The sequence below is a fragment of the Peromyscus leucopus genome, chromosome 20 (assembly GCF_004664715.2).
Source record: "Peromyscus leucopus breed LL Stock chromosome 20, UCI_PerLeu_2.1, whole genome shotgun sequence".
In the NCBI taxonomy this organism is placed as follows: domain Eukaryota; kingdom Metazoa; phylum Chordata; class Mammalia; order Rodentia; family Cricetidae; genus Peromyscus; species Peromyscus leucopus.
Genome location: NC_051080.1, coordinates 14918995 through 15038772, shown reverse-complemented (window position 1 = coordinate 15038772; position 119778 = coordinate 14918995). Strand labels below are relative to the sequence as shown.

General features: G+C 48.7%; 11 protein-coding genes across 28 annotated transcripts; 4 read left to right on the top strand and 7 right to left on the bottom strand.

The window, feature by feature from the left end:
* The first annotated feature begins 503 nt into the window (after positions 1-503).
* Positions 504-2589, top strand: Adm2 (adrenomedullin 2). The gene is made up of 3 exons (XM_028869319.2): positions 504-876; positions 1011-1134; positions 1864-2589. The coding sequence occupies exons 2-3, from the start codon at positions 1022-1024 to the stop codon at positions 2186-2188; spliced, it is 438 nt and encodes a 145-aa protein (XP_028725152.1). The 5' UTR covers positions 504-876; positions 1011-1021; the 3' UTR covers positions 2189-2589.
* Positions 2590-10123: 7534 nt separating this feature from the next.
* On the top strand, positions 10124-12699 carry Miox (myo-inositol oxygenase). The gene is made up of 10 exons (XM_028869320.2): positions 10124-10230; positions 10642-10722; positions 10943-11023; positions 11155-11317; positions 11509-11576; positions 11698-11807; positions 11912-11979; positions 12078-12127; positions 12214-12326; positions 12421-12699. Exons 1-10 carry the CDS (start codon positions 10216-10218, stop codon positions 12527-12529), a joined length of 858 nt encoding a protein of 285 aa, XP_028725153.1. The 5' UTR covers positions 10124-10215; the 3' UTR covers positions 12530-12699.
* Positions 12700-24753: 12054 nt separating this feature from the next.
* Lmf2 (lipase maturation factor 2) lies at positions 24754-29373 on the bottom strand. The gene is made up of 14 exons (XM_028869188.2): positions 29079-29373; positions 28314-28567; positions 28179-28207; positions 27837-28051; positions 27583-27761; positions 27210-27351; positions 26940-27074; positions 26652-26757; positions 26472-26568; positions 26217-26399; positions 25971-26139; positions 25780-25891; positions 25609-25705; positions 24754-25514 (listed from the first exon to the last, which is right to left on the bottom strand). Exons 1-14 carry the CDS (start codon positions 29170-29172, stop codon positions 25212-25214), a joined length of 2115 nt encoding a protein of 704 aa, XP_028725021.1. The 5' UTR covers positions 29173-29373; the 3' UTR covers positions 24754-25211.
* Positions 29374-29459: 86 nt separating this feature from the next.
* On the top strand, positions 29460-49245 carry Ncaph2 (non-SMC condensin II complex subunit H2). Of its 6 annotated transcripts, none has more exons than XM_028869194.2 (21): positions 29472-29610; positions 35244-35345; positions 38458-38513; positions 38634-38718; positions 38795-38863; positions 38954-39033; positions 39120-39265; positions 39624-39707; positions 40313-40410; positions 45723-45794; positions 46021-46087; positions 46218-46325; positions 46410-46463; positions 46623-46693; positions 46770-46863; positions 46969-47037; positions 47144-47199; positions 47279-47380; positions 47480-47629; positions 47701-47869; positions 48760-49245. In XM_028869194.2, exons 1-20 carry the CDS (start codon positions 29596-29598, stop codon positions 47839-47841), a joined length of 1719 nt encoding a protein of 572 aa, XP_028725027.1. In that variant the 5' UTR covers positions 29472-29595; the 3' UTR covers positions 47842-47869; positions 48760-49245. The 6 variants fall into 6 exon arrangements, with proteins under 6 accessions (XP_028725024.1, XP_028725022.1, XP_028725027.1 ...); XM_028869192.2 differs by having other exon boundaries at positions 46966-47037; XM_028869190.2 differs by having other exon boundaries at positions 29472-29703; positions 46966-47037.
* Positions 48028-50118, bottom strand: LOC114693030 (protein SCO2 homolog, mitochondrial). 3 transcript variants are annotated; one of them, XM_028869199.2, is made up of 3 exons: positions 49915-50118; positions 49639-49817; positions 48028-48862 (listed from the first exon to the last, which is right to left on the bottom strand). In XM_028869199.2, exon 3 carries the CDS (start codon positions 48847-48849, stop codon positions 48073-48075), a length of 777 nt encoding a protein of 258 aa, XP_028725032.1. In that variant the 5' UTR covers positions 48850-48862; positions 49639-49817; positions 49915-50118; the 3' UTR covers positions 48028-48072. The 3 variants fall into 3 exon arrangements, with proteins under 3 accessions (XP_028725032.1, XP_028725033.1, XP_037053336.1); XM_028869200.2 differs by lacking the exon at positions 49639-49817 and having other exon boundaries at positions 49843-49927; XM_037197441.1 differs by lacking the exons at positions 49639-49817; positions 49915-50118 and adding an exon at positions 49818-49877.
* LOC114693029 (thymidine phosphorylase) lies at positions 48028-53641 on the bottom strand. 3 transcript variants are annotated; one of them, XM_028869197.2, is made up of 11 exons: positions 53275-53638; positions 52875-53076; positions 52544-52746; positions 52012-52110; positions 51508-51637; positions 51266-51384; positions 50508-50670; positions 50171-50401; positions 49915-50055; positions 49639-49817; positions 48028-48862 (listed from the first exon to the last, which is right to left on the bottom strand). In XM_028869197.2, exons 2-10 carry the CDS (start codon positions 53065-53067, stop codon positions 49660-49662), a joined length of 1437 nt encoding a protein of 478 aa, XP_028725030.1. In that variant the 5' UTR covers positions 53068-53076; positions 53275-53638; the 3' UTR covers positions 48028-48862; positions 49639-49659. The 3 variants fall into 3 exon arrangements, 2 of the variants coding, with proteins under 2 accessions (XP_028725030.1, XP_037053335.1); XM_037197440.1 differs by having other exon boundaries at positions 48775-48862; positions 53298-53636; XR_005089619.1 differs by having other exon boundaries at positions 48032-48862; positions 49915-50401; positions 53298-53641.
* A 100-nt stretch (positions 53642-53741) lies between these two features.
* On the bottom strand, positions 53742-56010 carry Odf3b (outer dense fiber of sperm tails 3B). Of its 2 annotated transcripts, XM_028869201.2 has the most exons (7): positions 55900-56010; positions 55397-55540; positions 54973-55176; positions 54618-54722; positions 54381-54502; positions 54012-54152; positions 53742-53876 (listed from the first exon to the last, which is right to left on the bottom strand). In XM_028869201.2, exons 2-7 carry the CDS (start codon positions 55503-55505, stop codon positions 53796-53798), a joined length of 762 nt encoding a protein of 253 aa, XP_028725034.1. In that variant the 5' UTR covers positions 55506-55540; positions 55900-56010; the 3' UTR covers positions 53742-53795. The 2 variants fall into 2 exon arrangements, with proteins under 2 accessions (XP_028725034.1, XP_037053337.1); XM_037197442.1 differs by lacking the exon at positions 55900-56010 and having other exon boundaries at positions 55397-55890.
* Positions 56011-59314: 3304 nt separating this feature from the next.
* Klhdc7b (kelch domain containing 7B) lies at positions 59315-62991 on the top strand. Its single transcript, XM_028869311.2, has one exon. It carries the CDS (start codon positions 59315-59317, stop codon positions 62987-62989), a length of 3675 nt encoding a protein of 1224 aa, XP_028725144.1. The 3' UTR covers positions 62990-62991.
* Positions 62992-64688: 1697 nt separating this feature from the next.
* Positions 64689-90423, bottom strand: Syce3 (synaptonemal complex central element protein 3). Its single transcript, XM_028869321.2, has 3 exons — positions 90345-90423; positions 72531-72639; positions 64689-64962 (listed from the first exon to the last, which is right to left on the bottom strand). The coding sequence occupies exons 2-3, from the start codon at positions 72637-72639 to the stop codon at positions 64805-64807; spliced, it is 267 nt and encodes an 88-aa protein (XP_028725154.1). The 5' UTR covers positions 90345-90423; the 3' UTR covers positions 64689-64804.
* A 5983-nt stretch (positions 90424-96406) lies between these two features.
* Cpt1b (carnitine palmitoyltransferase 1B) lies at positions 96407-105561 on the bottom strand. The gene is made up of 19 exons (XM_028869202.2): positions 105457-105561; positions 104830-104989; positions 104377-104516; positions 103892-104069; positions 103568-103669; positions 103249-103386; positions 103085-103162; positions 102115-102222; positions 101955-102039; positions 101051-101246; positions 100581-100766; positions 99781-99886; positions 99586-99702; positions 99066-99230; positions 98851-98985; positions 98613-98765; positions 97773-97886; positions 97110-97202; positions 96407-96951 (listed from the first exon to the last, which is right to left on the bottom strand). The coding sequence occupies exons 2-19, from the start codon at positions 104968-104970 to the stop codon at positions 96868-96870; spliced, it is 2319 nt and encodes a 772-aa protein (XP_028725035.1). The 5' UTR covers positions 104971-104989; positions 105457-105561; the 3' UTR covers positions 96407-96867.
* Positions 105562-106009: 448 nt separating this feature from the next.
* Positions 106010-109445, bottom strand: Chkb (choline kinase beta). 8 transcript variants are annotated; one of them, XM_028869209.2, is made up of 11 exons: positions 108903-108994; positions 108559-108667; positions 108205-108318; positions 107908-108055; positions 107619-107714; positions 107435-107493; positions 107271-107352; positions 107037-107145; positions 106806-106933; positions 106479-106560; positions 106010-106310 (listed from the first exon to the last, which is right to left on the bottom strand). In XM_028869209.2, exons 2-11 carry the CDS (start codon positions 108638-108640, stop codon positions 106236-106238), a joined length of 975 nt encoding a protein of 324 aa, XP_028725042.1. In that variant the 5' UTR covers positions 108641-108667; positions 108903-108994; the 3' UTR covers positions 106010-106235. The 8 variants fall into 8 exon arrangements, with proteins under 8 accessions (XP_028725042.1, XP_028725044.1, XP_028725043.1 ...); XM_028869211.2 differs by having other exon boundaries at positions 108855-108941; XM_028869206.2 differs by having other exon boundaries at positions 106012-106310; positions 106806-106906; positions 107908-108041; positions 108903-109445.
* Between the last annotated feature and the right edge of the window lie 10333 nt (positions 109446-119778).

The window sequence follows — 119778 nt, the reverse complement described above, 5'->3', positions numbered from 1 at the left end:
CAACCACAATAGGAAAAAAGGCTGATTGAAAAAAGAGCAACTCATGCCAGGCGGTATGCTGGGCAGTGGAGGCTCATCATGCATGCCCAACCATAAGAAAGAGCGCCTTTATGCTTACACATACTTACACATATTACTCGTTTGTGCATGTGTGTGTAACACATACAGAGAACATTGTGTGCAGATTAGAGGAACGAGTCTCTCACCCAGAATCCTGCTGTGGTGGGGGAGGGGCTCACTTTGTACTTATATTACAGTATTTGATAATGAGAAGACACCTGTCTTGGGAAACAAGTTGGCAGTCTTCGGGAATCTGCCATTATCTCCTGGGGATGGATGTTGGGTAACCAAGTCATGCTCCTGCCTTTCCTGAAGAGGTGACAGGTCGATGCCCTTGGGGTCAGAACGCACCTCTGCTTCAGCACTCACCTTTCAGCCCGGTGGGTCACTGGGCCCCACTCATCTCTGAGACTTTGTCGCACACTGAAGTTAGGAGTTAAGTAACCGGAGTCAGGATAGGAGGTCCTCGACAGCTCTTGAGCATTTCCCAGCGGGGGTGGACCCCTCGAAGTGAGCCCCCTGTGGCTCTACTGGTTCCTGCTGGGCAGGAGTAGCTGCCAGGAGAGCTTGGCGAGTGCAGCCCACCTCGGTGGAGGACGCCCCGCCCCATCAGCGGCGGGCCCCGCCTTCAGCTTCAAAGCCTACTTAGCGCTGGAAGAGCCTCCCAAACTGGTCTTCCGCTGGACCCCAGAAGGCGAACTAGCCCAGGAGACCACGACCTGACCTGAGTTCCACTCAGTGCTCCCGGATCTCCCAACAGACCCCTGCCCCGCCTGCTGTCTCTAAAATCCGAGACCTGTGCCACAACCGACTCAGGTACTAGTCTTCCCACGCCCCGAGCCCCCCCGGGGCTGAGAACTCCCCAACTGGTGGGTGAAGAGGGTTGGTTCCGGGCTAAAGTTGCCCTCCTCCACCCCATTTGCCGGCTTCACCGCATTCTTCCTCCACAGCTCAGCCCGCCATGGCCCAGTTCCTGATGGTCACGGTAACCCTCGGTTGCATCAGCCTCCTCTACCTGCTCCCGGGCACGCAGTCTGGCGGCCCGAGCAGGGGATTGAAGCTTTCCAGACCCAGGTGAGTGAGTACCAGGTGTGGGCCAGCCTCCTCGTGGGGACATAAGTTTTCTAGAGTTCATCTCCCAGATCAAGGGCCACCTTCCCGGCTTCAGTGTTGCCCGAGAAAGGCAAGAAAGGGGACTTTTTCTTCCTTTGCTTCTCTCTACTTGGGGTAGTTTTAGTCCCACCCTACACACACACACACACACACACACACACACACACACGAGAGAGAGAGAGAGAGAGAGAGAGAGAGAGAGAGAGAGAGAGAGAGAGAGAGAGAGAAAGAGAGAGAGAGAGAGAGAGAGAGAGAGAGAGAGAGAGAGAGGTGGGGGTGGGTGGGATAGCCTCTTAGACTAAAGGGCTGTTGCAGTAAAGGAGGACCAGAGGCATTCTCGGGGAAGAACCCAGGGAGGTCTTTCTGAATTCTAAGAGCAGTGGCCCTCAGAGCCTACTGCTTTGGAGACCTTTGCCCTGAGCGACTGCTAATGGTACATGTGACTTGGGCTATTGAGATGGCCAAGCTGCCAGTAAGCTCAGAAGGGTAATGGGCTTCCTCTCCAAAGTCTTCAGGTCGGAGACGGGGTTCAGGCTTTGGGCTTCCCCTGGTCCTAGGCCAGGCTTTTAGGGAAGCTGTGGGCTTCCCCTGCCAGGGCCTTCAGACTGTGTAGAGAAGTAGGGTGGGATTAGGGGCCTTTGGGAGGCTCTGCCCGGCCACTGGGCTCACAGCTTCCTCCCGCTTCCACAGAGAATCCCCAGCAAAGATTCCTTCCAGTGGCCTGCAGCCTGGACACTCTTCACTCCGGAAGCCTCATCATGCCCCCCAGCCACAGGGAAGGGGCAACCCGACCCTTGCTATGCTTCATCTGCTTCAGGGTGCTGGCTCACGACACCCAGGTCCCCTGCGACACTTGGAACCTCGAAGACCCCACGTCCAGCTTCTGCGGGTGGGCTGTGTCCTGGGCACATGCCAAGTGCAGAATCTCAGCCACCGCTTGTGGCAGCTGGTCCGGCCAGCTGGCCGGCGAGACTCAGCTCCTGTGGATCCCAGCAGCCCCCACAGTTATGGCTGAGGTGGGTCCTGAATGGTCCACCTGGAGTGCTGTACTCTAATCCCAGAGCTGCAGCCCGAGCTCCACAGCCTGGCCCGGGTCTCTGGAGCTCCTGCTGGCAGCGATTCCTCATGGCTTTGGATACTGTAAACCTAAACCTATGAGGATACGTGGATCTAGACGCTGCACCATCGGGGGCCTGTGCCTCCCAGAACTGTGCACACTCGGGAAACAGATGCTTGGCCGGAGTGGTGACAGTATCTCAAGCCACAGGAAACTTGAAAGGAGGAGTGTGTCTAAAGAGATAGAGCAAAAGCTAGAGTCTTAAACATAGCCCCTCCCACAACCAAGCAGGAGAAAGGCTAGAGCGGCCCCTTTGACCCCCCACCCCCTTGGGAATTAAAGCCTAGCTGTGAGCTAAAGCTGTGGCCACTCTCTTCTGTGACTGACCTGGAATGGTGACTTTTCCTTGTTCGTATCCTGAGGCAGGAGGGGCAGAAGGAGGAGCTAGGACCAGCGTCAGGAAAGCAGAGACCTTCCAAGGGGCTGTTGCCAACCTGGAGCCCAGGCCACGGTGGTGATTGGAGACTCCTGGGACATTCTGGGATAAAATACAGCAGAGACAACCCTTCTTATCCTCGGGCCAGGGCAGGGGGATAAGACAAAAGCATCCCATCTCAAAAGGGCTTGGTATGATCTACCCCTGAGCAAGAGGTGGTGGCACACACCTGCAGTCTCAGCACTGAGAAGACTGAGGCAGGAGGATGACAAATTCATGACCAGCTTAGGCTATATAGCAAGTCCCTGTTTCAAAAACCCAATCATCAATAACAAAACTACCCCAAATTAGAAAAACAAAACAAACAAGACCCAAACCTATCTCAGGAAAGCTGGAGGCATTTAAACAAAGTTGTCTCCACATCCTACCCACCCCTGATCCCGTGGGGACACCCAGCAGGATCAGGAGTAGGGACAGTGGAGTCTGACAGGCTTATTCCTTTGTTCCCAGCCAAGAGTCCAAGAAGGGGAGATGGACCGCAAATGGCAATCAAGAGGAGAACCAAACCGACCCAGAATCACAAGTTCAAGACTAGCCTTGGCTACAAAGACTCTGTTAAAAAAAAAAAAAGTGGGGGCGGGCATCAATCATAACCTGGAACTAGGTACTTGGTACAGGGTTTTTGCTCACGTTATTTCGCCCAAACCTTGCAATTGTCCGGTCAGGACACAGGGTTCCAAAAGAGTTGTTCCTTGGCAACTACTCACAGCACTTGCCTGTGCTTCCCAGCACCCCCCTCGATGCCTCACTGGTAGGAGCACTTCATGACTCCAGAACTATAGGTAGCCACGCAGAGCTCAGCAACATGCTCCAGTGACTACAGTTTTCCCGCTCAGAGCCAGGCCTACCTTTTAAGTGACCAGAGATGATCCCCCAGTTAGGAGCATCCTAAAAATACCCCTCTGGACCTGCCCACCCCCCATCCCTGTCCTCACTCAGGGTTTGTATAATTCAGGTAACTCATCTTCCTTCCAAGATAAGCCCCGTGGGCACAGGTTAGCTCGGTCCCTGCTCTGCTAGAATAGAGACCTCCGTGCATAGAGAGGCCGAAACTGTCATAGGAGGTGGTGTGCTGAGGAGCCTCGCAAGACAGGCAAGGCAGGCTGCCTGGAAGAAACCAGCAAAGTCCAGGATAGGTCTGGGTACAGTAGGGGCTGTAGGATTTAGAAGCGTCAAGTCTCTGTGCTCACGGAAGGTATGGGCTGCTATGGTTAACCAACAGCAATGGGCAGGCATGTGAATGGGGACTAGAGAGGCCCCTGACACCAACCCCTGAATGGTGTGTCCTGTGGCCACTGAAAGGTAATGTGAGCAAAAACCCTAGAACTCTCACCCTCACGGCACCTAGGTGTCAGCTGCCCTGTTCCCTGCTCCAGGCTTGTCATGGCCCAGGCAAATTGTTTTTGTCTGCTGGATCCTCTTTATAAGAGTATCCAAGACCGGTGGTGACGCACGCCTTTGATCCCAGCACTCGGGAGGCAGAGGCAGGCGGATCTCTGTGAGTTCAAGACCAGCCTGGTCTACAAAGCTAGGTGGGCGGTGAAGACAAACCATGGGGTCTGGAGTAAAGGTGAGGAGTCAAAACAAGCTGAGGCCCGACCGAAACTGGGTCTTCTAGACCCAAATTTGCCAAGACCCTCCTTGGTACCCTGGGTCCTAGGCAAGGTCCAATCTTGAACTTCTCCTGAGTCTTCAGCATAAGACGCCTCCTCTTCCGGGAGCACCTCCTGTCACCCCCATACCTCTCTTCACTGGTACTTTGCATCTTTCCAGCATGGACACCCAGACCTCTTGCAGGTTGACCTCTAGAATCCCAGGCGTGGCCAAGGCTCCTGAGCCTCAGAACTTTGCCGTGAAGGGGGAGGACCACTGGCATCTTGTGCAGCGTCAGGAGGTTGCCAGTCATGACCCTTGTATCTGGTGTGGTGCCAACCTCACACTGTGCTTGGCTACACTTGATTACCTCCTGGTGCCCCCATGCAGAGGTTCAGTGGCAGGACAGCCCTCCCCCAACGCACCCCCAAGGCCACTTTCTGGCTGTTTTCACACTTAAAAGTCTTACTCTCCTCAAGAACCAATCCAGGCACCAGGACCTGCCCTTGATCTCTTTGAAGGTCACGGCTCTAGCTTTCTCCAAGGAACCCTTGCCTGGCCAATGTTCACTGAGCATGGAGCACACAGGACACGCCGGAGAGTTCAGCCTCCCAGGGCCTACTTTCACTGGAGAGAGAGAGAAACACACAAAAGGCAGTTAAGAAAAGGTTCCTTGCAGTTTACCTTGTAAGTAGTGCCGGGGTTGCTGGTGGCCCAGCACAGCTGCATAGGGCACCCATTGAATGTAGAATCAACTCAATTGGCTTCTAACCTAAGACTCTCACCTTCACGGCACCTAGATGTCAGCTGCCCTGTTCCCTGCTCCAGGCTTGTCATGGCCCAGGCAAATTGTTTTTGTCTGCTGGATCCTCTTTATAAGAATATCCAAGACCGGTAGTGACGCACGCCTTTGATCCCAGCACTCAGGAGGCAGAGGCAGGCGGATCTCTGTGAGTTCGAGACCAGCCTGGTCTACAGAGCGAATTCCAGGACAGGCTCCAAAGCTACACAGAGAAACCCTGTCTTGAAAAAACAAACAGATAAACAAACAAACAAACAAACAAAAAGAGTGTCCAAGTGTTTTAAATCCTGGTCCGTGTGAGCCCCTTGCCCAGAAGTCCACCACCCTTCTTTGCCAGACCTCAGACAGCCCACCACTGCAAAACAAAATCCCCAAATCAGCCCGTGGAGAGGCCTCTCTTCCACCCTGATAGCTAGCCACCTACCTGCCTCCAGCAAGAATCCAGTGACGCGGTCTCCGCAAAAGCCCTCCTATTCCTGATGTCTCAGCGACTTCCGACTTGGACCACTGATGGTAAATTTCCGCTGGTCTCCATTACATTTGATCTCACTCCCCTTTTGTGGCAGCCTTAAATAAAGTCTTATCATTTTAACAGGTCTGATCTCTTCCTCCCTTGCCCCCCATTTTTTGCAGTAGTGGGATTGAACCTTGGTTCTAGGCTTTGATACATGCTCAGCAAGCACCTAATCACTTAGCTGCATCCCCAGCCTACACTGATTTCTTCTCACTTATAATTCATAGATGCTCTTCAACAGGTTTTTCTTCCAGGGATAAGATATGGGGAATCGCCGGGCAGTGGTGGTGCACACCTTTATTCCCAGCACTCGGGAGGCAGAGGCAGGCAGATCTCTGTGAGTTCGAGGCCAGCCTGCTCTACAGAGTTCCAGGACAGGCTCCAAAGCTACACAGAGAAACCCTGTCTTGAAAAGAAAAAGAAAAAATAAAGATGTGGGGAATCACATGCTTTAGAGTAAGGCTCAGAACTGCAGGCCTTATCAGAAGGAGCTGCCTGCAGGCATGGAGGTGTTTAAAGCTGGGGTGGTGGTGGTGAGGGGGGACCCTGCGGGTGTCAATGTAGGCAGTGGTCTGCAAAGAGATAAAAATGACAATACAGTTCAGATTGACTTTGTCAACCTGGATCAGACTTTGGGCAGTTCACTGTCAGCAGATTTAAAACACAGGACAATTGGGGAAAAGGTTTCCAGGCAACAATCATCCATCCAATCAGTCCAATTCCAGGTGCACAATAAAGCTGAAGGTGTGACTACATAGAAAGTCTTTTACAAAGTACATGTGACCATGAGGGTGGGCTCCATGGCTAAAAGACCTAGAATCTAGGGTAGTTTCTGACCCACAGCATAGAGGTCAGCAGGATATAAAGTACATGTGACATCTCCCCTAAGGATGGGTAACGGTCTAGGGAGGGAAGAGTCTGGAATAACCATCCTGGGAAATTAGGGTGAGGTATTCTGCCACAGATAACAAAAAGGTCACCAGGTTATTAACAAAATCCACTCTCAGCTTTCTGGATGGAATGAAGGTATTTGATTTTTATCTCCTCCATTGAGATAAATGATTAACATTCCTGGTTCTCTTAGTGCTTCTCTGTGAGTACAAGGACCACTGTGCGCCCAACATCTGCTCCCTCCTAATTTTTTTTTAAAGAAAAAAATAGTGGCTGTAAAAGAGGACAAGGTTGAATACATTGCCTCTACAGTTACCCTAATTAATACAGGTAAGCATAAGAGAATTATAAGAATAGCTAACAGTGGATGAGGGAACATGAAAGCCATCCTCAATTCAACCATCTATGATTAATTTCTGCTACTATTTTTGCTGTGAGCAAAATGGGTGTAATATGGCCTAGTCCACATAAATTTTTTTTTTTGAGACAGGGTTTCTTTGTGTAGCTTTGCACCTTTCCTGGATCTCGCTTTGGAGACCAGGCTGGTCTCGAACTCACAGAGATCCGCCTGCCTCTGCCTCCCGAGTGCTGGGATTAAAGGCGTGCACCACCACTGCCCGGCGGCTCCTTGATTTTTTTTTTTTAAGCAAGGAAATTGAGCTGAAGAAGTACACTAGGCCTTTTCCCCACTTTCCCCACTTTTGTGTCTATCTCCATTTCCTTGTCTGTCTCCAAACCACCATGTCCCATCCGTTCCAACTGTTAACTAGACTCCATTCTCAAGGACCTCATTCCAAATGTTTCCCTCCACCACATCCTTTCCATGATCACAATCCTTTAGCAGCATTTCTTCTTCCTCTCATTAGATCCCTTTCCCTTCTCACTGCATCTCAATCTTTCATGTGCTAATTTTTATATGAGGTCAGTTAATGTTGAGCTTTAATCCTTAATTCCTTAGGGATGCTCATTTTGGGTAAAGAAGTACAAACAGGGGTTCCAAAGCTACCCATCATGACTAGAAGACTCTGATGCTTCCTTAAGTCCATCCAATAACCTGTCATTCAAATTTAAATAAATAGCAGAGTCAGTTAAAACATTCAATGGCTGAGAAGCATCTAATAAAAGCTGATTGATTACGGCAAGTTTAGAGGGTTGAGCTGTATAACCCAGAGTGAATACAATCTTGTGTGTGTGTGTGTGTGTGTGTGTGTGTGTGTGTGTGTGTGTGTGTGTAGCATGTGAATATTGTATATAAAGCATAAGCTCCTTGACCTTTTGAAGAGCCATTAAAAGCAATCTCTATAGGATTTTTAGATGTAATTTTAGGCAATAATCAGGGAGTATCTTCAAAAATTCTTTGTTTTAAGATTTATTCATTTTTTTTATACACATTGGGTTTTGCCTGCTGTGTGAGGGTGTCAGATCCTCTGGAACTGGAGTTACAGACAGTTGTGAACAGCCATGTGGGTGCTGGGAATTGAACCTGGATCCTTTGAATGAACAGGCAGTGCTCTTAACCACTGAGCCATCCATTCCAGCTGCTCAAAATTCTTTAAAAGGGAATATTTCAGATAATTATCTATAGATCCCAAGTAATATGTCAATTTGAACTGCCAACTATTAACAGTGCGGAACAAATAGTTTACCAGAAAAATAATTATTAGCCGGGCGGTGGTGGCGCACGCCTTTAATCCCAGCACTCGGGAGGCAGAGGCAGGCGGATCTTTGTGAGTTCGAGGCCAGCCTGGGCTACCAAGTGAGTTCCAGGAAAGGCGCAAAGCTACACAGAGAAACCCTGTCTCGAAAACAAAACAAAACAAAACAAAAAAATAATTATTATAGGCTCCTTATCAGTAAGAGGTTATTTCTATGAGCTGCTGGTTTAGCAACCACATTATTTAATAAGCTAATAACCTGCTCTGTTTCAGGTGTTACATTTTTATGGAATGTAAGGGCGAGTTTCCAGACAGCAACTTAAAGAGCAGAGCCAGATCCTCAGCAGTGAGAAACAGATAAGAGGATACCCAATGATATAGTTCAAAATTATGAATTTTGCTCTTTCAGTTTATTTACTATGAAAATTAAGCATTAATTAGACAATGTAATGAGTGACTAATACCCCTGGAAATTTAAGCAGCATTGGCTTCGTGCTCTATGTCCTAGTTGTGGTTGTTTTTGTTCTAGAAGTTAGGCTTGTTTTGATTTTTTTCTCCCATGAAGGGGTCATTGATACTGAGTTATTCCTGCTATTAGGGAAAAATAAGAAAAAAAATTCTATGAAGGGACATTTAACTTGAGTTATTCCCACTGTGAGGGAAAACCAAAGGGGGCGGGGAATTAAACAATTCTCTCTCTTTTTAAAATAATTCACAGAGACTTTGTTATCCTCCTTTACACGGGCTCTCTTTACTTTAGTTCCTATGCCTATAAAGTTGCAGAGTTGTAGCTCTGAATGTTTGGTTCCTTTGGACCTTTCTTTTTTTTTTCGAGACAGGGTTTCTCTGTGTAACGCTGGAGCCTTTCCTGGAACTCACTCTGTAGCCCAGGCTGGCCTCGAACTCACAGAGATCCGCCTGGCTCTGCCTCCTGAGTGCTGGGATTAAAGGCGTGCGCCACCGCTGCCTGGCAACAAATACTTTAATAATTATACAAAACACTTTGTCTTGGAAGACTGAGAAGAGCCCTTATTTTGTTCCACCCTCTCATTTTAAGGTTGAGACCCCTTTTCAGTGAGAGGACTGTGCTTCCCTGACCCTCAATTTCTACAGAAAGAAAAGTTTTCTTACCTTCTCCAATGTTTTTGGTGCCAGTTGGGGGGGTGGTGGCCTGCAGGTGTCAATGTGGGCAGTGGTTGGAGAAGAGATAGGAATGAAAAGCAGGTTCGGATTGACTTGGTCAGGAGGTTCATTGTCAGCAGATTTAAAACACAGGACAATTGGGGAAAAGGTTTCCAGGCAACAATTATCCATCCAATCAGTCCAATTCCAGGTGCACAATAAAGCTGAAGGTGTGACTACATAGAAAGTCTTTTTACAAAGTACATGTGACCATGAGGGTGGGCTCCATGGCTATAAGACCTAGAATCTAGGGTAGTTTCTGACCCACATCATAGAGGTCAGCAGGATATAAAGAACATGTGACATCTCCCCTAAGGATGGGTAACGGTCTAGGATAATCATTCTGGAATTTGGGTGAGGTCTGCCTCTACAGCAAAAGGTGGGTGAGGTGTGTCTCCACAGATAACAAAAGGGTCACCAGGTCATTAACAAAATCCACTCTCAGCTTTCCGGATGGAACACAGGTATTTGATTTTTATCTCCTCCGTTGAGGAGACACCCCTGCATGATTAACATTCCTGGTTCTTAGTACAAGGACCTCTGTGCCCACAACAAGGGGGAATCAGAGGTCCGGCTACAGAGTCTATCCGAGGAATTAGTCACTCTAGGACAGAGGAGGCGGGAACGAAGGTAAAGGGGGCTGGGCTGGGGGGTGGGGTTCTGCTTCTGTGCTGATATATTAACTTGCTGAGGCCAGGGGGAGGGTGGATGGTCACTCATTACCAAATGTCAAGTCCAAGGAGATAGGTATTATCCGGTCAGTTACATAACCTGTGAGCCTATAAAAGGCACCCTGGCCTCGGACCTCACCTACCTGCGAGCTTTGCCGTCTGATCCCTGCTCCCTCTCAGGATGAAGGTGGATGTGGTAAGTACCTGACGATCATACAGGAGCGGCTTCACCAAGCCCTCAGTGGAAGAGGTCTTCTTCAGTTGGTTCATGCAGGCCCTGCTCGTCAAGGTCACAGAGCTAACTTCTTCCTCTTATATCCAGCTGGGGTAGGGGTGGGAAGCACACCCCCCACCTCCGGCCTCCCCGTGGAGTCAGGTCTCCTACAATTACCTTCCGTCTGCAAGGGTATCAAGCAGGTGGGAGCTGCTGGCTCTTAACTAGTATCTTCTCACATTGGAAGTAGGTAGGCATGAGCTGACACTGGCCGGCTGGTGCCGGGCTGCCATGCACATGGGATGATGTGTGTTAGTACCTACCCCCTTGGGGATGCAATGTTCTTTATGAGCCCGGCTAGTGGTGAAATGGGTCAAACTCCTCTCCAACCAGGGCCCAGACCCTTCCCTGGTCTATCGACCTGATGTGGACCCAGAGTTGGCCCAAAGCAAGGGCAGCTTCCGAAACTACACCGTGAGTGAACCCACGTTAACAACCCTCACTTTCTCTGCCCGGTCTCTGGTCCAGCCCTGTGGGGAGCAGCCCTTCCTCTTCCCACAGCTCTAAGGGGGCTTTTGGGGAAGCTCCATTCCGCCTTATACCTGTGGGGCCTCTCCTGCGGGAGGGGAGGCCACGCCTCCCAGTGTGCTGGGCCAATTTGGCACACAGCCTGCGCTGGTTGTCTGGCTTGCAGGCTGGCCCGTTGCTGGATCGCGTTTTTACCACCTACAAGCTCATGCACACACACCAGACGGTGGACTTCGTCAGCAGAAAGGTAAAGGTTCCCTGCTCCTAGCGCAGACTCCGAGGGTGGGAGCCTCCTTGCCTGGGGCCCAATGTACCCACGGAGGGACCCTGCTCTGTAGCCCCCTCTTGGAACACGGCGCATTTCTCCCTTCTCACCAGCATATCCAGTATGGAGGCTTCTCGTACAAGAAAATGACAGTCATGGAGGCCGTGAACATGCTAGATGAGCTCGTGGATGAATCGGACCCGGATGTTGATTTCCCCAACTCCTTTCATGCATTCCAGACAGCGGAGGGCATCCGGAAAGCCCACCCAGACAAAGGTGTGCCCTACAGCTGAGGTGGGAGAGGGGCCGACATTGCCCTAGCAGGCGACCCGACCCGACCCTACTCGAGAGGCTTGGTCCTCTCCCGCAGGCTCCACCTTGAGGGAAACAGACACCCCGGGCTCCTTGTTTTCAGCCCCAAGCCTGCTCTGCCTACCTTTCTCCCTGCATTTGTTGCCTTTCCACAGACTGGTTCCACTTGGTCGGACTTCTGCACGATCTGGGGAAGGTCCTGGCTCTGTGGGGGGAACCTCAGGTAGGTGAAGGCCAGGTGCGGGGGATGGGGTGGGGCAGCTTCATTCAGCTTGGGGCACTACGAGAGGGAGCCGACCGGCTGACCCCTCCTCACCCACCCACGGCTGCCTGTCCTCTCCTAGTGGGCCGTTGTTGGAGACACTTTTCCCGTGGGCTGCCGGCCCCAGGCCTCTGTGGTATTCTGTGACTCGACTTTCCAGGACAATCCTGACCTTCAGGACCCTCGATACAGGTTAGTTCAAAATAGCACCCCACCTGACCTCAATACACGACCACAGGTGGTCCTTCCCCTGGACCCGCTCAGTCCTGCTCATACTCATCTCTTGGTCATCGCAGCACAGAACTTGGCATGTACCAGCCCCACTGTGGACTTGAGAATGTCCTTATGTCCTGGGGCCATGACGGTGAGCACAGCCAGAGAGACGGGCAAGGAGACAGTGTGGGGATGGTGGTTAGGGCTGCCCCTCTGGGCACCTGGCTGTGACGCCCCCTTCTCCTGCAGAGTACCTTTACCAGATGATGAAGTTCAACAAATTCTCCCTACCCTCCGAGGTAGGTGTGGGGAGGGCCCGATCGGGAGCCTAGCCCCGGTCTGGCCAGTCTGGCAGATCTGAGCATGCTGGGTGTGGCATCCACAGGCCTTCTACATGATCCGATTCCACTCCTTCTATCCGTGGCACACGGGTGGTGACTACCGACAGCTGTGCAGCCAGCAGGACTTGGATATGCTGCCCTGGGTGCAAGAGTTCAAGTACATAGCCCCTCAAGGGGTGTGGGCAGTGAAGGGGGATTGGGGCTCCAGAAGGATCTTTCCTGGTGCTCATTGTTCCTCCCCACGTCGGCAGCAAATTTGACCTCTACACCAAGAGCCCTGAGCTACCAGACGTGGACAGCCTGCGGCCCTACTATCAAGGGCTGATTGACAAGTACTGCCCTGGCATCCTGAGCTGGTGAATGGTTCCCAAAGTCTTCCCACCGCTGAAACAGCACCTAGGCTGGACACCGCCAGGCACCGTAACAGCCCGCTCCAGCCTTGCTCAGGACCCCGTACACCTGTCTACAGTCCCTACCCATTGTGGGTGAGGTCACTTGTGCCAGGTATCAATAAAGACTGAAAGAGTTTACGAAGCTGACTTATCACTAGGGCCCAGGTAGGGGTAGCAGGAGCGGTCCCAGCATAGGAATACCACTCACCTCTCGGCTCCAAGTCAGTCATCTGCCTTATCCCCCATTCTCAAAATAATTACAAAGTCTTCTAGACTCAGCTTCCTTCAACAGAGAAGGGGGAGGGGAAAGCTGGGCAGTGGTGGTGGCGCACACCTTTAATCCCAGCACTCAGGAGGCAGAGGCAGGCAGATGCCTGTGAGTTTGAGGCCAGCCTGGTCTACAGAGCGAGTTCCAGGACAGAAAGGGCAACAGAAAGACCCTGTCTTGAAACAAAACAAAACAAATAAATAAATAAATGAAAGACAAGCATCTAAATAAAACAACATAAATTGAAAGGTTAATTGCCCAGGCTACACCTATAGGTGCCCATGCAGGATTCCCCCAGTGCCTTTGGTGTGCCTAAGATGCAGCTCCATCTGGGCTTGCCAGCGACCATCATGTCTTTTCTCGGTCATAGATTCATCCCTTACTGTGATATACAACCAGAAGATGTCTCTTTCAGTTCAAAGGCTTCCTTTATTCCTCTAGAAGTCGTCTCTGGAGAAAATGAGTCTTTGGACTTAGGGAACTCCCTTCTGCAAGGCTTCTTTGGTTGGCTTCCCCAAAGCAGCTGACATTTCCCTGCATTTCTTGTTTACTGGTGAGTGAATCTGGGGGATTAACCAGATTCATGGGGATCAGATTAGTCTCAGGAGTACAGAAATGAAGAACAGGAGGACCATAGCACTCCCCTCTGATGGTGGAAGCCTTCCTTATCTCTCTGTTGGAACACTTCAGCGTAGAAACTCCCTCCCAGGTGTCCTGGTAGAGCTGTGTGCAAAGGCAGGAGAGTAAACACTTTCCTTTAGTTAATATGCCAATGAGCTGGTTCCTCAGCATCCTCCCAAGATGGCCTATTTGTGTTTAAGAGTATACAGTTACCTGCGGTGGTGTCAGGGTGTGCCTTTAATCCCAACACTCAGGAGGCAGAGGCAGGCGGATCTCTAAGTTTGAGGCCAGCCTGGTCTACAGAGCAAGTTCCAGGACAGTCAGGACTACACAGAGAAACCCTGTCTTGAAAAAAAAAGATCAATGTAAGCTTTCAGTATTTTGGGTATGCTTCAGCTCCTTGATGGTCCTATCTTTGGAGGCAGAGAGAAGCTTCCAGGATGGCTCCTGGTTCCTTTATAGGTCAAGAGTCTCTGGCAAATATGTTGCCATTTAGTGTGACAAGACACCCAAGCTAGGCCTAGCCCACAGGATTATAGCTCCAACACTCAAGGAGCTGAGAAAGAAAGAACTTGAGTTCCAGGTTGGCTTGAGCTATAAAGCTAGACTTTCTTTCTTTCTTTTTTTTTAATGCTGAATGCCGTTTATTGAAGGAGGGAAGAGATCTTAAATACAGGCTTACAGCACAATGGGAGAACCCCGGAGGGCAGAAGCTCCCTACCAATGTTTTACAATCTTGCATCTAAAAGCTAGACTTTCTTAAACAAACAAAAATCAATCAGAATGCAAAATCAGTGGTGGTCGGGATGCGGCACAGTGGGAAAATGCCTGTCTCCTAAGTATGAGGTCCTGGGTTCGGTTCCCAACACTTCCCAACACCAAGAGAGAGACCAGTGGCCAGCTGGACAGCCTGCCTCCTCTCTTTCTTTCTCTCTTTCTTTCTTTCTTTCTTTCTTTCTTTCTTTCTTTCTTTCTTTCTTTCTTTCTTTCTTTCTTTCTTTCTTTCTTCCTTCCTTCCTTCCTTCCTTCCTTCTCTTCTTCCTCTCCCCCTCCCTCCCTCCGTCCCTTCTTCCCTCCCTCCCTTTCCTTTCCTTTCCTTCTTTTTTCTTATATTGCTGGGAACTGAACCCAGAGCCTCATGGACTCTACCACGGAGCTATACCCCTCAGTTTTTGTACACTAATAACAAACTATCTGAAAAAGGGAAAACAACTAGGCAAGGCAATGCATGCCGGTAATCTCAGCACTCAGGAAACAGGCGAGATATCCACTCCACCTCCCCACCCCGCCCCAGACAGGGTTTCTCTGTGAAACATTCCTGGATGTCCTGGAATCTGCTTTGTAGACCAGGCTGGCCTTGAACTCACAGAGATCTGCCTGCCTCTGCCACCCTAGTGCTGGGATCAAAGGTGCGCACCACCACTGCCCGGCCAGAGGCAAGAATTTGAAGCCAACCTGAGCTACAATGTGAGGCTCTGTCTTGAAACAAACAAAAACCAAGCACACAACAACAAAAAATTCCATTTTCAATAGCCACAAAAATAGTGGAGAATAAATTTAACCAAGGAGATAAGGGTTTTTAGACTGAAAAAATAAAACAACAATGAAATGAACTTCAGAATGCACAAAAAAATGGAAAGATATCCCATGTTTACAGATGAAATAATTAATATTGTTATAATATCCAAAGTAAACCAGACACAGCCTATCTGTAATCCCAGCATTTGGGAGGTGGATACAGGAGGATCAGAAATTAACAATCTTAGCAGGTCATGGTAGCACACATCTTTAATTCCAGCACTCGGGAGGCAGAGGCAGACATATCTCTGTGAGTTCAAGGCCAGCCTGGTCTACAGAGGGTGTCCCAGGACAGCCAAGGCTACACAGAGAAACCCTGTCTTGAAAAACAAAACAAACAAACAAAAACCAAGCACACTCAGGAAAAGTTACATATCCAATTTGAGAGCAACCTGGGTCACTTGACATCCTGTCTCAAAAAACAAATCAAAAGGTGCATCTGCACACTTGAGTGTGCATGCGTGTTTTGAAATGACTCAGTGGATAAGGTGCTGCCAAGCCTGACGTCCTGAATTTGAGCCCCAGAACCACATGGCGAAAGCAGAAAACCAACTCCCAGGAATTGTCCTCTGACAGCTTCATGCATGTTACAGCATAGACATGTTTTACTCTCCTGGGAATGTGGGCAAGCACTCACACTCACATTAGAATATATATTAAAATATATGTAAATGCGATTACAACAGACTAAGGCCTTCCCACACAAAGGAAACAATCAAATCAACTTAGGGAAGATGTAACCTACAGAATGTGAGAAAAACACATTTCTGAAAAGGATTAACATCCAAAACTTATAAAGAACTTACTAAATAGTAGGACAATAAATAACTTAATAAATCATAGGCAAAGATAGGGCTAGAGAGATAGCTCAGTGGTTGAGAGCATTTGCTCTTACAGAGGACCTGAATTTAGTTTCTAGAATCCACATGTCAGCTCATAACCACCTGTAACTCCAGTTCTAGGGGATCTGATGCCCTCTTCTGACTTCTGGAGGCTCCTGCAGGCTTGTGGTACACATTTTAAAAAATCGTTTTTTTATTCTTCTCTCCTACCTATATTCCAACCACAGTTTCCCCCACTCTACTCCTCTCAGTTCCCCCCTCCCTTCGCCCTCCCCCAGATCCACTCCTCCTCCATTTCCCTGTAGAAAAGAGCAGGCCTTCCGGGGATGTTAACTGAACACAGCATAGCTAAAGTTAAAGTTAGACCAGTTAAAGTTAAAGTTAAAGTTAGACCAGGCACAAACCCTCATATCAAGGGACAAGGCAATCCAACCCACTATGAGGAGAAGGGTTCCAAGAACAGGCAAAAGGTCCAGAAACACCCCAGCACTCGGGAGGCAGGGGCAAGCGGATCTCTGCTAGTTAGAGGCCAGCCTGGGCTACAGAGTGAGTTCCAGGACAGGCGTAAAGCTACACAGAGAAACCCTGTCTCGAAAATACAAAAAACAAACAAACAAACAAACAGATCAAGAAACACTCCCCACCCCGCTGTTAGGAGTCCCACAAAAAGACAAAGCCACGCAACCGTAGCAAAACTGCAGAGGCGCTAACTCAGAGCCATTGGGCTCTATTAATGTCGCTTCAGTCTCTGTGAGCCCCTATGAGACGTGCTTAGTTGATTCTGTAGGCCATGTTCATGGTGTCCTCGACCCCTCTGGCTCCTACAATCCTTCCTCCCGCTTTCTGGGGGGTTCCCTGAGCTCCACCTAATGTCTGGCTGTGGGTCTCTGCGTCTGCTCCTATCAGTTGCCGGATAAAGCCTCTCTGATGATGATCCGGCTAGGCACTGATCTATGAGTATAGCAGAGTATCATTAGGAATAATTTCATTAACTTTTTTTTTCAGTCATGTTTGGGTCTACCTTAGGTCTCTGGGCTGTCCAGCCTCTAGGTCTTGGTCCTCTAGGCAGTGTGAGCTCCCTCTCATGGCGTGGGCCTCAGGTGGGACCAGTCAGTCACTGGTTGGCCACTCCCACAAGTTCTGCGCTGCCTTTACCTCAGCACATCTTTTTTTTTTTTTTTTTTTTTTTTTTTTTTTTTTTTTTTTTTTTTTTTTGGTTTTTCGAGACAGGGTTTCTCTGTGTAGCTTTGCGCCTTTCCTGGAACTCACTTGGTAGCCCAGGCTGGCCTCGAACTCACAGAGATCCACCTGGCTCTGCCTCCCGAGTGCTGGGATTAAAGGTGTGCGCCACCACCGCCCGGCAACCTCAGCACATCTTACAGGCAGGACAAATTGTAGGTGGAAGGTTTTGTGCCTGGGCTGATGTCCTGGCACCAACACTGGAAGCCTTGCCTGGTTACAGAAGATGGCCAGTTCAGGCTCTGAATGACCCATTACTAGGAATCTTCTCTAGGGTCACCCTCATAGATCCCAGGGAGTTTCCACTTCAGTTCTAGGGGATCTGATGCCTTCTTCTGACTTCTGAGGACTCCTGCAGGCATATGGTACAGAGGCAAAAAATTTAAAAACAAACAAATAACAACAACAACAACAACCAAGAAAAAAAAAAGGAAAGAAACCTGCAGATGTAGTTCAGTGGTAGGGTATTTGCCTAGCATGCATTATGGCCTGGGTTCTACAGATGTACAGATCTGGAGCTGGCAGCACATACTTATAGTCCTAGTTACACAGGAGGCTGACTGAGCAAGATAATCACTTGAGCCATGAATTTGGGACTAGCCTGGGTGGAAGAGTAAAACCTTCATCACATTTCCCTCAAAAGACATAAAAATGGCCAACAGGTGTATGGGAAAAATGCTCAGTATCACTAACAATCGGAAAAATGTGAACAAACTCTACAACAAGGCATTGAAGAGAATAGATTCATGGTTTGAGCACTTGCCTCACGCGCAAGAGGCCCTGGGTTACCCTCCTGCACCACCAACATAACAAAACAAAATGCACTGGGAGTTCACCACACACTTGTTAGGATGACTATTGTAGAAAGAGATGTTACGGGGGCTGGAGAGATGGTTCAGAGGTTAAGAGCACTGACTGCTCTTCCAGAGGACTGGATTCAGTTCCCAGCACCCCATGGCAGTTCACAGCTGTCTACAATTCCAGTCCTAGGGGATCTGAAACACCCTCTTCTGGCCTCCTAAGGCAGCAGGTACGTCACGTGTGGTGCACAGACATACATGCAGGGAAATCATGCCCACACATACACTGAAAGTATTAATTTAAAGAACGATGTTACAAAACCCCACAGCCAGTGAAAATGCAGAGTTGTGGAGCACAGTCCCAACTGATACATCTACAACAGAGCTCCGGTACCCAAGGCTCAGGGAGCACGGAAGAAGAGGAGGCAGAGTGAGTGTAAGGGACAGGGACTTCAGGAGATTGTCTCCTAAAAATGTCAGACGATACACCCATAAAGTCCCAACACGGCTGCCTGAACACGACGTGAACAAGGATGGCACCAACAGACATGCTAATGTAGACAGGAGAAGCTCAGGAGGCCTCAACCTAGACAACTAAGGGATGCTGAGTGGGAGACAGCGTCTTCCCCAGGGAAGAGCAGACCAATTGGTTATTTAATACCAAATAACCAGTCCTGAAAATATAAAAATATATCAAGTAACAAACAGACCGAGTACACTGTATCTATGTACTTAGGAACACACACACACACACACACAAAGAGTAATTAAAAACAGGTCATGAAGTGGAAAGAGTAAGGGAGTACATGGGAGGGTCTGGAGGGAGGAAAGGGAGGGGATTCATGTAATTATATTATAATCTCAAAAATTATTTTTAAAAAAGATGAGGATTATGTGCCAATGAGGATATGGAGGAAAGGAACTATTTTCACACTATTACTGGAAATGTAAATTAGTAGAGCCATTATGGAAAGAGTTGATTTTATATAACCATAAAAATCATGTATAGAGTGAAAGCAGAAGTCTATTACTGTACGTGTAGATTCTGGGGATCAAACTCAGACAGCAAGCAACTTTACCTGCTATGTCCACACACACACACAAACACACACACACACACACACACACACACACACACACACACACACACACGGTGTGTTCCTCAAAAAAAAAAAAGGTTCCTCAAAAAATTGAAATTATAACTGCTGCTGGGCGTTGGTGGCGCACGCCTTTAATCCCAGCACTCGGGAGGTAAAGGCAGGCAGATCTTTGTGAGTTCAAGGCCAGCCTGGGCTACAGAGTGAGTTCCAGGACAGGCTCCAAAGCTACACAAAGAAACCCTGTCTTGAAAAACAAAAACAAAAACAGAAAGAAAGAAAGAAAGAAAGAAAGAAAGAAAGAAAGAAAGAAAGAAAGAAAGAAAGAAAGAAAGAGAGAAAGAGAGAAAGAAAGAAAGTATAATTGCTAACCAGGCATGGTGCTTCATGCCTGTAATCACAGCAATCAGGAGGCTGAGGCTAGAGAAAAACAAATCGCTAAGGGAACTCTTCCCTTCTTTTGGTTTTTTGAGATAGTATCTGACACCATGCCTAAGCTGACCTCAAATCTGAAACAAACCTGTTTCAGTTTGCCAAGGGTGCTGCGGAGCCCCATTCCAGATAGATTTTTGTCTGTTTTGTTTTTGCTTTTAAGACAAAAAGTTTTGTGTAGTTCAGGCTAGCCTTGAACTCTCTATGTTGACTTGTGATTCTCCTGTCTCAATCTTAGTCTTCAGAGTTCTGGGATTATATGTGCTTGCCACCATACCTGGCTCTTAAAAGTATTGTGGTGTATATGTATGTATATGTGTGTGTGTGTGTCTGTCTGTCTGTCTGTCTGTCTGTGTGGTGTGTGTCTGCACGTTTCTGTGTACATGAGCACTCCTGTGTGTGGGTACATTTGCACACACGTGCACATGCATACGGATGCCCAAGGCTGACACTGGGTGTCTTCCTTGCATATTGAGGTGAAGCCTCTTGCTGAACCAGAGCTTGCCATTTCAGTTAGTCTGGCTAGCCACCTTACTCTGAGAGCCCTTGTCTCTGAGTTAGATAGAGTAAAAGTGGGCCATCATGCTCACGCAGCTTTTCCATGAGTTCTGAGAATCTAAACTCTGGTCTTCAAGCTTGTGCAGGAAGGGCTTTTCTTGCTCAACTATCTGCCCAGCCCAGAACAGATAAAAAAAATTTTGTTTGTTTTTTAAGACAGGATTTCTCTGTGTAGCCCTGGCTATGCTGGAAATCACTCTGTGGACCAGGCTGGCCTCGAACTCAGATAACACTACCTGGCTTTTCATTTCTTTCTTTTTCTTTTTTTTTCATATTTTTTTAAATAGGAGTGGTGATCTGGTAAAAGTGCCAGCAAGCCAGAAGACCTGAGTTTGATTTTTGGAACCAACATGGTGGAAACCAACTCCTATTAGTTGTCTCTGACTTCCACAGGCACCATGGTGCATGTACCACATACTATAAACAAATGTTATAAAAATTTTCTTTAACACACATACAAAAACTACATAAAAATGTTAATTAACCCATATGTTGAACACACTCTAAAATATCATATATCATAAATATATACAACATTTGCCAATTTAAGAGACGAGGGAAGCAGTGTTAATCCTAGACCTCGGGATGTAGAGGCCGGAGGAGCAAGTGGTTGATCAAGACCAACTTCAGCTACAAGGTGAATTCAAGGCCAGCCTGGGCTTGTCTCAAATAGAAACAAAGAAAGAAAGAAAAAGAAGAAGCAATAAAGCCGGGCAGTGGTGGCACACGCCTTTCATCCCAGCACTCGGGAGGCAGAGCCAGGCAGATCTCTGTGAGTTCGAGGCCAGCCTGGGTTACAGAGCAAGATCCAGGACAGGCACCAAAACTACACAGAGAAACACTGTCTTGAACCCCCCCCACCCCCCAAAAAAAGAAGCAATGATCTTGAGGATATGGTTCAGTGGCATAGAGCTGACTGGTATGTTCCCAGTTTTGGGTTTTATTCCCAGCACCAGAAAACAACCAACCAACAGCAATACCCCCCCCCCCCAAAATTCATTCTCTCAAATTCAGAAGGCCTAAGTGAAAAATAAATGTTTGGGAAGAACTGGTGGGTTTTGGTGTTTTCCCCCATTTCTCCCAGCTCCCTGGTGACAGTGTCTTAGTATTGACTTCAGGTCTTCTGGGTGTGGACAAGGGCTATCTGCTGCTGTGATACTTGGGATGGCATTTAGGGACCACCTGAGACAATCCAGGATGGTCTCATCTCAAGATCTGTCACTAATCCCTGCTGCAAATATGCTTTTTCTAAACAGCACAACTCACAAGCTCTGGAGATTTCATTTGGCTTTGCAGTGCTAGAGGCAGAAGGTGGGGCTTGGTGAATTCTGAGGATTTGATGTGAGGACTTGGGGGACAGTTTTTCAATTTACCTCAAAGGCTCTACCAGACCTCCTGGCACCAGCCATTTCTGCAAGGGCCTTTGGTTCTTCATGCTTCAAATCAACACGTAGGAGCTGAAGGCTATGATGCAGTGTGGACAAACGTGATTTACTATGCCCATTCTCACACCTCTGTCTCTGTGTAATCCAGGCTGGTTTGAAATCTGAAATCCTTCTGCCTTGGCCTCCCGAGTTCTGGGATGACAGGTATGAGCCATTGTATCTGACCTGATCATCTCTTGAACATCCATCCCACTCTGGTTGTGATCACTGGACACAGTATTGCTTTTGTTGTCCTCCTGACTATTGCCCCCAGAACCTGTCTGTGGCCCTTGTAGACTGTTTCCTAAACCTGTCACCCCTAAAAAGGCCCAAGGTGTCATGGGAGGATGGCAGGACTCCAGGTCCTGTCCACTCAAGGGGAATGTCAGGACTTCTGGGGACTCAGGCTTGCTGGGACTGCTGTGGGGCCCGAAAGAAGGAATGGGGACTTGGCTTTTAGCCACGGAACACGTGGCAAAACATAGATGAATAGAAATGGGTTAATTGAAGTTATAAGAGCTAGCTAGCAAGAAGCCTGCCATAGGCCATGCAATTGGTAATATTTAGTCTCCGAATGATTATTTTATAAGCGGCTGAAGGACCACGTGGCCGGGTGGTACTGGAGAAACCTTCCGACTACGGCTTTTTCTTAACCCCCTTACAGCCTTGCCACTGCCCTTGAAGCTTCTGTTGGTTGAATGTGGTTGCTCTTTTGGGTCTTCTTATGTAGAGACTTTGGCAACAGAAAAACAGCCGCTGGTTTCTGCTTATTGCCTCTCAGGGGCTGCAAGGTCAAAGCTATTTTGATAGGATCCTGGAAGACCACTGGAACACCATTACGATAGTGGTCTTCCTTCAATCTGTCACCACGACAAAACCACCTGCATAAGCTGAGACAGTGACACTGTCTTTGGTGGCCATGTTTTTCTTTCTTTCTTTCTTTCTTTCTTTCTTTCTTTCTTTCTTTCTTTCTTTCTTTCTTTCTTTCTTTCTTTCTTTCTTCCTTCCTTCCTTCCTTCCTTCCTTCCTTCCTTCCTTCCTTCCTTCCTTCCTTCCTTCCTCTTTCTTTCTTTCTTTCCTTTCTCTCTCTCTCTCTCTCTTTCTACATTCTTCCTCCTTCCTTTCTTCTCCTTCTTCTTTTGAGACAGGGTTTCTCTGTATAACAGCTCTGGCTGTCCTGGAACTCGCTCTGTAGACCAGGCTGGCCACAAACTGACAGAAATCCACCTGCCTCTGCCTCCCCAGTGCTGAGATTAAAGGTGTGTGCCACCCACCATACCTGGCTGCTAGCTATGTCTTTCAATACTGCTTTCCGAGCTGAAAAGAGGGCTAGAGAGGTGGCTCAGCCATTAAAGGCCAGGCTCACAACCAAAACTACAAAGTGAAAAGGGCAGTTTTGTTTATGACGAGGCAAATAAAATGACTACTGTTAATAAACCTTCATCTTTTAGTATGGGTATTTCGCCTTTTATGTGACAAAATGAGAAATGTAGCCTGGTGAGGACACACATGCTCTAATCTCAGCACTTGAGGAGCTGAGGCAGGAGGATTGCTGCAAGTTTGAGGCTAGCCTGGACTACAAAGTGATTTCGGGTCCAGCCAGTGCTACATAGCAAAACCTTGTCTCAAAACCAAGCAACCAACCAATCACCACACACACAAAACAACAGCCAAATGAAACAAACAGCCCTCCAAAACAGATGGGTAGACCATATTTGTAATCCCAGTATTTGAGAGGTGTAGATAGAAGATTGGAAGTTCAAGGCACCTATCCCCAGAAAGGCCTGACATTCCCCTTCAGTGGACAGAATCTGGAGTCCTGCTACCTTCCCATGCACACTATGGGCCTTTTTTTAGAGGTGACAGGTTTAGGATAGGATATAGCCTGGGCTACATGAGACCCTCTCAGGAAAACAAAACAGAAACAAAAGAGGAATGACACTCTGATACATTATAACATGGATGGATCCTGAAAATATAGTGCAAAAGCAGACCCCTCCCCCTGCCCCCCCAAAAAAAGAGGGAGAAGGAAGAATATAATTCAGTTTCTATAAGGTGTCTAGAATTTAAAAAAAAAAAAAAGCAGAACACAAGTTGTTAGGGACGAAAGAGAGTTATTGTCTAATGGATGCACAGGGTTTCTCTTTGGGGTACTGGGAAAGTTCTAGAAACAATAGCAAGAGATTATAGTTATAAAATATTGTGAGTATAGTTAATGTTACAAAAACACATACTTAAAACCACCGATGGCTCAGCAGTTAAGGGAGCACACTGCTCTTGCAGAGGATCCAAGTGCAGTTTCTAACATCCATACCTGGGGGTTCAGAACTGTTTGTAACTCCAGGGGATCGCATGCTTCTGGCACCTATGATCACATGTACATACATGCAATTAAACATGTAATTGAAAACATGTATGCAATTAAAAACAATAAAAGTAAAATCTTTAAAAAAAAAACAAAAAACGGTTAAGGTGATCAGGAGACGGTCTCGTTGAGAAAGTGCTCACCACACAAGAACGAGGACCCAAGTTTGGATCTCCACAACACATGTAAAAAAACTGGGCATGGCCAGTCACGGTGGTGCACGCCTTTAATCCCAGCACTCAGGAGGCAAAGGCAGGCAAGATCTCCAAGTGTGAGGCCAGCCTGGTCTACAGAGCAAGTTCCAGGATAGCCAGGACTACCCAGAGAAACCCTGTCTCGAACAAAGAGCAAAACACCCAGTACCAGGGATAAACAGACAGGAGGATCCTTGGGGCTTGCTGGCCAGCCAAGTATCTGAATCCGGAAGCTATGCTGGGAGAACAAAAGGAGGTGTGGACCAACAATAGAGCTGAGATAAAGGAAGCTGGGCTGCAGGATCCCAGGGAAGGAGGGACTGACCGGACCCTAGAGAAATGGACTCCCCGCTCTGCTGTCCTCTCCCCAGGACAGGGCTACGGGCGACCACATGCTCCTTCTTTATTCCATCCAGGGTCTGGCACCTCTGCTAACATAACCACCTAGTACTCGTCCCCTCTTTTATCCTTTTCACACTCTGACCTTTCTGAAGACCAGGAAGTAAAGCAGGAGGTGGAGAGAGGGATGTGTTCTGGAAGGTTCCCCGGTCCTTGGGTGGTTCTAGTTTCATCTTCCTCCATTGGTCTCACAGCCCTCACTGTACAGGTCTGCCGGGCGGGGCCACAGCGAGGCTTCTTGTAACCAGGCCTTTTTGTTTATTTTATGGAGAAGACTGAGTGACAAGGAGGGAGCCCATTTAGCTGCGTCAGTAACCAGTCCAGGCTATGCCGACTGTCCTCAGGTCTCTCTAGAAGGAAGAAACCACCAGCAAAGGGGGATGTATAAATGGTGCCTTTATTGGTACAGTCTGAGGGGTAGGTAGGCACCATCACATGGTTCCGCTCCCCTTTGCTCCCAGTCTCAGCAAATCCAGCTCATCCCCTCCACAGTGGGGCTGGAAAGGGGCTCCAGGCCCAGGCCTCTACATCCATGGGTACACTGATTACAATGTCCCAGGGAAGTCCTGAGCGAGGCCACATGCCCACTTCTGGCCTGGTTGCCAATACAGTGGAGAATGACTTAGAGGAGGATGTGGCTGGTGCAGAGGGACTAGCAGGGGCTCAAGGTATCACCAACAGTCCCCGGGGTGGCATTCCAAGCCACCTGCATCTGCCCTGGCAGGACTGCCTAAGGCGCAGTGACGGGGCTGTGTGCCATGATGTGGGCTGGAATTCTGGGGATCTGACTCCATCAGGACATGTGGCTGGCTGACAGACAGCCCACGAAGCAGCTATTTTTTCCTCCGGGAGACCCCGGAGTCACTGCTGTTGCTGTTGGGGGCTGGGGCAGCCCGCTCAGCGGCAGCTCTGGAATCCTTTTTGGGAGCCTGCTTCCGTTTTTCCTCTCTAGACAGTTTTGAGGACTGGAGCGGGGACGGGGCAAGTAGGGTCTGGACAACTCGGACAGTCACCACCGCCCCCAAGAGCCCCCAGAGCAGGATGGGAGGCTCCAGAGGAGACAGCTGCGTCCGAATCCAGTTCAGTGTCTGAGCTAGAGCATTGCCGGGACTTCGGGTCCGGAGCGGACTCTTATCCTATGGAGACAAAGCCAAGACAAACCCATTAGATTTACTCCGGCAATAGCCACGCACCCTGCTACCTCCCACAGTCCAGCCGACTCCTTCACACCTGAAGTCCAAACTGTCGGAGCAGTGTTTCCAGCTTTGGGTCCCCCAGGGATACAGCTGGGAAGAATTCCTCTACCCACTGCCGGTGCCACCACTGGCTGTAACAGAACTGGACAGTCAGCATGTGGCTTATAGCCCAGGCCTTGGCACCCACCCATCATCCCAGCCTTACCTCTGCTCCCCAGGCTTTGAGAACCAGTACTTATAGTGTTGGGCCCGCAGGTAGGTGGGTGGCTGCTCATGAAAGGGGTACTCGGCGACACGGTTCTGGACCAGGCGGATCACTGTGGCAGGGGAGGGGAGGCTGACACGGCTCTGAACTTGTCCTTCCCTTCCCAGCCCCTCTCCCGGCCTATCCCTCACCTGGCTCCTTGCCCTGCAGGAGACGCAGCACCAGGCTGGTGAACCAGGGGCTCTGTGTATGTGGGCCCAGGGCTGCAAACCACATCTGCCAATCAAGGCGCGGCTGGTGGGGTATCAGGAAAGGGGGCGGTCGGCTCACATTCCCAGGTTTGTACATGAATTCTATCTCCTGGAAGATGGACATATGGTTAGCTGGGATGGCTGGACTTGGTTCCCTTGACCCTAACATCCTTCGGGAGGGCTCACTGTCCAGTGCTGTCCATCATAGCTGCCCTCCAGCACCACTTCGGGCCGTCCACCCAGACCAGTCATCCGACGGAAGAGGCCGTATGAGCTGGCCAGCTGCAGGTGCTCCACAGAGCTGTACAGGCGATGAGCCCCAGTCCAGAGACGCCCGTGGGTCCCCGGCTCCATATAGGAGTAAGGTACCTGCATGCAAGAGGGCAATAGCTCAGTGCTGCCCCATCTTCCCCCAACCCCGTTCTCCACAGGGCTACCTACCAGGCTGATCAAGAACAAGACCACCGTGGCAGTGCCCAGGATGGAGAGCTGGATACTGGCAAAGAACTTCCGTAGCCATCCTTGCACCCGGGTCCACCTGGGGACAGGGGGCCCAGGTACGGTCAGGCCAGGCCTGAGCTGAGAGCAGCCTCTTCCCCCCGCCTTCAGGTACACACATACCTCCAGAGGGCAACGAGCAGCTCCCAGGTCAGGGAGGCTGCCCCGAGCCACACAGTGGGCAGAGTTACCATCTTCAGCCACTGGAAGAACTGGTGGAAGGTGAAGGCTGCCAAAGGAGATTGTGATCAGGGGCTGACCCAGCCCTTGTCCTGAGATCCCCAAGCTGGCACTTACTGTTTTGGCCCCCCACCCCCACCCCCACCCCCAGCGCTGAGGACCCAACCCAGGGCCTTGTGCTTGCTAGGCAAACGCTCTACCACTGAGCTAAATCCTCAACCCCTCACTTACTGGTTTTAGAGAGGACGATATGCTGCTGCCAGTCAACCTCCAGGCCAAAGTAGTGCACGGTGCCATAGGCCAGCAGCCCATAGACGGTCAGTTCCAGCAGTAGGGACAGCATGGTCAGCAGGGTCCTGGGCCAGGCTATGGGCAGGACAGTCACAGGTTGGCTGAGGAGTTACAGCCAAGGAAGGGGCTGGGGTGGAGGTGGAACAGGGGTTCTTGGGGAGTACCAGGCAGATGATATCAGTCTGATGGTCATGACAGGATGACACTCACAGGTGGGCATCTTCTTGGGGCATCTGAGGCCAGGCTCAGCAGACAGGTGACAGTCATCCAGGAGGGACGTGGTAAGCACCAGGGTTAGCAGGTTGAAGAAATTGTAGTTGCCAGTAATGATAATCAGGACTTGTAATAATACCTGCAGGGAAGGTCTGCGATCAGATCTACGGCAGGCTGTTCTTCCTGGACCCTTCTGACCTAGAGACTGACATTTTCATAAAGGCTACACGCAGCCTTGATCCCGAGTCGTGCATCCCTCTGCCTGCCATGCTTTCTCAACAGCACCCACATCACCTGGCCACTCCCCGGGGCTGCTCATTCTGTTATAGGACTCACTGGCCAGTGGAAGGCCACACTGTCTTCTACCCACCTGAGCATAGAAGGCAGTCAATCGCAGGCGGCGAATGGGGGCAAAGAACAGAGGGGGCACAGCAATCTCGATGAGGAAGGTGGCCACCACACTGAGCTTGTGCAGCCAGACTGGCAGGTGGTGGGCAAACCAGGCAGCCGGGGTGGGCAGGCACTGTGTCTCATAGTGGTAGGTGAGAGCTGCAGGTAATGGGTGGGGAGGTCAGGGTTGAGGAGAGCCTCCGGACCATCCCAGCTTCAGGCCCAGGCCCTCACCAGTGAGTCCCCACCACGCAGGGCAGCGGCTGGTCAGCTTGACCACACCAGAGGCAAACATGAGCCGAAACAGCAGCCAGCGCACGAGCCAGAACGGGAGGTTTTCGAGGGGTGAGGCCCCTGCTGATCCACCCTGGGGGGCCTTGTGGTTGGAAGGCTTCCTCAGTGGGGCTACTAGTATAGCCAGGACGCCTGTCTCCAGCAGCAGGGAATCCCTACAGGGAGAAGAAATATCATAAAGGGTTCTTCTCCGTTAAGACTGCTTCCCTCGCAGGGTCCTCCCCGGGAGAGGCAAACATCCCTTGCCCAGCCTCAGGCAGCGCTGGCCCAGGAGTCACTCACCACTGGAAATAAAGGAACACTTGGCCCACCTGTAGGGAGAGGAGCTGTTAAAAGAGCCATCGTGTGTCTGCTGCCTTAGGTGAGGCAGAGTGGGTGGATCAGACAGAGGCTGAAGTTGTTAAGAGTCTCACTTGCCTGGCAGACAGACAGGTAGGCAGCCCAGAGCAGCAGGTAGACGAAGGGATGTCGCATTGAGTTCAGAAGCAGGGCACCCAGCCCTAGCACGGTGCCCAGCAGGGTCAGTAGATCCAGACCCTGGGCAGTATCCAGACCCAGTCTTGGTGCCTCCCATAGCAGCGTTGGTGTTTCCCACAGCTGCTGCCACCGACCCTTGCCTTGGGGCCGCAGTGTTCTCCGAGCAGGAAGGATGCCCTCGGGGCCATAGAGGCCTGTGGGAGGGCACGTCAGTGTCTTCTCAGACTAAGTCCATCCGAATCAAGCCCTGAAGATGCCCCACCACCAGCTCCAGGCACGCAGATGCCATATTGTCAGGACCTCTAAATGCTCCCCCGCACCCCGCGCACCCCGGGTTGTGCCTGCAGATGTTCCCACCCCAGGTAGGGCTTGCTCTACCAGACGCTCTCTTTCAGGTTAGAAATTGTTGACCCCCAACCCCAGGTTCAGAGGACCTAACTCTGGGTCAGCACCTTTCGCTGGAGTCCAGGTAAAAATCTGTCTCCTACTCCCTTTGGGGTTCTGCCCTCATTTGGATGTAGAGAATCCGAATAGCAACGGGAAACCGACCCTTGCACATCTCTCTCCCTCCACACTCTTGCGGCCTGCAGTACACAAACGACTGCCCCCCTTGGCCTGGACTTCACACCCGCCTCGGAGAGCTCGTACTCCGGGTGAAGGGAGGGATGATACCACGTGTGAGTGTCCCACTGCCGGCGCCCTCACCTGGGATCTGGGTGTAGAGAGACGCAAAGGCAAACGTGTAGACAGCGGCCACACCCTGTAGGAAAAGCTGCTGAGGGACGCGGGAACTCGCCATGTCCGCTACGCGGTCCGCCAAAGCAGTGCCCTCCGGTGCCCCCCCCTCCCCCAGCCCCGCCTCTGGCCCACGCCCCAGTTGGAATCCGTCGGGTTTGGCCACGGCGCTCCACCCAGTGCCCAGGAACTCACCGCTAACTGGCCCAGAAACTTAGTCTCGGCGGGTCCTCCGGGGCCCGCCCCGGACGCGTAACCACGCCCCTCGCCGTAGGCCCCGCCCCGCCCGCCCCGCCCCTTTCCCTCGTGCGCCTTCCTTCCACTTTGAAACTGTGGCCCGCGTTACGTCATAGGCGTGCGCGCCGCGGCCGTGTGCGTACTTCCTGGGCGGGAACACCAAAATGGCGCCAGAGCCAGTGGCGGGTTGAGGCTGCTGGCCCTATCCGGAGCCAGTGTACGGTCCCGGGCCTCTCGTCCCTTTCTGGACATGGAGGATGTGGAGGTGCGCTTCGCTCACCTCTTGCAGCCCATCCGGGATCTCACTAAGAACTGGGAGGTGGACGTAGCGGCACAGCTGGGCGAGTATCTGGAGGAGGTGAGGGCGGCGGGGCAATGGCACGAGCCTGGGGACTCAGGCGTCACTGCCACCCCCGCCTCCAGGTCTGTAGCCGTCTGGTGTTTTGTCCTCAGTTTCTCGGCTTGTTGTTTTTTTTTTCCTCCCCCAACTCCAGCCTGCCTCTCAAAACTTTCTTCGGTTAGGGTCTCCTGGAGCTGTCAATTTCAGGTCTCTACCCGTGAACGAGCTGTGAAATCGATTTGGTTGGATGATAACCTTTTTCTTCAATAAATCCATTATTTCTGCTTTCTTTTCGGGGTACAGTACATTGGGAAGCATCACTTTCGTTTTCCTTTTTTGGGGGGGTGCTTGGGATTTAAGCTAGGGCTTTGTACGAGCTTTGCAAGCGCTCTACCACTGAGCTTTTTTTTTTTTTTTTTTTTAATCCCTTTTTTCTTCTTAAGACAGGCCTTAAACTCGAATCTTCCTGCCTCAGTATCTCATTTTGCGAGTGCTAATCGACCCTACTATGCCTGGACTCTTGACTGTATTTGAGAGATCTGGATCCCGAAGGGAAAGGGATTTCGTATTTTAGACCTCAAGCTCCGCCCATGTCTTTTCCCTGGTGTGTCGTGACGCACCCATACCCGGGGCTCTTAACTTGAGCCAGCTTTGTCCCGAAGGGTCCGCCCCTAGTATGTGGCCCTGCCCCTCGCTGTAATCTAGCCTATCAGCATTTCACGCCTCCATTTTTAGCAGCAGTGTCTAGGTCTCTTTAGGCTCTGTCTGCTCCATTTCTGCATTTTTCACTCCTCAGCCCAATACAATCGGATTCCACTACTGAATAGTTACAGATCTCTTGTGTTGAACGGCAGTGGTTTTTCATCTCACAAAATCCAAAAGATGCTTGAAATGCCCTGTAATTCAGTTGGAGAGCATTTGTTGGTCTGACAAATTCCTTTTTGAAACAGTGCTATTAGGATTTCTATTTCACCGCTTCGTTTTTCTCTCCTAAGTGTTGAGCTTCCCGGGGTGGAGCCTTCTTTCCCTTAAAAATAGAAAATCTTGCGTGATTTAAAATACGGGTTTTCAGCTCCAAGTCGTGGGATACACCCATACCGCTACTACTTGTTGCCTCCAAATCTGTTTGTTCTCGAAACTCTCTTGGCATTTTCTGGGATGTTACATGAGCCCTTGGGGTTTTATTTAAAGTGGAGCTTTTGATTTTTGGTTCAAATTCTAGTCCTGTTTTGGTAAAGTTTTGATGTTCAACTAAAGGTGGAAATTAAGAGATGTAATAAGGCTTCATATCCCACACCAAGTTGACCTATGAATTCTGTTAGTTATACAGCCAGAGTATCACATTATGTCTGGTCTAGGCCTATTAAACCTAGATATTTAAGACCTTCTCATCCAAGTTCCTAGATTGGACATCATCCAGTAGCTAGAGCTAGTGTGAGTCTTAAAAATTAAAACGAGCTGGGCCATGGCACACACCTTTAATTCCAGTACTTGGGAGGCAGAGCCAGGCGGATCTCTGTGAGTTTGAGGCCAGTCTGGTCTACGGAGCGAGATCCAGGACAGGCACCAAAACTACACAGAGAAACCCTGTCTTGAAAAACGAGAGAGAGAGAGAGAGAGAGAGAGAGAGAGAGAGACAGACAGACAGACAGACAGACAGACAGGGCCGGGAGTGCAGGGAACTGGAGAGATGGTTCATCAGTTAAGAGCACTGGCTGATCTTCCAGAGGACTCAGGTTCAATTCTTTTTTTTTTTTTTTTCTGGTGGGGGATTGAGACAGGGTTTTTCTGTATAGCTTTGGAGCCTGGCCTGGAACTCACTGTGTAGACCAGGCTGGCCTGGAACCCACAGAGATCTGCCTGGCTCTGCCTCCTGAGTGCTGGGTTTAAAGGAATGTGCCACCACCGTCCAGCCTCCAGGTTCAATTCCAAGTGTCCACATGAGGGATCACAGCTGTCTGTAATCCCAGTTCCAGGGGATCCATTGCTTTCATCTGGCCTCCGTTGGCACCAAAAGTGGTGCACAGACACATGCAGGCAAAACACCCACAGAATTTTTTAGAAAATTAAAATCAGGGCTAGAGTGATGACTCTGATTAAGAGTACATGCTGCTCTTGCAGAAGACCTGGGTTTGGTTCTCAGAACCCTAACGCAGCTCACAGTGGCTTGTAGCTCTACTTCCAGGGGTTCCAGGACCATCTTCCGGTTCCATGGACACCTGTAAGCACATGGCACACACACACACATAAATGCATGCAAACACACATCTTAGAAAAAAAATTTATAGTCAGTTTTAGTTTAAAGCCCTCAGGTTTTCATTGCATTCATTGCTTGGTAGTTTTAGATTTACCCACAGATGTCCTGTACCTTATGTGCGTTTAATAAATTTTTTATTTTAATTTTAAAAATTAACATGATTATGTGGGGGCGGTGTGTGCATACCAGTGTGCTTGTGGAGGTCTCTTCTTTCCTTCTACCACATAGATACTTAGTCATCAGGCTTCATGGCAAGCACATTTCTCCACTGAGCGATCTCACTGCTCAAAGGCTGCATACATGGTAGGCAAGTGCTCTGTCGTTAAGCCACACCTCTAGGTGCTCTTCATGTTTTTTGAACAGTCAACCTATGGCATCCCATGCTTGTTCTTGGCTGAAGGGTATTTGTGATTTCTTGTCCTATAAGTGACTGTTCTATTTATGACTGAGTCTTTTCATCCTTTAACTTTTTTATTATTGTCTTTATTTGTTTATCCATTTATTTATTCATTCATTCATTCATTCACTCATTCATGTATTTTGGTTTTTTGAGAGGGGGTTTCTGTGTAATTCAGGCTGTCCTGGAACTCACTCTGTAGACCAGGCTGGCCTCAAACTCAGGGAGATCTGTCTGCTTCTGCATCCTGAGAGCTGGGGTTAAAGGCATGTGCCACCACACCCAGCCCAGATCCTTTATGTCTGAAGTGTCAGTTAACCATTCTATCCAAAATAATTCTCTTTGTTATAACAATGTCACAAGGTATTCTTCAACTTTCTAGTTTGTGGTCTGTCTCCACCCTACAATGTAAATTCTAAAGGGGCAGAGACTGTGTATGATTTCTTCTACTTTGTAGAATGCCTGACGCATAGATGCAGGATAAATCATTATTAAGTGGGGGCTGGAGAGATGGCTCAGAGGTTAAGAGCACTGGCTGTTCTTCCAGAGGTCCTGAGTTCAATTCCCAGCAACCACATGGTAGCTCACAACCATCTACAATGAGATCTGGCTCCCTCTTCTGGCCTGCAGACAGAACACTCACTGTATACATAATAAATAAATAAATCTTTTTTAAAAAAAATCCTTATTAAGTGAACATGGGCCCTGATGATTAACTTACACTGCACAGTTGCCAAGAACAGTGTTAAGAGGTCGTACTGGCTGGGTAGTGGTGGCACATGCCTTTAATCCCAGCACTTGGGAGGCAGAGGCAGGCAGATCTCTGTGAGTTTGAGGTCAGCCTGGTCTACAGAGCTACAGAGAGAATTCCAGGACAGCCAAGGCTACACAGAGAAACTCTATCTCAAAAAAAAAAAAAAAAAAAAAAAAAACCAAAAACAACAGCGAAACACCAATAGCACGTAAAGCAAACAGTAATTTATGCTTTTATGCTTGAGATAGAATTTCTAGGGCTGGAGGGATGGCTCAGCAGTTAAAGGCTAGGCTTACAACCAAAACTATAAGAGATAGAATTTCTGCTTTCTAGGGAGAAATCCTAGATACCAAGGAGGAACCACATTGTTGGGTATTAGGTGCCTATTTGGCCTAAGCACTGTTTCTTTGTGTTTTATATAAAGCAATGTAGTTTTTACAACAAAAACTGATATAGTCACCAGAGAGATGAAATGATATGCTGGAAGTCACAGCTGATAGTGGACAAAGCAGATCTGTTCCCTCTACTGCCTGTATCTGGGTGTTGTCATAAATGGGTGATAGATTGGAAAGAAAAGGTTAGGATACTATGAAGACTTTGACTGAGGGACCTGATTTTATTTGAAGTAAAAGGAGTTGCCATGTCTGATAAGCTGAAAATTATGTAAAGGGGACATTGTGCTTGCCTTAGTGGAAAGCATAAGAATGCAGCTTACATGGGAAGTCCGGTAGCTGGAGGAGACTGGGTTTAAAGACCTCCCATGGAAGCCTTGTTTAGAGTTTCAGATCTTTCCCTCCGAGTGGCAGAAGGCCTGTAAACATACGGAAGACGGGGTCGGGAGGAGCCCAGTTAGAGGTGAGGCTGGGCCAGAGCAGTAGTCGTGGGAGAGGAATGTGGAAGTGGTTCCTAGATTGAACTGACAGGTGAGCAAAAGAGGAGAGGAGCTGAGGTCCTTAAGTTTCTCGGGAGGAGTAGGGATGCTTGGAGTCCAGCATGACCTATTCCTTTGACTCTTGTTTATAAAAATCTAGGTCGTTGAATAAGACAGTTGGACATAGGTGTCTGGGCAGTAGTAAGAGTGCCTGTAAGATCGTGAGTTCAATCCCCAATACCTTGAGCATTTCTGAGCAGTAGTCGTGGGAGAGGAATGTGGAAGTGGTTCCTAGATTGAACTGACAGGTGAGCAAAAGAGGAGAGGAGCTGAGGTCCTTAAGTTTCTCGGGAGGAGTAGGGATGCTTGGAGTCCAGCATGACCTATTCCTTTGACTCTTGTTTATAAAAATCTAGGTCGTTGAATAAGACAGTTGGACATAGGTGTCTGGGCAGTAGTAAGAGTGCCTGTAAGATCGTGAGTTCAATCCCCAATACCTTGAGCATTTCTGTGCCGTATCTTGATTTATTTATTTATTTATTTATTTATTTATTTATTTATTTATTTATTTATTTATTTATTTTAGATCCCCAGTAGGTACCTGTAAATGGAACCTCAGAGCCTCGGGGAGAAAGTTATTCTGAGGACAGATTTGGCAATTGTTGACATGTGTGTGGCTGGTCGCTTACATATGATAGAAGGTGTTCAGTGGGGAATAAAGAGCCAAAATATGGCTAAGAGCCAAGGTTCACAGAGGAGGCTTGCAGAGAGAGAACTACTTATGGCACCGTTTCCTCAATTTTCCAGTCAAAGGACAGAGCATGCTGTATTTGTCTCCTTTTCCTTCTCTCGGGGTAAAGAGTCTTTGTGCTGGAGTCTGTCACAGTTGGTTTTGACCTGGGTGGGTACAATGTGAGGTGCTGGTGACAGCTGGTATACAACTTTAGCCATCATAGTCAGTATCCTTTGGGGACCTCTCTCTTCCAAAACACTTGGTCTCAAAGGATCCAGGAAGTAGGGGGAATCACAAAGATCTAGCTTTCCTCTAGAAATACCCAGAGGCAACTGGCAAAGTCTAGTAGACTTGGAGCTATGTTTGTGGGTGGTGGGTTGAGCTGCCCTGGAGGAAGTGAGCATAGCCTTCTGCCCTGGCATCTTGCTTTCTTTGATTCTGTCTCACTATGCAGCGTAGGTGGAATTTGAATCCTACTCAATGTCCCAACTTCTGGGATCATAGGCATGCCCACCGAGTCTAGCTTACTAATGTTTTCTCTTGCAGCTGGACCAGATCTGCATTTCTTTTGATGAAGGCAAAACCACTATGAACTTCATTGAGGCAGCACTGTTGATCCAGGGCTCAGCTTGTGTCTACAGTAAAAAGGTGGGTTCCACAGACTGCTGATCTTTGTGCTTTAGTGTTGAGTGGGAGTAACATGATTGGCTTCTTCTGGGCCAGCAATGGTGTACATCTATCTGTAGCCTGCTTTCACTGTGGCTCACACTTATGATTCCTTCACAATTTTCAATACCAAAGAAAAACTGGAGTTTATTGTTTGCTTTTTTGAGACACGTCTCATGCATCCCATGCTGACCTTGAATATTATGTCTACCTGAGGAAGATGACCTTGAACTTCTGATCCGTTTGCTTCTACCTCCTGGAGGGCTAGTATGACAGGTGTCAGCCACCATGTCTAATTTTTGCAGTCCTGTGGTGGGGCTTGGGGTAGGGTGAGGGGTGGTGCTTCATGTATGCTAGGTGAATGCTTCGCCAGCTAAACAATATTCCCAACCTGCTTGTTTTTGAGGTAGGATTTTATTAGCAGACTGGCCTTGAGCTTGCTCTTAGCTGAGGCTTGCCTTGAACCTCTGGTTCTCCCTGCCTTTGCCGCTTAAGTGTTTGGATAACAGGCATGTTCTACAATGTGTCCAGTAAATTTGAGTTTAAAATGGCACTACCAGGAGGTGATGGTTCAGTTGGCAAAAGTCTGCTGTATGAACATGAGGACCTGAGTTTGGATCCTCGGCACCCGCATAAAAAGCCAGGTGTAACCCTAGCGGTATGGTGTGGGAGACTTGTGGAGCCCTGGAGCTCACTAGCCAGCCAGCCTAGCTAACCAATGGTCTTCTCAGGTCCAGCTTGAAAATAAGGTAGAGGGCAGTTGGGGAAGACATCTGAGGTTAACGTATGGCTTCCTTAACCATTTGTACAATGTACATGTGCATCTGTACACGTTTGTACACAGCCCCATACAAACACATATAGACAACATGAATGTACAGAATGGTATGGCTAAGCTAGAGGTGTAATTCAAGTGTATGACGCTCATCTAGCATACAGGAGGCCCTGGTTGTCATCCCTAGCACCAAGTCAATAAATAAAATGACCAGGAAGAGAGGGAGGGTCAGGTGTGCTGGGGGCTCTGTTGTCCCTCATGTACATAATTACCTGTAGCTCAGGCACAGTGTGTATAAGCTCTGCTCTCCTTGCCTTCCACATGTGGATACTATGCTATGATACTATGTGCTATGCCATCATTTAGAAAAACTTCAGGTCTCACCCTATGCTGGGACCTCTGGTTCTATGGAGGAGGCCAACAAGAAGCAAATGAAAGATCTGTCAGGCAGGCCCACGTGGCTTACGTTTGGCAGGGCCACCAGAGACCCCGAGCACCCTCCTGTGAATGGAGTAGTAGAGCTAGGAGGAGGAGCTGCAGCTGGCCTGGGGCACTGGGCAGGAGGACAGTGGGGACCATGTGTGAGCATTCTGGGTCTGAAGCATAGTGGGCACCCATCGGGACATGGCCATGACCTGTGTCAAGGAGGCTGTGCTTGTAGATGTGTGGAGTATGGGACAGCGGAGAAGTAGAAACCTCAACTGTCAAAAGTAATTCTGAAGAGACTGGTTTGACTTGAGAATTATTGTTGTTGTTGTTGTTACATATGGGTGTCTGCGCATGTCTGTGCCCAGGAATGTGTAACTCTGGAGTTAATGCCTGTGTCTTTACTTGCTCTCTCTCCACTTTTATTTTTTGAGTCAGGGTCTCACCTGAAGCTCACTGGTTTGTTTGCCTGGCTGACAGGTGAACTTCAGGGCTTCTTCTATCTCTGCTACCACAGCCTTCCCCAAGGCTGGGCTTACAAGCATGCACTGCCATGTTTGACTTTTTAACATGGATTCTGGGGATCCAAACTCAGATTCATGTGTTTGCATGTCAGGTACTTATGCATGTGGGTGTATGCATTTGAGTGTAGGTACACCCAGAGACCCTAGGCAACTGATTTTCCTGGAGCTGGAGTTATAAGTGGTTGTGAATAGCTAATGAGAGTGTGGAACCAAACTCAGGTCCTCTGAAAGAACAGCAAGCACTCTTAACTGCTGAGCCATCTCTCCAGCCCCAGAGAATTATTTTTATGTTTATATTTCAGTGTTTGTATGTGTGTGCACATGTGTGGTTTGTATGTAGGTGAACATGTGTGGTTGCCTAAATATGTAGGTCAGAAGTTGATACAGGAATTGTTTACCTTTTTTTTTTTTAAGATTTTATTTTTGTCAGGTGTGGTGGCACATTCCTTTAATCCCAGCACTCTGTGAGGCAGAGATAGACAGATCTCTAAGTTTAAGGCCAGCCTGGTTTACAGAGCAAATTTCAGGACAGCCAGGGTCACACAGAAACCCTGTCTTAAGAAACAAAACAATATTATTTTATTTTATGGGTATGAGTGCTTTCTCTGCATGTTTTTACGTGCACTGTATGTGCTTGGTGACCTCAGAGGTAAGATCGCCTGGAACTGGAGTTATGGTTGTGAGCTGCCATCTGGATGCTAGGAACAGAACTGCTTTTGACTGCTGAACCATCTGTCAGCTCTCTCCGTTATTCTTCGACAAAGTCTAACTGAACCTGGAGCTTGCTGTTAGAGCTGGACTGGCTAGCCAGCAAATGCCCAGGATCTGCCTTCCCATCCCAGTGCTGGGGTTACAAATGCATGCCACCTACCCAACTTTTTCTGTGGATGCTCAGGATCTGAGCATAGCAAGCATCTTATTCACTGAGCAGTTTATTCAGTATGCTTGTTTGTTTTTAGACAGTAGCTTGGCAGTAGCCCAGGCTGGCCTTCAATCTTAGGTTCTCCTGCCTTAGCCTTTGCATGCTGGAGCAGGTGTGTCAAGATTTTTATTTATTTATTTATTTGAGATGGGGTCTTACATTCTAACCCAGAACTTATTGTATAGCTTAGATTGGCATCAAACTCATGATAATCCTCCTGCTTCAGCCTCCTATGTGCTGAGGTTATAGGCATATGCCACCACTCTGGGTAGTGAGAATTATGTAATAGTAGTAAAACTGGCTGGGCTTGTACGGAGGTTTGGAAGTGATGGCCAGATGTTGATATGTACCGGTGTCTAATAAGAAAGGTTCTGGGCAGTGTTTGCAAGCACCATTTCATTTGGGAACCTCCTTTCCACGTCCTTACTGCTTGCCTCTGGTTGCCAGGTGGAGTACCTCTACTCGCTGGTCTACCAGGCTCTTGATTTTATTTCTGGAAAGAGGTGAGTATTAGAAGTGAGCTAGGAGGAAAGAGGCCTTCATCTTCTTAGCTGAGCCCTGCTTGCAGCTCGGGAGGCTCCTGAAGTCTCCCAGGATGCTCTTGGTATGTTTTACTTTCTCAGGCGAGCCAAGCAGCTCTCTTTAGTACAGGAAGATGGTAGCAACAGAGCCGTCAACTCAGGAGCTACCTATGAAACAGAGGATGAGGTGAGTTGGGGCATGTGGACTCTGCCCTGGGTGCTTGCCTGGCCCTGCTCCCATGAGTACTTGCGTTCTCCTGCAGCTCCTGTCCCTGGATGACTTCCCTGACTCCCGGGCCAATGTGGATCTGAAAAATGACCAGGCATCCAGTGTGAGTGTCCCGACCTTTGTGCGGTGGGGACAGCAGTCTTCTCAGTGTTACTCCGTGTAGAATTCAGAGCTCTTCCTCCCCTACCCTCAGGAGCTGCTTATCATACCCCTTCTGCCCATGGCCCTGGTGGCCCCTGATGAAGTGGAAAAGAACAACAGCCCCTTGTATAGGTATAACACTGTGCTAGCATGGGAAAGAGGGGCAGGAAACCTGCCTGGGAAGGGTCTCTGTGGTAAGCCTGTTTTTGACCACACAGCTGTCAGGGTGAGGTCTTGGCCAGCCGGAAGGATTTCAGGATGAACACATGTACCCCCGGCCCCAGAGGTTCCTTTATGTTGGATCCAGTGGGATTGTGTCCTGTGGAGCCTCCAGATGTGTGCCCCATGCCAAGGAGCCGGAAAGGTAAGGCTTTGGAGGTGGGGGCTTAGTGGGAAGTAGATGAAGATCTTTTGGGAGACTACTGCTGGTTATCTTATGCCTACGTCTCTGGCCTTAGAAGCTACCTCATACCACCAGCCTTTTTCACTGTGGATAGGTTGGCTAGAGCTTCTTTCTCCTTCATCTTTTTTTGTACCTTGATTACCAGCCAACAAGGTCATAGTTTAGCTCAGTACTGGGGTCTGGTATCTGGTGGCCTCCTTAATCCCAGACTTGGGGCCTGCTGGGTTCTGCTTTCTGCTGGCAATTCAGAGAGGCTCCTTTGGTACCAGTGGGGACCGTCCAGCGATGAGGCTGACCATGTCCAATATCTGTCTCCCAGATGCTGAGGATGTTGAGGAGCAGCCAATGGAAGTCTCTAGGAATGGGAGTCCTGTTCCTGTACTCTGCGTCTCCCAAGAGCCAGGTGAGAAGAGAGGATCAGGGAGGCAGCGCTAGGTGGAACTCCGACCTTGGATGCTCTCAGTTTCCTTAGCCTGTCTTACTTGCTTCCTCTTTGTTGGCTTTTGGGAACAGGTTTAGTGGTAGCTTATGTTGGCTCTCTGTGCTAGGGTGCAATCATCAGTGAGATTTGTTTTCCTGGGTCTTCTCCATGTGAACATAAATGGTAACGATAAGAATCTGGGCTGGGGCTGTAACTTGGAGTACTTGCCTAGCCATATACAAAGCCCAGGCCTTAGCCCACAGCATAAACAAACAAATAAATGAGCAAGTACATATACAAGGCCCAGGATTCAGCCCACAGCATAAACAAACAAATAAATAAGCAGAAAACATAAATATTTGCCAAGAAATAAGGTAAACCAACCAAAGCATGCCAGTATGAGGACGAGACTATAAAGCCTTGTTCAGTTTTTCAAATGCTAAAGTGTGAAGCTGAGAGGAGAGGCTGGCCTGTCCAGCTCTTCTAGGAACTGGCTATGAGCCTCCTACATGGGAGCTCCGCCTGCTACCTGGCCTCCAGCCTCTTTAGGGCTAACTGGTTTCTTGGTTCCTGCCCAAACTTTCTAGATGGCCCTCTGCTCAGTGGTGGAGATGAGGATGCAGAGGATGTAGCAGAACTCCCAGAGGTTGCTCCGGAGCCTGCAGAGCCCAGGACCTCACAGCAGGTGGGACACAGCGACCTGCAGAGCTCCAGCTGTCAGCAGGGCAAGCCCTGGTTCTGGGGCAGAATTGACGTTCCCTGGGGACCTCAGTGCAGGGTCCATCACTCTAGCTTTGTGTGTCCTCTCAGGGAGTGTCTGCCCTGAAGCCTGGCCATCCTCCAGCCAGACTGTTTAATGTAGCTTCACATCCTTTTCCTCCTTAAGCAAAGGGCAGTTGCTCCTTGAGGATGAACTGGCGGTCAAGGCTCTGAGCCCTGTGGGGCTCCCAGGCCCTGTGCTATCCGCTGACCCCGAGCTCCATGCTGTCAGGCTGCCGTGAGAGAATGAGTGTGGAGGACTTTCTGCTGCCTCTTTCAGCCCCACGGGTGTGATCTATCGAGACATGATTAAGAAACCCTCATTTATTGAACACAAACTACAAACAAAACAGAAGCTCTGAGGAGGCTGGGGTTGTATTTGAATGCTGGATTCTTGACTAGCCGATGGGAAGCCCTGAGTTTAATCCCCAGCATTGTGATGTGAATACATTAAGAAACGAGGGGGCTGGAGAGATGGCTCAGTGTGTACTGATTTTGCAGACGGTCCAGGTTCGTTTCCAGCCGCCACATCAGGCAACTGATAACCACCTGTAACTTCACTGGGGATCTGGTGCTTCTGCCTCCACAGACAGGTGTCTGCACGCATATGTACATTGACTGCATCCCCACATACAGATTTTTATTTTATTTTATTTTATTTTGGTTTTTCGAGTCAGGGTTTCTCTGTGTAGCTTTGGAGCCTGTCCTGGAACTCACTCTATAGACCAGGCTGGCCTCGAACTCAGAGATCCACCTGCCTCTACCTCCTGAGTGCTGGGATTAAAGGCGTGTGCCACCACCATCCAGCCACATACAGAATTTTTAACTTGTAAAAATTTTTGTTTTGTTTTGTCTTGAGACAGGGTTTCTCTGTGTAGCCTTGCCTGTCATGGAACTCTCTCTGTAGACCAGGCTGGCCTTGAACTCACAGAGACCCGACTGCCTCTGCCTCCTGAGGGCTGGAATTAATGTCTTGTGCCATCACCAACTGGCTTTTTTTTTTTTTTTTTTTTTTTTTTTTAAATAAAACCAGCCAGGCAGGATCTTTCATGTTTAATGTAAGCATGAGGACCAGTTTGGATTCCCAGGAGCCCACATAAATGTTGGGTAGGTGTAGCGGCCTGCCTAGAATTCCAGTCCTGGAAGGTAGAGACATGATACCCAGAGCAAGCTGGCTAGCAAGACTAAACACGAGGGTGAACTTTGGCTTTGATCAGAGACTCTGCCTCACTGAATAAGGGGAAGGAGACTTGAGAATGATTCTGAACATCCGCTTCAGCCTCCACATTCACTCATCCATGTGGGCAACCACACTCAAGCCAAAGACGAAGTTAGGTAATTATACACGGCACACACAGAAAAGGGGATTACTTCTTCCAAAACCAACCTTTAGTATTTAGAAGGGAACATTAACATTAACATGAATTCTGGGTGGATGCTGGAGTCTATTATTTTGGTTTGGTTTGGTTATTGGAGACAGGGTCTCATTTTATAGTCCAGGCTAATCCTGAACTTGTGATCCTTCTGTCTCAGCCTCCCAAGTATTGGGACAAGTATGAGTCATCATGCCAGGTTATCATGTTCTCTCCTTGTTTATTTACTTACTTATATTTATGGTGCTAGGTATTGTACCCACTGTATTGTACATGCTAGGTAAGCACTCTCTTGTGGAGTTACACCCCCCCAGCAATATTGTGGTTTTAAAGGAAACATTTCCCTGATGACTGGTTCTCCTTAGGATTGTTTGTGTTTATATGTATATGGAGGTTAGAAGTCACCCTTGGGTTTCATTCCTCACAAGCTGTCCAACTTTTTGTTTTTTTAAAGATTCATTTTTGTTAGCCAGTTGGTGGTGGCACATACCTTTAATCCCAGCACTTGAGAGGTAGAGGTAGGCGAATCTCTAAGTTCAAGACCGACCTGGTCTATAGAGCGAGTTCCAGGACAGCTGGAATTACACAGAGAAACCCTGTCTTGGAAAAAAAAAAACCCATAGAAGATTCATTTTTATTTTATATGTATGTGTAAGCACCCATACATGCATGCATACATATCTGATGTCTGTGGAGGCCAGAAGAGGGTGTTGGATCCCTTGGAGCTGGAGTTACAGATAGTTGTGAGCTACCTGGTAGGTGTTGGGAACCAAACTTGGGTCCTCTGTAAGAATAGCCAGTGCTCTTAGCTGATGAACCATCTTCTTGTCAGTCCCCCACCCTGTTTTCCAAGACTTTCACCCATCTATTAGGCTAGGTCGGTCTGCCACTTACCTCCAAGGAGCTACCTAGGTCCACCTCCCCACTGCTGAGATGACGAATTCTTGTGCACTGAGCTTCTGCTCCTCTCCGTGATTGAGACCAAAGCCCTGTGGGACCGGTTGCTTGGGTTGCTTTTGCCATAGTCCCAGCTGTAGCCTCTGAACATAATGTTCAGGAAGGGGCAGGATGGGAGGGGCACAGGGTCTTAGCCTGCTCAAAAGCCTGTGAGTCTTTCTGTCCTGAGCCCACACAACACTTGCCTAGTTACACAGAGGACCCATTGTTTGTTTGCTCTTATCTCCTCCCAAGTACTTTAGCACCTTGCAAACTAGATTGCTCAGATCTGCCAAAGCCTCTGCTACTCCATAAAGATCACATCCCACCAAGGGACTCGACAGCCGCTACATCCCCATACCAGCCTCAAGGTTGTGAACATAGTTCTGTGTGGCCTGGGGAGGGTCAAGCACAACTTCTTGGTCCCAGATCTCGTAGTAGGGCCTCTCCTTCCTCTGCTGTTGTCCATCCCCAGACAGTTATGGGGACCACAGACAGAGATGAACACGTGTTCCTAATGGTTCTGATAGGCCAGCCGACTGGTTTCCTTTATACCTCAGGTTATGCAGCCTTTTCCTTGAGGGATGGGTAGTTCTGTTGCTCATATTCTGCATCCACAGCAGTCAGACTGATCCCATCCGATTCCATGTCCCACAGCCTCACAAGCCAGGCTGTGACAGGCTCTTCCATTGCTTCTCAAAGGATTCTTCACTTCCAGCGGTCTAAGTGCGGATTACCATAGTTTCTTGTACTAGGCCATAGTTAATACCTCCATCTGCATGCTGGTCCCATATTTTTTCCTTTTTTGCTATTAAAGTTCAGACCCGAGGGGTACCTTCTATCACTTTTTATCATGTTCTCCTCCTCACTCTTATTATTCCCATGGCTTCCATGTTCTTGGATCCCAGGAAGGGCTTTTGAACATGGATCTAATTTTTATTTTCCTTTTGGCCTCTAAGCCCTAAGAAGTGGCAAGTCACGGCCTCTGTCTTGTTCTCTCACTTATCTGACTAACTTGCCAGATCAGAGGGAGGCCAGCATGGAAGATGCTAACTGACCTCCCTTTGCTGTTGCATTGCTCCTGACACAAACAAGTTCCTGCTTGGCTACCATCTTAGGCCCAGGTGCATGTCTTACTACACACAGCGATGGCCAAGCAACCTCTTCCGCTGCTTGCCAATAACCTCTGCCCTGGTGTGCTGTCGGAGACTGCAGAATTTCCTCTCAACCCCTGAGCTCTTTTCAGGACATCTCCATAGTCATGTGGTGGACCCCACTTTATCAAGCAGGCGTGCCACCCATACCATATGGATGAAGACTGTTATCTGGAATTCCCTTCACAGATAAATCAAAATCCTAATGGCTCAGCCTTAGTTGCATGTCTCACTACCCATACAGAGTAAGAACCATAGCAGGAAGACACTATTAGCCATTATCCCAGCCCTTGGGAGGCAGAGGCAGGTGAATCTCTGTGAGTTTGAGACTAACCTGGTTTACAAAGCGAGTTCTAGGACAACCAGAACTGTTACACAGAGAAACCTTGTCGTGTCCCCCCCCCCCCCAAAAAAAAAAGACACTCTAACACAGCACATGGGAAGGGACATCTGTATTTGGAAATTTTCCCCATTCGTAGGCTGCTCGGCTTCACTTAGATGACTTGCTACCCTGTACCTCCAGGACCATGTGCTTCTCTCCATTTCATCTTTTGTTCTGTCCTGGCCCTGTGGAGATGTGAGCAAATGTCTATTCACCCTAGGTAGGGAACTGAAGACAGATCAACATGCAAATGGCATCAAAGTCCAACTTGTTGAACCAATGCAAATTTTATTGGGATTACTTAGAGGGATGTGGGTGAGGTGTTATATAGGAGCAGAAATGACTCAGAGACACCCGCATCACCAAAGACCCATCCAAGCATATGTGGTAGCTCACAAAAGCTGGAAACCTGGATTACAACTTGAAGGCAGCTCAGCAGGTTGGAGAGTGGTTTTTTGTTGTTGTTGTTGTTGTTTTCCCCGAGATAGGGTTTCTCTGTGTAGCTTTGGAGCCTATCCTAGAACTCACTCTATAGACCAGGCTGGCCTCGAACTAAACAGATATCTGCCTGCCTCTACCCCCCCCCACCCCCCCCAGTGCTGGGATAAAGGCGTGTGCCACCATGCCCAGCTGGAGAGTGTCTTTTCCTTGTGGCTTGGTTGGTCTCAACCTCTTCCAGTTAGCTTAGCTTGTCTGAGTCTTCTATGAAGCTTGGATAGTCTCTACTTCTAAGCCTTCTAAGTGGTTGGGCTGTTGGAGAATCTTCTCCGGAGTCTTTACTGTTTATGTACTCTTGGGAAAATAGGGGCCTAATGAATCTGATCAGTTTTAGGAACTTCCTGAAGCTATTTTGAGTTTACTTGATGATCGTCCTTGCAGGATGAAGTATTTCACCTCATCTTAGAACAGCAGTTCTTAACCTGTAGGTTGTGACCCCTTTCGGGGTCTCATATCAAATATCAGATAGTTACATTATGATTCATAACTAGCAAAATTACAGTTATGAAGTAGTAATGAAATTTTATGGTTGGATTATCACAACATGAGGAACTGTGTTAAAGGGTCATAGCATTAAGAAGACTGAGACCACTGCCTTAGGACATCCTGTTGTTGTATTTTTCTTTTCACATCCTGTGTCATAGTTCTAATCTAAGAGGAAACTGTCCAACAACCCAAGTGAGCACCACCACACCCAGCTGACTATGTGAATGCTGGGGATTGAACTCGGGTCCCCATGCTAGCGGGTCCAGCACTTTGCCAACTTTTACTTTTTAGTCCCTAGGGGGGCCTTGAACCATGTTTTTGATGTGAGCCTAAGCAGAATTTCTAGGATCTTGAGCGCCTTGGGTGGACAGGAGCCAGAAAGGAAAGCCTATGGGCTATTTCTTTGCAGAGTGCCACCTTGCCAAGGAGATACATGCTGCGGGAGCCACGAGGGGCCCAGGAGCCTGCCTCCCGGCTACAGGTGAGAGGTGCCCGGTCTCTGGGCCCTGTCAGGGATGGTATATTCAAGGGTATCCCTGTCCTGTCTTTGCCCTGTTGCCCTTTAGACCCTTAATACTTCTTCCAGAAACTTAAGTCCTCTCCCACGTAGCCCTGGGCCTCTAATCCTGGGCTGTTCCCATTGTGTCAGCTCTGGTAGGGGGGGCTCATGCTCTACCCCCCCTCAACTTCTGCTTGTGTTTGCTCAGGAGACCCCAGACCCCTGGCAGAGCCTGGACCCTTTTGACTCCTTGGACTCTAAGCTCTTCCAGAAAGGTCAGTAGGATGGTGGCACCTCATTCATGTTCCCCTGCCTAGAGCTACTGAGTTCTGAGGTAGTGGATTGGAGGGGGTTCTGTATGCCCTTCCCTTGGCCACTCTGGATGCAGTCCCTCTGTGCCTCCAGGTAAGCCCTATTCTGTGCCCCCCTGTGTGGAAGAGGTTCCAGGACAGAAGCGCAAGAGGAAGTGTGCTACCAAGCTGCAGGACTTCCACCAGTGGTACCTGGCTGCCTGTGAGTGAGTGTGGCTAAGGTGGTACAGCCTTTTGCCTGGGTGCCGGGATTCTGGCCCGGTTCTTGCTGACTACTCTCTGACAGATGCCGACCATGCTGACAGCGGGAAGCCTCGGCGAAAGGGCCCAACCTTTGCAGGTGAGGTGGGGTCCTACGTACCTGTTCAGGGAAGATAGTCCTTAACCGCCTTCCCCAGCTCCACCCCCATCCTCCCTGCCAGGGTCACTGGAAGTCCTGGGTGGACAAATGTGAGCTTGGGCTGGATGGGGAAGCCCCTCATAAGGTCTTTTTCTGCAGACATGGAAGTGCTGTACTGGAAACATGTAAAAGAACAACTCGAGACCCTTCAGAAGCTGCAGAGACGGAAGGCAAGTACCCATAGTACTCAAGTCAGACCCCACAGGGCCTAGAAGGTGAGATTCCTCACAGATATTCTCTGGATAGGTGACTGAGAGATGGCTGCCCAGTGCCAAGGAGGATCTGTGGCCTGTAGAGGAGGAACGCTTGGAAGATTCCCTAGAAGACCTAGGGGTAGCAGGTAGGTGCCATCTGATGTGGGGTGGGTGGGGGCCGGGGGTTGGTGCTCTCAGTACCTATTGCTGTCTGAGCAGCTGCCCCTGGTCACTTCTCCGTGTCTCAGCAGACGACTTTCTAGAACCTGAAGAGTATGCAGAGCCTGAGGGGGTGATGCCTGGGGAAGCTGCTGACCTAGGTAGGTCTGGATTGGGAGCCCCTGAGATGTGCTGAGGGAGCAAGAGCTGCATGAGGGGAGAGTGTCTAGCCCCATAGCTGCAGCAGCTCGCGGTTGGCCTTTCCAGATGCAGAGGCGATGCCAGAGTCCCTGCGATATGAGGAGCTGGTCCGAAGAAATGTGGTAAGCCTGGGTAACAGGTGGGAGTGGTGGGGCATCCTGGGCTCTGCGTGCAAGGAAGAACCCACTGGTCCTTCCGCAGGAACTCTTCATTGCCACCTCCCAGAAGTTTGTCCAGGAGACAGAGCTGAGCCAGCGCATCAGGGACTGGGAAGATACTATCCAGCCCCTGCTCCAGGAGCAGGTGAGGCATGCTGCTTGGTACTGTAACCGCCTGCCACCAGTTGGGGTTTGTTCAGAGCTGTCTCTCCACTGGAAGCTAATGCGTCCTTCCCCTGTGCAGGAGCAGCATGTACCCTTTGATATCCACACCTACGGGGACCAGTTGGTCTCACGCTTCCCCCAGCTCAATGAGTGGTGCCCCTTTGCAGAGCTCGTAGCTGGGCAGCCTGCTTTTGAGGTGTGCCGCTCCATGCTGGCCTCCTTGCAACTGGTGAGTGGCCTGGGACACATGGGATGGATGGGGAAACACCCCTGGACTCTGCTGATGCCTCGTCTCCACAGGCTAATGACTATACGGTGGAGATCACCCAGCAGCCAGGACTGGAGGCAGCTGTGGACACCATGTCTCTGAGACTGCTCACACACCAACGAGCTCATACCCGCTTCCAGACCTATGCTGCCCCCTCCATGGCCCAGCCTTGAGTGGAGAGCACTGAGGCAGGGGTGGAAGGTAGTGTATACCTGGAAATCTTGTGCCCTTAATGTGCTGTGGGGCCATTTACTCCAGTGCTGCTTCCTGGCTGGCCTAGCCTAATAAAGTGGCGTTGCTACCCCTACCTGTTCACCTAACAAACCATTTAAATGGGGTGCGGATAGAGCACACACATACAGATTAAGTACATTCATTTATTGACAGGGCTTAGGTAGCATAGTTCAGGGCAGGATGCTACGGAAGGCAGCTATGTGCCGACGTACACTCTCTACAATCTGCTCTGCTGACCTGCTCCGCCCATAGTAGTCTGTGAAGAGACCATCTGGGTTGAGCAAGTAGATGGCAATGGAGTGGTCCACAATATAGTCCTGGTCCTCGTCCTTGGGACCAGCGCTGTAGTACACACGGTAGTTGCGGCTAGCCTGGGCCACCTGTTCTTTAGAACCAGTCAGACCCAGCAGCCTTGGGTGGAAGTCCTGCACATACCGGGCCATGGCTGCTACGTCATCCCGCTCGGGGTCCACAGAGATGAAGACGGGTTGTACCAGAGGCAGATCAGGCTCTGCCTCTAGCTTCTGTACCACCTTCACCAGCTTCTCCAGCTCATCGGGGCAGATGTCAGGGCAGTGAGTGAAGCCAAAGTACATCAGGACCCACTGGCCTCGGAAGTCAGCTTTGCATCGAGGCTGGCCGTGGTGGTCCAGTAGGCTGAAGTCACCCTGACCCACAGCAGCCTGGCGCAGGGCCTCGGTCCGCTGCTGTTGGCGCCACTGCTCCTTCTCAGCTCTTGCTGTCAGCCAGGCCCAGCCCAGTCCAGCCCCAAACAGGGCAGTGATCAGCAGCCTAGTTCTTAGGCCAGGGCCTTGGGGCTGGCCCTGCCCTGACAAGTGTCGGGACTTTACATACAGAGTTTCACTTCCTGGGATCCGGAGAAGGACTCGAGGTTTGAACGGAGAGAGCCTGGGCCAAGCTTTGGGCCCTAGAGCCAGTAGCACCATGGACCTGAAGCCTCTGGAAAAGAACGGAGATGCCAGAAGTCAGAAAAGAGCAGACAAGGAAGGTGCCCGGGCCTCCACCGCGGGAGAAATTCATCCCCCCACATCCAAGCAGCTTAGCCAGCTGTCTGCATGGGCCCATCAGAACTCAGAACTGTTCCACCTCAAGCCTTCAGCTTCAGCTTCGGCAACACCAAATGTCCATAGACGGTTTGCTCCACACCTGTCACTCCTAGTTCTTTAACCTAGGAGCCTCGGCTTCATTACTGCAATCTATGGATGGACAGCCTGCACCTCAACTGCCAGGCTTCCCTCTGATGCCTGGAGGCATTCAGAATATGCTTTGCCTGGGCACCAGAGCACACGTGTCTATTTACAATAAATCTTTTAAAGGAAGGATGTTGATACTCTGGTTTACCACCTTAAAGGGGTAATCCTTTCTGGCCTCAGGGGTCACTACAGTGTGATCTGAGGCTCAGCAGAAAACCAGTGCCATCAATGTCACACAGCCCAACCCATTCATGCTCAGGGCACCATGGGCCCGTCTGTCCCTGAGCTGGCCCCTGACACCACCCCGAGAAGATGGGACTGGTAAATATTAATAACACACCCCTTTTGTGAGCCCCAGCATCCGCACCTCACACTAGCAGGTCTCTAGCTCGCTGCAACGCAGTGGATGAGGCAGCAGCATTACCCTCATAGACAAATCGCGGAGGTCACGTGTTCACCGTGTCCCACCCGGGCCCGCCCCTAGTGTGGGGGGCTTGCTCAACTGCGGGACCCCCCCCCTACCTGCCTACGGTGGGGTCGGATTTAGGGCTGTGCGATGGTCGGGGGGAGGACTAGTTCAGCGAAGGGCGAAGCGGCCTTGAAGGGTGCGCGGTCCGACAGCACGAGCGCCCCCTGTAGAGCGCGGCGCTGCTGGCCGCTGAGCGCGGGGCCGTCCAGGTGTACGCGGAGCCAGGGTGTACCTGCACGAACGACGGAAGCGGTTACCTAGGTCACAGCGGGCGGGCGGGTGGGCGACCGGGAGTGTGGGAGTGGTTCCGGCTTCCGGACGGCGCTCACCGCGGTGCAGCCACTGACCCACGTCGACCAGCAGCTCGGCACCCACTCCCGGCCTGATCGGCTGCCCCGCTCGGCTGCGTCCGGCCCCGAGCTCGTGAAGCACACGGGCCAGCGGCAACGCCAGGACGTGCTCCACGGTGCCTAAGGGAGAAGACTGTCGCTGAGGAGCGGCGGGCGGACGCACGAGGGCAGGACCGGGAAAGAAAAGACGCGGAGAGGAAGTGGGTGGGGCCTGGCCAGGCATATCCGGTCTCACCGTCTGCCGGTGCGAGCAGCTCCTCTTGTTCTCTGGCGTGGGGCAGCAGCTGGCGGCGTTGCGTGGGGCTCCCGGAGCACAGGGCTCTGGCTAGGCCGGGGTCCACGCCCTGCGCCGAAAGCATCAGCTGGAAGCGGCGCAGCGCAGAGCCGTCATCCAACGCCGCGGCCACTCGGGCGGCGCCCTGGTCTTGGGTTTCCGCCTGTCCGCTAAGCCAAAGGATGGCGCCCCCTGCTGGCGGGAGGGACGGAGCCCAGAAGCTGCAGAAGCTGCAGAAGCTGCAGGAGTTGAGAGCTCCTGGCATGCAGATAGGTGGTCTTAACCCCAGCCCTCTCACCTAGCCTAATGACCAGGTCCCGTAGGTCCGGCGGCCCCGCACCGTCCAGACAAAGCAGTGCTTCTTCCACTTCCAGGGTATGACCCACGCTGCGGCCCAGAGGGTCATCCATGGCGGTCAGGGCTGCTGCGACCCGCAACCCCAGGCCCACTCCTGTGCTAACCTGGGGAGGCACTACTCAGTGTCCAGCTGGCATTACCAAATTCTATGCCTGCTGCACCTGGGTTAAGATGTCAGGGACGGTTTGGGGTGGAGATCAGAAACCAACACTGCCAGGTGGTGGTGGTGATGGGGTGTTCTTGTGATCCATCCTAAGTGCAGGGGCTCTGTGCAGGATTTTCCCAGCCCAAGCTCAGGACAGCCTTGATTAGATAGGGTAGGAGGGCTGGAAAGGGGGATTGCCAGTTGGTTCTACCCGTATTATTGAGTGGGCAGAGGCAAGGGTATGGCAGAAGGTGAATGTGAAGGTTCACATTCCTTCACAGAAAGGCCACAGAGGTCCAGCGGTGGTGGCGCACGCCTTTAATCCTAGCACTTGGGAGGCAGTGGCAGGCGGGTCTCTGTGAGTTTGAGGCCAGCCTGGTCTACAGAGCGAGATCCAGGACAGCCAAAGGTACACAGAGAAACCCTGTCTCTCAAAACCAACCAACCAAACAAACAAACAAAAAAAAAAAAAAAGAAAAAGAAAAAAAGAAAAAGAAAAAGAAAGAAAAGAAGAAATAGGAAAGAAAGGCCACAGAGGCCCAGCACGGGCTCACCAATGTCTTTGCCAGCTCTCGGGCCTGCTCCTGGTCTGGGAAGACTGCAGCCCCCCCAAACTTAACATCTACCACCAGAGTGGACAGTCCCTCCACGACCTTCTTACTGAGGATTGATGCTGTGGAGAACAGAAACATCATCCCCAGGGTATGATACCTGGGGACAGAAGGGGTTGCCTCTGTGATAAAGGTGGCAGTGCCTAGTGGATTGTATGTCAGTCAGGGTACCCATATCAGGTCACCTGTAATGAGTGGCACGCTGTCCACAGTAGCTGTCACGTCTCGGGCAGCATACAGGATTCCATCAGCAGGGACCAGCTTCTCACTCTGGCCAACAATACAGCAGCCCACTTCCTCCAGTAAGAGCAGTATCTGTTCAGACACCTGCAGTGTGACCTCTGGGGAAGGACCCTCTCACTGGCCCTGGCCACTGACCCAGCCAAAGTTCAAAACATGGCCCGAGAGTGTCAGTAATCTTTCTCTGATGACTGACCTGCCAAAGGTCCTGATTAGTTATAATACATTAATGATTAGCAGCTCATCGGTGTTTTCCACCCATTCCCCAGTAATGATCCTGATCAAAGTTCTCTTGATGACTCCGGCCTATCTACAATCAATAACCTTTAGGGAAGTCAGCATGCTCACTAGTGACCCAGATAAATAAGCTATCTGTTGATCGTCCTGTGATTCTGGCCAGTGATTCTCCTTCAACCCAGATCAATGATAGATTAGTGGCCCACCTGTACCTGCTCTGGGCTCTGGGTGACATTGAACCCAGGAATAGACTCCAGCTTGTCCAGTGTGCCCCCTGTGTGCCCCAGACCACGTCCACTGATCATTGGCACCTGGTGGATAGGAATACTGACTTTTCCTACACCACTTCCCCTATCCCATTTTATCTCTCCACCAGTAAGAACTTCAGCTAAAATTACTTTTTTAAGCAGTTGTAATATTTTCAAATATTTTAAACAGTTCATGTAGGTGCCCAATTGCTGGAAAGGAAATAAACTGTACTTGGTGGGGAGCAGTTTGCCAGTAGGGTAAGAGGCTGGCACTCATGTGTCTGGGACCCAAATTCAAGGGACAAGAAGAGAAAGACCCAGCTCTTCCTCTGAGGGTCCTGTTAGGTACAGAGGCAGCAGTATTCCATGGCGGAACTTGGGCTGTATTGGGGGATAGGACAACCCTGGGTTCTGTCTTTGAGAGCTTTGAGCCAGGCTTGAGGGTAGGAGGTGCCTGTGAGTGGGTCAGAGACTTGTAGAGGTGGCATTCACTAACCTTGCAGCCACATGCAGCCAGGGCAGGTGCCAGAACCAGGCTGACCTTGTCGCCCACACCTCCTGTGGAGTGTTTATCCACAAGCTGCTGGTGCCAGGCCTTGGGCCACTCCAGTTGCTGCCCAGAGTCTGCCAGGGCCTGAGTCAGCACAGAGGTCTCCTCTAGGTCCATGCCCTGCAGCCGAATGGCCATCAGCATGGCCCCTAAGTATGGACATATGAGTGAGGTGTTCCACAGAGCATGAGTTTTCTGGGGCCTGTGATGGTGATGGGGTATTGTGGTGCATATGGGGCAGTCAGGGGTCAAGGTTCAATTAGGGCTTGCCACACACCGATTTGTGTGTCCTGTGCACTGCCATCCATCACTGCATGCACGAAGTCCCTGATGTCTGCCTCACTCAGATGCCCTCCATCTCGTTTCAGGCGGATCAGCTCAGGTAGCTGCTTGGGTTCCCCACGCCCTCCCCCGGAGACGGTCCCAGCTGCCTCTGGGGTTAAGGGAGGTGGTATCCCTGGAGCTGCCATTGCTTCAGCCTGCAGGGGATATTGAGACACTGCTGGAATCTGCCTCCCTGTCCATGTCCCTGAAGCCATGGCCACTTGTCCCAACCTTGCTCCTATATATGTTTCTGGTGCCCATCACTGACCCATGTCTTTCTTAACACCCGGCACCTTTCTCCCCCAAGTCTGGCTTCCATTTCTCGCCCTCACAACTTGACCCCAGTCCAGTACCTATTCAGCTCAGGGGCCTTTACCAGTTTTCTGGATCTGGCAGGGTCCCGACCTGGCATCCCTCAGCCCGGCGGCGTGGAGTTAGGTGCAGAGCAGACAAGCCACTGACAGGTAATTCAGGGACAGCGGGCAGATGGGGCGGTCCCAGTAGGCGGCACTTGTCAAGGGAAGGCCAATCACCACTAGAGCTGCTACGGGCTACCTTGTGGCCAATTGAAGGTGTTTCCGGGACCTTAAGGGCCAGGAGAGCGTGGCTCTGGACCAGAGACCATTCTACCTAGTTCTTTGGGGTGGGGTCGCGATATCTATGGGTCCCGGGCACTGCTACCCTGTCCGACTGGTCGTTAGGTTCAGACACTCCCAAAGTTCAGAAGCCACTGAGGCTATCGACGCTCGCACTCACCTCGTCCTCCCCCATCCCCTCACCCCCTGCCCAACCGCGGAGAGAGAGAAGCACACACACAGCGCTGGCTTGAAAAGCTTTAAGCAAACAACCGAGGGCCGGTGCGCGCCTGCTGGCATCAGTCGTTCACGCGGGGTATCATGGGGGCCAGATAGTCTGAGTGCCTGATTCCGAAGCTCCAGCCACGAGGCTTCCGGTGCTGCGGGCCCAGGAGACGCCGCTGACCTTACCAAGCCAGCCGTTCGGCTTCACACAGGAATGCCTGTTCCCCGGGGACCCTGTCTTAGCCCTCAGACTCTCATCCCCTGCCCCTTGACCCTGGACTGCAGACCACCTCGTCCACGCTGTAGCTTGCGGGTCCTGGCCTCTGAGTGCTTTCTTGGGGTACTGAAGTCCGCGGCAGCATGGTGAACTGCGGGGCTCGGTTCTTGTAGACCCCGGGGTTCACAACGTGGTAGGCACACGGGCCTGGGGTCTAGGAGGACGGGAGGAGGGTGTTGGGTCCAGCCTCCATTCCTTGTGAGCTACTGATTTCTCCTCCGCTCCAAGCTAGAAGCTCACTGTGTACCCCAGGCTGGCTTTGAACTCACGATCCTCCTGCCTCAGTTTCCTGAGTGGTGGAGTGCCAGGCGTCTTTCACCACCCCCATTGCCACTGACCCTCTTGATTACTAGAGACGTTCGGCTGGCAGCCCTTTCCCCACCTTGCTGAGGTCCTCGAAGCAGCTGCCCACATTGCTGCGGCCATAGATGGAGTAAGTTGGGGCTGAGACTTTGCCTATGACACGTGGGCCCAAGAGCGAAGGCACAGTGTAGGACCCAGGGCCTAAGGAGGAGCCAGCAAGAGGTTATATGTTGGACCAATTTCCTTGCCTTTATGGCAGACTGCCGGTTGGGGTGTGGGAGGGTCCCTAGTGCTGGATCCAGCCCTCCGGCCTCACCTGGGGTTTGTTGCTTCGTGAGAATGCCCCAGTTTCGGGGAGCGATGGTATGCCGGGGAGCGCTGGGGTACGTCGCGTTTCCCGAGCGTTCTGGGAAGTACCTGCCTAGGGGATGGACCAAGAGTGTGGGCCAGAACTGGGGTGGGGTGGGGTGGGGTGGGGTATGGGGAGCCTAGCCTGGGATCTTGGCACTAGGGAGAAATTGGAGCCACAGTGAGGTTCGGGTTTCTGGGTATGGGGCGGGGGGAGGAGGGGAGGGAGGTTCCCGGGATTCTGGGTTTGGGTGGGGAGTTCCCCAGTGGGCTTCCTCGGAGGCAGTTCCACCACGGGGAGACCCGTGCCCCAGGGTGCTGACCCGGTCCCGGAGTGAGGAAGGGCGCTGTGTGGCGTAGGCGACCATAGATGGAGAATGCCGGGGCGCCGTCGGTGCCGCGCACGGTCATGCGGGCGGGCACCAGATGGCTCGGCCCGGGCCCGCAGGTTGTGTGCTGCAAGGGCAGGCGCGAGCCGAAGGTGAAGGCGGGGGCTCGCGGCCGAGATGGGTCATGCAGTTTGTAACCTGCGGGAGCATCCCCGCGTCACCTTCGCGGTGCACAGCGGCCGCCAGCTCCTTTCCCTCCCCCTTTTTCACCGAGGCAGTCCCCAGCACAAACCCTCCTATCTCTTGACCTCCCTTTTTGCTCCGGGCACAGTCCTCCGGTTCCTGGATTCCAGGCACCAGTGTAGACCGCCCACAGTCCCACCTTCCCTACTTCCTCCCCAGTATCCGCCCTGGCTACCGGTGTTCGGTGGCAGCTTGTATTTGGGCCCCGGGCCTCTGTAGAGCGCCGCGATGGGGCCGCGGGGCCGATGGGGCCGCCAAGTGCCGACCCAGACTTCTGAGCCCATGGCGCAGGTGGGGGGGCGCTTATGGCTTGCAGCACCTGTGGACAGAATTCGTAGAAGACAGGCTTCCCCAGCTCCACTCGGGACCAGCACGACCGAGGGCAAGGCCTAACATGTATCCCAGGGCACCCGGAAAACAAACAGTAGTTTCCTAGGCTGGGAGGCGGGTGCACTAGGGGCAGGATCAATCTTCAAAGCCATCTCTTGGCCTCCTGTCCCAGGGACTTCAGTGCTAGTGTTCAAGTACAGGCCAAGTTTGGACCCAGACATTGGAAAGAGGATGGCTTGGAGTTTCTGGGTGGGAGAGGGGTTTTAGAGGTGCTGGGAAAGGATGTCCTGGGAAGGGGCCTTGTAGGGGCACAGGGTGCCCCGAGGAAAGACCCGGAGATGCACTGACCTGCGGTGGTGGTTACCCTCTTGAGAAAGCATAGCAGAGCAGCTTGGCAACCCTTTCATCAAACTCTCAGGCCCCATTATGTCCCGTCTTGCTTCCTGGCAACCAGGGTAAGCGCCTGGCCCCACCCTCAGGTGCCTTCAGCCCTACCATCTGATCGCCTGCCCCTGCTGGGACTGTGTGCGGGCCACAGGCCAGCGCACCCTTTCCAGAGTTAGATCTGCAGAGGAAAAAACAAACTTAAGAATAAAGGAATAATACAGACAGCTCAGTTTAATTATGTATCTATGTAAGCCCACGAAATATTTGCAAAAACTAATGTCTCTGTCCAGAAAATAATAAAAGTTGAATGGAGAGACAACAATGTATGATTGTATCACACTCCAATACAAATTCTCAATGAACAATTTTTTTAAGTAAACAAAACTTCGGGATTAAAGCCGGGTGGTGGTTGTGGTGATGGCGGCGGCGGCGGCGGCGGCGGCGGCGGCGGCGGCGGCGGCGGCGGCGGCGCACGCCTTTAATCCCAGCACTCGGAGGCAGAGCCAGGCAGATCTCTAGGAGTTCGAGGCCAGCCTAGTCTATAGAGCAAAATCCAGGACAGGCACCAAAACTACACGGAGAAACCCTGTCTCCAAAAACAACAACAACAAAAACCAAAAAACCACTTCGGGATTAAAAGGAAACTCAATCTTTGAGTTACAAATAATATAAAATACTTGAGGAAAACTGTATAGGATACTGCTGAAGTTGTATTCAGAGAAAAATTTGTAGCCCTAAGATAACTGTTAATAAAAATTTTAATGTTTAATGACATTTAGAATTCATTTTACAAGTAGGGAAAAAACAAAAACCAAACCAAACCACAGCAGAGAAAAAGAAAAACAGTGGAGTAAGTCTGTATTTCTAACTTGGGCAGGAGGATCCTCAAGTTCAAGGCCAGCCTGGGATACATAGTAAGATCATGCCTCAATAAAAACAAAATAAAATGCAACAAAAAGATACTAACAAAACAGGCAAAGTGATAAAGATCTATTGATGACACTTCAGGGAGCTTGGTAAAGGCAAAAATAATAGCCCACAAAATTAGATACCAGGCTACACGTGGTGGGTGGGGCATACCTGATATCCCTGTACAAGACAGGTTGGATCTCTGTGAGTTCAAGGCCAGCCTAGTCTACACAGTGAGTCTCTAGAGTCCCTTATGTATAGAATCTGCAAATGAGGGTAGTTTATCTTTTCCCATTTGTGTCCATTTTTATTCCTTCTTTTGTTTTATTGCAGTAGCTAAGACTGTAAGAAATATGCTGAATAAAAGTGAAGTAATCATTCTGTCTTGTTCCTGGTTTTAGTGGAAATGCTTTAATGTTTTTTTTTCTCTTTAGTATGATGTTGGCTGTTTATTTAGTATATGTTTGTCATATATACTCTTTATTGTGTTAAAATATATCCCTTCTGTTCCTAGTTTCTTTGGGGACTTTATCAAAAAAGGATATTGGATTTTGCCAAAAGCCTTTTCTGCATCTATTGAGATGACCTTGTGACTTCTGTCTTGGAGGCCATTTATGTTTGTATTATTAATTGATTCACATATGTTGCCGAGCCATGTCTCCAGCTTACGATTTACATTTCTATTTCATTAATTTTTGTTGTGATAGATCTTGATTATTTCTTTCCATTTACTGCCTCTGTTTGTTTGTTTGTTTGTTTGTTTTTTTGAGACAGACTTCCTATATAGTCTGGCTGTCCTGACCAGACTGGCCAAAAACTCACAAGAGATCCCCCTGCCTTTCCCTCCCAAGCCCCCCCAATGACCCTCAATCTTTGTGCGTTTGTTTGTGTTGATTTTTGCATTCCCTCTCCCCTCTGTGACCTTCCTGGCTCTTGAACTCCCCTGGATCTTCAGAAGCTGTGTGGAGCTGGCAAAGTACTGACTGGCCCATAGAGAGGTACAGGGAAAGTGCCGACCACATCTACTGAAGGTCCGGGGTTTCCAAACTTAACGGCGGAGCCTGGGAGCGGGACAGGGGGTAAGGGCAAGAAGGTCCTCTGCTGGTTGAAGTCCACCTTAAGGTGTAGGGCTCACCCCATCCTCTCACTGTCACTTAATAGTTCTGTGGGAAGCCGGGATGGGACCAGGCCAGATGAGATACTTGAGGCTCAGCAGAGCCCAGGCTAGGTGCCAGGGACACTCTTGCCACCTCCTTGATGCCTAAGTCAAGGAGTCCTTGGGTCCATTGTGTTCCAGAGGGAGAAAAGGTCCACTTCTTGTTGGGAGAGCTGCCTTTATTCTGGGGACTCCAATCTCTTTTTCTGTGTGTCTGGGTCCTCCTGATATGGATTTCAGTGATGCGCAGATAGGGAAGGCCCAGCCCTGGTACCCACATGCCATTCCGTGAGAACCAAACTGGGGGAGGAGGCGGGATGGAGAGTGATTTGGTTCAGATAGGAGAGGTTTAGGAGAGGACACATGGGAACTGGACTGGTAGGGCACCTGGGCCAGAGAGGGTTTCTGAAGGATCTGGGCACCGGTTGATGAAGTGACTGGAGGAGAGGCTATGCCCTGTGCTTTTCTGAGGCACGCTGGGGCGGGACATGAGCAGGCCAAGAGAGTGAAAGGCGGCCAGGAGGCTCCACCCACATTTAAGTTAGGGTGGAAAAAGACCAGCCACAGAGGGAGACAGAACGTTTAGGTTTTCTTCATTCTTTCTCACTTTCATTTTTTTCCCTCTTGACTTGAAAACTGCTTTATCTTGGAGCAATGTTTGGAAGAGGGAGGACGAGACCTTCACCTGTCCCACCCCCCAGATGCTAACTCACATGACCCTCATATCCCGGGGTCTCCATGTTCAGTCTGAGAGCCCACCAAAATAACCACCCCCGACACCCTTCCCTGGTGGCCATGGTGGAATTGGCCTCTCCGGTTTCTGGTAATTTCATCAGGGCTGCATCATGTTGCTAAGGCCCCGAGATAACATCTCCCCGGGTGGTAACCCTTCCTTGTCGGAGCTCCAGTGTAGCCTCTAGGGTGTAGGGTGATTTGGGGATAGGAGGGTCTTTAAGGCTGAAGACAGTGGAGTGGAATGCTGGCAGTGTGTCCAGGGACACTTTCACTTGTCCCTAGGACCCTGAGCAAAGAAGGAGGGGGAAGGGGCCGGGATTGGGCTATACAACCAGGGCAGGCTGCGGCAGACCACAGGCTCTCTTGATATGTCTAACTGGGTTTGCTGGCAAGCCTGCACACCGGGACGCCAGCAGGTGTCCCTCAGGGGCCTAGAGAGGCAGTCCACCTTAACAGGGCTGTCCCAGGGGAGCTGCGAGCTGTGCCATCTGCACAGCCAGCAGCCCGAGTTGGGAGTGGGTCACGCAGAGCTGCCAGCCAGAACGGGCTCCTCACAGCAGGTCTGCAATCTGCACCATGCTCCAGGGCGCTGTAGACGCTGGTGGGCCCCTCTGGGGCTGGGACGATGATGGAGATGACGACTGGGATGGAGCCGTCCTCACCTTGCTGGCACTAGCTGTGGTAGCCACCATGGCACTGGCTCTGCAGTGGTTTGGCTCCAGGCAGGACCAGGAGGCGCAAGGCTCAGCATCCACAGCTCCGGGTGCGCGACCTGCTCAGGCAGGAGGAGTCGGGTTGGCCCTGCACCCCAAGTCCAAGGACAGTGATGAGGGGCCGAGCAAAGGACAGGAGAAATCAGAGGCTCCTGGAGATGGCCAGAGAAGACCAGCTACAGCAAGGGCCTGGGACCCGGAGCCGTCAAGAGGCAGAAGTATGGCCTCAGATGCCTGGCTTTCACTCAAGACACCTGGAGAGGTGGCCGGCAGAGGGACCACCCCAGCCACCCTGGGAAAGAAAAGAAGGGAGCCACCCGGGCCAGAAACTTCCTTTCAGGGTCACCACGAAGCAAGGGATATTCCTGTCCCCATCACGATCCGCTTCACCCCTCGAAGTCCTGATAGCAAAACAGAGATGCAGGTAGAGGCCACTGGCACCGGTGGTAAAGGGGCTGCTGCCCAGCAGGGCCCCGTCCATACCGAGCAACAGGACACCAGCCCTTGGCACCTGCCTGTGGGGCCTCCTGGCCCGCCAGGGAGAAGCCTAGGCAGCTTGCGTCGGCGGCGTCGGCGGACCGGTGCCAGCCCAGGAGACAGAGCCTGCCGTCCTCTAAAGCTGGACCCCCTTCGCCTGGGCACTGTGGTGAGTGTGTGGGATGCTGTGGATATGGCAGCTGCGGCCAGCCAGGACATCTTCACCAGCAGTTCCCTTGCAGGTCCCTCACCGCTCCACTCAGACAGGGGGCTCAAGGGTCCCGAGGAAACAGGCCTAGCGGATGTTATGGATGGTCGACTCCAAGGTGGACCCACTCGGGTGGACTCCAAGGACGTGTGTGGGAGGAGCGGCCTTCGGCTCTCTCCCACCAGCAATGCAGGCTCGGGGGCTAAGGATGGTGAGAGCAGGGAGCCTGGGTCCCCTGCCCCTAGGGAGACTCAGGGGATCCTGGCTGGTGAGGAAGCCTGGCCCCGGGAGGGTGGGGCAGCTGCTGTCACCAGCAACTTCAGTCCCTCCCAAGGGGCCTTGCCAGAAGAGCGGCACCCTGAGGCTTCGGAAGTGGACCGAATCGCTGGCCAGAGCAAGATGGAGGAACCAAGAGAGGGCCACCTCATCGGCAAAGGGAGAGGGTCCGGTCAAGGCGACCAGAGAGCTGGCAGTCCAGCTGCTGCCCAGAGGCTTGTGCTTATCACTGATGTGACCAAGTCCACTGGTGGCCTCAACTGCACCCCCTCCCACAACCTTCCAGCCTCTCCTCTGACCCGAGAAACTGAGCTGGTTCCATCCTCTGCCATGGCGGTGCATTCCAGCCCTGGGTTTCTCCATGCAGTCTCTCCCCTTGCTCCTTTAAACAATTTGCCCCTGGAAGTTAGCCGGGGTCCTTCGGGTGGTGAAAATCACAGACCAGGGCCAGCCTCCCTTCCAACCCAAACTTTAGCCTCAGCGGGAGCCTCGACTTCAGCCCCAGAAGCAACCCAAGTCCCATCCTTAACATCACCTCCAATCCCAACCTCAGCCCCATCCTTAACCCCAGCCCCAGTTACAGCCTTAACCCCAATCTCAACACCAACCCCATCCCCAACATCACCCTCAACTCCAGCCTCTGCCCAAGCTCCTGCAGTAGACAGTGGGCCGAGGCCTATGTCTAGGGAGTCTAGTGTGGGCCTCTCCGAGAGCTCCCTGGAAGGACGAATCTCAGCTAGCTGGGGAAACCTTATTACCATGGTTCTTAAAAGTCACCCCTTCCCTAGGCAAGAAAAGAGCGATAGTAGTGCCCCAAGGGCAGATCCTCAGAGTCCTGCTGGGCCCAGCACATCCACATACTTGGAAGATGGACAGCCAGGTCCCCCCTCTGAAGGGGCCATCTCCAGCCTCCAGGACAAACACAGACCACCGTCGGTCTTAGTCACACCAGTAGGTTCAGAGGGCCTAGCTGAGGATAGATGTCAAACACAACCAGTGAGCGTGGACACTAATGTGTCTTCCACTCCAGACCCTAGAGGAGACGGAACCAAAGAGAAAAGTCTAGACTCTCTGCCCCCAGCTGCACAGCCTGTGACTGTCTCACAGTTCCCTGGGCTGGCACAGCCTGGTCCTGGACCATCTACTATGAAGCAGGATGCTCAGCCCATCCCTCAGCCTCGGCAACGGAGGAAACGTAGCATAGCTCAGAGCGCTGAACAGATAGTCACTCACGAAGTACCCCAGCAGCCCCAGGGGCAGGTGCTAAAGGAGGGAGCCAGACCTGCAGGCGGCAGGGCAGTCCTCACAGAGAAGCAGAAAGAGACACAAAAGCTTATGATTTTTCTGCAGAAGCCTGGTAGTTGGGGAGTGGTGGACGGGCATCAGAAGTCCTGCTCACCGGCCTCGCAGCCTCCCACAACGATGGCGCTGTGGCCCCCAAAGCTAGACCTAGGCAGCTGCTTGGAGGTTTTGGCTTTTGCCCAGCAGCATGGAGAGCTGGGTTTAGCCCAGGAGACCTACATCTTGATGAGCAACAACTTGCTGCATGTTCTGGGAGACCCACACCTCTACCGACAGCTGAGCGGAGCTGACAGGGAACGCATCCTGAACCTGCGGACCTGCCAGGGCCAGACGGTGCTGGGGGTCCTTGTGCTGCCCAGCCTTTATCAGGTGAGCCGCTCAGGGCTCACGAGGGGCCCTCCTGGCGAGGAGGCTCCTGCAACCGGGCCTGAGCATTCGCATCTTCACACATACCTCCATGTGTTCAGCCCACAAGAGAATGTGTGGCGGCCCCTGACTCAGGTCCCAGAGGAGGTCCCGCTCCGGGGATGTGGTCTCTGCACCATGCATAACTATCTGTTTCTGGCAGGTGGCATCAGAGGTTCTGGTGCCGAGGCTGTCTGCTCTAACAAGGTGTTCTGCTACAACCCCCTGACCAACATTTGGAGCCAGGTTCGGCCCATGCAGCAAGCCCGGGCACAGCTCAAGTTGGTGGCTCTGGACGGGATGCTTTATGCCATTGGCGGTGAGTGCCTATACAGCATGGAGCGCTATGACCCACGCACAGATACCTGGACCTTTCGAGCATCCCTCCCCGAGGGCACCTTCCCTGTGGCCCACGAGGCTGTGGTCTGCCGAGGAGATATCTATGTCACCGGGGGTCATCTCTTCTACCGCCTGCTCAGATACAGCCCAGCCAAAGACTCCTGGGATGAGTGCCCTTATAGCGCCAGCCACCGACGCTCCAGTGACATGGTGGCCCTCGGGGGCTTCCTGTACCGCTTTGACTTGTTGCGGGGTGTAGGTGCTGCCGTGATGCGCTACAACACAGTGACAGGCTCCTGGAGCCGGGCTGCCTCCCTGCCCCTGCCTGACCCCGCCCCGCTCCACTGCACCGTACTGGGCAACACCATTTACTGTCTCAACCACCAGGTCACCGCTACCTTCACAATTTCGGAGGGGACTGCCCAGTTCCAGGCCAAGGAGCTGCAGCCCTTTCCCCTGGGAAGTAAGGGGGTCCTCTATCCATTCACTCTGACTTTGCCCCCCAAGACCTGGTTGCAGACCACACTCTGAGTGCTGGGGGAAAAAAAACAACGTTGTGGCTGCTCTCCAGAGAAACCCTTCTCTGGGTGGGTCTGAGAGAACCTGGGGCGTGGAAAGAAGCCTAGGAGCAGAACTTTCTGCTCTTGTGCCCAAAGCTCCCCCGGTCAAGTTAAGGGTTGTTAATTCTCTCTGAAGTGCAATTCCTTCTAACCCACCCTTGGAGCCCTGGCTATCTTAGTCCTTCTTGGCTCCCCTATGCCCACTGGTTTTGGCCCCAGGTCCCACCTGCTGAGGATGTCTTGTCTTCATCACAACCCTGTCTGTGGGATTCTTTGAGCTCCCTATGTTCCCCCAAGATGGAAAATGAAGCAGAGCTCCTCAGGAAACATCCCCTTTCTGGGATTTTTGCTATCCTGAGGCCCTTTAGGAGTCTGGGTCTGATCAGGTGGTGCTGGGGCAAGCCTTTAATCCCAGCGCTCAGGAATTCAGGAGGCAGGGGTAGGAGGATCTCTGTGAGTTCAAGGCCAGTCTGGTCTACAGAGTGAGATCCAGGACAGCCAGGGATACACAGAGAAACCCTGTCTCGAAAAACCAAAAAAAAAGGGGTTGGGGATTTAGCTCAGTGGTAGAGTGCTTGTCTAGCAAGCACAAGGCCCTGGGTTCGGTCCTCAGCTCTGTTTAAAAAAAAAAAAAAAAAAAAAAAAAAAAGAAAAAATAACAACAACCAAAAAAAAAAAAAAAAAAAAAGAGGAGGAGTCTGGGTCTGAATGGCACCTGTCTTATCCCTGATTGGACAATCGCTCTGCTGCCCACAGTCCCAGCCCAGATTGGATCAGGACCACTGGACACGTTGTGAGCCTCTCTCCAAATCTCCCGGACCCCCACACCACTTCTTTCAAGCTCTCCTCTAGATGAGCCCTGCATTTTACTCTAGTGATACCTGTTGCTACCTGTGTGAACCAGGAGAGGCACTGAATACTCCTCTGGACACCTGCCATTCAGGAGATCCAGGGGGACAGGATCCCAGTGGCTGTCTGGCCTGGTGCCTGGAGCAAACCACATTTGAAACGACATGCTTTCTCCTTCACCCACTGAAGCCCACTTTAGGCAGGGAGAGAAATCTGAGTTCTGCTGCTGGTCCTGGCCTGGTTGGTCCCAACTGGGTCATTTTCTGCATTTAAAAAAAAGAAATTCAGGGGTTGGAGAGATGACTCAGTGGTCAAGAGCACTGGTTACTTTTCCAGAGGGCCCAGGTTTGAGTCCTAGAATCCACACAGTGGCTCACAACTGTCTGTAACCCCATTCCTGGGGATCTGACACCCTCTTCTGGTCTTTGTGGGCACTGAATACACATGGTACACAAACATCCATGCAGTCCAAACACCCATCCACATAAAATAATAAATATTTTCAAAAGAAATGATTTGCTGTTCTTGTGAGGGAAATGCGTGTGTCGTGGTGCAGGTGAAGAGGTCAGAGAACAGCTCGGTGGAACTGCTTTTCTCCTATCCCTCTGTGCAGTCCTGGGGACTGGACGCAGTCTTGAGTGTCGAGTGCCTGTGTCTGCATCTCACCAGCCCCGTTCCCCCTTCTTCTGTTCGACACTCAGAACAGCTGACACCAACAGGTGTTTAGCCCACTGAAAGCATCCTCCTCACACACTTGTCATTCTTTACTCAGAGTCTGATGTGAAGTTGTGTCAATCATAGTGCAAGACAGAAAGGGGTCCTTGGTTTTGCTTGAAAATAAGTTTATTGAGAAACAAGTACTGTGTACACAGCTACACATCTGGGCCGCCTGGCCCACGCCCCTGGCCTCTGCACTCAGGCTGGTGACAGTGGTGGCTCACTGCTTGCGTTTGGTCTCGGTGAGTAGCTCTTGCCAGTTCTTCTCCATCTCCTCTTTGCAGTTGAGGAAGGCATCCTCCAGCCGGCGCATGGACTCTGCTAGTGTGGGGTTGGTACGCATGACCACCATGTCGTAGGCCATCCAGGTTGCCTGCACTACAACAACCAAAGAGGCCCAGTCAGGTGACAGGTGCTGAAGCTCTGGGGGGCCATGTACTCAGCTTTAGGGCCAGACCCTGGGGGACACCGAGTATCCCAAGAAGAGAAGGCTTATAGGGTGCTATAAACTCCCTATAAAACTTTCTACAATAGCAATATGGCACCTCCTAATATTCTAAAAGTCTTAACTTCTCAGTACTTAAGCCTATGACAGCAACAAGCTGAAGGCTGATCTGATATGGAATGGGAGGAAAATTAGAGCAAAACTGGACCCTTACCTGTATGTATGTAGTTCTTAGCTAATGGTTTGCATGGTAACTCTTAGGAAGTCATGATTTTTACCCACGCTTACATGCTCAAAGTAATCCAACCATTTCTAGACCCCCAAGACGCAAATGATGTCTTTTCTCATGCTCAGTGACCTGAGGCACCTTTCTACCTGTCCTGACACCAGGAAGACATGGGACAGGCCTTCTCCTGGGAAGGTCAGGTTGCTTCCCTGTTAGGCATCCCTGGCACTCCCCACCACACAGAGAAGCATCTCTGCTCTTTCTCAGTACAACTGGAGGACAGCTGGGCCTCTTAGGTGAGCACTCTTGTGCAGACTCAGTGGAAGTATGCGCAGAACCCATTCTGCAGCAGCCACTTCCGGTGCAGCTCTTCCCTCTAGAACTGCACAGAACATGGCCTGCCCCTCTGCCCAGCTGAGCGCAGCAGACATCTCCCGCTGAAATTCCTCCACTGCGGTAAAGAGTAGTGGATACTTTGGGAAATGAGATCTTCAAGGAAATTACTAATGCGATTATAGGAAGATGGTTAGTGCTAGGTGTGCATGTGTACATATATGCAAGCAACATCACCACAGACTCGAAGTAGTGGAGAGAAGCATATGTTTAGTTATGGAAAAATTACTTACAGGGGCTCAACAGGTCCTACAACTCTATTACTAGCATAAGGAGTTTTAATTTTTAAATTAGAAGTGGCACTTGGGATACTTCTTACAATGTAGAGCCCTGGCCCATTCCGCAATGCAGAGTTTTTGTCTAGCAGTCTGTGGATCATTCTAGCATGAAGGGTCTGCAGATCACCCTTTCCAAATGCATGTCAGCTGATGACATATGGATCTGGAAGCCAGAGCAGGGTCTGCTTCCCTTCTCTCTGCCTGCTAGCTATGGGACCTTAAACAAGGGAGCAAATTTGCTAACTCAGTCTCCTCATTCACAAAATAGAGACTATCTATTAGCTGCCAGTGAGAACCAAACATATGCTACACGAACCACTTAGCACAGGTTATGGACTGAATGTATGCATCCCTCTACATTTATGGACTGAAATATGGTCCTGTGTTAATGGTATTGGTGATGGGCCTCCGGGATGGTAGAGCCCTCATGGCTCATGGGCTTGGTGTCTTTATAAGAGGACCGCAGCACTTGCAGTTGGCCGTGTGAGGACACAGTGAGAAGGTGGATGACCGTACAAACATGGACGAGACTTCTCACCAGATAACTCGCTGGCACCTTGACCTTGGATTTCCAAGACTCAAGGACCAACCGTGAGAAATAAATGTTTATTTTTAAAGCTACCTTGTTTGTGGCCATTTGTTGTTATAGCATCCCCAGATGATCGGTCAGAAATTAGTACCAACAAGGAGACTATTTCTATAACAAACACCTGAAAGTATGGGAGCAGCTTTGGTGGTGGGGAGAGGTGGCTAGAGGTGTTTTGGTTTTGTTTGTTTAATAATCTTTAGTGGGCATTGGTGTTTTGCCTGCATGTCTATCTGTGTGAGGATGCCAGACTTCCTGGAGCTGGAGTTACAGACAGTTGTGAGCTGCCATGCGGGTGCTGAGAATTGAACCCAGGTCCTCTGGAAGAGCAGCCAGTGATCTTAACCGCTGAGCCATATCTCCAGCCCAATGGCTAGAGTTTTGAAGCATATAGAAGTACATGATAGAGCACTGCCATGAAGGGAGTTTTGAAAGTGATTCTGGTTCAGGAAGAAAAGAGGAATTTGGAGAGAAACTGTCTTCAGAGAGAATGTATGTAACCCTGGACAGGATGCTAAAGCCATTCTGATGAGCACTCAGATGGAAATGGGGAATACGTTATTGGGAAGAATAAGTGACCCTTGTCATAGGTGTCAAGAACTTGGCTGGATTGTGTTCATACTCAATATTTTGTGGAATGTAGAATTGTAAGCAATGAAACTGTATACCCAGATGAGGAGAACTGCTTAAAATTAGAAACTTTTACTATAAAACAAATAATTTAGGTACTCAGGACAAAAGCTTAAGATAGGAAAGATGATAACATCAGGGGATAAAAGTAGCTCAAAGAAATGAATCTCATACAGTACCCAGAGCACCCAGAATTTGAACTCCTCTGAGCTTCCTAGACCAAAGTAGTGAAAGAAAAAACTTCTTTTATAAGGCCCAGTGCCCATAAAAGAGATACAAATACACTCTTGAAAACACCTCTGTTCTGGAGCTCTCTGTCTTAGTCACCTCCATTGCTCTGAGAAGACATCATGACCAAAGCAGCTTTTAAGGAAGCATTTAATTGAGGGCTCGCTTACAGTGTCAGAGGGTGAGTCCATGACCATCATGGCTGGGAGTATGGCAGCAGGCAGGCAGGCATGGTGATGGAGAAGTAGCTGAGAGCTCACATCTGATCCACAAGTTGCAGAGAGAGAGAGAGAGAGAGAGAGAGAGAGAGAGAGAGAGAGAGAGAGAGAGAGACTGGGCCTGGCATGTTGATTGGGCCAACAAGGCCACACCTCCAAATCCTTCCCAAATACTTCCATTAACCAGGGACCAAGTATTCAAACTTATGAGCCCATGGGGGACATTGTCATTCAAACCACCACACCCTCCATAGCATGCACAAAGCCTTGGTTTGATTCCCAACATGGGAAGAATAAAAACTTTCATAATAAAAAAAATCAACAAAAACAAACAAAATGAAACAAGAACTCCATCCTAAGAGAAAAATTCCCAAGGAGGTTCCTCTGTGAAGAGTATTTGGGGGCTGGAGAGATAGTTCGGTGGTTAAGGGCATTGCTTTTCCAGAGGACACGGATTTGATTCCCAGCACCCACATGACCATTCACAACTGTCTATAATTCCAGTCCCAGTTTCTGATGCTCTTTTCTGGCCTCGCTGAACATTGCAAAGACAATTCAGGATGTACATGTAGACAGGCAAACAACCATACACATGAAATAACTATATTTACAATGAAAGTTAAGGAAAAGAGTATTTTGCTGCTGTAGAATATTAGTTAAAGATGTCTTACATTTGTTATGCTATGGAACATTTATTTAATGACGCAAAGATGTTTTGTATTCTTTTATGTTGCATTTGTTCAACTCTGCGAATCTGTGTTACTTTGCCTGTCTAAAGCATCTGATTAGTCTATAAAGAGCTGAATGGCCAATAGCAAGGCAGAAGAAAGGATAGGCAGAGCTGGCAGGCAGAGATAATAAATAGGAGGAAAAATTTTGGGAGAGAGGATCAAGACGCAAGAAAAGGAGGAGGACATCAAGGGTCAGTTACCCAGCTACATAGCAAGTCATGGAGTAAGAAGTAAAAAAAAAAAAAAAAAAAAAAAAAAAAAAAAAAAAAAAAAAAAAAAAAGGTATACAGAAATAGAGAAAGATAAAAGCCCAGAGGCAACAAATGGATGGGATTTTTTTGTTTTTGTTTTTCGAGATAGGGTTTCTAGTTTTGGTGCCTGTCTTGGATCTCACTCTGTAGACCAGGCTAGCCTAGAACTCCCAGAGATTCATCTGCCTCTGCCTCCCGAGTGCTGGGATTAAAGACGTGCACCACCACCGTCCGGCCCTGGATGGGATAATTTAAGTTAAGAAAAGCCGGGTAGAAATAAGCCAACCTAAGGCCAGGCATTCATAAGAGTAAACCTCCGTGTATGATTTATTTGGGAGCTGGGTGGCGGGCCCTCCAAAGAGTAAGAGGCAAAGAACAAAACAAACAAACAAAAAACAAAAACCCAACAACATTCTGCAACTGCCAATAACTTTGACAACATCTGTATTTTAAATACAAGGAGGCCCCTTCATGCCTTTGGTTAGTTAGAATCACTGATAAAGGTTAGCTGGCAATATGGCTCAAAGCACTGTTAGGAAGGAGAAATCACCCAGACAGCAAGGCACTCTGTTATTTGCATAGCCCTTTGTCTTCAGATCCAAGGGAAATATTTTAGAATATATAGAATAGGAAGAACTAACCAGAAGATTCTCCAGAAATACATCGATCCTGTTTTGCTTTGTAAAGGTAGCATCTCATGTAGTTCAGGCTGGCCTCAACCTTGCTATGTAGCTGAGGATGACCTTGAACTCCTGTTGCTCTTGCCTCTACCTCCCAAGTGCTAGGGTTACAGGAGTGTGTCATCACATTCCACTTCAGAATCTGTCTCTTGAGGTTCGATTCATTTACTATTTCCTGATTGCCTCCGTGCGGTCATTTGTGGACGCAGCGCTCTCACTATATACAGGGATACAGCGGACACAGCTGTGTTCCCCAAGAGTCCATGGTGAGTTGCAGTGGGAGAAGAGAGAGAATCAGCATGTGAGGCATAAGAGATTGTGAAACATGCTGGGAAGGAAGTAGACAGCAGATGCTGTCACAGAGAAGTGGCAGGCAAATGGAGAGGCCACACAGAGAAGCCTCCTGCTCAGGGGCAGACTAGTTGCCTACTATTCCCAAGGCTGTAGCACCACCACCATCAGAAGGAAGGAAGGAAAGAAAAGGAAGAGAAAGAAAGGGAAACAAAATCTCCTGTCAACAGCTAGCTGAGCATGGAGATGGATTTTCCAGTACCCAGTCAAGTGTTCAGAGACTGAAGCCATGGTTGATACTGTGACTGTGGTCTCAGGAGAAACATAGCCAGAAACAGCCAGCTCTGCTGAGTTCAGATTTATTACCCACTAAAGTTGGGCCATAATAAATGCCTTTGGTGTCCAGCGTCTTGGATTGGTTATGCAGCAATAAACAGCAGATACTGATTTGGGTGTCGAGAATGTGATGCTTCCAGAGCAAAACCCTAAACCGTTGGGGGTAGTTTTGGAAAAGGATGGTGAGTAGGAAAGCTGTGACGATTTTGAAGAGAGAACTAGCAAAAGTTTAGAGTTCCTTAAGTGCACTGATTCCAGAATCGACAGTAAGGTCGGGAGAATCTTACTGAAAACTGAAGGAGCGGGGAGCTTTGTTAGGTGGGGCAGATGATTAAGCAACATCATCACAAGAATAATTTAGGAGGCAAAAAAAGTAACTAATGAGCTGTTTATTAGGGTTTAGCTACATTTTTTTCTTTTTTCTTGGGGTGAAAAGAGGTAGAGCTGGTGCTAGGGATAAACCCAGGGCATTGCACACATGGTGATCACATTCTACCACCGAGGTGCCTCATGCGTAAATGGGGATGATAATGGTATATATCCCCCCTAACGCTGTTAAAAGAAGTAGATGAGATAATGTATTTAGAGCATGGAAAAGACACCAGTGTGGTCTATAATAAACACAAGCTGTTATTATCACCACCAATAACGCACAAGGGTACTAAACAACAGACCCCTGCAACCTTCCTGGGGTCTAGTATTAGTTAGAAAATCAAGTGGCAAAATATCCATTTCTTCTTTTATTTATTTATTTATTTATTTATTTATTTATTTATTTATTTATTTATTTTTGCCTGCTTGCATGTCTGTGAGGGTATCCGACCCCCTGGAAATGGAGTTACAGGCAGTTGTGAGCTGCTATGTGGGTGCTGGAAATTGAACCCGGTTCTTCTGGAAGAGCAGGCAGTGCTCTTAACCACTGAGCCATCTCTCCAGCCCCCAAATATCCATTCCTAATAGGATATTTCTAACAAAACCACAGAAGTACATGCATAGAAAAATATGTAGAAGCCAGGCCTTTGATACCAGACCTCAGGAGGCAGAAGCAGGCAGATCTTTGTGAGTTCGAGGCCAGGCTGTTCTACAGTGAATCCAGGACAACCAAAGCTATGTAGAGAAATCCTGTCTCAAACAAACAAAAAACAAAAGAAAGAAAAATAAAAAAGACAAAAATCTAGAAAATATTGCAAAACTGAGACCTTAATGAATACTTGAATAACTTTAGCATCACCCCTCTCAAATGAGAATACACTGTCTCGAAAAACTATAATAATAATAATAATAATAATAATAATAATAATAATAATAATAAAATTTTTCCAGCCAGGTGTGGTGGAATCCCAGTACATGGCAGGCTGAAGCAGGAGGATTACTAGGAATTAAGAGTCCAGTTTAGCCGGGCGGTGGTGGCTCACGCCTTTAATCCCAGCACTCAGGAGGCAGAGGCAGGCGGATCTTTGTGAGTTCAAGGCCAGTCTGGTCTATAGAGTGAGATCCAGGAAAGGTGCAAAGCTACACAGAGAAACCTTGTCTCGAAAAAACAAAACAAACAAACAAACAAACAAAAAAAAAGAGTCCAGCTTGAGCTACACAGCAAGCTCCAGGCCAGTCTGAGCTAAAGAGTGAAATTTCTCCAACAAACTCAAACAAACAAAACATCACTGTCCCATACTAATGTGTGGGTTTGAAGGAGCTTGGAACATAGCATTTACTTCACATATGAAGCTGGGTTCAACCCCCAGCCCTGGAAAACAACAATCTAATGAATACCATAATATTCAGGTTTAACACAAATCCAAACAGAATATTAAGTAAATGAATCTGTTACTGCCCACAAGATCAAACACAGGAGGAAAGCCCAGAGCCAGAAAATATGAAAAAGGTCTGAGGAGAGGGAACTTCCTGAATGGTAATGATGTTGATGATAACAACATCAACAGCTGTGTAACACGTACTCTTTTAAAACCTGACATATAACAATGTAGCTAAGCTATCTTATAAGATATAAGAACTTCATGGTGGCCTGGTGTGGTGACACATGCCTTTAATACCATGGTGGCCCACAACCATCTGTAATGAGATCTGGTGCTCTCTTCTGACCTCCAAGCATACATGCAGGCAGAACACTGTATACATAATAAACAAATAAATAAATCTTAAAAAAATAACAATACAATATTCCTTCCCAAGAATGAAGAAATGGACCCGGCCTGTCGATGCTGTAGTCCAGTGCTGCGCCTGCCGTTTACAGTAGTGTGCTAGTCTTACAGGATCATTCCAAACCTTCCCACTTAAACGATTCACAGGCTGTTCAATTTCTGCTCACTAGTGCAATAATGACCCACGCTTGCCTTTTGGTGCGAACCTGAGTTAGTACTTAGTGCTGTGCCAATTACATGCCTCTATTTCTACCCTCAAGAAGGAAACAGTCCAGTGGTAGAAGTTAGATGTAATCACACGAAAGATACAGTAATTCAGAGTCAATCGTTGTAACTGTCAAATTTGGTGTTGCAAGAGTTACAAGCTATAAAAGTTGGAAGGATGTTAGGGAAGCCCTTGTCAGAGAAAGCACTTCATATAGGTTGGTAATTTCAGGGAACAATGAAGCCATTGGAAAGAAGGGGAAGGAATCTTGTTTGGGAAGACATCCTACCTGAGATTTTTTCCATCTCTTCCAAAAGCTTTTCCAGGTCCTTATTCAAGTCGGACAGCATTTTCAGCATGTTATCATAGTTTCTTTCCCCAGGATCAGAATCAGCCATCTAGGCAGTGAACAAAAAGAGGCTGCATGGGACATATTGGCATTTTAGTTTCCACCCCACATGTAGCTCACAGATGAGCAATCCTTGAACAACTATGTCCCTCTCTGCCAAAGTTGGACACCACCACTTATGCCCCAGAGGTACTGTGAAGGTTAGGTGAAAATGTATGGGAAGGGTCCACACAGACTATTTCACATGCATATTGTTCTTTTCTTTCTTTGATCCTTGCTATGTGTCATAGTTAGCTTCAGTTGTCAAGTTGACACATCTGGGAAGATGGAATCTCAACTGAGGAATTGCCTCAATTGGATTGTTCTGTGGGCATGCCTGTGGGAAATTTTCTTTCTTTCTTTTTTTAAGATTGATAGGTGATTTTAATTTAATATTATTTTTAAAGTTTCATCTATTTTTTATTTTTTATGTGTATGGCGTTTTGCCTGCCTGTACATCTGCGTACCTTGTGTATGCAGCACCTAAGAAGGCCAGAAGAGGGCATCAGATCCCCTAGAACTGGAGTTAGTCTATTATAAGCTGCTTTGTGGGTTCTGGATATTGAATCCAAGTGCTCTTAACTGTTGAGCCATCTCTCCAGTCCCAAAGATTTATTTTTATTATTTTTAAAGTGTGTGTGTGTGTGGGTATGTGCCCAAGAGTGCAGGTGCCCATGGAGTCCAGAAGAGTGCACTGAATACCCTGTTACTGGCATTATGAATAGTTGTTAGCCACTATGAGGCTGGTGGGAACTGTGCAAGGACATCAAGGTCATGTGCAAGGTCATCAAGTGCTGAGCCATCTCTCCAACCCCCACTGGGGCATTTTGTAATTGCTAATTTATATAGGAGGGCCTAGTCCACTGTGGGTGGTGACACTCCTGCTGTGGAATATCCCTTTTGCACACTATGAATATGTATTACTCTCATTGGTTTAATAAAGAGCCAAATGGCCAATAGCTAGGCAGGAAGAAGTTAAGTGGGAGAGCTAGACTGAGAGGATGCTGGGAAGAAGGGCAGAGTCATGAGGAGTTGCCAGCCAGATACAGAGGAAGCAGGAGATGAACATGCTGTGCTGAAGAAAGGTACTGCCATGTGGTAGAGTGTAGATAAGAAATATGGGTTAATTTAACTTGTAAGAGCTGGTTAGTTACAAGCCTAAGCTATCAGCCGAGTATTTATAATCAATGAGAAGTCTCTGTGTGGTTATTTAGGAGCTGGCTGACAGGACAGAAAACCCTGCCTACACACCCCTAAGCAGGTGACCCTGAGCTATATAGAAAAGATAGTTAAGCAAGGCAGTAAGCAGCATTCATTCACGATCTGTGCCTCAGTTCTTGCCTCCAGGTTTCTGTGTAAACTCCTGCTCTGGCTTCCTTTGGTTATGGACTGTAATTTGTAAGATGAAATAAACCTTTTCCTCCCCAAGTTGCTTTTGGTCAGTGTTTGATCACAGCAACAGAGAAGGCAAACTAATACACCATGCTAATCTCTCTTCAACAAAGCTGAGAACTGAGATGATTACAGCAGAAGATATCTATCTTTACTGGTCATGGGGGGGAAATCTTTGCTATTATGGTGATGTGAGAGTGAATTTATTTTCACAAAAATATATTAAGAATCAATGAAAATGCAAGCTTTGTGATGATGTGTTAAGAAAATATATTCTCTGAACCTAAAAGAAATCTCTAATGTGATAAGAGAGTCATAGACCATATGAAAAAACAAAATGGGACAGATACCCAAGTAAACACAAAATATTATTAATATAATATAGATATACAGCCATGGAGCCTAGGTTAGATTACTTTTATTTTTAAATTTTGAGATAGGTTTTCATATATCCCAGACTGGCTTCAAATTTGATATATAGCCTAACATGACCTTAAAAAAACCTGACCCTCGCACCTGTGTGGCCTGGGCAGGTATCTCCATGACGGGTAAGGTGACCTGCTGATGTCCCAGGCAACCCAAGTCAGAAGCTCATTTTTTAATAAAAGGGGGACCTATAGGGCCCTGGCCTGCGTTTTGGGTAACTGTTGCCTTGCTTGCAGCTCTTGACCTTGATATCCTCCCTATGCTAATTCCCTGCCAAGTTCCACCCTCCTGAATGCTTAAGGGAAGTTCCTTGTCTGTGTATCCTGAATAATGGGCGTTAACAGCTTAGATGCAAGATTGTAACCTCCGGGGTTCTCCCATTGTGCTGTAAGCCTGTATTTAAGGCCTCCTCCCTCCTTCAATAAATGACATTCGGCATTTAAAATTAAAATATATATATAATTGAATGAATACCACAAATGTGATTAATATCATGAGTGTAATTAATGAATATCATGGGTGTAATTTAAAAAATAGAAATTAAAAAAATATATGTGAAAAAAAAAGAACAACCTGGTGAAAAGAAAAAAAAATTATCACACTTTGGAGAATTATCTCATTTAATTGCTACAATAACCAGCTAGTGGAATAAATCACATTGTTGTCTTCATCACATGTGAGAAAAACTAAAGTGGTCAGAAACTCGAAGCAATTTTCCCAAGGACAAACAGCAATGGTAGTGTTAAAGCTTGAACCAAAATCCTGAACTTGTAACATGAAAAAAAAAATATGTTAAATACACATATAGGTAATGTGTGATGCATGCATGTGATACTTCCATTTGTGCAAATATTTATATATTTTAATAAACTGTCAAAATTATACATGAAAAAAAAATCTGACCCTCTTGTTTCTACCTCCTGTGTGCTGGGATTATAGGTATTCACCACCTGGCTTTATGTCATGGTAGGGATAGAACCTAGGACTTTGTACATGCTAGACAAGCACTCTACCAACTGAACTTAAACTCCAGCCCACAGTTAGCTTAATTCTAAAATATGAAATGATTCAGAAAATTTCAGACTATCAGCATAACATTCCAGAAGAATTCTACTAGGTACTTGAGGCGGTGTTCTAGAAAAACCACATACAAACTCTGGATTTGAACTTTCTGGGTTCAAATCTTGATACTTCCATATATGAGGACTTATCTTTGCATCAATATTGTGCTGTAAATTATAATAAGCAATTGGTAATCATAGCTATATAAAGTGTAGTAGGGTTTTTTGTAAGGATTAAACATATATTGGTCAATATAGAAACTATCATAATAAGCACTTAATAAAAAACATTACTTAGAATACTAAAGTATAATTAAACCACTCCAGATTTTCTGACTTTTAGTTCTCCCTACATTAATTCATTTGAGCATATTTGATCCTCATCTATTTATCTATAAGGCTCTGGGCTAGGTAAGATACTAGAAAGATAGAATATAAGGTTATCCGATCTGCCAGGGAAGCAGCAGACTAATCTGTGGTGATTTCCCTTTACAGCAGGCAGGGAAAAAACCATCCACGAGCAGACGAGAATGACTTTGCTCAGCCTGATTTTATGGTAACTGGTGCTGGACCAGGACTTCTAGAGTCTGTCCAGATCATTTTACTTTAGCCATATTTAAGCACAGCACAATTTTGATAAAAGTATTCAGATAACAATTAACTCAGTCCCAAGTGCCCAACAATTTAAGACATGGTTACACTGAGATTCCTTACAAGGTACATCTGGCTTCTTTCACAAAAATGGGTGCTGTTGACCCAGAATTAGTGCCCAAGACTTGGGGTCTAGGGAGTTTCACTGAGGTAAATGTAATGTCTGAGGGTGTCAGGACTGGTCTGGCCTTATATGTTATCTACACTGCACTTAGGCTATTGTAAAGCTCTAGTAACCTCACTCATAAGAGCGGGTTTTATGGTCTAAAGGCAATGCTCAAGATTTAGGGCAAAAGGTTTTGGATAATTGAAAACATAAATTCTGGGAGAAAAGGTAGAGCCTGTCTCATTAGACAGCAAAGGATCACCAGGTTGTAACATGACATCAATCCTAGAGTTCCAGGAAGAACGGCTTCATACCTCAGTCTGTGGAAGAGGTAAGCTGTGGTTAAACGTTCCTGGCTTCTCCAGTGCTGATCTGTGTGCATGAGGCTCTTTGTTCTCTACACTTATTAATACGAAAGAATGATCCAGATGGCCATAAGCAGAGAAGGATGGTCCCCACTGTGGTGGGTTATTCTCACTGTACGTGTGGATATGTAGGAAAAGCCTTCCCGACCCTTTCTGCAGTTAGGCCTCCCCACCCTGTTCTGCACCGCTCCTCAATGGCACCTCTCAGCTGGTTTCATGACTGTGGAGTCTACCTCCTCAAATGGACTCTGAGCATCAGAGGGCTGGGGCTGTGTTTCCAATGGGCCATTCCTAGTTTTAGTTCAGGTAGAAAAAAGGCAAGTGCTCAATACATGTTGACCGACTAGAGGAAGGGATGAAGGACTGCCAGAGGTCCGACTCTCCCTTCTGCCATCCTCAGACGGTTAAAGGCAAGTGTTTTGTTTTGTTTTGAAAGATACGGTTTCATGTAACCCAGTCTGGCCTTAAACTTGTTATGTAGACAACCTTGAACTCCTGATCCTCCTGCCTCCAATTTCGAAGTGCTGGGATTACAGGTTTAGGCCACCAGACCAGGATAAGGGTGAAATTCTGGGGGTGGAGCAGAAGGCCTCTGACAGGCATGAGGCAGATTTGAGGCACAGGGCCTTTTGGGATCTGAAATGTGTCACTTCTAGAATATGGGGCCATTCCTTATTGGAAAATCCATCTTTTATGTTGGCCTGTTTTATTTTTATTTATTTATTTATTTTTTTGAGACAGGGTTCCTCTGTGTAACAGCCCTGGCTGTCCTGGAACTCTTTGTAGACCAGTCTGGCCTCAAATTCACAAAGATCTGCATGCTTCTGCCTCCTGTGCGCTGGGATTAAAGGCACACACCACCACACCCAGCTTGTTGCCCTGTTCTCCTAAGAGTTTTCTAGGAACAGGTGAGATTCATGGTAGTGGGCTGAACGTGGGACGCCATCTTTGAACCTTTAATGTATGGTTACTCCATGTTTCATAGCCAGGCCTTGCTGTGAGATGTTCTGTATGTCCTGTGAGAGCCCGTTCTTGGGTTCCTCGTGGCTTTACCCAGCAGGTCCGCATAGAGGATGATTAGGACCACAAGCCTGAGTGCAGGTGTCTGAGATGGTCTGCACTTGGCTGTGCTGGGGGAGGGTCTGTATGTCAAGTTGTTCTGATTGGTCAATAAATAAAATCTGATTGGCCGTGGCTAGGCAAGAAGTATAGGCGGGACTAACAGAGAAGAGAAATAAAAAAACAGGAAGGCAGAAGGAGTCACTGCCAGCTGCTACCCTGACAAGCAGCATGTGAAGATGCCGGTAAGCCACGAGCCGCGTGGCAGGGTATAGATTTATGGAAATGGATTAATTTAAGATATTAGAACAGTTAGCAAGAAGCCTGCCATGGCCATACAGTTTGTAACCAATATAAGTCTCTGTGTTTACTTGGTTGGGTCTGAGCAGCTGTGGGACTGGCGGGTGACAAAGATTTGTCCTGACTGTGGGCAAGGCAGGAAAACTCTAGCTACAAGGCCTCACACATTGACCTATCTCTTCACATTCTTGGGATCTGATATCTTTCTCTGCCCAGTGCAGAGCAGGAAGCTTCTCCACAATAGTACTGATCTTTCTCAGTTACAGCTGATTTTTTAGCACCAGCCTGAATATCATCTTGCTTTGAAATTTCCTCTGCTGAATAAACTTGTCAATTACCTTTAAATTCAACTTCACTCAGGATCTCAAGACATGAGAAGAATGATTATCCACATGAATGGTCATTATCCTAGTTCCTAATAGAGTTCATTCCCATCTGAAACCTCTGAGCTGGCCCTCCACTGCCTTCATTTTTCTTAGTATTCTTTTTTTTTTTCCAAGCACAACACTGGCCCATTTAGCTCTGCTTAAACCATTCAATAGCTTTTCTAGCCCAAAGTACCAAACAGTTCTATATCCTTTGCACAAAAAGCAATTCCAGGACAGGTGAGATGGCTTTGCTGGTAAGGGTGCTTTCTGCCAAGCCTGACAACCTGAGTTCAATTCCTGGAAATCCACACTGTGAAAATGACTCTCAAAATTGTTCTCTGTTCTCCACATGCTCTCTCTCTCTCTCTCTCTCTCTCTCTCTCTCTCTCTCTCTCTCTCTCTCTCACACACACACACACACACACACACACACACACACACACACACACACACATACACACACACCCCAGAGTAAATGTGTCAAAAAAGAAAAAACCCTCTACAGGCGTAAAAGCTACATGGTCAGGCTCATCACAGCCACAACCCCACTCTGTGCTACCTTCTGTCCTAGTTTTGTTTCCCATTGCTCTGACAAAATGCCCTGACAGAGGCCACTTGAAGGGAAAGGGGTGTATTCAGCTTACACTTGCAGGTTACAGTCTACCACTGTGAGAAAGTCAAGGTCGGAACTTGAAACACTGAGTCATGGCCACAGGTAAGAGTAGAGAAAAAGAATGAATGCACACATGCTAACTAATGCTTGGTTGACTTTCTCCACTCTTACAGAGAGGACCCAAACATAGGGAATGGTCCCACCCACAGTGCTTCCCACTTCAATCGATAGAGTCCAGATAATCTCCCACAGACTGTTCACAGGCCAGCCTGATCTAGATACTCCTTGTAGAGAAAAGGTAGCAGAATCATTGAATCTAGGGTAAAAACATTAGCATGAAACAATTGTTTTCACTGTAGGGTAAACTTCAGAATAAATAGTTGTTTCCTAGAAGTACTTAGACCTTGAAGAAATCACTGTCGAAAACAGTCGTTGTTTTCTGTTATCTATAGAGTTGTTTTTCTGAAGGCACTTTACAGCCTTTGCAGCAAGACAGTCCTGGCGCACCTGGAGCGACTTGCATTATTGAGTGCTGCAAACAGTACACAATAAAGACTAAAGTTGCAGGGATGCGATGTTTTCCTTCACAAAATATATAGATTAGATTAGGGGCTTTGGTATGAGGAACTTGATCTACCCAAAAAACAACTTTTGTGAAACCATCAATAAATACGCCTTTGCATGGCTGTTCTTCAAAACTGTTCCTCTCTGCTGCCACAGAGCTTGAATTGCGTCTTGGAGTGACTCACTCTTTTTGATTGTCCCCTGTAACACAGAACATTGACACTTGTCAGTGGGCTTCTTCCCAGGTGATTCTAGAGTGTGTCAATAATTAAAACTAACCATCACAAACACAAGTTTATTATGCTTACTATGCATCTAAATGGGTACACTGATTAGGAAGCTAGATAAGTGAATTCTGCAAGGTGAGCTAGAGATAGAAATGTGAATGCTATCCACATAGAGATGATATTTAAAGACAAAGATTAGATTACTAAGGGAGAGGATGCAGATGCAAAGAGGCCTAGCACCAAAGACTGGGGAAATAATGTGAAGGAACCATCCAGATACTAAAGATAAATAACCTGAGAAGTAGAAGAGTAGGGCAGTCATGTTCTGGAAGTCCAGTGCACTCTAACCATTATTCTCCCATCATGAGGAATTTTACTGAATTGAAAAGGAAGCTCTAAAAAGTACAAGAGAAGGAATCCCCCAGAATTGTAGAGGATAATGTGTTTTGTTAGTATGTGTCTTAGTTAGGGTTTTCTATTGCTGTGAAAAGACACCATGACCATGGCATCTCTTTATAAAGGAAAACATTTAAGTGTAGTAGCTTGCTTACAGTTCAGAGATTTGGTCCATTATCATCATGGCGGGACACAAGGCAGCATGCAGGCAGACATGGTGCTGGAGAAGGAGCTGAGAGTTCTTACGTCTTGACTCATAGGCAACAGGAAGTGGTCTGAGACACTGGGTGTGGCTTGAGCATATATGACACCTCAAAGCCCACCTCCACAGTGACACCCTTCCTCCAACAAGGCCACGCCTCCTAACAGTGCCACTCCCTTTGGGGCCATTTTTCTTTCAAACCACCGTGTGTGAGCAATTTACAACCCTGAGAAAATAGGACATTAAGATGGAAATGTTTACAAGGATAAAAACAATGATTATGAATATTCATCAATTTGGATTTTGATATAAAAGAGAATATATGTGTTAGAGTAATATATCAATTTTACTATTCTACTTTAAGATGTGTAATTGATTACAGATTGTAATTTTTAGCCAAAGTTTCTGTACAGTTTGGGACATTTAAGAGAACACAGGCTTCACTGTAAGTCTGATATGATATTTATAAGAATTACTTAAGAGAATGGGGTTTGGTGGTATATGCTATAATCTCAGCACTTGAGAGGCACAGGCAAGAGGATCATCATGAGTTTTAAGGGAGCCTGAGCTACATATTGAAACTCTGTCAGAGAACCACACACATGCACCAAATCAAAACTAAAAACCAAACAAACAAAAGACCCTAACTATTTAAGAAATCATGAAGGTTTTATTAAGACAATTCAGGCACTTAAAGAGATAGAATATATTAAGATTATAATTAGATGAGTTTAATTTTGTAAATGGAACAACAACAAAGGTCTTAAAAATGATTACTTAGAATATGACTTATAAACTAATAACTCAAAGGGAGGTATCATCTTCCTGGCACTGGGGTTTTTGTTGCATGTAGCTCCTGTGGGGCAGTATTATTCAACTGTGTAGGGTAATTCCATTTTAAATATATATATATATATATATATATATATATATATATATATATATATATTAAAGATATGGGTTTTTTGTTGTTGTTTTCTTTTTTTTCTTTTTTTTTTTTTTAAGATTTATTTATTTAGTATACAGCATGTATGACTGCAGGTCAGAAGAGGGCACCAGATCTCATTATAGATGGTTGTGAGCTGATAGATATATGTGGTTGCTGGGAATTGAACTCAGGACCTCTGGAAGAGCAGTCAGTGCTCTTAACCTCTGAGCCATCTCTCCAGCCTCATTTTAAACATATTTTTAAGTAAGCTTATAAAACAATAGGTTTCGCTGGACAGTGGGCGCACTGCGAGATCCAGGACAGGCACCAAAACTACACAGAGAAACCCTGTCTCGAAAAACCAAAAATAAATAAATAAATAAAACCAGTAGGTTTCCCAGTGGCTTTTCCAAACATTCTTAGTGTTACTTATTCCTCCTTCCTCTCCCTTTGCATTACCTTCCCTCCCTGCTTCCCATTTACTCTCTCTCTTCTTCCTTCCTAGCATCTGTTGTTTACTACACCTCTCTCTAGAGCTCTTCTCACCCATCCCACCCCCTCAACGGTTCCTTTTTGCTCTTCTGGTTGGTTACGCCAAGTTACACACTCAAACCTAAAGATTCAAGTCTAGGAGACCCCTCCAAAAAACAATATAGGTTATTGCTATTGTCCTTGTTTGATTGCTGAAGACACCATAAAAATCTGTCAGAGTACTTGAAGAAATGAAACTGGTATCTGGGAGCATCTTCCTCAAAGGTTAGCTCTCATAATGTAAGCTGCCAAAGGAGAAAGGCCATCAACAATTCTACCCCTTGTAAAGTCTGAGTACCACAACTACTGGACTGGCAAGATATCCCCAATGGTGCAACAGAGGCATTTGTATCCTGGGGTTAACCAAAAGTCTGCTTAATTCAGGAGAACTCATGCCTGGAACTATAAACCTAGCCAAGAACCCACGGCTGAAGAGGTCATAGACCCTAGAGGATAATCTGCTACTAGCATACTGCTAAATAGTATGGGTTACAGCTACCTTCTAAATACTTATTCTCACATTCACAGATAAGTGCAGCTCTCACTCTTCTTTGAAGATGCTTCTTTTTGTAGCAGATGGAGGCTATTACAGAGATCCACAAATGGTCAAAATATAGACTAAGTGACCATGGGGTGCTCAGCCCCAAGTGGGACATCTGTAGTAGAACTCCTACACCTAAGCTTCAAGGAATATCGCAGAAGAGGAGGTGGAAAGATTCTAAGAGCCTGAGGACCAGGATGACTGCTGCAAGACAGTGTCTTCTGGACATTATAGGGATGTCATAACCATAAACATTTAACAATATGATTGTCTGATGCAAATGCTATACCAATCGACATGCCAACGTGGATGGAGGAAACTGTGACATGGCTGCACCCCAGAGGAAGAGCTAGAGGCAGTCAATGGCTGATGAGGGAGGAAGAACCATTTTCTTCAGAGACAAGTACCCAACTCTGAGTGGTTGACTTTAAATACATGCACATATGGGCAGCACTAATTAGACTCAGGAGGTACACAGACAGACAGACAGACAGACAGACATATATATCACATATATATTATATATGCATATGTAGTGTAATAGTTATAGAAGTAGTAAAATTGAGAGAGGTGGTGGTGGTATACAGGAAGAACTGGAGGGGGAAAATCATGCAAGTACAGTGCACTTATGCATACAATTCTCAAAATTTTAGGAATTTGTACACTAAATAAGATAAAATTGGATTTAAAATTTTTAACGAAATGTCAATTATTTATCGATTTTTTTCTTTGCTGGTTTTTGAGACAAGGTCTCATGCAGCTCAGGCTGGCCCCAGACTTGCTTTGTAACTGAAGATGATCTTGAACTCCTGATGCTCCTTCCTCTTCTTTCAAGTACTAGGATTATAGGTATGTACCACTATCCTTGGCATAGATGTTCATGTAAGAAGTTGAAGTATCCAGGCATGGTGGCACATGCTTGTAATCCAGCACTTGGGAGTTAGAGGGAGAAGGGTCAAGAATTTAAGGTTATCTCATCCTCAGCTACATAATGCCAGCCTAAGCTACATGACATCCTGTTGCAAACAAATAAAACCCAAACAGTGGCTACTCTGGAAATCAGTGTAGAAAGTTCTCAAAAAGCTAAAAAGAAACCTACCATACAGCCAGCTATACCACTGCTGGGCATATGCCCAAAGCTCTTGACATCCTACTGCATAGGACACCTGCTTAGTTGCATTCAGTGCCATTCTATTTACACTATCTAGGATCTAGGAAACACCCTAAATATCCTTCAACTGGTGGATGGATAATGAAAATGTGCTACATATACACACAATGGAACATTATTCAGCTGCAAAATGAAATTAGAAAATTTGCAGATAAATGAATGGAACTAGAAAAGATTATACTGAGTGAGATGATCCAGACTCAGAAAGACCACATTTTCTCTTATTTGTGGATGCTAGATTTGAATCTTCAGAGATGAGTGTCTTTAATGTTCTATTGCTGTGAAGAGACACCATGATTAAGGCAACTCTTATAAAAGAAATCATGCTTCCCAAGGGTAGTAGAGTCCAAGACCTTCATGGCAGGAAACAGATACACATGGCACTGGAGCAGTAGCTAAGAGCATTATATCTATATTAGCAAGCAGCAGGTAGAAAAGAGAGATTGGGCTTCTGGTAGCTGGTAGCCCTGTCAGAAGAACAGCAGGTGGCAACTGAAGTTCAGGTGTCAGCCCACCAGAACAAAAACTCTCTGATGGGCATGTGTTGCTTAAGCAAGGCTTGGGAGAATACAGACTCTAGAATGTATTTTGCTTCTGTTGTGTCCCTGCATGCTTGCTGCTACAATGTATATGGTGTGGGGAGTCCCCCACTACCTGTATTGTAGTGTATTTATCTCATGAAAACATCTCTATCTAATGGGCATTTATATCTGTGGATTGTCAAAAAGATGACTCCTCCTCAAGCTGTATAATTTTGATGAATAAAAATGAATACAAGGATTTTGCTACATAGTCAAGGCCCATAAATCCCCCTAGAAGCTGCTTCTGATCACAGCTCAAATTAATGATAAACTAGGAGCCAGAATGGCTTGAATTCCTTTAATTTTATGGCTGAGCACCACAAACTGATATAAAGCTTCAAAAGAGCTTTAGATTAGACCAGATGCCTTGCTAGTGGGTTTTTAGATAAACATTCCCTATCTTAGTTCACAAGGACATACTCAGCAGTCTGGCTAGGTCGTAAATACAAAACAGCCCAATTATTGCTAGCTGGAAAATGATTAATTCCCATTTCTGACCTCAATTTGTGAAAATATATTCTGACTGGTCAAGGATATAAGAAATGATTTGACTCTGTAGCCCCAAAAGAGGGCTACAGATGTTCTTGGATAATCAGGAACTATACACGGGACAAAAAGTGCATTTTAAGATTTTAGTGTTATTATGCCACAGCATCTTGGAAAGTACAGACTTGAGCTGATGCTAAAAGACAAAACAGTTTATCTCAGGAAGGCTGGCTTGGGCCTCAATTAGAGGATATATGGCCTCCTTGCCTGGAGATTCAGAACTCACCAGTTACTCTCTAATTGCAGAGAGTTCAAAATGTTTACATAGTCATGATTTCTATAATCATTCACTTAATTATGGAATGTGGCCTTTGTGTGACTCTGGGATTGCCTGAAAATGTTTTTGTTGAGATATATAAGCTGTAAAAAGACTTGAGAGGATGGAGCAATGAGAAAGAACCATATGAGAGAACACCATGATGAGAACACCATGAGAGAATAAAAAAATGAAACCATCAAGAGAATGTGTGTGAGTGTTTTCATTCCCTAAAACCCCTCAGATAGAAAAGTCCTAGCCTTGCCAATGCCGTGGATTCCTTGCAATCCCTGTGCTGTCCTGGAGGCTGGCACTTCAGACTGTAATCCTGGGCCAGCAATGCACTTTTGAAACCTCAAAGCCCAACCCCAGTAACACACCTCCTCCAACAAGGCCACACCCCCTAGTCCTCCCTAGACAGTTTCAATAGTTGGGGACCAAGCATTCAAACTTATGACCTATGGGGCCATTCTTATTCTAACCACAGTGAGTATATGATCTGAATAGCTACAGGTACCAGAAAATTATGAAGGAAAGATGGTAGCTAGGTGTGGTGGCACACACCTTTAGCCCAGCACTGAGGAAGAAGAGGCAGGTGGATCTGTATGAGTTCAAGGCCATCCTGGCCTACACAGGAAGTTACAGGCCAGCAAAGGCTACATAGTAAGGTGCTGTTTCAAAAAAAAAAAAAAAAATGGAGTCTACTGGGCAGTGGTGGCGCACGCCTTTAATCCCAACACTTGGGAGGCAGAGGCAGGCAGATCTCTGTGAGTTCAAAGCCAGCCTGGTCTACAGATCGAGTTCTAGGACAGGCTCCAAAGCTGCACAGAGAAACCCTTTCTCAAAAAAACAAAAAACAAAAAAAAGAGTCTATGGGGAACAGGAGAGGTGAATAGTAGGACACAGTTGCTGTGAAGGGGGAAATGGGAAAAATAGGTGGAAAGTCTTACCTAGGGAGGGGACATGGGGGAACACAGAGGGAGAGAGGCAAATAGCACTTAGGATATTTGAAATGCCATAGGGAGTTGTGTTTACTTAAAATTACATATAATGTAATTATATATAATTACATATATGTTTATATGTAATTGTATGTGTATGTATATAGTTCAGTTGAAGTTACACCAAGTGGGGTGACAACACTCCTTCCACCCCCAAAAAAAACCCCATAGACTATCATCTATTAGAAAGCCCTTTGCCATGCCAGGCAGTGATGGCGCACACCTTTAATCCCAGCACTCAGGAGGCAGCGGCAGGTGGATCTCTGTGAGTTCAAGGCCAGTCTAGTCTACAGAGCAAGTTCCAGGATGGCCAGGACTATTATACAGAGAAACCCTGTCTTGAAAAACAAAACAAAACAAAACAAAAAACAAACAAACAAACAAAAGCCCTTTGCCAGGGATAGGTAACTTTCTTTTGCGTTTTTGGTCAGGGCAATTCAAGAGACCCCCAAAACAATATAGACTGCAGCTGATGCCCTTAGTACCTTACAGAAAAAGAAGGCAAGATCCTTTTGCTTATGACACCACCCACTTTGGACACTGGACTTGGAAGAACCAATTCGGATATGACCTGGAAGTCTCATCCCTGAGGACTAACTCTCAAAGAACTGGAAGGAGCCATGCAAACTGCCAAGGGAAAAAAAAGCAATCATTGGTCCTATCCAGCTGTAATGCCTATGAACTCATAATAACTGGCACAACAAGATATTAAAAAAGATGCAATGATGGTCCTTGTGACCAACAGCCACCTAATTGGACTTAAGGCCCACTCAATAGAAGGGGCACTATAAAATTAGCCAATTACCTGTGGATAGTACAGCCATGGAAACTAGAGGGGAATCCACTACTTACCGCCACTTTCCTAAACCAGTAGAATTTCTAATTGCTTTCTAAATAGTTGTCCAGGCATTCAAATATATAAGCCTATGAAGTCCATTCTTATTCAAATCACCACATTCCACTCCCTGGCCCCCATTGATTGTAGCCATATCATAATGCATTCAAAATTCAACTTTAAAAGTCCTCGTCCATAATCTATCACAGTCTCAACACTGTTTAAAAGTCCAAAGTTCAGAGTCTCTTCTGAGATTCATGGCAGTCTCTTAACTGTAAGCCCCACATAAAATAAAACTCAAAAAGCAGATCACATACTCTCAACATACAATGGCATATATACAGAATGGTAATATACATTACCATTCCAAAAGGTAGGAAAGTGAACACATCAAGGAAATACTGGACCAAAGCCGAGAATGAAAACCAGCAGGGCAAACTCTAAATTCTGTATTTCCATGGTCTGATGTCAAAGTGCTCTTCAGCTTTGTTGACTGCAACACACTTCTCTCTCCTGGGCTGGTTCCTCACCCGGACTGCAGCTCTCCTTGGCAGGTCTGTCACCATTCTGGCATCTTCAACATCTTGGGGTCTCCAATACAATCCAGGTTTCACCTTCAGAGTTTCACACAATGGCCTCTTTAGGCCTCCATGCAGGGGCTCTCCTGACACAAGCCTAACCTCACTAACTTTCCTTAGCTGCAGAGGAAGTGTCCACAACCCCTTTTTTTGTATCCTTGACTCTAAAGCCAGAACGACTGTGGAAGCTGCCAAGTCCTGCTGCCTGCTGGGGCTGAACATGGCCCCCTCATTCAATTACAATTGCCTCAGCTTTCTGATGTTGATAGTTTCCTTTACTATTTTAGGTTTCCTTTCATTCTTTTTCACAAGTCGGAAGCTTAGCTGAGTGGGGGATTGCCCTGAAGTCACCACTCTCTTTATTCCATTTAGCATCAGGCTTTTCTTTAAATTTCTTATCTCCTTGAGCACTGGACTTGGCTCCAACAAAACATTTCCTGGTATTCCTTTTCTCCTCAAACTGTACATTTTATACTTTTCCTTGACCTGCTTGTTCCTTTTCATTGTAAATAGATCTACATAAGAACGATCACCAATAACCACATGAAACAGTCAATACTAGACTGTCTGGAAAGCTCCTCTGTCAATGCCATTAATCCAAAAACTGTTCAATTTAGCCTCAGATAGATTTTTCAGACAAGAGCAAAAAGCAGTCACATTCTTTGCCAAAATATCACAAGAAATGTCTCTAGGTGACTTACTAATATTCTTGCCCTCTGAAACTTTATGAGCTGGGCCATCATAATTTACATTGTTACATTGTTCTCAGCACCACTGTCTTCCACAATCCTATTAGTATGGCCCATTAAGGCCCATTTAAAAGCCTTCAACTGCTTTTCTTTCTTTTTTTTTATAATTTTATTTTAACTTTATTTAATGTGCATTGGTGTGAAGACATCAGATCCCAGGGAACTGGAATTACAGACAGTTGTTAGCTGCTGCCATGTGGGTACTGGGAATTGAACCTGGGTCCTCTGGAAGAGCAGCCAGTGCTCTTAACCACTGAGCCATCTCTCCAGCCCCTCAACTGCTTTTCTAATAGGAAGTCCCAAGTTCACATTCCACCAACAAGCAGCATGGCCAGGCCTGCCACAGCAACATCCACTCTCTGGTGCCAGCTTCTCTCTTAATCACTGTTCTAGTGTTGTGAAGAGATACCATGACCAAGGCAACTCTTATGAAGAGAGTGTTTTATTGGGGGCTTGCCTACAGTTCCAGAGGTTTAGTTCATTATCATTATAGTATAGAGCATGGTGGCATGCAGGCAGGTTCCGGAGCAGTAGCTGAGAGCAACATCCTGGCAGAGAGCGAGCCTAGGCCACACCTACTCCAACAGGGCTATAGTACCTCCTAATCCTTCTAATCCATCCAGAGTTCTACTCCCTGGCCACCAAGCATTCAAATACATTAGCCTCAGGAGGTGGGGGTGGGGAAATAGGGGGGCATTCTTATTCAAACCACCACAGGTGTGAGGAGAAGAAGCTGACAGGAAGTGTTTGTGGCAAGTAGGGTGAAGAGTGGGGTCTTTAACTGTAGATTTGAAGCTTAAGGGCAGGGGTTTTTGGATATAGAGTAAGGAGACTGAATGAAGAGTGTGGAGACTGAACCAGAGTCTTAGAGGGGCAAGGAGACTGAGGGAAGCAGGTAAGGATATGGGTTGAAGAAGCTGATAAAGGGAGATAAAGTGTGGAATGAGGATGTGAAGGGAGGCATCTAGGGTGTGGGTTGAGGAAGCTGAAAGGAGGTAAGAGTGTAGGGTGAGGAGATGAGGGGAGAGAGAAGGATGTGGGTACGGTTGGAGATGCTGGGGGGAGGATTATAAGAGTGTGGTGTTGTAGAGTATTTAACTATGTAAAGATGTGTTATATTTGTTTATGCTGTGGAATATTACTTTAACTGTGTAAAGTTGTGTTACATTTGTTTCTGCTGCCTTTGTTAATGATGTAAAGATGTGTTGCATGTGTTTTACCTTGCCTGCCTAAGGCAGCTGACTGGTCTAATAAAAAGCTGAACGGCCAATAGCTAGGCAGGAGAGGGATAGGTGGGGCTGGCGGGCAGAGAGAATAAATAGAAGGGAGCGAGAGAAGAAAGGAGGAGAGAACGAGGGAAATGCCTGGGACCAAAAGCAAGGCAACTGCCAGCCAGCCAGCCAGCCAGACATAAAGACAACAGGAAAGTAACCTATACAGAAAGAAAAGGTAAAAAAACAAACAAAAAACAAAACAGAACAAAACAAAACAAAAACCAGAGGGAAAAGGTAGATAAAAAGAAACAGGTTAATTGAAGTTAAAAGAGCTAGCCAGAAACGAGGCTAAGCTAGGCTGAGCATTCATAACTAATAAGTCACCGTGTTATGATTTGGGAGCTGGTGGGTGGCCCAAAAGAAAAAGCCTGGTACTGTGTGGAGTCGAGGGGACAAGAAGAGGCATCTGGGCTGTGGGGTGAAGCAGCTGAGGAGAGGTAAGGGTGTGGCTTGAAATGAGTGAGCAGAGGCGTCTGGGGTGTGGGATGAGGAGCCTGAGGGGAGGGAGGTACGGATGTGGGGTGAGGTGAGGGGCGGCATCTGGGGGGTGTGTGTGTGAAGAAGCTGAGGGGACATAAGGGACAGGGCTGAGGAAAGGAGCCACCTGGGGTGGGGACTGAGGAAGCCAAGGGGAGGGAAATAAAGATACGTGCGATGAGGGGAAGCATCTTCGGTGTGGGCTGAGGAAGCTGAGGGATAAAAGTGCGGGTGAGGAGATCAGGGGAGCCAGGTTTTGCTGAGGTGCCAGAGACTGAGGGGAGAGGTACTTGGAGTGTGGGAGGGGGAGACCGAAGGGTGGGATGCTGGGCTTTGGGTGAGGCTATGACGGAGAGCGGCTGGGCTTGGGGGTGTAGGAACTACGGTAAAAGGCGGCAGGTGAGGCGTGAGGGACGGAAGCAAGGGGCGAGCGACAGCGTTGAAGGTCTTCACATGAGGCGGGGAGGACGGCGGGGACCCAGCCCCAGAGTCCCCTGGGCGCGCAGGCCTCGCTCACCTCTGGCCGGGCCCGCGCTCTGCTCAGCTCCACGGCCCACGCGGCGGGAGAGGAAGGAGGGACTCCTGGCAACGACGCCCCGCCCCTTTCCGTTACTAGTCCCGCCCCCGGACCTGGGTTCTCACCCTCATTGGCTCGCTTTTTTCCCGAGGGCGGGACTTCTCGGTGGGCGGGGCCTGTTATCCTTGCTTGGTGATATAGGGACCTATTCTGTGGAGGCAAGACCACTACCGGGCAGACTTGGGCCTTACCGGCAGGGCCCCGTCTGATTACTGTTGTCCTGGTGTTCAGGACGTAAACATTTGTTCAGTGTCCAGTATTATGTGCGACAGACATTGTTGCACCTGCCTGACAGGGCAAGTCAATGCTTGGGGTTTTTGGAGGGTTGCGGGAGAAGAATGGGGATCGGATGAGGCAGGGGTATTACCGCACAGGCAGATGTGCCGAATTCCGGCCCAAGTCTGCCCGGCAGTGGTCTTGTCTCACAGACTAGGTCCCTATATCACTAGGCAAGGATAACAGGCAATAGAGCCACTCGGTACTTAATGCTCTACTTGGGGGTGGGGCTGGAGAGATGGTTCAGCGAGTAAGAGCACTTACTGCTCCTACAGAGGACCTGGATTTGGTTCCCAGCACAACCATTTTTGAGTCCAGTTCCAGAAGATCCAAAGCTACATTCTGATCTCCGAGGGCACCTTGGAGGCATGCACATGGTGAACGTACGGATATACAGGCAAACACTCCTAAATATAATAAATAAATCTTTAAAAAAAAAAACCCAAAAATTTCTAGTTGGAAGGAGGCTAACAGGCTAGTCCAAACCAACCCTGAGGATGGAACTCCTCCTGCTTGAAAGGCAAAGACTTTCTTTCCTTCCTTCCTTCCTTCCTTCCTTCCTTCCTTCCTTCCTTCCTTCCTTCCTTCCTTCCTTCCTTCCTTCCTTCCTTCCTCCCTCCCTCCCTCCCTCCCTCCTCCCTCCTCCCTCCCTCCCTCCCTCTCTTCCTTCCTTCCAAGACTTATTTTATTTATTATGTACAGTGTTCTGTCTGCACTTATCCCTGCAGGCCAGAAGAGGGCACCAGATCTCATTCTAGATGGTTGTGAGCCACCATCTCCCCCCCCCCTTTGTGTGTGGTGTGTGTGTGTGTGTGTGTTGTCAAAGGAAGACATTGGTTCTGCTCTGTCACTCTCTGCCTTAGAGAACTGTGTGTCAATGAAATTGAAACACTGTTTCTGCTAGACTGGCTTTCCAGTGAACTCCTAGGGTCTGCCTCTCTCCATCCCCCAATACTGGGGGGCGGGGTTTACAGACCTGTATGGCAATGCTTGGCTTTCACATAAATGCCAGAGATTCAAACCCAGGTCCTTATTCTTGTGCGGCAAGTGCTCTTATTCCCTGAGCTGTCTCCTCAGCTCCCAAATCAATCTTTATTCATAAGGCCATGGACATGTTGTTTGGGACATGCCATCAGAGGATTGAAATGATTAAAATGAACTTCTGGTTGTTGGAGGCAAGATGGAGATGGAGTAGGGTGTTGTCTGGGTAATGAAAGACCCACAGAGATTTCCTAGTGAGAACTTACTCAAGGTCTGAGAATCTCAGCTTGCTTTACCCAGCAGGGCTGCATAAGGGGATGACGTGACCACTGGCATGGTTACCAGGTGTTTGGAAAAGGTCTACACTCGGCTGTGCTGTGCGGTATGCTTTGATCTTGATAGGGGGAGGTCTTTTGCCTCACCCCTTGGCATTGTTAAAAAAAAAAAAAAAAAAAAAAAAAAGCCCCTTTGAAGAGCCAGACGGGGCCAGTGGATTTTGATCCAGGTCCTCCCGAAGCTATCCTGTGTTTCTGTCTGTCTCCTCTCCGCTATCTTTCTATCTAAAAGTTTCTTATTCTTCTCTCTTCCTCATAGGAACCCTTTAAAAGGTGGGAGCTGGCCTCCCACAATGATGAAAGTGTGAAGGGAGGGAGGCGTGGTCATAGAGGAGGGAGGTGCAGAGTTAAAAGCCACAACAATTTGACAGGGTCTGGCAATGTGGGAGGTGAGGGAGAAATAGGCATTGGTTGGAAGGTGTTGATAACACAAGCTGAGGTAAGAAAAGGTCAGTTTGCAACTAACTTTGGACACCAAGTGTTTGAGAATACAAACCACTCAGGACCCTTAGAATTTTCTCTTTGGGATTCTGATCCTTAGCAGTCTGCCAGAGAGGAAAACATCAAAGGCTGAGACAAATCGTCTGGACACAGTGAACACCCATTCACTGTTTATTGAAAAGAGCGCTGTTTAGTTAAATCCCTCCATATACCATCAGGCTTCTGCCTCCTCTGAATCTGGTTTTCTGACTGTTCTTTTCTAGCCTGAATTACCCTTTAAACTTCCAATCACTTTCCAACTGCATGAACAGCTCACTTCTGACTTCTGTTATGAAACTCCAGAAAAATCAAGATGAACTCTGATGGACAGTGAAATCAGACAAGGAAAAGTAAAGGACCGAGGTTCTAGGCAGAAAGTCTAGCAGGAGCAAAGTCAAACGGTGTAGATGGGCCTGCTCCTGTGGCAGAAATGGAAAGTCAGAGGATCCATTCAGGTGGAATGTGAGTGGCCCTGAGAATCCTGTCTGGTGATGGAATTGTGCTACCTGAGATGTCTTGTAGAAGTCAGATCTGAAAGCTTGAGGAAGCCCAGGGGATCTGTCAGGTATGTCCATGCCCTTACATAGCTGAGACCAGCAAACTGTGGCCCCATGCTCCTATTTACATCCTAGACACACAGCCTGACTACATACATTCCTTAGAATCTCCTGTAATGTAAGTACTGGGCAGTGAGATTAGGATTTGTCTGTTAAAGCTGTTAAAGGGTGGTGATGGTTGTTTTTTTAAGATTTATTATTTTATGTGAATGTTTTGCCTGTGTGTATGTGCACTGTGCCCATGCATGATGCCTGCAGAGGTCTGAAGAGGGGTGTCAGATCCCCTGGGATTAGACTTACAAACAGTTTTGGGTGATGGCAACTAAATCTGGGTCTTTTGCAAGAGCAACAGGTGGTCTATATCACTGAGTGAACTTCAGTTCCAAAGCTTGTCTTTTTTTTTTTTTTGGACAGGGTTTCTCTGTGTAGCCCTGGAACTCATTCTATAGTCTGACCTCAACTCAGAGATCTGCTTGCCTCTGCCTTCCAAGTGCTGGGATTAAAGGTGTATGCCACCACCAACCAGCGTTAATGATTGAATTTTAACATGAATTACAAACTAGCTTGTTGGAAATTTCCTGTTCAGTTTTCCCAGATGAGGTGGAATAATGTTGCCCCAAATCTATTGAAATCCAGACACTTCTTCAGGGGAGGTTACATAGGCCTCATGAGAAAGAAATCTGTGTAAATATTTTGGAAGCTCAGAGATGTTCTAACACAGAGTGTAAACTTGTGTAAGCATATTTATACTTTTAAAGTTCATGGAGATTTAAACAACATTAGAAATTTATGCTCTAGGAATCTTCCCATGTGCTATTGAGGTTTTAATGACTATTATAACAAGTATTATAAGGAGACTAGATCTTTCTCAGCTTTTAACCTATATTCTAAGAATATATGAGATATTTTCTCCTTTTTTCCCTCTTCTTCCCTTTTAAAGATAGAGTGTCACGTATCTCATATTGGCCTCAAATATGCAGCTACATGCATCATCATATGTTTTTTTATGTGGTCTTGGGAATCAAACTCAGAGCTTCATATATACTAGGCAAGCTCTCTACCAACTGAGTCACATCCCCAGTCCTTCAAAGGTATTTCTTACAGACGTTAAATTTAACATTTTCTCATTTAATCACTATAGCACCCAAAAAAAATTTTTTTTTAAAGTGAATTACAGGGCCAGGAACATGGCCCAGCAGGTAAATATGCCTGCTGCTAAGCCCAACAACCTGAGTTCAATCCTTAGAATCACATGGTGGAAGCCGGGCGGTGGTGGTGCACGCCTTTAATCCCAGCACTCGGGAGGTAGAGGCAGGCAGATCTCTGTGAGTTCGAGGCCAGCCTGGTCTACAAAGCGAGTTCCAGGAAAGGCACCAAAACTACGCAGAGAAACCCTGTCTTGGGGGTGGGGGGTGGGGGGAGAATCATATGGTGGAAAGAGAGAATCAGCTCCTACAAGTTCTTTGGCCTCCACACATGTACAGTAGCATGCTACCCACACACAAAGGAAAAATGTCATCATTTGAGGCTGGAGGGCTGGAACAATGGTTAAAAGCACTTGCTTTTTTTTTTTTTGTGGAGGACTTGGGCTTGGTTCTTAGCATCTACTTGGTGGCTCACAGCCACTAGAATTCTAGTTCAAAGGACTCTGACACCCTCTTCTGACTCCACGGGCACCAGACACACACGTGGTACATGCACATACATACCTGCAGAAAAACACTCAAATATATATAAACTACGTCTAAAACTTTTAATGCAGACAGACATCTATATATTGTTTGTTTTTTCAAGACATGGTTTCTCTGTGTAGCCCTGGCTGTCCTGGAACTTGCTCTGGAGACCAGGCTGGCCTCGAACTCACAGAGATCTGCCTGCCTCTGCCTCCTGAGTGCTGGGGTTAAAGGCGCTTGCCACCTCTGCCTGGCTAAAGGAATACTTTTTTAAAGTGAGCTGTCTCCGGGATCTCATCAGGCTTGTTAGTCCTGCCTTTGACAGTCTCCGCGTCCCAATATTCTTGTCCTGCATATGGCACTGCCTTAGTATAAGTCCTGCCATTCTTTCCCTTTGCTGTCATGACCACTGCCTTGACACAGGCCTCACGATTCTCCCATGACTGCATCCTATTTTGTTGTATCATTCTGGTTGGCCAGAAAAAAAAAATCTCCTTAAAATGAGGAGAGATGACGACTCCCTCTACTCGGATTCCAGCAGTCTCCCGTCATCTGAAGAAGCTAGAAGATGAAGAAGATGTCTTCAAGGCAGGCTTGCCTGCCCTTTGGCTCTCTGACTTTACACCAGCTATCGGCTGTCATGTGCTAATTCTTTACAACGGGCATTTCTCCCCATACACCTTTGGACCTTGCTGTCCCCTTGGTCCAGGAATATTCTGCCTTCAAGTTTGAGACATGAAAGACGGGAAGAACGTGGCTTATTCCTTTCTCTGTCAGGTCTGTAAGTTGGTAGCCTTGTTTTTAAAAGTCCTGCTTTGACCACCATCTGAAATCGCGCCTTTCATTGGTCTGTTCCCTCACTTATCTGACCTGACCACTGACTTGCATTTGACTCACTACACCGTGTAGTTGTTATCCGTGTTCTTTACCGCAGTCTTCGGGTGCCGAGAAGGACTGTCTGCTAATTTTGTTCATTGCTAGCTCGCTTGCCCTGTGTGCTGCAGGCCTCCAGCAAACACTCGCTAAGTGGGTCATTCCAAAAATAGCTGTGTGTCCATCAGCTGCACTGTCCCCTACTCATAGGAGCCGCCTCTAGTAGAGAATTCTGTATAGGCAGAGGGAGTGTCCTGCTCGTCACTGAGTTTCCAGAACAGGGTCATATCTATGCTCAACAAACATGACTTCTAAATCTGATGTGCCTGTGGGTTCTTAGCATCTGGAATCTTTCATTCAAGTATGCAGCTGTAGTTACTGAGTGCTACTTATGCTTTCAAAAAAAGATTATTATTGGTTTACTCTTTTTCTTTTCTTTTTTCTTTCTTTTTTTCTTTTTCTTTTTTTTGAGACAGGGTTTCACTCTGTAGCTCAGACTGCCCTTGAACTCTTGGTAATCCTTCTGCCTCGGCCTCCTAAGGGCAAGGCAATACTATTTCTGAAGTATTGAAGGCAAGTCTATATGGTATTGAGCCATCCTTGTCCAACTTAGTTTAACGTTGTTTCAGCAAGAGAGCATGCGGGACTGAAGTAGCCCGTGGCTGCAGGGTATCTCGTGTGCCCTCACAGAGATGCTTGCCTGGCACCCCTGGCCTCAGTAGGGTTGCACTCCAGCCCAGACTGCTACAGAAGGCATGCCAGTGAGTGGAGTAGGCAGGCGGGCCCCACCCCCTGGCAGATAAACAGAAGTAGCCCCATGGAACAGGTAAAGGTTCTAAAGCAAGAATTTATTCCAAGTGCACATGAGAGGGTGGACAGCGCCCTCAAAGCCTGCGTTATTCCGGAAAGGCACATGTTTCAAAGCAGGGAGGAAGCCCTCGTGAACATTCTCCTAGATTGCTATTGCCACCATTCTAGTCTGAGCTGGGGCAGGAAGAGGGCCTTATAGTTCCCTAACACAACATAGGCACCTAAGGGCTGAGAGAGAAGTATACAGCCTTATTTTTTATTAGCATGTACCAAGAAAAAAAAAATCAAAATTCCCTCGCCGCTCCAGTCCCGCCTCCACCTGGGCCCTAAAGGAGCAGTATCTGCCTGGAGCGCACCCACCACCAGAGCTGTGCAGAACTGGGCACGTGTGCATGCCACCCCTTGTGCCTGTGAACTGGCCACAGGCTTCTTCCTCCACCAGGTGGGGACAAACGGGCAGCTGGTCTTTCTCCTGTCCTCAGCTTTCAGTCTTGGGCACTTTGAAAAGATCGGCGATGTCCAACAGTGCTTGGCGAATGTGGTTCCCAAAGCGCTGGGCGTTCTGTGGGAACTGGGAGCTTAGACACATTCTCAGGACAGCCCCCAGCCCCCTGAACCCACAAGCAGACTCTCCCCCACCAGAGGTGGAGTGTGCTTCTGGGATACCCCACGGAGCACCTCTTCTCGGGACCACCCCAAATGGGAGCGTGGGAGACTCACCGTCTCAGAACTTGAGAACTTGCTGGAAACATGGAAGAACATAGTATTTTCACCTGCGATCATGTAAGAAACCCCATAACCATCATCTGCCACCTGAGGACAAGAAGCAAATGAGTCCCAAGAGCCAAAGTGATGGATTTTTCCCTTCCCACAAGAGTCACAGGAGGCGGGCCCATGTTGGATACTGCATTCTTTCCTAATCCAGCAAAGAGTATGCAAACCAAAGGACTCTGCCTCTGGTTCCAAGACTGGAACTTCAGTTTCCTTTAAAGGATGCTGCCCCTGTGTTTGGCAGTCTGGGACTCACATTTCCTCAGGGACTCGCACTATAGACCATCCCCCTTTCTGTAGCAATCTCTAGCCTTCTGACAGAGCAGCTCAGGTGAATGCTCCATTGGGAAAGGGCTGTTCTCTTCAGGTGAATACACCTCTGGAGGGCCCAGTGTGTTGCTTTATCCCCTGAAGACCAGCCTTGAGTGTGGTGATGCCGCCCTGGGGAAGCTGTGAATGGGCAGTCCTAGCACCTGCCTGCCTCAGTCAGCAGCGACCATTTTACAGTCACACAGTCTTCTCTAAACCAAGTGCTCATGCCCGTGTCTGCACCCCTAAACTGAAACTCCGGGGTCCCGATGCTGCCGACCACCATCCTTCTGGGGCACTCACTGGGCCAAAGCCACCCCCGGCTCCCAGATGATTGGGGTACTGATTTGGATCAAACATGCGGATCTGGTACTGAGGAATCTGGCTGGTGGAGAGGCTCCAGGGTTCTGAAAGCACCTGTAACAGGGAGGGGTGGCAGTCTGTTAGACATTAGGCACTCAGTGTGCCCCTGTCCCGCCCGCAGTGCCAGAGGACTATGTCAGTACAGACAGCATCAGCCAGGCATGGTGGTACATGACTGTAATCCCAATACTGAGGAGGCAGAGGTAGGAGGATCATCCATGAGTTTAAGGTCAGCCTGCTCTACCTAGTGACTTCCAGGCCAGCCAAAGCTATCTAACAAGACTTGGTCTTGCCGGGCAGTGGTGGCACACGCTTTTAATCCCAGCATTGGGAGGTAGAGGCAGGTGGATCTTTGTGAGTTTGAGGCCAGCCTGGTCTACAGAGCAAGATCCAGGACAGACACCAAAACTACACAGAGAAACCCTGTCTCGAAAACACACACACAAAAAGAAAAAAGAAAAAAGAAATGGACATGGACATGTGTGGTGCAGGAGTTCCCTGAACTACCGATGTTCCTCTGTCCCCACCGCCCATTTGAAAACCTCAGCATCTGCATAAGCTCTCCCCAGCTGCGGCTGCCTTAGTCCCATCTGACTCCTTACCCCTCCCTGACCTCAGCCTGCTTTACTCTTTCTCAGATACTATCGCCATCTGGCAGAGCACACATACGTCTGCTTTTTTCTCACAAGAGCACTAATTCCACAGAGCCCTAGCGCAAGAAGGCCTTTCTCTGGGCCTAAAGGCAAGGGGATAGAGGTCACACCCAGCAACTTCACTGACCTCAGCCAGGAAAGGAGAGCTAACCCCTAAGTACTTGGAGACAATGTAAAGGCAGAAGAGGTGCCTGTCGATCCCGGCCCCTGTCATAGCCAGGCGGTACATGTTTTGGTGTTTTTCAGAAGCCTTCCGGAAGAGATCCTGGAGGTCTTCTTTCTGGGGGTCAGAAGCAGAGGGGTCAAATGTTCCTTGAAGTAAACAGAGGTGAAGGAGGAAGAGAGACAAGGCGTGGGGGGCTCACCGTATGGGACCCCTTCATCATGGCCTTCACAAAGGCTGTGGACTCACTGGTACAGGAACGCACAGTCTCAGTCCGCCCCTCTCGGAACATTCTTGTCATTGAGGCCTCATAAGTCAGGCAGAACTTGCCTTTGTCCTGGGGTACACAGCAGGGGGAGTCAAGCAGGTGGACCCCGAGGATGCCCTGCACATTCAACAGCCCTCAGAAGCTCCTACCCGGAAATGAGCCAGCTGCAGGGCAATCTGGACAAAGGCGTCAGGGCTGGTCCGACACTTCTTGATGAGGCCTTTGCCGAAGGGTAAGAACTGGAAGCAGTATAACTCCACATCGTCGGCCAGTGCCTTGGCCACCTGGTACGAATTCTCGATGACTTCCCGGCACTGCCAAGATGTGGAAAAGGGTCAGTTGAGGGCAGAGTCCTCCGGGGAAGCCTCTAGATCTAAGAAGGTGTGAAGTCTAGGTGATTGGGGAAAGGCAGAGTCCACCCAACAGCTTCCGAAGACACAAATGACAACCTGTGAGGATTCAGCACGAGGCCCTGCTGAGCCTGGTGGGGAGGAGGGGAACTATCAGACTGCCAGGTGCCCTATGGACGTAAGCCATGGATCTCAGCGTTTCTCTAACCAGACAACCCTGGGGTCTCTGCTTTGCTTGTGGCCCACGTGGCACCCCGAGAAGCGCTTGTCCCTTCATCCTGAGGATGAGACCTAACCCCCTCATTCCTAGCCCGCATACCTGCACAGGAATGTCCCACTGCAGCCGCTGAGGAGGCGCCAACTTCATGTTTGGCTCTCCCACACAGTGTCCAGTCTCCGTGTAACCCAGGTGAAAGGTATCAGTGCCCAGGACGAACTGCAGGGACAAAACACAACTGAGAAACGAGCTTCATTGCCAGGACCTGCCCAGAAGGTCCCCTCTCTAGGCCTTTACCTCCCAGAGGTGCCCAATGATGGGGGCATCTGCCCATGAGTGTTCTGTGTTGAGGCCCAGTAGGCCATTCTTGAAGGAAATAAGAGTGAAAGATTTGTCGAACCACCTGCAAGAGTAGATCAGGGTAGACCCGAAGCTGGGAAATTATACAGATATCCAACCTACAACCTTAACCCTATACTTCTAACACTAATGATCCAATTCTAATTACTAACCCAGAACTTAACCTTTATTGTTTTAAAAAATTTTAAATTACATTTGTTTGTGTGAATATGTGTGTGTGTGTGTGTGTGTGTGTGTGTGCACACATTCATGCGTGGTGGTCAAAAGATAATTTTTGGAAGTTGGTTCTCTCTTTCCACCATGTGGGTCCTGGGGTTTGAACTCAGGTCATCAGGCTTGGCAGCAGGTACCATTACCCACTGAACTATCTCCTTGCCCCCCATCTCAATCTCTATTCTTTTTTTTTTTTTTTTTTTTTGAGACAGCATTTCTCCTTTTCTGGATCTCGCTCAGTAGACCAGGCTGGCCTTGAACTCACAGAGATCCACCTGCCTCTGCCTCCCGAGTGCTGGGATTAAAGGTATGCGCCGCTGCCGCCACCACCGCCCGGCTCAATCTCTATTCTTAATCTTCAACTCCAATCTTAGCTATTACCACCTTACCCCTGAATAACTGCCACCTGCCCCTTAACTCTGAACCCGACTCCTACGTTAATCTTCTAACCCAAACCGCTGGCCTCTAGTTCTAATCACTAGATTTGAACTCTGACCTCTGACCCTTGAGTCCGGGGCACACACCTGTTATAGCAGTTACCATGCAGCAAGGCCTTGCCGCAGAGGCTGAGACTGGCCTCATCGTTGGGGTTGTAACAGTGGGACTCTTCATCCAGGGCCACAAAGAAGGCAGCACGTTCGATGGCATCCAGGGCAGTCTTGTTCTTGCCAGAGCTGAAGAAGGTCTGACGGGCTTGTGCCCACTCTGCCCTGAGGGTACAAGGGCCGGTAAGCAGTAGAACCAATGTGTACTTTTTATCAGGGGATCTCTTAGGATCTGGCTGAGTCTGGGAGACGAGAGGAGGTAGGACCACTTGGGTATCCTGAAAGATGGCCTCTGTCCTTACCACCAGTGTCCTTCACTATGTATTATGTGCCTGTCCTTGGCTGCGACTCTGGCCTCCAGTTCTAGGATGGAGGGAGGGCCAAGCTCTCCTTCTCATGAAGCCTTGAGCCTGGGTCTGGACAAGCCTTCCCCCACAGGCCCTGGATACCTTCCTCCTGCGGTGAGGGCTGCCAGCTTCTCCTCCCCAGGCTGAGGCGAGGAAGGGTCATCCAGGATTCTCTGGAACTGCATCTCTAGGTCTCGAGGCTTGAGCAGGCGAGAGCCCTCATAGAGCCACACCTTGTAGAAGCGGCCTTTGTGGTAGACGGCCACATGTCTGCTCTCTGAGAGATGCTGTAGCACATCTGTGACAGAAGTTAGTGAGCAGCTGAGGCAGGACCTCAGAGAACACCCAGTTGCCCCTCTCGAGCCCAGAGAGGGCCCGCCCCCAACACACAGATGGTCCCTGCAGACTCTGCTCTGCCTCATATCTGACCTGGGCCTGCCTTCATCTAGGGGTAGATTTCCATGTGAAGCTAGGCCCTGCGCCCCGAGCGAGTCCCTCCTGCCTTCTCTTCAGGCTCCATGAGAGATAGGCTCAGTGTTCCTTCGTTGCTCTTTACTCATGACTACATTCCTAGGTACTCAGAAGCCTTGGAAGGACAGCCACTGTTCTGGACTCCTTGGGGTCCCAGCATCAGCACCATGTCAGTACATAGCAACCATCCCAGCATCAGCACCATGTTAGTACATAGCAACCATCCAAGCATCAGCACCATGTCTGTACATAACCATCCCAGCATCAGCACCATGTCTGTACATAACCATGCCAGCATCAGCACCATGTCTGCACATAACAACCATCCCAGCATCAGCACCATGTCTGCACATAACAACCATCCAGAATCTGTCATGAACTGACTACTTTTCACAAACTCATGATCCTGAGACACTGGAATGCTTAGAGAAAAATAGTAGTTGGGTAGCTAGCTGTCATGGCTAGGACTTCCTCTTGATGGGTGCCTGGGAGGGTAGGAATTCCTCTTGATGGATGCCTGGCTGTAGCCCCGTACCTGTTTCCTTGCCTGGAATGCGTGTAGTGTTGAACATCCTCTCCATCTGGTAGGAGCACATGGGTACCATGCCCAGTGCCATTACCTGGAAGGAAGGCCCAGCATGGCTTAGATTCAAGCCACTCCTCCTTACCCGACCCTTAACCCCGATGTAACTCACAGGTTTGATCTCTTCACGGTCCAGTTTGCGGCGATACATGATCATGGCGTGAACGGCGTTTCCCAGACGTGCTGCTTGCACATTTGTGTTCCTGATAAGCACAAAATCCTGCAGACAGAGCAGAGTCTGTAGGCTGGGCACCTCTGGCTGGGTGTCACCTGAGTCTCACCAACCTGAGGAAACTTTTTCAGGGGCCTGAGGTATTGTAGACCCTGCCTATGTTCCATCCCACATCATGTCAGGGTGAACTTCCAGAAATGTATAACTGACAGGCTCCAGCTTTGATCAGAACTATTCTCCGCCCATTCATACTTTACTTATTTTGCTTCAAAGGGGTTCTACCATAAAACAACAAAAAACCATTGTTTGATTTGGACAGGTTGTAAGTTGCTAGAAAGACAGTTCACGGATGACGGGAATTCCAGGAGGCTAGCAGGGTACGTTTTAGACATCAGCAGAGAGTAGGCACTGGGCAGCAGGAAGATCAGCCACCTGTCCACAGGTGTATGGTGTGGACACCAGTCACGTGAAGTGAGGCAGACAGCAGCTTCCTGAGTACCACAGGGGGCTGGTATTCACCCTCTGGTCTGATTCCACAAAGGGACAAAGGCAAAGCATGTTTCAAGAAATTCTCCAAAAATGGTGTCAAGATAACCGAGAACCTGTGCCTGAGAGGCCAGGAGGCCAGGGCAACGCTAGGAAGCAATGGAGTATGGCATAACTGGCCTGAGAAGTTCATGGGCAGTCTCAGAATGCTCCCTCTCGTCAGGATCCCCACCACCCACAGGCTGGCTCTGGATTGCTCCTCCAGGATCTCTCCTCCCTTATTCTTTCCCTCAGGCCTCACTCCATAAGCCCCACTCACCCATGGAAACTGACGCAAAGGCTCTGGGGTGTCCTCTAGGTCCTTGTTCCAGAGCTGGGGACAGAAGCTGGGCACACAGGAGCCCTAGGAGGCTCTGGTTCTTACCATGGCATAATAGTTGCTGTTCACCATGAGGGGGCTCCTGCCTCGGAGGTAGACGTATTCTTCCCACCAGTCACTCACCTGTGGATAGTCAGGCTGCAGGTTAGAGCCGAGGGGGCGGTATCGAGAACACGGGCATAAGAACAAGCCTGGGAGGGCGAACTTACATAGTTGGTTGCCCACCATGACTTGAGTACCAGGTATTTCTGCAGCCTGGGGGCAGTCTTGTCCTGGAATTCTTTTGCCAGTGTCTCCATGCGGTAAAATTCATCTTCATCCAGTAAGGGCCGCACAGAATCCAGGTACTGTCCAGTCAAATTGTGATCATGAAGATGGCTCTCCCTCTCCCTCTTAACCTTCTTACAACCTCTCCTCAACCAGACCCCCGTTCTTCTCAAGCCAGCTATTTATAGAAAACAGTGCTTATAAGTTTGGACTAGTCCTCTGAATCCAGGATTTTGTGCTCATTGGCACTCAGGCTCTTACCCGCTGAATCGTGGCTGGCACACTGGGTACAGGAAGCTTAGGCAGAGATGTTTGGAAGCTATAGAGCATGGGCCGTCGGCTGGACAGGAGGCGAACGCAGATCTAAAGGTACAGAGTGCAGTGTCGGGGTAAGAGCTGGCAGGAAGAGTGGACACAAACTAGAAAATGATCAAGTCCTTCAGAACCATCCCAGCTCCCTCAGGAAAAAACGCATGCACCAGGCTCTCTTGTTCAATCTGCCTCTCCCTTCTTGCTCAGAACCCCAAATGAGATTCCCCCATGATCTCAAACCAGATGCCTGCACCCTCCAGTGCTTCTGCTCACAGCCCAGATCTTGGTGGCATAACTGGTCTTGCTGTGCATCTCGAACATCCACCCGTGGTAGGAAAGTAGCAGCTTCAGGGATTGTCGGAAAAAGAAAATGCCTGTTGCCCAGACCCCAGTGGAGAAGATGACCACGCTGAGAAGTTCCTGGGTCTGTGGTGTCCAATAGGGGCCATAACTATTGGAGAAGGAGGAAGGCTTCAGGATAGCCCTTTGATGCCATCCTTTGGGGAGTTCTAACTGCAGTTGATGGCTATGAACTCTCTTGGGGAAGACCCGAATGGAAAAAGACCTTGCTGGGTGCACTCAGGTCTGAGTGCATGAAATAGACAAACTGCCTTGGAACTAAGAGATGGTAGCCCTGTGAGAGGGACCCTTTGGCCACCAATGACTGCTTTTCTATATCTGTCTAGTACAGGAATCCTGGCCTTGGGAACTGTCTTGGCCCTTTTTTTCCCGAGACATGTGTCTTCCAGGTGCCTTACCTGGCAGGGAGGTATCTCTGGATGCAATGGACCAGCCCCATGGAGAGATCCACCTTGCAATAGTTGGAACCAACTGTTGCCATGACAACAACCAGCCAGCTGGTGGGGCTGCCAGGGTACACACCCCTAAGGATGCCATTCTGTGGGGGAAGAAACAAGCATCCTTGTGGAGTGGGAAAATGTAATTAGGCACCTGGGAAGTCCTGAGAAAGGGCTCCTGGTCTTTGCCTCATCCATTCACTGTGTCCTTCCTCCATACATGTCTACATTATATGTCCCATCACATCTTTATCACTCTTCTGGTTTCTGCACGACTGGAGCCTATCTATAACCAGCAGAACTGCTGGCCAAAGGCAGAGACAGGCACTGACAGGGAGACTAACTGCTGACAGCTGGCTTCTGCCTAAGCACCTGCTGGGAAAAAGAGGCCGGGAGAACCACCTGTTCCCACACCTTAATGCGAATAAGGCGTTTCTTCCAGGAGTTGATTCCAGACAGATAGATGTGTCTCACAGCCTCCCGACTAAGCTGGAAGTCGACCCCATCCGGGGTCACAGTGAACTGGAAAGCTACTGCCTGGTGTGCTTCCGCCATCCTGGGGTTCAGTCAGCACCTAAGGTTAGGGGCAGAAGGTGCTTAGTGTGTCCAGCCCCGCCCCCGCCCGGCCACCTCTAGCTGAGGCTCCGCCCCTCCGCCGCCCCATCTGGTCCTCGCTCCCCCCACCACCCTCTGCCCGGTTCCCTATGCGACCACCCCCCTCCCAAACCCGCCCGTGCCCCAACGCTGCTGCGCGCCCTGCTGGGCCCTCCCAAGCCTGGCTAACCGCCGCCGCCGCCGCCGAACCCTCGTGGGGTTCCGGACAGGCCTATCTGCAATGCTGCAGGAGTCGGGCTCCAGGCGCCCCAAGGGCAGCGAAGGGCGGCTTGGGGTCCAGGAAAGGCGCCCAGGGAAGGGAGCGGGCCCGGACAGAGACTAGGTTCAGGTGCTCCCAGCACAGCTCGGATGACAGTAAGGGTGAAGAGTTGTGGGATGGAATGGCTCTGGGTCCCGATGACTTCCCTGTGCTGGTCCCCCACTCACAGCTCAGGTTTGCTTCTGTCGGTGTAGGGTCTGGCCACTCTGGCCCATGTCCCCACGTCCTTCAGGCCTGGCCACCCCAGCCTGGCCCCGCCCTGCCCTCACCGGGAACTTGACACCCACTCCCAAATTGGGGTGGAGAAAACAGATATGGGCGGAAACCAGAACCCACTCCTTTTGGTGGGGCGCCTAGAAGGGGTGGGCAGAGTTCCCACAAGCCTGCTGAAGGTTGCTGGAAGGTCTGGGACTGGGGAGTGGAGGGTCTCACGTGAGCATGGTTGCACCAGTGCTAAAAATAGCTGAATGTAGGGAAAAGGTCGCCAAGAGTCAGCTGTGCAGCCTGTTTCCTAATTCCAGGACTCTAGGTTGACAATCACACCCAGGGCCCGCTGATGCCCCACCCCTCTCCAGCCCTCCTCCCCAAGTCAGTATTTGTTACTTCTAGCCTGGAGCCAGGGAATATTACGGAACAGAAGATCTCAATGAGTGGAACCGACAGACCCCCTCCCCACTTTTAAGCACAGTGCACTAAACAGAAATCACTTAAATCTGTATCTCTCAGTTTGTATATTTCCGTAGCAGTTCGTTTATTTAAGTACACAGCCCCAGGGATTCCAGATGCCCACCTTGGGCAACTACTCAAACAGGATAGAGGTCAGCTATTTTAACAACAGTCTCACTTAAGGGGCACAGCCCAGTCTCTGGGGTCTCCTGCTCTTTGGCCCTCCCTCCAAGGTCCTGCCCTGGAGTCTTCAGGAGAAATCTGAGGTGGGGTTGGATTGTCAGGATGATGGGTGGAAACTGGTCAGCTGCCCCTTCTGCTGGAAGTAGAACTGGAACCGAGACTGGGCGTACTCCTAAGGAAGGAAACCCATAATACAGAGCGATGAGAAGGCTTGGAAGCAGTAGCCTACACCTGCTGCCTTCTGCCCACAGCTACCAGGGGCTGCCTGGATTTCCTGGAGGACACGACCAGCGCTCCTCCCCGGGCCCCCACCCAACATGCCCAATGTACGGGTTATTACCAAGTAGCCAAACTCTATGGTGGACATGGATGCCTGGAGGATGGACCACAGACCCCAGAAAAAATGAGAGGCCAGAGCGTACCTAGGGAATGGGGGGGGGGGAACGACAGGGAAAGGAGGTGCCATTAAGAGTACGTCTAGTATTGCCTGGTTTCCCCCAAGGCTAGTCCGTCTCCAAAGCCCCAGCTTCTCCCCGACTGTTCTAATCCTTACTCCACTGTGACTCTGCTTTTTTCCTGATGTCATCGTTCATCTACACTGGCACCTTACCTGCGATTCTCCTCCTCCTAGTCCTCCCTCCCTCCCACCCTTGCCCTCCGTCCTCACCGATTGGCCTCTGTCAGCAAATCCTCCTCCAGCTTCTTCTGCTCTTCAGAGAGGATCTGACCTTTCTGAACCTCTGCCAGATAATGGCGAATAAAATGGAGCTGAGAGCAACGGACAAGCGTCAGGAACTGGGGAGACGGTGGAACACTACCTTTTCTGGCCATTCTTTCTTTTTACCAAAAAAAAAACAAACAAAAAAGCTCTCCTTTTCCCAACCTCCAGCCTACCAACCTGCTGTCCTCTAGTGGGGTAGTCTGTGGGTCTCGCTTTGTAGAAAGGCCACTCCTCGTGGGTATAATCATAAACCCACTCACAAAAATGATTCCCAATGTCAAAGCCCCTGAGAGAACAAGCAAGCATTCAGTCCATGGGCAGCTGGGATGTGGAGAAGGCGGCCCGGCAGTGTTCTCCCAGAGCCCGGGAGGAACAGGTCCCACGGGAGCTTGCCCTCCAACCCTTCCTTACCTGTAGTTATAACTACTGTACTCAAAATCAACCAACATGAGGCTGTCACCATTTTCTGGCTCGGAGAGCAGTAAGATGTTCCCTGGGGGAATGGGGATTTTGGTCACTTCAGGGCACCCCACCCCCTTCAGCCTGGGCTCGAAGACTCACAAACGTTCTCATACCTTCCTGGATGTCATTGTGGCAGAAGACCACTGGTGATGGGGTAGCCTCTAGCAATTTCCTGTAGAGGCAGAGGGGCAGAGGTTATGAGGTCATGTGACTACAGCAACCTTCAAAGGCTAGCCCTGACTCTAGTCCTCAGCAAATCCTGGGGAGGACACTGCTAAATGCCAGGTCTGCCTTCACCTGAGGTTGCCCATCTCATCCTTCAGGTTGTACATCTCCAGCAGGTTCATCTGGGGGAGGCCCGTGGAAGGCAGGTCCTGGATCTGTTTTAGGTACCTGTAAGCCCCCCAAATAGGATACATTCACTCTCCTATCTTTCCCCATTCTCTTCTCCTATATACTTTTAGGCCACATTTTCCTGTCACTGTGACTTGGCTGGGAAACATGAGCGTCCATGATGGATACTGAGAAGCCTATCCACCCAAACTAGAGGTTCAGTTTAGGTGTACCGGTCCCAAATTTGACTCACCGCTCCATGGTCCCAAACAACCAGTGGGGCTCCTTAGTGAAGGGCATCTCCATACCATGGAAACGGGCCATCTTTGTTGCAATGGCTCCCGACAACACTGGGTCCCGGAGCTCTCGAGTTTTCAATGGTCGGCTCTGTACCCAGTAACCTATCAGGGTGGTGAGGGGGCTGGGGCGGGACGGGGGAAGGGATATGGGGAATGGGAGGAGATCATGGTCTTAGGGAAATTTCCCTACCTAGGATCGGGGAAGAGGAAGGACTTGGTAAGAAAAAAAACAATTAAAACTGGGCTCTTACTGGGAGGTACTGTTCCAGGCGGCCCTCTGGAAACACTCCATAAAGTTGGGGCCCTAGTGACCTCTCTGCAAGAATGGCGAACATCACGCTTTCCAATACCAAGGAGTCTACACCCTGGAGGAAGATGGCAAAGGAGCCCAAGTCAGAGAGAGCCGGAGGTAGGTGGGCACAGGTGCAAAGGGATGATTTCTTCATCCATCATAGCTGGCTGGGGACTTCTGGTCTTACTGACTGGGGACTCGGGAGCAAAAGCTGTTGATGGTCCACGAGCAACAACCCTCTCGGATGCACAATGACGACAACGGTTTCTGCCCCACTTGCTCACTTCAAGCTCCGGCCCTCGCTCCCCCTCACCTGCAGGATGGCCCCATACAGTCGTAGCAGCACCTCGCGGGGCTCCTCGCCCACACTGGGCAGGTGGTTCGGTAGCGAGCATCGGAAGAGCAGGTTGCTAAGGCCTCCGCTGCAGATCCACACCGGTCAGGCTCAGCAAGAGTCGGCCCAGATGGGTGAGACCCCACCCTAGACCCCACTCCCGCGAGAAGACCTCACCAAGCCCCCAGGGAGACCCCCCCCCCCCCCAGCACAGCGGTCCGCAGACCTGATCCTGGCCCCGCCCCCCCCCCCTCCCCCGCCAGCATAGCACTGACAGCATCCAAACAGGGAGTGTCTTGAGAGCCCCGAGGCTGACCCCTGACCTCACGGGGCAAACGCTCAGCTCCTCCGGCTGCGCTCGGCGCCAGGCCCCGCCCAGGTACTCCCGGCACCACTGATAGGCTCGTCGCTGCGCGTCACGAGACAGCGAGGAAGCGCGCCGGCGATTGGGGACCGGCACTGGGCACTTAGCATCCTGCAAGCTGTCTTTGGTCAGGCAGCCGCCGACAGCACCTCCTCCGGCTACACCGGTCCCGTCCGCCGCCATGACGCGGGCTCCGTTGGGCTCAACGCCCGCCGGTGCTCAGCAACCTTCAGGTGGGCTTCGCTCCTTCCGGCTCGGCTCGGTTCCGCTTCCGGCCGGCCGGAGCGTCCCTTGGGCGTCCTCGCGGCTCTTGGCGACCGTCTTCGGCTTCCTTCGTGGTCCCAGCGCTGGGACTGTTTCCAAGTCAAGCGCCGTTCTCAGGGGTGCGGTGCGGAGGGCAAAGACCGACGGCCGCATTCCCCGGCGGGGCGCGCTCTGGCCACGCCCCGTGGGCGGGTCTCCGTAGAGACCGGCTCCTGCGTGGACTGTGTCCGGAACCAAGGAAGTGACGCGGGCCAATCCGGGGCGCCGTGGACGGTTGGACAGTGGTACCTCGGCTGCGTTTACCCGGAATCAGGCTCTGGCCAATGAATGGGCGATGGGGCCGGAGTGTGGCTCCTTTATAACCTGCCTTGTGAGACTCCCCACTAGGGCGTTAAGAGTGATCGAGCACATAGGGGCACTTGGTGAGTGAAGAGAAGAATGGGATTTTAAATTCCGGCCATTCATTCCCTTTCCAAACAAGGCAGCGTGTGTATGTAATGCTGGAAGGCGTCATTGGAATCAGTCCGGCGTATCCAAGCGCTGCATGGACTGCATGAGTACTAAGAATGTGACCCAACACAATAAACTTAAATATTATGAAGTGGATTTTTTTCTCGATGTGTGTGTGTGTGTGTGTGAGACTTCTGCTAAATATCGGGGCGGGGGAGGCGCAGGGGGGACGCATTAGTTGTCAATCCAGAAAGGAAGCCAACACAATTCATAATTCCTTTGAAGGATGAGGTTTATTGGAACGAAAGGGCTTCAAAGCTATGATTGGGCTTCGGGATGGGAGAGAGAGAATCACAAGGAAATAATAAAATATATGGAGGGCTAAACGTGAGACCTTAAAGTTAAGAAAAGAGTTCCCTTCCAAGTCTAGGGAGGAACTTTATTAAGTGTGTGTAAGAGAGCCAGGTGTAGTGGTATAAGCTTTTACTCCCAGCATTCAGGAGGCAAAACCCCTGTGAGTTGGAGGCCAGCCTAGTCTACGTATGGAGCTCCGGACCATTCAAGGCCTGTCTCAGAAAAGAGATGCCATGAGAATGACTGGGGAGTGAGCAGAGGAGCTAACAGAGAGTAGCCTTCAGTGCAGTCTCCGGAAACCCCTGAGGAGTTTCTAGACCAATCTCCCAAATAAAGGAGCAACTTTTTTTTTTCTTCAATCTTTTGGGATTGTCAGGAAGTTTCACAGCACCTTATCTAGTTCAACATAGCTAATATGCAGGACAAATAACGTGGAGTCAGGTACTGGTTAGGGCCATAAGTGATGGGCTGTTAGCAGTTCACAGCACAGGTAGTTTATCTCTGCCCCACTAAGAGCTGCAGGGGCATCCTGTGATTCAGGCTGTGGGAGCTGCCCTGAAGATGCAGACTGGTGTTCCAACATTGCTTAGACCATGAACTTTGTGGAGAGTGAACTTTGTAGACGATAACACATTATGTTGCAATGTTAAGAAGTTGGACGTGTGTCTGGAGATATCAAGTGGTGATTTTATTTTTGGCTAGTTTGAAAGCCTGGGGGAGAATTATAAGCCCTGCCTTCTGGGCGGAGGTTCTAGGTGAAAGTGGTTTTGATTCTGGTGTCTGATTGAAGCAGACCAGACTAAATCATTCAATCCACTTTTTTTTTTTTTTAACTTTTTGAGACAGTGTTTTTCTGTGTAACAGTTCTGGTTGTCCTGGAACTCGCTCTGTAGATCAGGCTGGCCTCGAACTCACAGAGATCCACCTACCTCTGCCTCCCAAGTGCTGGGTTAAAGGTGTGTGCCGCCGCCACCTGGCTCCAATCTGCTTTTTACATAACTGCTCCTATCAGTAAATCGAATCAGATCTGGATTGGCATAGTTTGTCCTTTAATTGTGGTTTATTAGAGGTCAGTTTCTTAACTTGTGAGTCATGACTCTAGGAGGCTGACCGAATGTGGGGACTGGCGAAAGGTTTGACAACAATAAGGTTTCTGAACAAGTAATAACCAGAAATTAATTTTAAAAATCTGGACATAGTGAATTCAATAGGTTTCCAACCACTAGACAACTTCATTGTAGCCTCGGTTTTGAACATACGGGATGCATACTTCGAATTGTTCGTGCTGCCATGCCGCTAAGTGGGAACAAACACCTGAAGCAGCTTGGCTAGGATTTGGATATTATGGAAACAGTTGGTAAGTGAAGTCAATTTCCTGGCTCTGGCCACATTCTTGTGCATTCTTCCTCTAAGAATAGAATGCGCCGGGCAGCGGTGGTGGCACACGCCTTTAATCCCAGTACTCAGGAGGCAGAGCCAGGCGGATCTCTGTGAGTTCGAGGCCAGCCTGGGCTACCAAGTGAGCTCCAGGAAAGGCGCAAAGCTACACAGAGAAACCCTGTCTCGAAAAAACAAAAACAAAAAAAGAATAGAATGCAAAGACAGCAAAGGGAAATGGATAACTTTATTTGCCATATGGAAATAAAGAATTCCAAGGGTCTTGGTGGCAAGACCACTCTGTTCTACATATTTAAAGCCATACTCTCAGAACTGATAATTATAAAATCAGAATATCAATCAATTTTGGAAAAAATGTTTAAGGTGTTCTGCACCCCAGAGTATCAAATATTTAGCCAAAATCGAATGTTTTTGTGTTTTTTTTTGTTTGTTTGTTTTTGTTTTTTGAGATAGGGTTTCTATGTATTGATGTGGCTGTCCTGGAACTCACTCTATAGAATGACTAGGCTGGCCTTGAACTCAGAGATCTGCCTACCTCTACTCCTGAGTGCTGGGATTAAAGGTATGAGCCACCACTGCTCGGCCAAAATTTATGACATAAGCATGTCTATCTCATTAGGAAACAATTCTCCCCCATCTTAATAAATGGTAAAGTTATATGTATTCCTAAAAATTGTTTTTAAGTGTTTTTTTAAGGTTTATTTATTTATTATATTATGTATACAGTGCTCTGCCTGCATGTATGTCTGCAGGCCAGAAGAGGGCACTAGATCTCATTACGGATGGTTGTGAGCTACCATGTGGTTGCTGGGAATTGAACTCAGGACCTCTGGAAGAGCAGTCAGTGCTCTTAACCTCTGAGCCATCTCTCCAGCCCCTGTTTTTAAGTATTTTATGAATTATTACCAGGAAATGTTTTATTTATGTACTCCCTTTATATTACCTATATGCCTGGGGTTGAGTATGAATTTCTCAGGTAAACAAAGTCACTAGTGGAAAAAGTTGATGAATCTCTGTTAGGAGTAGTCACTCCTACTGTTGGCTTCTCTGTTGCAATAATTTAATAGATTTGACTTAAAGGATCGAAAAACAAGAGAATCTTCAGGAAATATGCAAAACAGGGACTCTTGTGTGGACCTTCAAGAGAAAGCATATAGTCTTGTTGCCTACTGGTTTTCCTTGCTTTAGTTTCTCCAAGTAAATAGTTACAGATGGGAAGTTTGAAGTCCACCTCATACCAAGTTTTATTGCAGAAAAAATAGCACAGTACACAAGGTCATAGCTCAGTGAATAACCTGTGTGTGTGTGTGTGTGTGTGTGTGTGTGTGTGTGTGTGTGTGTGTCTATCTTGGTGGAGCAGAATTCGCCCCTGGGAGTGTCCAGATGGTCCACAGCTCCTTTCTCAAGCTAAACTCTGACCTATATGCAACACTAGAAAACTGGAGGCAAAAACAATAAGGCCTAGAAGGAATGTCTTGCAAAGCAAAACAAGACCTCAAGGACAGGGAAGTGACGAGGAACTCAGATAAAAGGGGTCAAGGAGACTGTTTGCTCAAGTTCTGCTTACAGAGCTGGCTTTAGGAGCTAGGTAAATGATACATACACAGCAGTGGAAAAATGAGAACCGCTCATTCCTGAAGGGAACCCAGAGTCCCGGGTCCCCATCTACTCTTACCCTTCTCCTCCAGCCCCTGTGTTGCCCACAGCTGTACTAGCTGGGACAGGTTTTTATATGATGTTTTTAGTAGGGTGTGGGATAGGGCTGGGTCCCTCTTCTGGAGTTAGACATGGCAGATTGTGGGTTGGGTCATTTTGAATGACTACAGGAACCTGACTAGGTGAGATAAGGCGAGGGAACCTTGGAAGTTTCTGCTTGTATTGGCCGGTATTCAGGGTTTAGTGAGAGTGAGGGGTAGTTAGCCCATCCATCTTACTAGAGAGGAGAAAAAAAGCCTCTCCAGCATGGCCAAGAACATGGAAATAAGCCATCTCAGTTCAAAAGGTAATTAATCAGAGCCAGGTGTAGTGGCACATGCCTTTAATCCCAGCACTTGGGAGGCAGAGGCAGGTGGATTTCTGAGTTGGAGACCAGTCTGGTTTACATAGTGAGTTCCAGGACAGCCAGGGGTGCATAATGAGACCCTGTCTCCAAAAAAGGGGGTGGGGGGGGTGAGGGGCATGTGATATTTTGAATAAGAATGGCTCCCATAAGCTCATAGATTCGAGCACTTGGTCACCAGGGAGTGGCACTTATTAGGAGGTGTGGCCTTGGAGTGGGTGTGGCCTTGATGGAGGAAGTGTGTCACTGGGGGTGGGCTTTGAGGTTTCAAAGGCTCAAGCCAGGCCCAGTGTCTCTCTCTTTTCCTGCTGCCTATGGATCTGGATGTCCAGGTCTCAAGCTTCCTCTCCAGCACCATGTTGCCCTGCATGCTGCCATGCTTTCTGCCATGATGACAATGGACTAAGAAGCCTCTGAACTATACTCAAGCCCCGGTTCAATGCTTTCCTGTATAAGAGTTGCTGTGGTCATGGAGTCTCTTCACAGCAACAGAACACTGAATAAGACAGAGGGTGTGGTGGTTTGAATGCAAATGGCCCCAAAGGGAGTGGTGCTCTTAGGAGGTGTGGCCTTGTTGGAGTAGGTGTGGCCTTGATGGAGGAAGTGTGTCACTGGGGGTGGGCTTTGGGGTCTCAGATGCTTAAGCCAGGCCCAGTGTCTCACTGTCTTCCTGCTGCCTGACAGTCTGGATGTAGAACTCTCAGCCACCTCTTCAGCGCCATGCCTGCCTGCGTGCCCCCATGCTTCCCACCATGGTGACAGTGGACTAAACTTCTGAACTGTAAGCCAGCCTCAGTTAAATGCTTTCCTCTATAAGACTTGCCTGTGGTCATGGTGTCTCTTCACAGCAATAGAAACCCTGACTAAGACAGAGGATAATTGGGGGTTTAGGGTGATCGGATCCAGGATGTCTCTCCCTAGCTGTCTACCTATTTACAAATGAACCGTCTCCTGTCTTCCTTCAGTCCTTTGGAACCATGTGAGAAGAAACGTGGGGAGCATGCGCCTGCATGTGCCTGCTGGACGCTCAGTCTGTACAAGATACACTTCACCGAGGAGCAGCTTGGGCTGGTAAACTAGGTGGTCTAGCCTGGTGCTGTGACTGATGGCCAGAAGCACAAGCGGTTGGACATGGAGGCTCCCACTGGGAGGAATGTGAGCCTGTAGGGTCTCCTTTCCTCGGGGGGTAGGGGTGGGGGTAGGGAGGGCAGGCCTGGATCCTTCCCTCTGCCCCAGGGCCCTATCTTGGTACTCTGCGTTCCCTTCACCAAGGTCTACTCCTAAGCCCCTTTTGCTGAGAATGAGGCTGTTCCTTCTGTTCCCGTCACAGCTCTGAGGACTCCTACTTGGGGCCTGTTCTCTTCAGGCCCCATTTGAGGTGTCTGCCCCGCCTAGGAATGGGGGGCAGAGGGAGGGCAAGAACCTGGAGTCCAAGGATGAGGGCAGGAAGTGTGGGGGTGAGGTGGCTGGAGGGAAGATGAGCAGCAGATGCCTAGAAGAACAGCAGCAGCAACAAAAGTCAGCATGCTTATCGTTTGCTATGAAGGTTGCCGCACGGAGATAATATTTTTTCTTTACGGAAATGGTTTCAAGTAAGAATGTTAAAGCAGCAATAAAGCAGGCTTACGGCCTGGGTATGTACGCCCTTAGGTATGACTTACCCCCCTATTGCACAGTTCCTGGACCTCAGAAGTAAAATATTAACTTCTGTTTTTAGTGAAGCTATCCTAACTTCCTGAGTCTGTGTGATCTAGACTTTTACCTTATCAACTGTAATCTTGTTAAGGATGCAGTGGTCACCACCCTGTGATCTCATTTAAATTTCTTAGCAAGCCCTTGAAGTTAATAATTTCGTAACCCCCCAAAACTGCACCTGTGGCTATTGTCAAGATAAATGAAATGTTACTCTTCTTTGAGAAGCCCACTTTGACAAGTCCTGTTTGGTTGATTTTTTTTGTTTGTTTGTTGTTTTATTTTATTTTATTTTTGTCAACTTAATACAGCTAAAGTCTTCTGAGAAGAGAGAACCTCAGTGGAGAAAACTCTTCCATCGGGTTGGCCCATAGGCAAGCCTGTGGGTCATGATCTTGACTGATGGTTGATATGGGAGAGCCCAGCTCACCGTGGGTGGTGCCTGCACTGGGCAGGTGGGCCTGGAGTGTGTAAGCAAACTGAGGGGGGGCAAGCCAGTAAGTGGCACTCCTCCCTGGCTTCTGCTTCAGCTCCCGCTTCCAAGGTTCTGCTCTGACTTGCTTTGATGATGGACTATGATATGGAATGCAAGCCAAATAAACCCTTCCCTCCCCAAGTTGCTTTGGGTCACGATGCTTTATCACAGCAGCAGAAGCACTAAGACACCTATACTCATGTTCTTGGATGTGCCTCACTCTTTTCCTGAGTACCTTTCTATTAACCTATGCTTACATGTGTGTTTCAAATGTCTTTTAATAAATTCTAACTCTATTTTGTACTGGCTTGTCTTGAAAATTCCTTTCTTCAGTGAGGCCACGACTCCCGTTTTACCTGAGTAGGTGTCTCTGAAAAGAATTCCTCAGTTGCTGGGGAGGGGACCCGGATAATGTGGAGCTGTGTCTCTAACCTGGTTGCTGCTGTCTGTAAGAGCAGGTTTGGTGGTCAGCATGGATTGAGTAATGCCCGAGGGGGGAAAAAAAATACACACATAAGTTCTTTCTCTACCTCTGCTGTGTGGAACCAGGGCAGCAACTTATGTGCAAGCATCCCCACACATATGGGATGGGAGGGCACGGGGAAGCTTACATGAACAACAGACAATAAAAATGTGGAACGCAGGAGCTAAATAAAGCATTAGCAGCTTGTAACCCTATCACTTGTACCCGTTTACTGGGGAGAGTGAGGTTGGCAGCTTCTGAACAGGGATACTACTTTATTTCGCTCTCCGAAATACACAGCCCTTTCAACTGTATTTCATGGCATGCCAGCATGACATAAATCCTGCCATGTTTCTTCTGTAATTTACTTTTGACCTGGTTTGGCCCTTATCTGCTTCCATTTTGGACCAATTCTTAGGACAAAGTCTTTATTTTGCCATACAAAAATCCATCCTTAATTAAAAAAAAAAAATGTTCCCCTAATGACTTCTTTTTATCTCTTCACCTCTTACTACCTCGTTTTTACCCTGCTTCCTTCATTAATGTAACAAAAATAAAGATCTAGTCAAAACAGCAGCACATCAAAATAAATTCGCCAACTAACCCATAAATAGCTGAATCCCAACAGTGTTTATAGTAGAAAGAAACAAACTACATCATTTATCCACATGCAGCTAAACTGCAAGTTATTTTTCTACAAGTTTTTATACAGACTTTAATGATGCTTGAATTTATTTATTTATTTATTTATTTATTTATTTAGAGACAGGGATTCTCCATGTAGTTTTGGTGCCTGTCCTGGATCTCGCTCTGTAGACCAGGCTGGCCTGGAACTCACAGAGATCTGCCTGCCTCTGCTCCCGAGTGCTGGGATTAAAGCCATGCGCCACCGCCGCCGGTGATGCTTGAATTTTTAAAGAGCCCTTTTACATTTTATTTTTCTCTTCAGTTTCACATGAGTCTAAGAATAACAGAAGGGATTTCACTGTATCCATGGTTGGCCAAGATAACAAAATCTTACCATTTTGAGTAGCAAAACTACCTTAGTTAAGGGAAAAAAGGGCGGGGGGGGGGGGCGGAAACCCATACCCACAAAGCAGCTAATATTACAGAAGAGAAAGCTTACAGAGTTTTGGGATGGAGTAACCTCTTCTTGAGTCAGGGTTCTTCTCAACCATCCCTTTATGGTCCTTAAGAGATGATGTCAGACTAAGGGTCTTAGGAGATTTAATGAAAACACGTTTATTTAAGTAAAGAAGACATGCACCACCAAGGCACCTTTTCTCATGAGAAAGACGTGTGTTTCCAGTGTGTATTTGGAAAATCTGATTAATTCTGAAGATTTCCTCTTAGTTACAGATTTTTAGTAATTTTATTATTCTGTTTTGTGGGATTTGTCAGATGCTTTGGCTCTATGGATGCAATAATGTGGTTTGAATATAAAAAGTCCCAACACGCTCATGCGATAAGGCCTTGACTGCTAGCTGGCGATGCTATTTTATTAGATCTGCAAACTATTTATGAGTTGTTGCCCAGCGGGAGGATGTAAGGCGCTGGGGGTGTGCACTGAAGGTTATGCCTAGTCCCTGGTCCTTACCATGTACTCCCTGTCTGTGGAGAGGTGAATAACGCCTTCCTCTGTGTGTTCTCACCGCCATGAAGTTCTGTGCAAATGCACAGGATGGAGCAACGTCTGAAACCATGACCCAAAGTGAAATTTTCTTTTTTAGAGTTATGTCCCATTTAGGTAGCTGAGGGTGGCCTTAACTTCCAACTCCTCTAGCCCCAGTCTGCAGAGTGCTAGGATTACAGGCCTGTACTACCAAACCGAGCTTGCATTGTGTGTGTGTGTGTGTGTGTGTGTGTGTGTGTGCACCATAGTACATATATAGAAGTGAAGAGACAACCTTGTCTCTTGTTCATTGCTATATATGTCAGGCTAGCTAGTCCTCCAGCTTCCAACAATTCTCTTGTCTTTGCCTCTTAGCCCCCATTAGAGCATTGGTTCTCAACCTGGGGGGCATGACCCCTTTGGGGGTCAAATGACCCTTTCACAGGGATCACGTATCAGATATCCTGCATATCAGATATTTACATTATGATTTCATAACAGTAGCAAAATCACAGTTATGAAGTAGCAATGAAAATAATTTTATGGTTGGAGGGGTCACCACAACATGAGGAACTTTATTGAAGGGTCGCAGCGTTAGGAAGGTTGAGAGCCACTGCATTAGAGGCATGCTGAGATTAAAAACACATGCGCACTACCACGTCTGGCATTTGTGTGGATTCCAGGTATCCAATCTCAGATTGTCGTGCAGCAAGTGCTTTACCCACAGAGCACTCTTCCTTGACACAGCTTACATTTTTTTTTTTTTTTTTTTTTTTTAAAGATTCATCTCCTGGGCCGGGTGGCGCACGCCTTTAATCCCAGCACTCGGAGGCAGAAGCAGGCGGATCTCTGTAAGTTCGAGGCCAGCCTGGTCTCCAAAGCAAGTTCCAGGAAAGGCGCAAAGCTACACAGAGAAACCCTGTCTTGAAATACAAAAAAAAAAAAAAAAAAGATTCATGGGCTGGGTGTGGTGGTACATGCCTTTAATCCCAGCACTCCAAAGGCAGAGACAGGAGAATATCAGTGAGTTTGAGGCCAACCTGGTCTACAGAGTGAGTTCCAGGACAGCTAGAGCTACACAGAGAAACCTTGCCCCCCAAGCCCCAATAAATAAATAAATAAATAAATAAATAAATGAATAAATAAATATTCATTATTATTATTTTTAATTATGTATACCTGTATGTGTCTGGGGGGGGGTGTTATGTGTATGAGTTCAGGTGCCCACAGAGACCAGAAGCATCAGATCCCCTTAGAGCCAGGTACTAGCTGTTGTGAACTACCCAGTGTGGGTGCTGGGAACTAAACTTAGACCCTCTGCAGGAGCAGCAAGTGCTCTCGACTGCTGAGCCATCTCTCTATTCCCCCCAACCTCCATTTCAGATTTATTCATTTTTAATCCCAGAACTTGGGAGGAAGAGACAGATGGATCTCTGAGTTTGAAACTATCCTGGTCTACAGAGTGAGTTCCAGGACAGCCAGGACTACACAGAGAAACCCTGTTTTGAAAAACCAGCCGGGCGGTGGTGGTGTACACCTTTAATCCCAGCACTCGGGAGGCAAAGGCAGGCAGATCTCTGTGAGTTCAAAGCCAGCCTGGTCTCTAAAGCGAGTTCCAGGAAAGGTGCAAAGCTACACAGAGAAACCCTGTCTTGAAAAAACCAAAAAAAACCAAAAAAAAAAAAAAAAAAAAAGATTTATTTTTTAGATTTATTTTATGTGTGTGAATGTTTTGTCTACATGAATGTGTGCACACCACATGTGTACCTGGTAAATGTGGAGGTCAGATTAGGACATGGAATTCCCGAGAACTGGAATTAGGGATGGTGGTATGCCACCAAGGGCTAGAAATGGAACTCAGGCCCTGTATGAGAGTTCCTCAGCAAATGCTCGTGACCCCTGAGCCATCTCTCCAGCCCCTTAAGACTTGTTTTCATTACTTTTTAAACCCACAGACAAGTTTCACTTGTTTCTTCTTTATGGCTCCCATTCGCTGGCCATTATGTCCATGTTTTCCTTATGAACATGGCTATAGAAGCCATTCTAAAGCCCATCTCTACTCTCTATT

Bases quoted from the DNA above. Each gene is read 5' to 3' on its own strand.
- Adm2 (XM_028869319.2), top strand. From the start codon at position 1,022: ATGGCCCAGTTCCTGATGGTCACGGTAACCCTCGGTTGCATCAGCCTC. The intron at 1,135-1,863 runs GTGAGTGAGTAC...CCGCTTCCACAG, and splicing joins TTGAAGCTTTCCAGACCCAG to AGAATCCCCAGCAAAGATTC.
- Miox (XM_028869320.2), top strand. The intron at 12,128-12,213 runs GTAGGTGTGGGG...TGGCATCCACAG, and splicing joins AATTCTCCCTACCCTCCGAG to GCCTTCTACATGATCCGATT. The intron at 12,327-12,420 runs GTACATAGCCCC...CCACGTCGGCAG, and splicing joins CCCTGGGTGCAAGAGTTCAA to CAAATTTGACCTCTACACCA.
- Lmf2 (XM_028869188.2), bottom strand. From the start codon at position 29,172: ATGGCGAGTTCCCGCGTCCCTCAGCAGCTTTTCCTACAGGGTGTGGCC. The intron at 27,762-27,836 runs GTGAGGGCCTGG...CATTACCTGCAG, and splicing joins TGCGTGGTGGGGACTCACTG to CTCTCACCTACCACTATGAG. The intron at 25,515-25,608 runs GTGTGAAGGAGT...TTGTCTCCATAG, and splicing joins TCCGACAGTTTGGACTTCAG to GATAAGAGTCCGCTCCGGAC.
- Ncaph2 (XM_028869190.2), top strand. From the start codon at position 29,596: ATGGAGGATGTGGAGGTGCGCTTCGCTCACCTCTTGCAGCCCATCCGG. The intron at 45,795-46,020 runs GTGAGAGGTGCC...GTGTTTGCTCAG, and splicing joins AGCCTGCCTCCCGGCTACAG to GAGACCCCAGACCCCTGGCA. The intron at 46,464-46,622 runs GTGAGGTGGGGT...CTTTTTCTGCAG, and splicing joins AAAGGGCCCAACCTTTGCAG to ACATGGAAGTGCTGTACTGG.
- LOC114693030 (XM_028869199.2), bottom strand. From the start codon at position 48,849: ATGGTGCTACTGGCTCTAGGGCCCAAAGCTTGGCCCAGGCTCTCTCCG.
- LOC114693029 (XM_037197440.1), bottom strand. From the start codon at position 53,333: ATGCCAGGTCGGGACCCTGCCAGATCCAGAAAACTG. The intron at 51,638-52,011 runs GTACAGGTGGGC...GTGTCTGAACAG, and splicing joins TCACCCAGAGCCCAGAGCAG to ATACTGCTCTTACTGGAGGA. The intron at 50,056-50,170 runs GTGAGACCGGAT...CTTCTCCCTTAG, and splicing joins GCTGCTCGCACCGGCAGACG to GCACCGTGGAGCACGTCCTG.
- Odf3b (XM_028869201.2), bottom strand. From the start codon at position 55,505: ATGGGCTCAGAAGTCTGGGTCGGCACTTGGCGGCCCCATCGGCCCCGC. The intron at 54,503-54,617 runs GTGAGGCCGGAG...GCTCCTCCTTAG, and splicing joins CACGAAGCAACAAACCCCAG to GCCCTGGGTCCTACACTGTG. The intron at 54,153-54,380 runs GTGGGGAAAGGG...CCGTCCTCCTAG, and splicing joins GCTTCGAGGACCTCAGCAAG to ACCCCAGGCCCGTGTGCCTA.
- Klhdc7b (XM_028869311.2), top strand. From the start codon at position 59,315: ATGCTCCAGGGCGCTGTAGACGCTGGTGGGCCCCTCTGGGGCTGGGAC.
- Syce3 (XM_028869321.2), bottom strand. From the start codon at position 72,639: ATGGCTGATTCTGATCCTGGGGAAAGAAACTATGATAACATGCTGAAA. The intron at 64,963-72,530 runs GTAGGATGTCTT...TGGTTGTTGTAG, and splicing joins AGAGATGGAAAAAATCTCAG to TGCAGGCAACCTGGATGGCC.
- Cpt1b (XM_028869202.2), bottom strand. From the start codon at position 104,970: ATGGCGGAAGCACACCAGGCAGTAGCTTTCCAGTTCACTGTGACCCCG. The intron at 101,247-101,954 runs GTACGGGGCTAC...CTTCTGTCACAG, and splicing joins CATTCCAGGCAAGGAAACAG to ATGTGCTACAGCATCTCTCA. The intron at 99,887-100,580 runs GTGTGTGCCCCG...CTACTCTTGCAG, and splicing joins CATGGTAACTGCTATAACAG to GTGGTTCGACAAATCTTTCA.
- Chkb (XM_028869203.2), bottom strand. From the start codon at position 109,126: ATGGCGGCGGACGGGACCGGTGTAGCCGGAGGAGGTGCTGTCGGCGGC. The intron at 108,668-108,854 runs GTCAGTGCTATG...GTGGATCTGCAG, and splicing joins ACACTCCCTGTTTGGATGCT to CGGAGGCCTTAGCAACCTGC. The intron at 107,353-107,434 runs GTATGAGAACGT...CCATTCCCCCAG, and splicing joins CCACAATGACATCCAGGAAG to GGAACATCTTACTGCTCTCC.